The sequence below is a fragment of the Camponotus floridanus genome, unplaced genomic scaffold (genome assembly GCF_003227725.1).
Source record: "Camponotus floridanus strain SB8 unplaced genomic scaffold, Cflo_v7.5 scaffold64, whole genome shotgun sequence".
In the NCBI taxonomy this organism is placed as follows: domain Eukaryota; kingdom Metazoa; phylum Arthropoda; class Insecta; order Hymenoptera; family Formicidae; genus Camponotus; species Camponotus floridanus.
In genome coordinates this window covers 467,024-611,202 of record NW_020229814.1, presented here as the reverse complement: position 1 = coordinate 611,202, position 144,179 = coordinate 467,024, and the positions used below count along the sequence as shown (strand labels likewise).

At 34.1% G+C, this 144,179-nt stretch overlaps 1 protein-coding gene across 3 annotated transcripts; it reads left to right on the top strand.

Moving 5' to 3' along the window:
- The first annotated feature begins 53,523 nt into the window (after window positions 1-53,523).
- LOC105256434 (PR domain zinc finger protein 16) lies at window positions 53,524-117,775 on the top strand. Of its 3 annotated transcripts, none has more exons than XM_020029122.2 (8): window positions 53,524-53,585; window positions 79,470-79,832; window positions 80,874-81,091; window positions 100,580-100,711; window positions 102,407-102,533; window positions 110,489-110,588; window positions 113,540-113,696; window positions 113,775-117,775. In XM_020029122.2, exons 2-8 carry the CDS (start codon window positions 79,538-79,540, stop codon window positions 115,779-115,781), a joined length of 3,036 nt encoding a protein of 1,011 aa, XP_019884681.1. In that variant the 5' UTR covers window positions 53,524-53,585; window positions 79,470-79,537; the 3' UTR covers window positions 115,782-117,775. The 3 variants fall into 3 exon arrangements, with proteins under 3 accessions (XP_019884681.1, XP_019884680.1, XP_011264630.1); XM_020029121.2 differs by lacking the exon at window positions 53,524-53,585 and adding an exon at window positions 73,881-74,564 and having other exon boundaries at window positions 113,790-117,775; XM_011266328.3 differs by lacking the exon at window positions 53,524-53,585 and adding an exon at window positions 73,886-74,564.
- Window positions 117,776-144,179: the final 26,404 nt, after the last annotated feature.

Here is a 144,179-nt window from a genome sequence, read left to right as displayed (position 1 = left end):
AAGATTTTTGGGAAAGTTCAATGCGAAATTCGCGTAAATTAGAAATAACATGCATCGTACTTTTAATGTAAATGCTGTAAATTCGATAGAAAAAGTCAAAAATAACAAAATTTGTTCTAATTCATAAAGAGATGTTAATGCATAAATTATAACAAGACAATAATAAATAATAATAAGAAAAAAATTATTAACATATAATTACTAATTAGATTTGAAAAACACAATCGCATTAGAGTAGATTTGAATAACATAAGATTTTATTTAAAAAAGGATAGTATCTTAAATTTTATATAATTTATGCATCATTTTTTATAAAATAATATAAATTAATATAATTAGATATATATATATATATATATATATATATATAATTTATTTAAGTAAATATTTATTGTGTAAATTATTCTCATAGAGATAAAAATTTCTTTACAAAATCTTCAAAAAATATTTTGGTAATTATGCACTTTACGGATGACTTCACCGATTTCAATGATTTTGACATATGCTGTCAAGCTCACTCTCCTGAGTAAGTATCGAAAGGTTTTATTGTCGCTCACTATTTATTAAAAAGTTATTAACGAAAAAAGTTTAATGAATATAATATGATTTTGCAACGTTTAAGAAGATATATTTGTTCGAATACATGTTCATTAGATAGCGAAGATCATCATTAAACGTAGAGTAAACTTTGTTTTGTGTTGAAACATGCTTGAAGACAGTGTGTCTCGCTCCCCCTTTAAAATTAAAATTTGGTTTAAATCAGAATAAGTCTGGGTTATATCTTCCGAAAGTGGAACTCCCCTTAGGAGGGGGGCCGGAACACACTGTATCCACGCATGTACATTTTACCTTGACTCTTAAAAAGTACATAATGTCTAAAAATTGCACATAATTTGTAAAACTTTTTTATTAATAGCTTTCTAATAAATGACGAGCGACACTTAAAACCTGTTGATACTTACTTTGGAGAGTGAGCTTGATAACATATGTCAAGATCATTGAAATCGATTGAGATCGTCTGTAAAATGCATAATTATCAATATTTTTTTAGAAAATAGAATATATTTTAAATATATTTTAAATGTGAAGAAAAATCATCAAAGTGAATTAATATTAATATACATTAATTATAACGTCACTTTATAGTTGAAAATTGAAAGAATACAAATAATGCGGAAAAATTTTTCTTTTTATGTAAATGATATTGCTTGCTTTAATCGTAATATATCAATATTAAACGGTTCTTCAATAAAGTAACTTTCAAGAAAACGCTCAAAGTTACACGTTGATGTTATAATCGCTTGTGTGAATAATTAAAATAGATGAAATATATTTGTGTGAGTAATTAAATTGAGACATAAATCACTTATATACAATAAGAAAGTCAATAACACTTGGACATGATAATAAATAAACATGTTATTTCACGTTTTCAGTATGATACGTGACATCTAAATAAGTGAAAAAAAATATCCGTAAATTTTTTGCTTTAATTTTTATCTGCGTGCCAAATCCGACAAAATCGAGCGATGCTCGTTCGAGCGTGCTTAGGAGAATTAGAGGTAGTAAACACGAGAAGGATGCAATGAGGGAGTGATAAAAAAAACCTGGAATGTTAATAAAGCGCAAGATGTTTCGCGAGTCGACGAAATCCAAGTTTTTTATTGGATTCGAGAATCGAGAAACAACGATTATTGGTTATCGAAGTTCGAGCGAATTATTTAACTCGGAAAATTTAAGATGTCACATCGAGAGATAGTACGTGTCTATGGAATACAATGAATTACGCAAGTTTCAATTTTTTTGTTGGCTTATGCTAATAGAACGACTGTGATTATTGATCATCGGTCTAGGTTTTCACGCGGATTAATTAATTAATTAATTACTACGTTAATATATATGCAAAGGAATCTTGCCACATCTCTATTTTTATATTCTCTATCTAATATCTAATAAAATTGTCATTTAAATATCTCTACTTAATATTCACACAATACATATATTTATATACATAATTAGGAGGAAAAAAATTGAATAGCGAAAAGATTGTAAAAAGGGGTGTTCTGTCAGGTCGAAAATTACTATAGTTAGTGTATCTGGGAAACGCATCCGCTTATGTTTCAAAATTTCTGAAATATCTCGAGACATCGGCTTTCAAAAATAGAACTATGAATATAATTGTGTTTTTAGATGATTAGTGTTATATATGAACGCTTTTGGTTAAGAACATCGCAGAAAAAAATAAGTCAGACAGAGAAAGACAGCACTTAATTTACAATATATACTAAGGTAATCATTAAATATGTCCTAAAAATTAAAGAAGTAATTCCTTATAATTTGATGAAAAAAAGTTGTTATGCATTTTTGTGATCAATAATTTATTGTTAGTTTTACTGTCAAAAATCCTTCATAATCGCCAATATATTATTGATGCTATCAAAATTTTTCAGTCGCCAAAAGTTAGCTCTTTAATTACTACTATCAATAAATTTTAAAGAAATAATTGGAACCATCTTTGAGATTTCAAAAAAAATGTATCCTTTTGTTGAACATCTTGTATCTTCGGAACTAAATCGTTCGTGACAAAAGTGCACATCAACTTTTCTTCATGAAATCATCTAAGACTTTACTTCTTTAATTCTCGTACTTAAGAACCACATTATGTACATATACATATGTATGTATATAAAATATACAATTTTTTTTCTACTTTAAACCACATTTTCTAATTGTCAAAGTGCCGCGAAATGTCTATGTGTAAAGCCTGTGCCGTTTCCAATCGCGCTGCCTTCCTCAACATCCTTAACGATTCGAACTGGATGTTAAACCTGAGATCAAACGGCCGCGACGTAAAAGACGAAATTCGTCACGAGCGGAGTGTCGGCTTAGCGGCAGCGATAGACCGGAAACTACGTACTTCACCAGGCAGTGTCTCGCAATGCGTGTTTGTGGTGACGCGACTCACCCGCCCCCTCGTGCCTACCTGTCCGTGGCCGAGCATGTGTACATTTATGTGTGCGTGCGTGCGTGCGTGCGTGTGTGTATATATGTGTAGGCGTAGGTTCTACGTGTTAAATGCTCGCGGATGTACGTGTTGGTACGCGCGGTAGCTTTGCCAGGAGTCAGTGACACCTCTCGCATCGTCGACGGCAGCGGCGGCGACTGCGGTTTCTGGTAGTCATGGTAACCATCCCTCTTCCCCTTCGCATTCTCCTCCACCTCTTCTTCCTGCTCCTCCTTTGCCTTCTGAGGGGACTCCGCTACCTCTGTTCCCTCATCAAACCCCCTCCCGCTATTCTCCACCTGCGCATCGGTTCTCTCTGCGCGATCCTCCCTCCCTCTCCCTTTCTTTCTCTCTCTCTTCTTCATCTCCTCGTCCAATTATCATACCATCTTGCTCAGTCTCACCCGTCGTGGATGTCACTGCACTCCTCCTCTGCTACGTCCTCTTCTCCGCTCCATCGCTTTGGCTTTGAATTCTTTCGTAAAGAAAGACTGAGACAAGAGTGAGAGAGGGAGAGAGAGAGAGAGAGAGAGAAAAGAGAGATATGGAAAAAGATGGAGAGAGATGAGGAACAAGAGAGAGAAGAAGACCAACCGAGAAGTAGCCACTGTTGCCAAGCCTGCCTCTCATTCTCTTTGCCTCTCTCTCCCTCTCTCTCTCTCTCTTTCTCTCTCGTCACGTTGGATACGCGCAAACTGCGCTGCTAATGCCATTGACGTCGGTGAAGCCGACGGTGTGTATGAATAGATGCAGCGGCACCGTGTTACTGCCGCTGCAACGACCGATGCAGTCTCCGTTCCTCCTTTATCCTCTTTCTCACGCGTAATATCGCTCTCCTTCTTATTCTCGATGTCTCTCTATTCTACTCTCCCGTTTCTCTTCTAGCGTGTCTACCATAATGGCGTTAGACCGTCACGGCGCCCGGTTATAGCGCGATGTACGACAGGATGTATGACTAACAGTTTCTGCTATTCTGGGAGACGAGCTCTTGGTGCCGACGAGAGAGACGTTAAAGGAGTATGTTCATTTCGGTCGATGGTGAGAGCGAGTTTTGACACTTTGTCGCGGAAACATTATTGTTGAACTCTGTCGCAAAATTACAAATGGTAACAGTTGACAATCTCTTTTTTATACATCCCATTTTAATGCTGTTTGAAGTCTATTCAACGAATGTCCGTGAAATAATTCAGTAACAGACAGATAGGAAGTTTTTTTCCGCAAACTATTACACTCTTATTTTTTTCAGAACGTGAATAGAATAGAGATCCCAATAGAGCTCTCTCTTTTTCTCTCTCTGGAGATCAAGGAGGCTCCTCCATTTTGAACGATATCTCCATTGATAGTCGGAAAGCCGAGAATATCATCGTGGCAGCGCGCGCAACTACGGAGATGAGCAGAGATGCTCCCGTGATCGAACCAATCAGGAATGGAGGATGCTCTCCCTCGACCCAATCCTGGCTCTATGCACGCACACTACTATTCGGAGGAGCCGAGCGATGCGGGAGCTGGCGCAGAAAGACGGCACTGATGAGCGAGGGAAGCATCGCCATGAGTGGGAAGATCACCGACCAATGGGAAGTCCCCCCCTTTCGGCAGAGATAACAATGGGTCGAGTTATGCGCGTGTGAGGAGAATAGGGGGAAGACGGTGGGAGAAGATAGTGACTGACATCGCGCCAATGGCAGTCGCGTGATCCCTACGCAGGAAATGCAACGAGCATTCAACGAACCGTCTACAATTAGTAACGATTAGTAACGTTACAAGGAAGTCTGACGTAAAATGCATGATAGAAATAATTTTTTAAACCTGATTATTACAGAGAAAAAATTTTTTCCCCGCTGGATTCATCATAGATGTGATGCAAATTGTTGATATAAATTTCCCCCCGCTCCTTTTATTATTTTTACAGGAAATTTCCCAGGAGACACACAATATCACATTATTAATTGTCAAATAAGAAAATTTTAGGAACTTTAGAAATTCTCTATTAGATAGCCAATTGCGAGACATTGTGTCTATTTATGTTTTCTTATTGGGGAACTTCTACAAAGGACTTTTATAAAAGCAAAATTTATCTTAACAATGTAGTCTCCTCTTTTCTAACATTACTCTTTTCAAATATGACATTACAAATAAGATGGATCTACTCAATTCCTAACAGAAACTTTGGGATCTCTCTCGCAGACAGCGGACGCGTGAATTAAAGTTGACAGTACTCTCGCTTTAGCACTTTTAAGAGTACTTCGTCCATGAAAAGGGGAGAAGCGGAAATCTGGACGTGACTTCGTCGTATTTAATTGGACACCTCTATAATAAGGAAACTGAGGAGAGATAAAAGCACTTTCTAAATTTATTAAACAAACAAACATAGCTGCACGAGTTTGATACAAAGAACCGACATTATGTTTTATTGCCGCATTTTCCGGAATAGCATCAGCTAACCGGTATATGACGGCTCTCTTTCTGCTTATCTCTCATTCTTTTTCTCTCCTCCCCCTTTCTCTCTCTCTCTTTCTCTTTCGTGCTAGAGAGAGACATTGTTACTGAGGAGGGGTGGAAGACGAGGTGCGCGCGACTCCTCCTCGGAGGATCAATAGACAGGGAGACGAGACCTCTTTCCCACCCTCCGCGCTCCTCCTCGCTGCTCTCTTCTCTCTTCTCCCTCATCCGTTGGTAGCAGCACCTTTTCCAGAAGGACCCTTCCTCCAACTTCTCTGCCACGCTTCTACTTCTCTCGCGTTGCCTCAATACTCGCGGCTAAAAATGGAAAATAAAGATAACAAAATAGCAGAGGGAGATTATGAAATAATTTTGCATTAAAAATAGTTTATTATATATTATTGATTTTTAAGTTGTGATTAATTAGGTTTCATAATTTTTCTATGGCCATTATTTATAGGTGAAAGGAAAATTAAAAATTGTAACACGATGTAGAAAAATTCAAGATAATAACGTAGAATATTGATTATTTTCTTTTTAGTTTACACACATATATAAATCAGATTATAAATTGCAGATCAATATTGAAAGCTTGATTAGTTTTTCGTGAAATGCATCGTAAAATTTCAATGTAAGAAAATCTTCTAATTCGACATACTTGAAACTTATAACTTTACTTGTACGATCAAAATATTTGAGGCTACATCAGGAGAAATTAATATTCAACTTTGTTATCGGAATCAGATCTACACGAAGAGAACATTGAAATCATCGTGATTTTATGAGGACTTGAACCGCACAATTTTTTCCATATACGAAAAATAAAAAAAAGAACAGTTCCTCCCTCCTCGGGGAAGAAACTACATAGAATCCGAGGAAAAGTACGGAGGAGTGGGCTTAATGTTGCGTAGCCAGGATGCAAGTGCTGCCGACGGAAGCCGCGGGATGGCTTGTGGATAGATGGGGGATAGGTGGGTAATAAGAGGGTGAACAGGGTGCGCATGCCGTAGCGTATGGGGATGATGGCGGGGAGAAGAGCAAAAGGGAAGCTGTGAGTCGCGGAGCCCGGTGGGTAATGTTGCGTGATGAGACGCCTCGCGGATTCATCGAACGATGGAGGAAAAGAGGAAACAGAAGGAGGAAGGAAATCTCGGTAGAATGAAGAGAGAAAGAGAGAGAGAGGGAGAGCGCGGACGCTCTGCTCTAATTCTAAAAAGCATTCTCGTCGACTCGACTTTCCCCGCTTTCCCCTTTTTCTTTTTATCTCTCTCTCTCTCTCTCTCTCTCTCTCTCTCTCTCTCTCTCTTCCCTTTCTCTTCTTCTCTACTTTCCAATTCTACGAAACGAGCACGCGACGCGAAAATCTAACAGACTAGTGATAGTCATGTCATGGAGATGAAAAATGTTCTTTTTTCTTCTTACGCTCTTCATCTGTCCCTATTCTTTTTCTCTAGGTTTCTTCACTTAATATAATTCATTAATTTTATGATTTGTAAATTTAAAAATCTAATTTTATGAAAATCTAATTTTAATTCTAAATCACTATTGCTTTTTCAATTATACATGAAGTTTATTGTGATTTATTTAAAGCCATTTTTAAGTCTTAGCAAAACATTGTGAGAAATAAGGGGAAAATTTTCTTCGTAAAATGTAATACTTTTTGAAAAAATAATTTTTTTCCAACTTTACAGCGAGAGATGAAATGTTGTCGTTGCATGTAACTAAAAGAGTGACTTTTGATTAATTTGTAATAAATTTCATATGTGATTAATTTGTAGTAAATTTATAATAAACATTTATTATAATGAGTCTTATAGAACAATACAGGATAGAAAAGCCGAGTGATTACAGTTTACTCTTGTTTGGCTGCTGTTGGTTGATGTTCGCGATGTAGAGATGAGGCGTAAAGGGGTGGTTTAGGCTACCTCGGTTGTGATTAATTTGAATCAGCAAATGCCTTCGAGGGTTTACATTGACTGAGCTGAAGGCACACCATCGTACCGATAATATGCCACGTTTCACGGGAGAAAGAGGCAGACGGCAGCAGTCTATGCGAAAGGGGATGAGGAGAAGGCGGATATGTTCACAAGGGAAGGAAACATCCCCCGCACGAACCGCAACGAAAAGCCAACGGCGGCCGCGAAGCAATCCCTGCTGCCGCTTTTCAAGGGGGAGGGAGGAAGGATGCACGCAGGGGATGAGATAAAGGAGCGCGGAGTGGGAAAGGACGAAGATGGAAACGGCGGATAAGGGAGGAACAGGAGACCGTCTTAAATCACTTCCCGCTCCATCTCGCTCACTTTCGCGTCGAATGTATAACTCCGCGAATAACAACCCCTGATGCTGCGCCGAGGGGGCGCGTTGATTCCGGTTTACAAATTCTATTATAAGTCGGGATTGTGTCCTGCCTCACTGCGCTTCAGGATTCTCGTAGAAAGGATAATTGTAGGCTGCAGCTTCCAGTGAATTTTTAAACTTTTCAATTTGTAAGAGCAAAATGGCCCTTTACTGTTCTTCAAATTGATTAATTGATTAAACTTGCATAAAATTGTACAACAATTTTAAATTGTGTGGTCGCATATATAATTTTATTATTAATATACAATTTTACTGTATTTATAAGAAATATATATAAAGTATTTTAATTATATATGTATATATGTATTAAAATATGAAAATAATAAAAATGTATAATTAAAATATTAATTCTCATGCATCATACATATCAGTACAAATTTAATTAAACGAAATAAAATGTGGCATGTTGAAATATTAGAAAATATTTTAAATATAGCCTAAAAATGGTTAAAAGGAATCGATGGGCGAAGACTTTTATGACCGTTCGTCTAGCATAACGAAAGGCTCGTGATACTTATGATAATGACAACTGTTCGAAAGATTGAATTCTGTTTTGAAAACAGCCGCAATGTAATTCGAAACGTTCTGTTTTATTATCCTATACGTGGACGCTCTTCGTAGAACAAGGGTGCTCTTTGTATTGGATTTATTGCTCCGAATATACCGTCGGGCAGTAGCACGAGAAACACGATCTGCGATTTTAAAAATTCAATTTCTGCTTGATATATGCATATTAAGTCAAAGTCATACATGGCACTTATATATAATCTTGCGTTGTCCTCTTATAATTCATCACGTCCTTAATAGCATCCTTAATTACTCGAGCCGAGATCGCGAGAATGGATGCGTACAAAATTTCTTGTTTCGCTAGTGAAAAAATAATCATAAACGGCATTAATGTCAATCATCACTTTTCGTGTTAAACTGAAACGCATGCATATGTGTGTGTGTGTGTAAGTGTGTGGGCGAGAAAGTTTGACATGAAACCCTTTTCTTGTTTTTCTCTCGAGTTTCGAACGCTTTTCCAGGGCAGCATGCATTATAAGGTAAAATTTCTCGCAGTATTAATTAAATAACAACAAATTTCATGATATACATATATCTATGTGTTCATGTGTTTAATTGTTTCATATACATACATTAATTAATTTTTTCATTTAAGGAATAGTCATCATAAGACATTATATTTTTGATAAATTAATTTGTTAATTAGTTAAATTAATTAATTAATTTTATGAGAGAGAGAGAGAGAGAGAGAGAATTCTTTCTCTCTTGATAGTTTTATATATTCTTATTTTTTTCAAATTTATTTCTAAAATTATTTGTATTTATTTTATATATTATTAATATATTATTAATATAATAATAATATTAATATTATAATATATTATTAATATAATTTTATTAATATATTTTATTATATAATAATATATAATTATCTATATTTTTCTACATTACTTGTATTATTTATCTTTTAAATAGAAAAAAAATAAACGCGTAAAAAATAAATTATAATACGTGATAACGTGAAAAATACAGATACTAGTAAGATTAAATGATAAGATTTAAACGAAATAAAATAAATATAATTTTACGCGCGCGACCGTCCCTGACGCAGCGAGGGTGTCGACAGACCTAGTCAGATCGAAACCCACCTACCTTCCTTAGTCTTCCAATTACTCGCGTTTAGTTGCGTTTTTCCGCTCGAATGCCCTCTCTATGATACACTCGTGCACTCAACCTACGGTTGGCTTTCAGTTACTCAAACCCACTTACGCGCGAAAACACGCACACCCATGTACATCTGATCCTCATATACATACGTGACTATGAATTCGCACACATCAAGTTGCTCATGACACGCTTAGTACATTCTCTCTCAACAATCTGTTTATAGTGACAAATGATATGATGACGATTGATTAGGTTTGTTATGTCAATCGAGAAGTATCGATAAAGAAATTTCACTTCCTGTTTTGTAATCGAGATACATATGTAGACATAAAGCGAATCTAATTTGCCAATTTCGTCGAAATAATCATAAAAACTAATAGATATTTACATGTTTATTAGTAATTAGTAACTATCATTATTATCATTATTATCATTATTATAATTCTTATCATTTTTATTGTTATAATTGTTATTATCATTGTTATTATTGTTTTTATTATTCTCATTATTATCATTTTTTATTATTATTATCATTATTATTATCATTATCATCATTATTTTGTTGTTATTTTAATTTTATTATTTTTATTATATTTAGATAATGAGTTTTTTAATAGCTTTTTAATAAATTTAAAATTTCGAGATAAATGAAGAAAGCAATATATAAAAGTTGTTTAATATTTCAAGATTGAGAAAAAATTTGTACAACATTCGAGGTAAAATTTAAAAAATAATTTACAGCACATGTGTCATTGTTTCATTATTTTGACATATCAAGCATATTGCAATCATTGTTTTTGTACATATTTTTTATACGTTATCGTTAATGCTCATTTCTTTCGTCGACAGATGCTGGCTAGAATATATCTGTAAAAATCGACATGACACGGTAACATATGTCGTAGATAAAGCATCGATCGAAAATTTAAAGCTCGCGTACAATAAGGATAAGCTAAATCTTTACTTAGGAGATATACGTGTCGTATCTCGCCCATATTAAAACTAATATTCTAACGATAAATACACGATGCCTTTTTACCCAGTCGCGTAATAATATAATGACGAAATATATCGTCTTGACCTGAAACACGGAAGTCACGCTATGGTTCTTTGTCCACTTTATTGAGCGCGCATAATAATTTACGCCACGGAAGGACATATCCCGGCGTGTCTCGTTAGTCCTCTTCGAATTCGATTTAAATCGCTAATTAGTTCGAAAAACATGTAAGCTATTTATTTGCGTGCACGTTATCCATTGACCCACAATTAGATCCATGTCGATTTTAAGGATGCTTGATTTCTCGAGAGTTTCAAGATCGAGACGGAAATAAATCTAGAACAGAGAATGATTATCTTTGATATATATGCGTTCGTGTAAAAAGATAAGCTATCGAATTTATCACCCTTGTTTATTCAGTTTATTCGAGCTAGTTATAAATGCATGACGACTAAGGTCACATGCGTACCCCTTTAAATATTAACTCTCATTCTTCGCTCGTAATTAATAACTATGGCACTGTTCTCCTTTTTTTATATCATATTGGATTTTATAAAACTCTGAATTGGAAAATTTTAATTTTGATAAAACTTTTTCTTACACACATATGTAGGGAAATAGATGAATTTAGAAATTTTTTGTTCTGGCCTAAAAATGATTTTAAAAAATGAAACTATCTCTTATTCAGCGTTTTTTTGCTTCTCCTAATACGAGCATGGTTTGAAAAATCCGTGCAAAAATAAAAACTATTTAATTTTTCGGGATAAACCTTTTTTATTTTTCAATATAGTCTCCTTTTAGGCTTATACACTTCGTCCAACGCTGCTCCAGTTTGTTGATCCCTTCCGAATAATAGGATTGGTCCAACTCTGTAAAATAAGCATTTGTCTCCGCAATCACTTCGATTGAATAAAATCTCCTTCCCGCCTGCTATTTCTTCATATTGGAGAACAAGTAGTAGTCCGAGGGAGCCAAATCTGGAGAATAGGGGGAATGCGGAACGAGTTGGAACCTTAATTTCAGCAATTTTGCGGCCAAATACTCTTTCATCTATTTTTTAGAAATTACTCGTCTTCAAACGAATGCCAAACACAGAGATATAGACCGATCTGGCTGAAACTTGGTGTGTGTTCTTCCAAGAGATGTTACTAATTGAAAATAACCTCAATATACACCAGTGATCTCGATACACACCATCTCTCTGACTTTGCACGGACTTTTCAAACCACCCTCGTATATCTTCAAAATAATCTATATTAAAAATATTTTATACAAAAATTTCATAGTAAGAATATTTCTTTATGACCATCACATTGATAAAATAATTCTCTTCAAAGAGATTAAAAAAATTAATTTTTCAACATTTTATTAAGGTGATTACATAGAGAATAGAGTATTCTTATGATAAAACTTTTTTAATATCTCAAATAATCTTCAAGATATGCCGAGAAAAGCGAAAAATTGCCTTACACATGAAGGGTGGTTTCACCTCTTTCAGAGTTGTTTTAAGGTTGCAACGAAAAATTTCTAAATTCATCTATTTACCTTCCCCTATATATGTATGTAAAATTTAATCAAAATTAGAATTCTTTAAGTTAGACAAAGATATTAAGTTCTACAAGATTCCTTTGTTTAATATTTCGTGTCGTGATCACGTTATAATATATTCTTGCTAACAGAATTTTATTATTTCTCGCTCGCGTTTTCAAGAGGAAATCCGTGTACATCGTATGTCGCGCGTCACAAGTACGTCCGTCACGCTTGTTCGCGGCTTGTCAGATGAGATGGGTTTCGTTACAAGACGACCAATGCATACTAACGAGAATCCTTAATCGGTCTGACAAATGCTCAATTTTGTATTAATTCAAGGATTCAGAATAACAAGTTAATTTAAATACGAAGAGCTTTTAATCTTCGCGCGCTATGGTCAACCTACTTCTTTTTTCACCGCTCATGCACGCCACCTTATTCATATACATCGCAGAATATCCGCGATGTATATCTTCGTGCTTATTGAACAATCAGATACGTTAACGAGGGAATGAATAGGAATTCGAAGAAATCGCATGAAGACCACGATATTTTTCCATATGTATTTATTTGGTCTGGTATGATCTAGATGATCTTTTTCTTTCAGGCGCTTAGAGAGAGATTGATTATTTCTTAACTTATGTATAAGTGTGCTCCCTCTTCTGAGTAGAAAGGAAAGACTAAAAATTTTCGTATTTCGTTGTGCGAATTATTTTTCTTAAAAAGTATGCATGAAGTAAGTTTGCATGAAATCGCATTTATTTATAATATTATTGTATATTTTAGTTTTCCATTATCGTTAACTTTATTTTAAAATTTAACATAATATAGCAATTTATTATAATACGAAAAGATAATCTGCAAGAAAATGCAAATATTTTTAAATTTTCCATTTTTATTCTTTTTCTTATATATTAACTAAAACTAAAGTAAAAGGTTAATAATTATTAATAACTTTAACGAATTATTTCTAAGATATTTTTAATACATTTATAAAAAAATAAAGTAAACTAAATTAAACTTCTAATTTAATAAAGTAATAAAATTTTATCTTTATTTTATTTCAAATAATAAAACCTGCTTATATATTTATTCTTTAAAACCATTACAAAAATAATAATGTTATTTACAAATTATTACTTTATCTAAAAGTAATTAAATTATTTTTCTCATATTTTTGATATTAAACTTTAAATTCTACAAGCTATTCAGATAAATTAAAAAAAATTATTAATAAATTATGATAAGTTTTTTTTGAAAATGTATCAATTTATCTTATTAATATTTTTAACATATCATAAACGAGATGTGTGCCAATAATATCTGCAAATTTCGCATAAAAAATGTAATCAGTCACACACGAGGTAAATTTTAAAAATAAGAAAAAAAGTATCAAATAAGAATCAGAAATAATTTCCGAGAAACCGAGGGAATATAAGGCTTACGGCGCACACAAACTGCAACGCAGAATTGCCTTTATAAAGCAACTCGCTTGCATGCCGCTGGTCGGATCTCGGTCACCGCGCGGTTTTATCAGGCATTAGATATAAAATTAAGTATGCATACAGAAAAAATATATCACGAGAGAGATTCATCCCCCAATTTCTACCGCGCGTTGGGCGACAAACGCGGCGGGGAGGGAGGGGGGAGGAAAGAGGTTCGAGAATGCAGAGCGCAGCGATTAATAGTCGGCGGCTTTCCCGGTCGATTAATCGATTAATTCCGGCGATTCGTTCGCCATCGGGAACATCTATTTCTTTCTCTTTTTTTCCGCGCTCGGATCTCGAAAGGCGACAAGGGTTGCGCGTACAAGGCGGCTCGCATGTCCCAACGAGGCGGTCTCTCCGCGGTCACATCAGTCTCCGAGCATGCGAGGGTTCTCTCCCTCCCCCCCCCCTAGAGTGGGAGGGATGGATGGGGAAAGGCTGAAATCTCTGTAACGTACACACAGGGGCACTGACGAGGTACTATCGCGGCATTATACAGACATACCTATATCCCAGTCCGATGACTGCTGATATGACATGCGACCGTCTTAGATATAGGCTGCACGACATGTTTCCCTCTCCTCTCTCGCTCTTTCCTTCCCCTACTATCTCTCTCTCTCTCTTTCTCTTTCTTTCTCTTTCTCTTTCTGCCGTCACAATTCTCCACCGCCCTCTTGTCTCGCTGCTGCCATCGTCGATGGAAAATATGCAGCTTGCACGACGTGCGACTCGCTCGCATTTATATGTTCCTCATAATAGGAACGCTCGCATCTAATAAAACCAACAGAGTTGAATTTACTAGTCCGCTGGATCATTAACCTTACACACACGGTGTACCTCTAAATGTAAATAATCTTTTTAATTTCAAATCGCTAGATTTTTATGCAATTGTTATTTTTATAAAATTTGTTGAGATAAAGCTTTATTTATTGTTAATAATTTACATAAAATGATCAAGATATAAGATCACGCATATAAGATTCCTAGGGTAGAATTGAACTAATATGCAAATGATACAATCTTCTTTTCATTAGACACACCTACACATGTACATGTATACTTACGATGACTATAGAATGAGATTAAACTCAAAAGTCGTCTCTCGCTTCCTGAGCGATTATTGCAGGTAAACGTGATCTAATTCATCTTCCTCTGGTTATTATCCTGACGACAATCAGCATAGCCGTACCACACGCACTGGGATAAAAGAAAAAAGAATACTATCTACTACATCAAGCTCTCTTATGTTAATACACGTTGAGAGAAAGAGAGTAAAAGCTCATTCTTCTTATTCATAGATGCTTTCCAGATAATCGCGTTTTGCGCGCGCGACGGTATTATTCTCCCGTTAATACTGTACTAACAGCGCATTAAGCATTGTTAAGGGAGCGCAAATTTTCGGTAATAATACGGTTATTTGGCATGGTCACATGCAGCAGCAACGTTTGTCGATAAATATCTCTCGAACGTTTCGATAAATATTTGTACGTTTTCCGATGTAGTTACACTTGGCGATTATTGGCGTGAGAATGGCGAGACTTTAAAAATCACTCAAGCATGGTCAACCGATCGGGAATTTCATGCAAAGTTGTACGAGGACGGAAAACAGAAGATTATAAGAGACGATATGTGCAAAGTCTTGGGTAATCTTCGTAGAGTACGTAATGTCTCAAACGATATCGATTAGTAGCAAAGATAGATGATCTCGTGAAAGAGAAAAACATATAACAATCAGCGTGCATATACAGAGTGTTTCTTAATAAATGCGAAAAATTTTAGGAGATGATTTTTTGTCGAAAATTAATGGGGGTTTTTCATATAAACGTATACTCCTACATCCCTCCCTGTCGAATTACACTTCTCCAAAAATGGGGAAAATTAAACTTGTTCCAAATTTGAGAAAAAAATAAAAATTAAGTTTTTTGAAATTTAGAACAAATTAAAGAAATTAAATTAGGTGGATATTTTCTACTAGTAAAAAGGTTATTTATTAATATTTTAAAAGTAAAAGTTTATTTATTAATATTTTTTTCAACTTCCCGTATTGTTATAAGGGGAAACTAGTAATCTCTATTCAATTTTTTATTAGAACTTTTTAATGTTTATATGAAAGACCCCCCTTAATTTTTGATGAAGAATCATCTAAAATTTTTCGCACTTATTAAAAAACATCTTGTACATAGTATTTTTATAGATTGTTATAGGATGCATAAATTTCAGGTAATATAATTATATGTTAAGCATAAGTCGTTGCGAAATAGCGAAGCAACGAAGGATAACGTTTACATTGGTCGGAAAAGTAAGTTGCTGGATAGGAGGTGGATTGATGAGAGGTCTAGTAAAAGGGAAAAAAAAAGAAAAAAGGAAGAAAGGAGTCCGCAAGTCTCAAAGAGAGTAACCGAACGCGCGGATCGATAAGGGCGGTAGGGCGGATTGGCCTTTTAGGTAAGGGTCGAGAAGGAAGGCGAGTGGTTTTTATAGCCAGCTAAAGGACAGGGAGGGTCCTGGATCCTTGGGTACCCTACTCGACCAGAGTATCCCTAATATACGTCATCCGTTAACGGCATTTTTCCTCTCGTCCCTCCGCCATCGTCGATCTCTCGAGTCTCTCTCACTCTCTTTCTCTCTCTCATTTCTCTTTTCTCTCACGATAATATTCGAGATCGCGAGCGGGATGGTTGCTCCGAAAACTGGCCCTCTCATACGTCATTTCCTGATAGTCCTTGACCAAAATCGAATCATACGCTTCTTGTATGAATGAAACATGGACTCTATACTTCGATTAATTTATTGAAACACTGTATTGTCTTTACATGAAATTAGGTTCCTATATTTCTATTTTATATTTCGATATCTTGATAATTGAAAAAAATGTAATCAGTTTTGTCGCAAAATATATTTTACGTAAATTAACTGAGAAAGATTTTGTTATCAACAGAATTATTTAATTACATGCATGATCTACATATGTTTTTACGATTAATGCACATGCGCGGTTATCTTTTGTGGCGTCAAACGTGACATAGAGCCGCGCTTGAATCGCGGTGCGCTCTTCGAGTCCTTTCTTCGACGTGAAGGTCGTAAAGTCCACGTCTGGGAGGGCTCGTCAGGAGGGAGATTAATTGAATATACTGAGTACACAGAGCGCAACAGGGCCGCATGTCATGTTCCAAGAAATTTTCAATCTCAAGAAATCGCAGGTTTCCGAATGGCACTCGAATATAACAGATTAGAATATCTCGTATAGAAGAAAAATTCCGGAATCTATAATCAAATTTTCTAAAAGAATTTTAGATTCAGATTGAAAAATATAAAGTACAGAAAGGAGAAGTATAAAGATTCAAATGTAATGATTTGAACACGCGGGAACTCAAACATATTGTTTATGTGCTTCTTCTAATGTTTTCTTAAAATTCCTTTTATGCAGGATATTTAAAACTTTGCGTAGGTAGAAATTTATAATAATCCAATTAGTCGATATATTAATAATTTTTATTGAAGCTCTGAATTAATTAAATAAAGCTAGAAGAAATCAGCTAATTATTTTAAATCTTTTATAGACAAAATCAGATTTTAAAAAAATAAAAATGGATGTTAATTTTTTATTTTTTCTTATAATAGTTGCGCTTTTTATATCCAATCTGTAGCAGAAATTTAAATGAGAGAAGGTCGATGGATCACATGTATTACGGCGAATAAAAAGAAATTAATATATTTATTTTTTATTTTCTATTGAAAGAATTTAACAGCTGGTATAGAAATGGGATTTCTTATCCAATTCCATAAAAATATATTTGATTTCACACATTTAACCTAATTTATAAAAAAAAAAAAGATGCAAATTTACATTTCGATTCTAAATCGGGAACTTGGAATAAAAATGCAATTGTTAATTAATATCTTAGTACAATACTTATTTGGAACAAATTTGGGGATTTTTAAATCAACTATATCCGAAAAAATCTTGGAAAATTTCAATACTTAAAAAATATTTGGAAAATTTCAATATTTGAAGACAAATAAATTGCTTGGTAATTTATTTGTCTTCAAATATCGCACGTAAAGTTGCATTTTATTATATTATTATTTATCATATATATTATTTAATAAAACTTATGAAGATTATCTATTGCTTTGCTGCTGTTTGTCAGTTTATAAATATAAATACATTTATATAGATATTTTACTATCACTTTATCAGCGACCGAGACTCATTCCTACGCCACTGACAGGCGTACATTCAATTCGTCCATAGAACGTGCGCGCACTCTCGCCGCACGCAGATACGCATACTCACGCGTGAGCTGACCCTCACCAACACCAACAATCGACACCTGCCTCTCATCGTTGCGAATGCATAACGCAACCAGCACGCACACGTAATACTATATCCATTTGAATATGGATGCCTTATGAAGTCACACATATTCTCCTCCCACCTGGTCCACCCTCTCTCATTCTTGCCCTTTGTTTTTTACATTTTTTCATACTCCTCTCTCTCTCTCTTTTCCTTTTCTGCCTGTCGGCCGTGTTTTTTATCCGTACACGAACGCGGGTGGAGCACGTGCAATGGGAAACAAAGAGCGCTTCGCGGAGGAAAGAGGTGACCTGAGAGGCGACGCGAGGGAAAGAGAAGGCGAGGAGCGGGTTATGGGGTAGAGAGAAAAATGATGCAGGAGGAAGAGCGCGCAGGCAGAATGAGAGTATGCGAAATGGTTTCCAACGGCTCTGTGTGATACAAGAGAACAAACTGGAGCGAAAATATACATGCTGGATATCCGTCAATGACCGAGATGTCTGGACATGTTCGATTCGATGAGAGGGAAAAAGCGGGAAATTATCGAAAATTAGGAATTCATTTCATCATCGTACAAGTCATTTCTTGGAGCACGTTAATGCGCAAATATAAATATAATTCTCTTTATACATATATAATTTAGGAATATGGAATTACAGATTCAAGGAGAACGGAAAAATGTATGACATGTCAAATGAATCGCGATGTAATGTCGGCGATTCGAGCGGGTAGCCTCGATTAATTCAATCCGAATTATCGATCGAGAATCTGAAAAGCGAGTCCGACCACATGTAATAAATATCATTGTCTCGCTTCTGATTCTATGCGATTCTGTTGGATGGAAGCAACGTTTCTCGACACAATGAGTTTTTCGACTTGCCCGAGTCTTCTCATGTACAAACGCTGATTATCAGAATTCCTTAAGAGGCATCGAACAGTCAACTTATCAATTGTCAAATTAACTTGTTCAAATTGTCAAGTTATCAACGTGTACAAATTATCAACTTGTCAATTGCCAAATTGTCAATTGTCAATTTGTCAAGTGTTAACTTATGCAGATTGTCAACTTGTCAATTATCAAATTAATGAAATCGTGCATATTTTTGTATCGAGCAAAAAATTGAAATTCACACTATTTTGTCTTAATTGTTTCGATCGAGTCTTGCGGAAATAGAATCGAATCGCATGATTGGATCCTTTGATCTGGCAGCAAAGAGTCGCGGCGACAACCGTAACTTCTGTGAGCGGGCAAGCTCGCCCTCATCGTTTCTTCAACGACGGTCTTTTTCCAGATGAAAATAAACCAGCGCGGACGGATCGCATCGCGATATTTTTGCGCCATCCGCCGCGTGGAACTTGTGGTCGCCAAGAACTGCGATGGCGAACCGTCGACAATAAGTCGACGCGGCCAGTTGTCGTTAAAATAACGAGTTCTTACGATTCGAGAGGCTTATAACGGAAAACGATACACATTTCGGTTATTCTCAGCCGGGCCTTTCGTTTCGATTCAGCGCCATTTTCACCGTACATTAAAACATTCATAAAGAGCAGATCATTTTATCGAAGGGCTGATTTATTAATTAGGTTACAATTATGGCAAATATCATTATAGATACTATATTGTTTATAAAATGACTTTTTTTAATGATTTTGTAAATAGATGTTGAATTATTTATCAAAAAATTGATATATATATGAGAATATAAAATAAGAATATAAAATAAAAATTAGTATATTGTAAAAAATATGATATAAAAATAATATTGACATATGTATTTCTTCCAAAATTGTAAATTTATATAATACCTATAATTGAATTTTATGATATTATTTAAGGGGATGAATCGAAACAAACAAAACTTTCTTAAATATTGAGTTCCCTCTCTCTCTCTCTCTTTCTCTCTCTCTCTTTCTTTCTCCCTCATAGGAGCAAGTTGTCTTCTCGGATCACGCAAATTCGAACGCGTTAGAATTAAACGGAAGGAAACAGAGAAAGAATAGGATAAGAGAAGCCGATCCTGGATCCGAAAGGACGAAGGAGCAGGGCGGAGCTGCGCCCGGAAGGGTGCGCGGGCGCGTTTCGCGCCGAACGAGGGGTCGGAGGTCGCGTTCAGGTGCGACGAAGACGGAGAGGAGGGACGCTTAGTCGAGTAAACGCACCCAGAAATGCAAAGTCGAAGTGCTGGCGTGAAGCGCGAGTTGCTCGTCGAGGTTCGACGTCGTCGTGCGTAACAGGATTCTCTCCTCAGGATCTTCTCCGCCCGCTCGAACATGTGCGCGGTCGAAGGATAACGTCGCTTTAACGACGACAGTAGATCAATTCGTGCTGGATCGTTCGATAGCGTGAATTAAATTTATTCACGAGCAGTGGTCGTGGACGATAGATGGAATACAAACGTTTTCGGGCATCGACCGCAATCATCAATCGATACTGCGCCCGCTGCCACGTGTTCGCAAACAGCGTGACTACTTCTGTGTGCAACCACGTGTAAATTATGCAACAATGGCAGGAATGACTCGGAATTATGCGAACAATTACGTAAGAAAATAATAAAGTTCTTCATTATATTCGATTTTCACATTTTCTTTACAGGTTTTTTTCATCGTTAAATATTTTTGTATAATTATTTTTAGCTTTCCGAGTTACATGTTATCATTAAAGCGCGTTTGCTTAAGAAAGAGTGACGATAATTAATTAAATCACACGCTGATATAAAAAAAAATGTTTTTTTTTGAAAGAAAAGAGAAATTGCTTGATTTGATAAGAAAAAGTACTTTTCACCAAAATTTAGGAAAAGGAATCATGGACGAATAATCCTATGAATCACCAAATTATCGATAAGATTCGTCGGATGTGGCAACTCGAGAGACGATCATTGGCGAGCTACGCGATAACTTTATCGAACAAGAATGTTTATAATCTGTGCACGTGGTGAATACTACGAGAATAGTACAGACTACACGTCAGCAATCGGCAGAGCGATAGCGGCTGGACACGAAGGCGATCGGTAATCAGCATCGTCAGCAAATGAGAAAGCACGAACACCTGTTCACCGACAGCGGATGCTGTTGCACAGCTCAAGCAGACGTAAGAAGAGATGCAACGAAATTGAACACTACACGGACATTGTGAAATTGAACGATGATACATGACACTTTAGCAAACAGTAAATTCGGAAAGCGTATAACGATAACTTGTACACGCTATCAAGATAGTATCTAGTGTCAATATGTCTATGACAGTTCGCGTCTAGTAAATGCAAATTCGTGCAACGCAAATGAAGGATCCACAGGCTGCAAAGTTTCCAATGAACCTTAAGCCATGACTTTTTTTATTAATTTTGATTTTCTTCAAAAACTCCCTTCTAATCCAAACAAGACACCATCGATTTCAAATAACACGTTACGTTTTCATTCATGCCCAACCTGCGAGCGTCTTTTAAGGAAAGGAATTAAGACAATCATCAGGAAGCATGAATGAGATGGGCTACCCCCCAGGCTAAGAGTTTTGAAATAGCGAGAAATATCGATCGAGGCAGCATCTACTAGAGTAGATACGAGAATCTCGCGCGGCCTCCGGCGTCGGCGTCTTCCGCCTCCGACGAAGAATGCATAAGCGGGGCCGACAGAGACAGGCAGGTAGGACAGAAGCCCCAGGAGCGAAGAGTAGCGGCGAGAGGTCGCCGTGAGAGAGCCGCCGTGTGCACCGCGGAGGAGAGACAGCCGCTGATCATTGGTGGACAGCGGAGCCGGGTCGCCTACGTGGTGGGGAAGCCACCAGGTCGACTCTGCAGGTGGGGAAGGCGGCAGGAGGAGGCGGTGGAGCAAGAGGCGTCGTCGTCGTCATCGTCGTCGTCGTTGTCGTTGCCGATACCATGGTGGTAGTGTCGCGGATAGTGGTAGTGGTAACGGCATGAAGAGGAGGCAGAAGAGGGCGGAAGAGCAGGAGGTATAACGACGGAGGTGGCGTAAGCAAGAGGAAAACGAAGGGAGAAAGAAGAGGTGGAGGAGGCGACGGAGGACGAGAAGGGTAGGGGGTGGAGGATTCGCGCGAGAGAGAGGGAGAGAGCGTCGCGAGAGGGATGGTGAGGAAGAGGAGGAGACGCGAAGGACAGGAGAAGCCTCCTCCGCGCCGCGTCCGGAGGACAGATCCGACGTGCGTCAGGATCCCAGCCGGACGGAGACCGATCGACCTCACTGCCGTCGGATAAGCGGAGAAAGAGAGGATCCGATCGCGGGCTCTCCCACGACATCGGTGTCGTCCGGTGTGTCCGGATGTATGAGCGTCATCCGGTGTACGTGCATCATCTCGTAAGCCTCCGCGAATCGATCTTTCGATCTCCCTCACTCATCGTTCGGGAGATCGATCGAGGCCGCGATACAATCCAGGATCGACGAGTTCCAGGGGTGCGGGAGGGGTGAACAGTGCGATCCGATCGACAGGATAATAAACCGGTGCATAAACTCGCATGGCTCGGAGGACCGTCAGCGACGTTCTTACAGTTAGTGTTTTGTTTTCGAGTTCGCCACCCGTCGTGTAGCGATGAGATCCAAGCCGGTGGCGAGGAGACTGGCACAGGGTGAGTAGCGACTCTTCGGTCATTCGTTATCAATGACTAGTATTTTGAATTACATTAAATAAATATTCAAAAATTGACTCGAAAAAATTAATATATATTAGAAAGATACATAAAGTGCGCAATTATATACAATTCTATTTTTTAATTCTATTTCCATGAAGCTGTCATATTGTACGAATACGCATTTTTATACATATTTAATATTTTTATTTAATATTTTTTTTAACAAAAGGTTTAAAAAATTTTAGAATCTTTTATTCTCAAAACACATTATATATTTATTCGTATGCTTTTGTATAAATTATTGAATATTACTAATATTACTTGTATAATTTACTGAATTATTAATTTTTTAGAATAAATAATGCATAAGATAAATCAATCCGTAAATTTCGAAACATAAAGATTCGACGGAAAAAAATATGAAAAATAAAACAAAAACAAAAATAATATTCTTAAAAATTTTATATTATTTTATCTTGCATCATGTACTCTGTCTCGAGCATAATTTATCCATATATGTTTACCGGCTTGTTGGCATGTAAAACTCTATAATTTTAATTACATGCTAGGAAATACAAAATGGACAAAAATATATGCGAGAAGATTGTATAATTACGTAAATTGTTTGACGGAGCATTTAGAACGCTTTCAAAAAAACGTATCGGGGAGCTTTTAATTTCTTACATATGACGCACGCTGTAAACGGTATATAGGACACATTATGGATAATAAAAAATAACTGTGCATATATATATATATATATATATATATATATATATATATATTTTAATATTTTACATTCTTTTAAGCAATCATTTCTAATTTTATTTTGTCGAGATTTTTTATCTTTTCGTATTTAATCTTTTCTCCTGTTATGCAAAGTATCTACAATTACTCAACGTAAGACATATATATATCTGTTATATATATATATATATCTCTGTTACATCTAAATTTTTGCTCAACTTTACATTTCTTCAGTTTACACGTTGCATTAGGATGTACAAGATTTATTATACATCCTTATGTTTTTTCATATTTTGTGTTATTAATATTTATTTTATTATTATTTCATATTTAAGGTTGCATAAGGTACCAAGATTGGTCTTTATATTTTTAATTAATTATTAAAACCATATACTAAAATTATTAGCTTTTAAAAAAAATATATAAAATATATAAAAAATATATAAAATATATATGACATTTTAAATTAGATAAGAAAAAATCACTGTATTATAAACTTAAAAAATTAAAATAAAAATTAACATAAAGTTAAGAAATTTTACTTAATAAATAAAAACATATTTATATTAACAAATTTAATTAATACGCTAAACAAAATAAAATAAAAAATAAACTTTTACACAAAACTTTCGTATAAAATTCTCTAACTTGTGCATGTGAGTCGCGTTTGTATTTTGACATTCTATACAACATTTTAAGCATCACTCTACGCAACTAACTATTTTCGTTGTCTTTTCATGGACAAGGAAAATGTATATATATTGTGTTTTGAGTAAACAAATAATAATTATACATAAATAATAATATAATTACCTTAAATTATATTAAAAATAAAAATTAAATTATTATATTAAATATTATTTCATTAAATATTATTAAATGTTATTTTAGAAATAATAGTTCAGCATCAAACAAAAATTGTTAAGAAAATTTTGATAAGATAAAATGATATTTCTGCTATAATGATATAAATATAGTTTTGTCTTGAATTTTGTGCAACTTTATTCATATTATTTTGTTAATATTATTGAGGGAATAATTAATTAAATCAATTTATGCATGAGTTAGTTTTAAAGAAATTATCCGAGATAATATTGAAATTTCATTACAAAGATATCTAAAGTTATAACTTTAACTAAAAATTTATCAATTTTCATCAACGATGCGACCGCTTGCGAATCTTCGCGATCGATGAAGGGAATCAGAAATGAAATTCGATTCCATCGCGCTCCTAGAAACTGCTGTACTAGAACGGAAGACATTACAAGTCTTTCCGCGGAACTTATTTAACGAGGCAATAAAAGCATATATACCATGGTACGAGGGGTACTATATAAAACTCATTTTCAAGACTTCGTCGTTGCAAAACGAGCCTGTGTCTCGGCCAAGTCAAGACTCCGTGAACGTTTGACAGATTTTATTTTTGACAAACACGCTGCTACATTATTATTTTATATTTAGGAGATAGACTAGTCTTGATTCTGTCTCGTTTTGATTCAAAATCCGAGACAAAATTAAGACAAGATTGTTAATTAGCTCTCGCAAAACGATATCAAAACTAAGATTGTCAAAATTACTTATCTTAATTACTTACTTATCTCAAGATTATTGTCTAGATTATTGTCTATTATCAAAATTATTGTGAAAATTATTTTCAAGATTATTGTCAAGATTATTATCTAGATTACTAATATTAGGCGCCCACCCTATTATTTTCCTATCTTTCTAAAATAACACTTTTTCTGTGATTTTAATTAAATCTCTTATTCAAATTAAAATGTTTATTAAAATTAAAAATTATTGTTAAAATTATTCTCAAGATTATTGTCAGGATTATTGTCAAGATTATTATTCAGATTATTGTCAGAATTATTATCAAGATTTTTAATATTAGGTACCCACCCTTTTATTTTCCTATCTTTCCAAAATAATACTTTTTCTATGATTTTAATTAAATCTCCTAAATTAAAATGACAAATCAAGTTACAAGTTTAGATATTATCTTTAATGCAATTAAATAATAAAATTCTATACAAACAATGTTGACAATTAAATATGATTAAATCAATTTATCAAGATTGCTAAGATTATTATCAAAATTTTTAAGAAATGCTGAAATATATACATATATGTGTAAATTAGATGAAAAAATCACATGTATAATATATTGAATTTTGTTTTTAATCTACCTGCAATTATATAACAATTTTTAACTGAAATTATATGACAATTATATAACAATTTTTAACATTATGATTAAAGAGAAAGTATTGTGTAAGGCAGGGGAGAGCGTATATATGTACATGTAATCTTTGTACTATTGTTTTCGGTCGCATCAGTTACATTCGTATAAATTATTTATCTTATCGATCACCAAAATTATTTAATATCGAGGGATAATTTTGAAGCTCGTCAATTGCATGATATTTCCCGTCTTTAAATCGCGAGAAATACTTTCGATAAATTTTGTACATACACACACACAATACGAGGATATAAAATTCTGATAACAGCGTTGTCGTCTATCGGTCTTTAATAATCCCCAGATGAAATGACGGTTGTTGGAGACATCGGCGACGCGATTGGCCGTTGACAAGAGATCGAAACCGCCACGCGAATTTCCGATAACGGCGTCGCGAACATGTCATTGTCCGTGATGTGTCACGCGGCATGGAACAGAAGAAGAAGAGGAGTAGGCGGTCCTCGCGCTGGCGCACCAGAAACCAGTCGATATTTCCATTCCTTCCTTTCCCGTTGTCTTGTCTAGTCACCCCGATACTCCTTTCATCATCGTTCCACCACTCGTCACAGAAAGTCCCGCCCATTGCCCATCTGAACAAAAGGTTCGCATATCTCTTGTTCAGCATTTGCCTCAACAATTTTTTCCAAACACAAAATTTTTTCTTCGGAGTTGCACTTTTTGTTTCTTCTCCCTTTCTCATTAACTTCTAAATATATATCTATTTCGTTTTTAGCGTATACCAGTGCGTAAAGTTCAGCTGAACAAATCTAGATCGAGAGTTTCTGCTGATGTTTTTCAACATCATTTAATATAATCGACATTAAATGTGTGTCCATTTGAAATATTCGATGTTATTTCTTTAGCGCAGAAAAGTGAAATTTTGGAAAGAGATAAATATTGGATGCGAACGAGCATGTCCGATAAAAGTGCAAATCGATTTCCCTTTGTGCGCCGGTTAACAATGCAGCATCAGCGTACAAAAGATTCGTCCGTGCGGCGATTAATTTATTATTGTATCGTGAATGATGGCGGAGTAAATTTTCGATGCAGTTACGTATAGTTATCTTTCATAGTCCCTCAAAACGCGGAAGAAAACAATGACAGCGCGCCGCGCACATGGAGAGATTGTCGAGAGTCCACCTTTAGTGAACGTGAGCCATTGACTTGCATTTATTTTTGGCATGTTACTGTGCGGAATTTATTATTAAATTCGCACTTCTCCCGCTAGTTAGGGCGCGCGCTGGATTCGAGTAGAAATACAGCAACATCTTCCACAAAGTCCACATAAATAGAATTATCTCTCGTGTGAATGTATTGAGAAAAAATAATTCAGAAATGAAGTTTATGTATCTTAGAAGTTTATGTATCTTATATGTCGTTATAAATTTTTTGGGAAATATGTTTTCCCATACATATGTACTAACTTGGGACTGATTGTTTTGAGAAATTTGAATAATTTTTGAATAATTTAATATTTATAATTTTTAATTTTATATTTTAATTTTAATTTTATATTTATAATTTATAATTTTGTAATTTTTACGCATGTAGCCTATAATATACATAATAAACTCCTTTCCTACAAATCGATTTATTATAAAGATAATCAGCGAGTCTTATAATCTGTAAGACCTAAAAATCCATTAACGCTTGACTCATAAATCGTGGAAACACTAATTCGACCCATCGAGTTCACCGTTGCATTTACGCGATTTTATGAGATGATACTTGAAAAAGGAAAGAAAGAAATCCAGAGAAACATGTATAAAAATTAAATATTATTTCATTCTTTTATCAAAATATCTGCCAATTGCTTCAAAGATGTTGGGAGAAGGAAATCAGCTTCTCACTTTCTTTTCCAAAACTGCTTATAGTAGTTTGATGATACTTAAATCGAATAATTGCTGGCCGGAAATGTTGGAGTTCATTTTGATGTTGTTCAAATCAAGATTGAATTTTTCTAGCTGTGTTTATGGTGTTTATGTACGTCATCATCTTGAAAAATGCTATTATTTGATAGAAGAATATATTTCATTAGAGATTCTAAAAATTGCATGAGCCTATTCCAAGGAGAATTGAAACTAATTAAAGGCAAATGGTGGCTCAATATCTTATTAATAAATAAATGTAGTATTTATTTTTCAGGTTTTTACATTATTTTATCTACCCCTTGTATATATACATATATATTTTTGCGAAAAAATGTGAAAAATCTATATAATATCTATATAATATCTATATAATTAAAAAATAAAATATCTATGTAACATAAATTTAAAATAATTAATATCTAAAATAATTTCTATCTTTTTATTCAGCAAATGGCACGTGTATTATATAAAATTCGTTTCGTTTGAGATCCATCAACATCTCTTTATATTCGTGAAACAAGCAGGAAATTCGTGAAACTGATGCTGAGGAAGCGGAAAGAAAAAGATATATCCTCTTTCTCTATCTCTCTCATTCGCCAGGTCACAGGAATAATCGCGGAATTCACCCACCGCGGAGATTTGAAAGACGCATCATCCTATTGAGAGTCGCATCTAACCACGCGGCACCGGAAGTCGTATCTGAGAGGAGACAAAGCCAAAGAAACACAACGCACTGGAATACGTGGGAGGAGTACAAGAGGGGTTGAGGGGGAGTTCTGTTTCATCGTCGCTTTTGTCTCGCATCCTGAGAGAGAGCACGACTTGAATGAAAAGTATGAATAGATCGGATGATCCTAAGGTAGGTCAGTCCATTCTCGTCTTGCGGGAGACTCCAGCTACCGCAAATTCTACCTCTTCTTCTTTTTCTTCTTCTTGCTGTCCTTCCGCTGTTCTTTAGACAATTGGGGATGTCTTCTTTTGCTGAATATGATCGCTCACATTCGCCTTGGAATACATGCGAGATGCTTAATATATTTGAAAGATGTCTCTAGCTTAATGACGTATATGACTCGATAAGGGAAAATAGATCTAAGTTGACGCATAGGATTGATCGATTATAAAAAGAACGATCAATTAATCGGTGATTAATTCTTCCAACAAGAACTTTGGGTTTCCAATCGCTAATCGATAATTGGTTCTTAAGTTTTTATTACGATCTATGGGCTATTTTTGTGAGCTTTTAAAATTTATGAAACGTTATTGGGGGAGGAGAAAGAGAGAGTCTCTAGCATCTTCAATCACTCGGTAGTTTTGTTTAATATAGGAATTGTATATAAATGACATGGAGCCGCAGTATCCGCAATATATACACGGTGATACAATATCTCAATTATTTACCCACATTTATGCCACATTTTTGCGTGTGGAAAAGCGTATACAATATAGCGGTCACGCGAATTCAAAGTTAGTTCTCTGCCATCGAGCACAGGCCGTAAGCGATGAAACAATTGATCGGTCGATCAATCGGTCACGGGCGTGCGATATCTTCTCCTTTTCTATTACAATGGACGAACTTTTACGGCTTATTATAACGACGTATGCGACCAACGAAGCGATCACGAAGAGAAGAAGAAAAATGAATCGGATTGGAGAGGCAACTCGACAGGCGTATCTGGGTTGATGAAAACTAAAGCTCCCAGCCGTCAATTCCAAATTGTTGAATTGGAATCATTTTATATTCGAGAATATTATAGGTGAAACTTTATTGTAGGTGGAATTAATGACGTAAAAAAAACGTCTTCCTCTAACATTCTTTTAATTTTGCTTCCATCCCTCTCTCTCTTTCTCTTTCTCTTAAAGTTTTTCTTTTTCATCAATTCTTTTTCTCCTTGTATCTTGGAGATTCAAAAAATAATCGTTTGCCCCCTTCTTAGAATAACATTGTTGTCATCATGTGAAAAAATATGAGAAAAATATTAAAGAGACTTCTCGAGAGGACCATAATTAAAATTAAGGCACAATATAATATGCCAGATCACAAATTGTCTCCCGTTTCGTTTCGCTGTTGCGGCTTTTAATTGACAGCTGTGCATGTGTGTGCGCGCGCATGTGTGTGTGTGTGTGTATAGACTTCTAAATAGTTTATCGCAGTTCGTATTGTGTCGTGTGTGACAGGTATGCCAGGCAGCTCGTGTAGTCACGTTTTACGGCACGACCTGGTGTTAATAATACTTAAGCGAACTACTAGCGGAAATGGCTGATCGAGAGTCGATCGCCTCGTAAAATCGATATATAATGAGATAATGATGTAGGTTTTATTCGCAAAACAGATTTCGTTACCGCGACATCTTGCCAAGTCGATAACTTTTCTACTTGTTAAGAAAGCTATTCGAATCAAATTCAGAAAGATTTGCATAATAAAATGATAACATCCAATATGTAATTTATCATTACGAAATGTTTCTAAAGAAAAAACTATTTCTCGAATTCTATATATACTTGTGAATCTTTCTAAATTTATTTTACAAAAAAATTGTGCATATAAATTTATTGGCATATTTTCTTAAAAAATAATTCAGATAATACTTACTATTTAAAATTTTTAATTATACAATTTTTTGAAGAAAGAAAGAGAGGAAGAGAGAGAGAGACAGAACGAATTTAATAGTTAAAATAATTGCATTATTATTATAATATAATATAACTATTATATAATTAATTAATAATAAATATTAAAATATTTTCAAAAAATTGAAGATAAATAAGTAATTAATAATTTTTTCTAGTTAAACGATTAAGATATTTTTCATCTTTTACATTAATACCAATGGTACGATTTAATCGAAGATTCCAGTATATTACGAATGCAAATGCTGACGCAGGCGAAACTGATGCCAACATAACATAAACCGTCTGTTGAGGGTTCGTCAAATCGCGCGCAATGGTACCGATATCAAACTCTAATTCAATGTGACGTCACTTCTGAAAGAGTAGCTCAAACACTCTCATTGGCGAGCCGGATGTGATCGATTCCAACGACGCGGGCTGAAATAATCAACACAGTGCTTCCTCGAAAAACCGAGTGTGGTTATGCAAAATCCGATAACAAAAACTTTGGAACAATCATTTCTACGTCTGCATAAATCTCGAATCTTCTCCCCTTATGCCTCTCTTTAAAGATCATCTACCACTGCAAAGAGTTCGCCGATATTCTCTGCACTTCGGTTTTTTCCCTTCTCACGTTTATCGTCACCAATTAATCGTTCGTTTTGCCTTCGTTTATCATTTGTTTTACCATTTCCGGCTGGGAATGCAATCAGACCGGCTGGAAACAAATGTAACCAATCAGGCATGACGAACAAACACGCGCAGATCGAGAGGCGGCCAGATCTACTACACGTATTGTATACGCTTTCAACACTCTGACGTTCATAATCAATCGTGGCAGTATTTCCGAAATAATACGCTGCACATAGAGTATCTGATCCATGCCTGCAATTTATTCATAATGGATGTGCAAAGCATCTTGTATTTTACAATAAAAATGGGAGAAGACAACAATTTTAAATGTGAGTTTTCTCTCTTCTCGTTGAGACAAAAAGTAATCTTCCAAAAATATTCTCTAGTTACTTGTCACACATCTTACGGTCCAGTCACGTGGATCGCGCGTTCATTGATCGATTTTTATATTTTTATATTTTTTTAAATTAATATCTCGAAATTTTACGTGGCTGCAAAATGACACAGGACTTTCTGTGCAATATTTTAATGGCATATATACCTAATCCAATATAATCTAATTGATTGACTTTTATCCATAGCTAGTCTTACAAGTACGTATTTAACTTCAGTTTTATATGCTAACCGATCTGTGTGTTTGACTTAATAGATTTGAATTCCGAACGATATTAATCCAGACAACAGGCGAGTGTTGCTATTGGGGACACGCACTGGGCGATAAGGCGCCATTGTTGCTCGCGACTTCGCAATTAAACTATTAATCATCTAATTAGACATCCGGCTTTCCCTGCAGCGGGATCTTTCCTTCCGTAATGGCCTATTGTGTGACAGATATAAACGCGCGTTAAAGGTCGATTTCGCGATTTCTGCCAATCGGCGCTCGGCGATCTCACGTTCAGATACGACATTGATCAAAGAAACGTCGGAAAATAAGACGATTAATGCAAAATCGAACTGTAACTTGGAAAGCGCTTCGATGCGTAAATATGGTCGACATTGTATGCTTTTTTGTTAAATAATTGGTATATTTGAATATATGGGATATTGAGTTGTAAGATGAATGTATCAGTTTTTGAACAAGACCGATTTTTATACGAAAATATGCATTTTCATTGACACTGCATTTGTTTACAATTCGTATCTTAACAAATATGAATTTATAAAATAAAGCGAAATATTTAGATTTTGACGAGAAAACATTTTGCACATGAAATATTAATCGCACTCATGTACTCTCTAAAAATGAATCAGTGTATCACTGAAAAACAGTAAATAATCACTAATTATAGCAGTTATAAATTTAACACTGTAAGTCAGTACTATTAAACTGTAATTTATCTCTCTATTTCATATAAAATTAAAAATTTTATTTATATTTACTAAATATTTTATTTATATTTGTTATATATTAAAAATTTTATTTTATTTATATTGCATGCAAATTAAACTTGTCATCTTAAATAGATAATGAACGGATCATTTTCATTTATTCATCGGATGTTTCTGATTATTAATGGAATCTTATTTTACTGTTTAAATTAATGATATTTTCACTAATTCACTTTTAGAAAAAATAGGATGTTTTTTTCGTCAAAATCTAGATATACTCTTTATTTTATAAATTCATATTTTTTAAGATATGGATTGAAAGAAAGTTTAGTATCAATGAACGCATATTTTTGTTCAGGAATCAGACTTATTTTAAAGCTCTTTTTAGACGATATGTAATTTGTGATAAATTTCAATTCTATTTTATTACAACACATATTTTATGTATTACATGTATCCTAATATATATTTTGTACATATTTTACATGTTCAAATTATATATTTTCAATTAATATTTTTCACATTACATGAAATTTATAAAAATAGAACTTTGTCTTGAATTTTGTCGCAAATTCTAAACCTAAATTATAGAAAGAGGCCTTAAGTGATGAATTTTATTGAATTGTTAAATATACAATTAAATGTTATTAACCACAAATTACTAATAATCACGAAATAATTACGAAATAATTATTAAAAATTACTAATAATTACGAAAGTTTTAATATCGATATAAATCATATCACAATACATATGACAACACTGATTTGATCAAATTTGTATTGAATTGTTAAATATACAATTAAATATTATTAATTACAAATTACTAATAATTACGAAATAATCATGAAATAATTATGAAATAATTATTAAAAACTATTAATAATTACGAAATTTAATATCGATATAAATCATATCACAATATACATATGACAATACTGATTTGATCAGATAAATATTTGTCAAATATCTTGTTTAGGAGATTGTTTTTATTTGCACATACATCCGATTTTTATATGACACTTTATTTTTTATATTATATATTTGCCCAATAAATATATTTTATCAAGAATGAATCAAATTTTAGGAGAAAAGAGAATTAGTTGGATGAAGAAAAGTTAAGAAAAGAGAATAAAATAAAATAAATTATTAAAAACAATCTAGAAGTAATTGAAATTTTTTAGGATGAGAAACAACATGATATAAGCATATTGTTATGTAAAATATTATTATAAAGTCTGTAATGTACATTTTATGTAAAACCCTTTCAATGCCGAAAGGTAAGAAATAAATAAATCTATCTAAATATATTTTATCTAGAACAGGCTTTAGATATGATAGTAACGTGCGCGGCCCCTATATAAGGACTGTACTTCGCGCTATTGAGCCGTGAAATTGCCTGTGGCAACTCAAGCAGTTCTATGTCTCATCTCTGTAAATTTCACTAACTTGCAAAACAGTATATCTTAAAATAAGATATACAGACTTCACAAATATTGATAATATGAAGAATAGAAAAAATCATGATCATGATTTGTTTTATCCAAGTGAAGAGTAGATATTAATTTGATTTTTTTCTAAAAGAATGATTCCTTCGAAGAGGAGGAAAAATGTGCAAAAGAGACGAAGGAGAGGAGATCCCTCAAGTTTCTTGACCGGTAAGAACCGGTATCATTTCGCGTCGCATCGCGACTCATAAAGAGATGTCACACTCCGGGATTGAGTCTGCGGAGGATTTAGCCGCGCGTGGCTTCTGCAGCGATAATGGCGTCGATAATGGCCGAAGAATTAGCATCGACTTCGGCCACGTCGCGCGCGTAATGCGTCGTGTCAGCGTGCATTATTGTTGACGAGGTTATTAAATCTCAGAGTCCTCCTTTATCTCGCCCGATTCCCGGTACGTCCGAGGACCATGAAGAAACGAGTCTCGGAGACGGACAACGGGAGGGAAGGAAGAAAAGAGCTGAGGAGAACCGTGGCGGATGAGCATGCGTGTCCATGCATGAGGCCGCAGAGATCGTTAAATGACGATCCTCGTCGTTTTGTCTCGTGCTTGAATGAGTATCTCTCGTCTAGCTGTCTTCAGGAATATTAATAGACGGAGCGCAAATGTTGATAATTTTTACGCTTTGTTCCTAGGAGAATTCTCGAAGTTGGCGTAAATTTGAATTGCGATAACGATATTATATTTTATTTGATGATTTCGTGATTATCAGTCACGCGTGGTTCCTTTAGTTGTTTCAAACTCACCACAATATTATGTAATGTTATCTAATCAAGGTTCCAATTGAGTATTAATTAAAGGTCTTCGCAGTCAGTTCAGTCCTAGCAGTGTGAAAAATTGGAGATTTTTAGCATTCTTTTAAGAATATTAGAAATTGATCATTTTGATGTTTTACATATATATTTTTACTGATATTTACGTAGTATTTTTAAATTCTAGATATTTAGCTTTCTAACGAGCTGCTCCTCATATAATTATCTGAAGTGAATAATTTCGGTCTAGTTTCATTCTATGGAATATTTTTGAGATATTGGAACTCCTAATTTTATTAGAGGAAATTGAAAACTAGCAAAGCAATGTCATTTTAAAATTAAATATTTCAATTTTGTTGAAATTTGTTCATCTCTTGAAAATCAGAAAAATATTAATCATTAATTTTTTAATTTTTATTTAGACTCTATATCCCCCCAAAAAGTGTTTTCTTTTATTAAAAAAATAATTGAATTTTGGACCGTTAATTTTCATGATATATGTCACATTAACTTTGAAAACAGTATTTTGAGAAAAAAAAGATTTGCAGATTTATTTTAAGATCTAGCCTATTAAAAATCCTATAAAACTTCAAACTCAATTTTGCGAATTTTTTAAAATTTGAAAGACATATTTTTAGAAAACATCATATTTTCAGAAAACAAAAAATCAATTTTTTTATTCTAAATTTAACTTCTGATCTCTAAAATGGACCTCTAATTGTAAGATGTATTCTAATTATTGTTGGGAATTGTCTTAAAACATAATATAATAGAGAAATTATGTTTATTCTTATTCTATCAGACATTTATACATTCACCTGTCATCACCTCTTGCAAGCGTTCATCAATTAATTGATACACAATAAAAGCGGTTGACGAAATGGCAAAGATAATGGGCAAAATCTCGTAAATGCATGAGTATCTTTAAGTTAGAAAGTCTCGAACGCGACTCTTTTACGAATTTTATTCGCTAAGAATCAATACCGATTATTCAAACGATTGTTAAACATTTACTTCGCCCATGGCAAGCTGAAGATTTCCGGATCGGAAATTCTACAGGTCGACGAACGACAGACAAATACTTGCGAGTGCAATGTTCGTACATCCCGCGCCACATGTCTTTCATGAATCAATCGCGCGATCGATCCTTTCTCCGTCATGATATTTTAAGCAAAATCATGCTCGCGCAATTTTGAACACAGAAAAAGAAAGCATATCAAGTGACTAAGAGTAAGATTGACCGGCTTCCGTGTGTCGCGTAATTTAATAAGCCCCCGGTTTTCGTGCCTTCATCGATCGACGACGTATTACCGAGACGCGCGCTAAGATTTCCCCGATGACAATCGGGCCTCGCGAGCGTGTATTTGGCTCTCGTGCAACATAAAAGTGTCCTTACGTAGACGTTTGTGCCGCTCGTGCCGCTCGTGGTCGCACCAAGAAGTCGATGTAGGAATGACATGAACGGTTATCTCAGTGGCCACGCGATATTGTCATCAGGGGTGAGAGGGCGTAAAGGTAGTTACCGTAAGGGAAAGAAAAGGCGAGAGAGAGGACGAGAGGAGGACAGCCGGGATAGGGGAGACGTGGTGAAAGGGTTGGAGGTGAACTAACAGAAGCAGGTAGAGAGAGAAGAAGAAGGAGAGAGGGAAAGGAAAGAGAGAGAGCATGATAAGATCATCTTACCACCCTCTGGCATAAGTCGACAGTGGCCTTTCCCTGCCCTGACCGACTCCCTCCGTGACTCGACGGAGACCATTTCGACGATAGCGCACACTACCGTACTCGGTCGACGTGTTATCTCGCACGCGAATTAGCTCTACAGATTTCCTTCTTTTTTTCCTCTCTCTTTCTCTCTCTCTCTCTCTCTCTCTCTCTCTCTCTCTCTCTTTCTCTCTTGTCGTCTTCGGCAAACGCCTCCGTCAATCCCCGCGGCTGCCACTTCTAGTTGTGACGACGAAGGAGGAAAAGTTCTCGCGCGCGCTTCATGCAATCCACCCACAAGCAATGCACCCTAACAGGATGTTGGCGAGGGGGCGAGAGGCCTCCTCCACCTCTCTCGTCTATCGCATTAGCGAACTGCTACGTTGTCGGCAGCACCACGTTGTGAACCTGCATTGCATGGCGCGAGGCTTGTGATTTACGCGCCGCCTCGGGAGAATCGCGCATGTGATGCCGTTTATTGGAAAGTTGCCGACCACACTGGGGCTTTTCTTTCAGCCGCGCGGCTGCGTTACCCTTTTGCTAAATCACGTAACTCGCGATTAAGGTGAGAATGAACATCGGCTTGAAAAAGGGTCGCGTTCATTTGAATATTCGACTTTAGGTATTAGTATTCTCTCGCATCATCGGACGCTTTTTGCTAGAAATTTTCTGTGTTGATATTCATTTACGCGACGATTAGATTATTGGGGATTCTAATGAATTGTACGATGGAAGAGATTATTTGGTAAGCATAAATTATATTCATTCCCCCGATAGATGAACGTTTATTCTTGGGCCAATGATGTGTCTAGGGAAATGATGTTGGGATATTGTCGCGATGGAATCTCGAGTTTCAATAGCTTTGGAAATCGTTGGCGCAGGATCGTATGTGTTGTGTTTAGACAGATTCGAAAGATTTATCGATAGCGACACGATTTTACGATCAGTCCGGCAGCGATATACAAATGTTTAGGTATCGTGACGTCAGAGGTGTCGCTGTTACACTTCTGAAAACATAAATACAAAAGATCGGTTCCGATTGGAATTTTTTCTACCATTCAAACATATATTTCGATATACGCAGGTGCGATTATGTACAACTTTATCGATTAAGTATGTATCTACAGAGATGTGCAGGCATGATAGCGTAGCCTATGCCACCCCTTTATTGTGAATAAAGAAAAAAATAAATATAAAAAATGAAAAAGGATCGTTCAGTTCTCTCACAATTAATTCAGAAAGGTATGAAAATAGTTTGAAGGAAATTTTTCATTTTATAATCGGAAAATGTTTAATTATAATTATGATAATGTGTAATTGTACTTTGATGTGTTATACAAATGAAAATTAATATTTTTAAAGTGTGCTGCGTTTGAACAACATGAATTTCCTCATCATGAGATAGGCTTCAGTAGTTTATAAAAGATATGTTGGATTCCAAAAGCACTTCTAATCTACATAATTCAGGTCGTGCTTGTACTATCTCGAGTACTAAGTTCATTAGCTTCTGAGGTCTCATGCGAGTTAAGAAGTGGATGCCAGGAAGTCAAAGATTTCTTTTAATTTCTATTATTCAATTATATATATCATTGTTCGGTAATTTCTAGACTGATATTGCACATAAGTTTCAAAAGATTATCTGTTTAAATAATCTATTTAAATAATCTCTCTTATACATTATGCTAATAATTTGAGATTTTACTTGTTTTTCAATATTTTTTCGCAGGATTATTGATAATTTTCAAATGTATGGCATTTTGAATCGAAACATGATTTATCTGACTCATATATTATTGCAACGGATGAAATAATTGATGAGATCAGAAAATATGTCAAAGAAAATCTAAATTTCTCGATTCATCAAGCTGCTTAGGTCGTAAATTTAAAGCAAGAAACTCTCCGAAAGATTGTGAAAACGTTATCAAATTGCATCCTTATATAATAAAATCGTTATACATCATTGATGACGAAACCTGTCTGTAACTTTTTAATTCAGAAATTTCTTCTTTACTTATGTGTCACGCGTTGCTAATAAGGGAGCGACAGATTTGAGTCCGAATATTTTGTCTCCAATATCCTGATGGTTCGGGCGACTCCACGCATCACGTAATATTTAAAATGGTTTAGAATGACAAAGAAACACAAACATTCAGCCGCGGAGAAATGTGTTGCCGTTTTGAGGCACGTACACCACTGTTGCGTCTATTTTATCCTTGTGGTGTTCTCCGCTAAGAGGGTAATGCTCTTCTAGAACGTCAGAGATATGCAAAGCAGTGAAATTCGATTTCGAGTGTCCTTTCTCGAGTTCGACGTGTTGTATGTGAGAACTTGAATTTCATAAAATATTAATTTATATGTGAGAATATAAATTTTATACAACACATACACAGAATATCTACACTAATTTTATAAAAACACATTTCTGAAAAAATTTTCTGACTTTCTAGATATTTTTATTCAAAATTTCAGGTAAAGGGAATATTTTGAAGATTTTCTGATCTAAAATAAGTTTTTTTATTGCATACATTTTCTAATTATTTTTACTTGATTATTCGAAAGCGAAATACAGAGCCACTTAAGTTTCAAGTGCAAATGTATTTAGAAAAAAGTGAACTTTTGTAAGATAATAATTTCTCATTTGCATAACATTTTCATTTTTTCATCAAAATTACGATAAAGAATATGCATTGCATATTTTATTTTTTGTTTAATATAACATATCTTAAAGACATAATTTTTTTTAATTCCCTGAATCTTCATAAAATTCCAGGGAATTTCCTGATTTTTCCAGGAAGGGGACAATTTATGTAAGATATTTCTTAATAAATGCGAAAAATTTTAGGAGATGATTCTTTGTCGAAAATTAAGGGGGGTTTTTCATAAACATTAAAAAGTTCTAATAAAAAATTGAATAGGGATTGCTAGTTTCATCCCCTTATAACAATACGAAAGGAAGCTGAAAAAATATTAATAAATAACCTTTTTACTAGTAGAACATATCCACCTAATTTTATTTCTTTAACTTGTTTCAAATTTTAAAAAACCTAATTTTTTTTTTCAAATTTGGAACAAGTTTAATTTTTCCTCATTTTTGGAGGAGTGTAACTCGACAGGGAGGGATGTAGGAGTATATGTTTATATGAAAAATCCCCCCTTTTCGACAAAAAATCATCTCCTAAAATTTTTCGCACTTATTAAGAAACACCTTGTATAAAGAAAAAATGAAGATGGAGGAGTAGGAAAGAAGACAGATTGGGTTCTTGTTTGCATCTATACATTTTACATTTCTTTTGTCGATTTGTAATCCTCGGAATATAACTCGTTGATCTGATTCTCGTTCTATTCCGATGACAATCGGCAGGAGACGCGTGTGAAATTACCTTTCCTCGCGTATTACAATAATACACCAGTCACTCTGGATGACTCTGGAACGTTTCTGCGAAATGTTTCACGCGTCCAACTATTATTGCGACCTGTCGTCACGTGTCTTTAGATGACAACTGAACGAAAATCAATACACGTGGCAAATCGGAACAAGTTCGGAACAAAGTCCGGACGTTTCTCCACGTTCTGTTTCAGATGCACGCATGCACATTTCAACGATGCTCGCATTCTCGTTTGCTCGGGAGCTTTCACTTAATCCTTTTCTTTTGATTTATAGATAAATCTTTTCTTTTATTTTATTTATTTTCTTTTATTTTATTTTATTTAAAAAAAATAAATATATAAAGAAAAAGATTTATATCTATTATCGAAAGTGATTATCACTTTTAGTTCAGTTTCTAGTTTATGGCTTCTACCGTGCATTGAGGGAAGAGAAAAGAATCTCTGCTTTACATACATATGTGTATGTAATCACAAGCACGTATATACAAAACAGATAGACAAGCGGTTAGAAGTCGCAACGCGAAGCCGTAAAGATACTCGGTTTATCGCCCAACCGGCCACTAAATGCCGTTCAATTGTCTCGACTCATAAAACAAATGGCTCCTCGAAGTCATGGAGTCTTACCGTAGATTACAGACGCGGGTCGTATCTGCGGAGTATGCTCGATCGACCACCGCATTAATTTAAAAAATGATGCGTTTGGCGTTCTACCTTATTACAGATTTTAGACGGAAAGAGAGAAAGAGAGAGAAAGAGAGAGAGAGAGAGAGAGAGAGAGAGAGTCATATTTTCGATTAATTTTTCGAATAAATTTTAAATAATTTGAGTCTAAAATTATATATATAAGTATACAGGAGAATACTAATCAAAACGAAAATTAAATGTATTGAAAAGTTGTCGATTTCTTATTTTTTAAAATTAAATTAAAAAATAAAATTTTTTAATTTTTAAAAGTTAAATTAAATTTTACAAAAATTTTATGAAAGTTATCTTTTCTAAGAGGATGTATTTGAAGGCCTTATTTCCTGTTAAATTAGAAAACGAATTAACATATATACGAGTTTAATCGAAATCAAATTGCATTTGATTTAATTTGCCCCTTCCCGTCATTTGATTCCGTTCACACGCTCGAGAACTGGCCGTTCTTGAAGGGGAAAAATGCATGTCAGTCATCGCTTATTTCTCTCTCTTTCTCTCTCTTCTCTCTCTCTCTCTCTCTTTCTCTGACAAGAAAAAAAGTATCCCGTCGCTTATCGAGTAACTAATACAAAGGAGAGGGTTCTCATTATCTTTCCGGACGGATTTCGCCGGACGCAGTTTCGAATGTCTTTTTCTAGGTACTCTTCTCTTTCCGTCTCTGTCTTATTCTCCTCTCAATAGAGACCACCTTATCTTCACGGAGATTCGCGCGGTTTATTCGCGCTGAATTGAATCCCGCTCTGGGAATCGTGGTCGCCGGTCTTTCACAGTTTCACGGACGTATATATATATTATTCGTGATGATTTCGACATATTAGCTCTTACATTTTGTCGAGCAAATTAAATTTAAAATTACCAAAAAAAATGTACAGGAATATTCAATAATCAATACGTGAATTAAATATATTGAATTATTGATTTTCTATTCCGAGAAATTAAATTTTACAAAAATAATCTTTTCTGAAAAGATGTATCTTTTTGTGAATTTATTAAAGTAATAAATTTATAAATTTTAAAGAAATAAATTATTTAAAAAATTTTTTAAATAATAACGACAGATAATAAAATACTTTCTCTTTTATCTTCTTCATTTTTCGCCGAATAGACACACGCTTTCGCACGCGCTAAAACGCGTGTACGTACGACGTAGGGATGCACGCCTACGCGCAGCCCCGAATATTTATGCGCTCTCCTACACGTGCACGCGCGTGTGCATGCTGCGTTCTCATGTCGTTTGTTCTCCGCTTGGGAACCAGCGTTCCAAGACAAAAACTCGCAATAGGAAAGAGCGAGAGAGGGAGAGAGAGAGAGAGAGAGAGAGAGAGACTGGTGGAAGGAGGGAGAGAGAAAGGTGGAGATGAAGAAGGAAGAAAAAGTAGGAGAAGAGGAAGAGCAAGGGATCGGCTGGTGGCACGAATCGGGTTTAGAACTGTGTCAAATGACACTGGTCAGGACGCGACCGCCACAATGATGGTCCCGGGAATCCTTCCATCGGCATCCTCTTTTGCTCTCCCTGCCTCAAGACGCTGAAGTCTCGACTCTTAGGAGGTCACAGGCCACCAGAATGGGGGAGTACCGTGAGCTGAAGGACCAGCGCCGAATTACACGCCTGTGAATGTCCTGCATATACTTGGCGATCTTATTTCGGCGAAATAGTCTTCGGAATCCTTTGAGGGAGAACATTCTCATGTTTGCCAAGTGACAAAGTTTGCTAAGTAGAGAATTTTGATTTGAAACTTTGCGTGTTTCCACAGATGAGAAAGGACCAAGATCATGTTTTTGACGCGTTATAGTCGTAAAATTCTTTAAATAACTATAGGATTACTGTATTTGAAACTTCGTTATATTTTTTTTATAGATTCTCTAAGTCGATATTAGTCTTCTAATATAAATAATTTAAAAATTTCTAGGTACAGCTCAAAATCTATTCTAAAGGGTGAAATCATCCTTCATATGTTTTTTGCTTTTCTCAAAAATTAAATATTGATATATCGAGATATCAAAAAATATCTTAAAAATATCTTACAAAAGTTTTATTGTAAGAACACCTCTATTTAACCACATTAATAAAATTTTAAAGGACTAATCTTTGAAAAAAATTATTCAAAAATCTTTGAAAATCTCTTTTTGGGACGTAACTAAAAATTTTCTTTGTAAATATTCTCGGATGATAGTAATCAAATCAAATGTAGGTAACAATAGCTGAGAGAGTTCAAATTATTAGACACTAGATTTAATTCGTTTTTAAATACAACATAAAAGTCTTAATTTAAGTCTTGATAAAAAATAAAATGTTTAAACACTTAATTTCAGAAGACGCAAAAAATTATAAAGGATCGTTCGCGAATATTGGAATTTCAGTCTCTCGATTTTTTATTCCTACATCTCCATCAATCGATGTCTTTAAATTGAAATCCGAAAGCGTATTGGAAAGCTCGAAGGAAAGCAAGACATATGTGATTTTCCCGAGACACATGCAGATCCTTGCGTAATCGTAAACCTCCGAGGATGTGGGCGGGATGTTCTTGCGTGACCAGTACGATCGTATTTTGAAGGATCGCTTCGTCGGGTCCCGTCTAATCGACCGCTACATTGGAACAGATGTTAACATCTTCCGTGCAACTGTCTGACAGCGCTCCTCTCTCTGATTTTATTCGAGCATCGTTAGTGATTTCCGGAGAAGCTACGATGTAAATGATATGTATCCGTATTTATACATTTTTTTCCCTCTTGTTAATATCCATTAAAAATTAATAGCAATCGATGTCGAATGAATTTGACACTACGTCAATTTACACTGAGTATAAGAATGACAATGACCGTTATTCGAATGTCATCCTTCGAATCGATCTTTCATCACGCGACGTAATAGTTTCATATTATGTCACATGACACTTTATGTGTCAAACGCACATACGTGAATAGCGTAGAGCGGGCGGACATGTGTGAAATTAGCTTAATCTTCGAGCTCGGATGACAATAGTGATACAAACGCGGTACGTGTACGACACGTATCGTCCCGTGTACTGGGTGACAAATTTCACCCAGTCGACACCCCTGTTCCTCTCCGTATAAATACATTAGAGGATGATCCTCCCATTGGCGTAGATATTTTTGCGCGCGCAAGACGTTTCAATTTAATATTAAATTATTATTGATAGATAATTAGACTATAATAATATGACTATTTGAAATTTAAATATTTTTTTAATATAAATTTTTTATACTTTTTTACTATTTTTATATCTTTTATACTTCTGTACTTAATTTTATATTTTTATTTTTATTTTATAATATAAGTATTTTTATACATATGAAGTATAAAAAATTTTTATGAAAAAAATTAACATATGAAAAATAATTTTTGTTAAAAGAAATTAATGTATTAACATGTTATACATTAACATATTATATTATTATATAACATATTATATAATAATTATATAACATTAACATATTAAATTATATAAAAATTATATTAAAAAATCTTTATAAAAATTAGTAAATTAATATTAATATATTAATATATTGATATAAAATTTTTTTATTACAACAATTCATTTATAATACTTATCGCGAATGATAATGATTTCAATTTATAAACATCAGGATTGAATTCAAATTCAATAGCCACATATTTTATTAACCAATAATATTCAATATATATGTATATGTATATACATATATCGAACAAGCTTTACATTTGTTGGAAAAAAATTTGCAAGTCTGAAAAATTGCAGAAAAATTGTCTTGCTATTTGCTGCTTCGTCAAATAGAAGAATTAAGAATCAACGATTGGATATTGAAGACGAAATTGAGAAACCAACTGCGCTATATATATTCGCAATCGGTTAGTGCGACGCCATTGACAAGCAGATATCGGCGGTGCAGTAATTTAACAATGAGCCAGCTGGCGCGTGCTGCAGGGTAGGTTGCGACCCCTAATGTAGTTATATAGTGTACTTTCCAACACGGACGCGCGCGCGTTTACACACACACACACACACACACACACACATATTAGAATTTCACGCGGCACGGCCGACAATGAACGGGGATGCCTCAGCCCTTTTGTCACGGCGGTTCCCGCGTCAATGCACACCGAGTCTCTCGCTTCTATTTCCCTCTCGATCTCTCCGTCTCTCTCGGTCACATTACAATTCACCCCTATTTATCGGCCTAATTCAGTCATTGGTGCCGTCCGAAAACGCAGAATCTGCGATCGCGGATTGTTTCTTGATTTACGCATCAGTCTCTATTATTTCTTTAAGAAAATCTTCCCTTCTTGTAAGTGTAAAAAATATTCTAAGGAGTATTTTAATGAGAAAGAAAGAATAAATATTAATTAATTGCCTAAATATTGATTAATAAATACCTATAAATTCTATCATCATATTTAATCTCCATCTTAATTGATTAATTATAATTTAAAAATCTAGAATACATTATCATGATGCCTCCTTAATACGATTGTAACTTTGTTTCTTTTTTTTTATAATAATTAAAAAGATTAATGCGAAAAGAAAAATTATATTTTCCTTAGAGTGTTTTTATATTGAAATCAATAGAAAAATGTAGTTTTAACTTGAGTTAAATGCATATCGAGGGATAACATGAAGGTGAAGTATATGTTATGCAAACCATCATCACATAAATTATGTGTTGAAACTTCAAAGGATGAATCTGTGTACATGTGTGACTTACGTAAAGTGATTAAATAGATTTTTAAATATATAATCGATAATATTTCTTATAATGTTTTTATTTATTATGTAACAATCCATAAAAATAATTTTATTTTTTAAATCTAGAATAATATTTTTTAAAATACATAATATATGTAAATGTAATTTAGTACAAGTTTTATAATTTCTTTTCTTTATTTATTCCAATTTTTAATAATTTTCATAAGAACTATTAAAAATCTTGAGAAAAAAAGGAAAGCTCATTTTTATGATGATGTAGTAAAAAGTATTATTTTGACTGTTATTTAAATTACGTGATCTTTTTCAAAAAGAGTGACAACTTTCCTCTTGAAAGAGACAGAAGACACTAAGAGAAATATCAGTGGACGAAAGATAAAAGTCATCAGCAGTCTCTTTGCGATTGTCTCTCGATGCAAATCTTATCTCGAGAGATTACTAGCGAAAGATATATGAATAATTGACGCGCTGAACACAATAATTCTACATCAGCCGCGTGTCTGGCAACCCTCCTGGCTTATTTCGTCACCCCTCTGCGTCCCACGAGCTGCTCTCTTCCTACATATATATATATATATATATATATATATATATATATATATAAACCCGCCCCCTCCGAGCGTTATGATTAAGTAATAAAACATTTAGAAATTCCTCCTCCCTTCCTCCTTCTCCCTTTCCCACACCTCCTCCCCTCGTCAGGCTGAAAAATATCCCCCGATTCCGACTCCCGTGTTGTACGTACGTCTCCATTCGATCGGCCGACGTATAACTTCGAGCGAACGTACGCGGTAAAGGGCGTGACAACAGATGCAACGAAACATATCTAACCCTCCTCCCCCTCTCCCGATGTCGGGGGGGTTTGCGGGGCGTTTCTCCCTCTATTTTCTTTCTCCTCTTCCTCTGCCTGCGATGGCAGATAAGGCGGCGGGTCCAGATAGCGATCATAATTTGTGATCGCCGCTTTTATGTCTCTCTCTTTTTCTCTCCGTATGCATTGTTTATTGGAAAGCTAGCTTCCGGTGTGCGCGGCTTTCGAGATGCGAGATAGAATTCTGGTGGTTGGATGTTAAATAAACGCTTGATCAGAAATAGCAGAGATTTACCGAATACCGCTGTAATCTTATGATATCATAAGATTGGAAAAGTTTCAGATGCACGTATAAGAGAGAGAAAGAGAGATTCGATTTTTTGATTATATATTATAAATGATTTTGCGTATCGTTTTATCGCCCTCGATTCTCCGAGACGAAAAGGAAAGAAAAAAGAGTCGCATGATAAGTATCTTCAGATACACATTCATACTTGTGTATAATCAGTACTATGCAAAGATTTAATCTAAATTATATTCTAGAACTTAATTTCGGAGTAAAAAATATTCTATTGAAATAATTTATATTTAATAGCTTTATAAAAAAAACAAAGAATTATGAATTACAAATATATTGTAGTGAAATTGCATTTTAATTGCAAGACTGTTTAATTATGTATATCAAGTTACATAAAGAATAGTATCTTCTAATTTAATTTTTTTTACACACGCAGAAAAAGATAAAAATCTTACGAACATTCTTGAAAAATTATTGACTCTCTCTCTCTCTCTCTCTCTCTCTCTCTCTCTCTCGTTTTGCTTCAATCGTTATTCTATCATTTCGTCGTCCGACGAGCATTATTGGTCCGACACGAGCGGGCTGTCGTTGCGTGTGTCGAGACAATGGCACGAGTTACCGGATGCTCGTGCTTCCAAGCTTGATTTATTGGTCTCTGGAAGCTTGCGGATTGCCTGTAATTCCAGTTATTTCGTTCTAATCCGAAAGTTTACTCCTCCTATCCTAACGATCTAGGCCTAATTTTCTTAATTTTCTCATCTCGATTTCGGATTTCTCCTTCTTCAACTTCTCTCCCTCGTACAATATTTTCTTTCTATCGCAAAAATAGCAGCTTTAATGTCTTTTCGATGAGGAATAATAAAATAACGAATTTATATACGTAAGATTATTTTTATAGCAATTTTGTAACAATTTTTTATAACAATAAATATCGTTTTTTCTTCGCTATTATAATTCCCTCATGTTACATATATATATATATATATATATATATATATATTTGCAGATGTAATAGCGACATCTATGACAAGTCTATTTGAAAAAAAATGGCCGTTATTTCTACTATTGAATCTCTCCTTCCCCTTCCCTGCAATCTCGCGTTCTCTTCTTCTTTTCTTCGTTAGGAAGACTCTCTTCCTTCCCGGTTATTGATCACCGACAAAGACGTTCGGTCGTAGGCGGATCCTTGCTTCTAAAGTTACGCGTCTAACATAAGTACGTCGAAGATCGAACATAATAGCGTATGGTTACTAACATCTGACCTCGCGTACAATGTCGTCATTAGAATATGAATACAGCTGCGGGGTTCGCGTGTCGCGTAAGGGCACGCGACATATTCCATACAGTCAATCCGATTCCGTGTTATCTCGACGTTTGCTCTCTATTAAATCCTGCCATACATTACGTGCACATAGAGTCTCGAAATTCTAAAATTAATATCTGCATTTCGATTGAACAACTTTTTTAGATTATCGATAAATATAAAAAAAATCATTTATGTATATATACCAATATTGCCGCAATATTACTGCAATATTACAACAATTTTCTGTGCTGTATGGGTATAATTTATATAATTCATTTAAACATATATATATAATTTGTAATGATTATTTTTAAAAATATGTCAGAATATATATCAGTAATTTTTTATTAAATATTTTAGGTTCTTTTATTAATCTTCCTTTTATTATATAAATGTTATTCTTTTATTAATTTTTTATTATATTAATTTATTAAATTAAATATAAATTGACTAATTATTTAATTAATTGATTTATATTTAATTTAATAAATTACATTAATAAGAGATCATTTTCCTGCATATATAATTTCACATTTTATCTAATTAATTACATTTTTTAAATTAATTATTTTATTTCTTTCTACTCAAATTAATGATATTTACAAAGGCAATTCGATAAATAAGGTATATATACGTATGGTTGCTAATTTATTTTATTTGTTAAATTATTTTAGTATACATGGCTTTTCAATTATTTATAATTATATATAATTATTATAGTTATTGTAATTATATAATTATTTAGCAAATAAATTACAAGATAAATAAAGAATTTAATTTTGCACTATTGATGCAATTTCGGATAGATTACACGTTACGGAATTCTATCTTATAACACCGAGATTGTCAGTGTCATTTACGGTGAGAAAAACAAATACATGCGCCGAAATACAAGCTCTCCACTTTCGGCACATGGAAAAGAACGCAATCAAGAAAACGAGAGATAGTGGCATGATCGGTGTGGCGCCGTGCCGTTACTTCCGGCGCGGGCGATAGGCCGACGCATAATTTCCGGCCAGGAGGATCCATCGATCAAACACTTTGGAACTCGAAGAGGCTCGTCCGAATATTTCAGAGATACATTTCCTCTTGAATTTCACATTCTTCACTTGCAACCGATAAGTTTATGTAGAGAGGTTGTAAATTTAAATATATACATATATACAGGATGTTTTTCAGGAGAAATGGTTATTCTAGAATACTTTCTAGAATATAATTGCATACATCATTTTAAACAAAATTCATGTATCATTTTAATTAAACAAAATATTTATATAAAAATGTGTCTTATTCTGAACGTTATTATAAATTTTATGAAACAATTACATTAAAATTCAAGTTTATAATAAGTTTTCAAATGAATAAAATAAAGAAAATTAAGAAAAATAAAAAAAAATAAATTTTAAATTTTAAATTTATTTTACATTTATTATAAGCTTAAAATTTAAAGTAATTGTTTCATAGAATTTTATTCTGATGAGATAATAAATTTTTATTCTTAAAATTGAACACTCTATATCTTTATAACCGTTTAAAATAAGATGCATATTTATATACAATCTTTTTTCATTAATTTTTTATTTATTAAAATAATGTGTACAATTATGTTTTAGAATGATCATTCCTTCTGAAACGCCCTGTATGTATATACGAAAAAATTTATAATTCTTTCTTTATAAATTAGTTGCAAGTTAAGAATGCAATATATATAAACAGAGAAAGAGAGAGAAAGCAATTATTGCCTATTTTTGTGGATGCTTTTCAAGTATAAATGTATTTTTGACCATAATTTTCGCCAGGAACAAATGAAAATGTAATCAGAAACATATACACGCACGTATGTATGCTCGAGTTTCAACAATTGTTGAAATGCATTTGTAAAAGGAGGAAGGGGAATCAAACTCCGAGATTGATTTTGCTGTATTTTCTATAACAGAGAGAACTCTGTGCCTTTCTCTCTCTTTGTCTCTCTGTCTTTCTCTGTCTGTCTGCCTATCTGTCTCTCTCTCTCTCTCTCTCTCTCTCTCTCTTTCTCTTAAAATTCAATAGTACCTATCGTTATGTAGCGCTTCTACAAACGAGTATTTTATACGACGACTTTATTGACTTAGGAATATGATATACGAGGCGCAAGCCTCGGGGAAAAAAGTAGAGCTTCTGTCTCCTGGCTCCTCTATCTTTCTCGTTTGCCTTTCCCTTCACAAAATATTTCACTAACTTATCACAACCGCTTTCTTTGCTGGAGCCATCTCCGACAGGACTGTGTGTTTCAGATGGCAATTATTTAGAATCCCTTTGACGGACATTCACTCCTGGTCTCTGCGTTCTCAAGCTGCTCCATAAAGCACTCGGACATTCATTGGTCTCCGGTTTACTTATGCGTCACCGAAAATTCGAGCTCGCTTTTCGAATTCGAAGCTTCATTTCACGCCTGTTTGACGAACCGCTTCTTTAGACTCACCTCTTCTCGTCATTTTTACTACATTTTTACTACGTATATCTTTTATAAATTGCTACGCTGCTCGCGTATGTAAAATAGAATGCAAATAACTTTAGTTTCAATTTACACAGATAATTAAATGAATATTCAAAAAGTTCTTAAATGACTTTTATAATGGAAAGGAAAACTATCTTAGACTTATTGTTAATCTAAACAAAAGTTTTTTCTTTAATCAAATTATTTATGTTTAATTTAAGATTAAAAAATATTTGAAAAGTGAGATAATATTATTTATTTTTAGTAAGAAGAAAGAACAAGAAAGAAAGAAAAAAAGAGAGAAGAAAAGAGTTTTAAATATATATGTGTATACATATGTGTATTAATATTATAAACATTAATATAATACAAAATAAAAATTTTACATAACAAAAATTTTGTTGAGAAAAAATAAAATATAACTAAATATAAAATATAATAATAAATATAATTAATATAACTATAATAATAAATATAAAAATAAATATAGCTAAATATAAATAAATATAATATAGACTGAAAAATAGGAAAATTTAAATTAAATGCTTTTTGAAATCATCGTTGATCGCAATGTAAGATAACCTTTATTTGCATCAATATATTTTGAATTATCATAAATGCTATCTTAATATCGACATATACAGAAATAGCGACGTTCAATATCATTGTCAATCATTGATAGCAAAACGCGGTAGATAACCGGTAAGATCATAATGAATAACATCGAGATAAACAATCGCCCATTGTCTCTAGTCTCTCACAATACGGGCGCCCCGAATTTTTTCTATCTACAGGAAGAAGGAAGTCTGTATCAGTCAATGTCGATATATCTTGAGAGGTGGGGGGGGAGCGCGAGGAAAGAAAAGAAAGAGGGAGGGAAGAAAATAGGATAAAGATTTCATTAAATAATATATTGTTTCACTCTTTCTGCATAAACAAAGCAATATTATAAACAATATCTCACAATTAGAGTATTATATACATATATACATATATATATATATATATATATATATATTAGTTTACTATAAATATAAATATATATAGGGTGTTTCATTTTTTTAAAAGACCCACTGGATATATAACTCTTATATAATTTTTATATAACTCTTATATATAACTCTATATAACTTTATAATAACTCTTTAGGAAAGCATTTAAGAGAAAAATGTTAAATACAAAAGTTGTAGGATTCTGAGGGCATCTGATTATAGCCTCGATATTAAAGGAAGATCAACTTAAAAATTTTAAATAGAAACCCCTAACTATTACTCATTACATATTCTTGTAGCTTATCTCGAAGCTTTCCAAAACACTATAATTAAATCATTTTTCATTAAGTATTCTTTTCGAGTTATAAAGTATTCTTTTCGAAATAATTTCTTAATTTTACATAAATTATAAAATATTTCGTAAAATATTCATTTTCGATCTAATCTTAATACCTTTATGCACAAAATAATGAGAAGAATAAATTGGTGTAAAGAAAACACATAGTTGTTTTTAAGAAAAAATATAAAACTCTTAATTGTAAATTACATATATCAAATTGTTTACAAGAAATAAGAGCTTCTAAGAATTCATCTTACTGATGATATATTCGTATTCGTGCGCGCGATGTTTTTGGAGAAAAATCCTTGTTTATTATTTGATTATGACATTAAAAGCGTCCGATTAAATGGCGCTCCGAGAAATCCGCTATCGGTCAATATCGATATACTTCGGGATAAGAATATCGTTGAAAATATTTTCAATTCGACGCATGTATGCGTGCTCGGATGCTATATTTACGTTGCGCTCGCTCGATTTAGCTTCCTGCGCACGTTCTCGCGTCAGACGTGCATCGAGCTGCTTCCACTGAAACAAATTTTCCGCATACACCTGCGTTCTCTCCCAACACGACGCCAAAGAGGAAAAGCGAGAGAGGAAGAGAGAAATCCAAATGGAATTGCGGACATTTATTAACCTGTGCACCTGTGACTTGCATTCTTTCGGCCATTGTTGCGATCTTCTCTTCTTTGGCGACTATTATTTCTCTTTCGCGTCTCACAAAATCCGTCTCAGAATCCTACAACTTCCGATGAAATCTATTGTGGATTATCTCCTTTGTCGCTCTGATTGACAGTTTACAATCCTTTCTGCTGGCGATATCACCAGGACAATGCACAAGTCATTAGCTAAATAACGACGACGAGCCGCAAGAAAGCCTGTTCGGCGGCTTGTGTCTTCCTCTTTATCTTCCTGTATAAATAAGGACCCGACAATCTCTCCGTAGGTTTCTCGGAGCGGCTTGTCTTTATCTCGTCGTTGTTTAGGTTGCCGAAACCTCTCGTAACACGGTCAGGCGCATCACGGTAGGATCTCACGCGGTACAGGTGGTCCAGAGATAAAAGGCGTTTGTGACATGAGACTCCCAAGAGGTCTCTATCTGCAGGACACTGCATCGCTGTTAATGCAGCAAGTGGAGAAGATTTAATTCACTCAAACATATTTGGAGATGAAATATTTATAATATTTGATAAGATAATCGAGTGAAGTAGAAAGTAATTTTTTTTTGTACGACAGAAGATTTAATTGCATATTACGATAATTTGCTATTTTCTTGTTTACGTTCTCTTATGACGCTTTAAATATTTCATTACACCCTCCATATATTTTAATTACATCCAATTAGTGTAATAATATGAAAAAATTAAATATATAAAAAATTAAATATAAAAATTAAACATATAATTTTATATATTATAAATCACTTTTTTATACGCGTAGATATTTTGATAACTCACTACTTTTTCGCTCACTTGACGTTTTAAATATTTAATTATACCCTCTATATATTTTAATTATATCCAGTTAGTATAATAATGTAAAAAAATTAAATTTATTTTAGTATTTTATATATTATAAATCACTTTTGTACGTGTAGATATTTTTTGCATGCGTTTTTAATTAACGAATTAATTTCTAGACAAGGATTTCGCGCGACGTAGTTTGAAATGAAATTTACGTAATGTCAGCGGCGATTCGAATAAACAAGAATAAATTGAGAATTGGAAAGTCGCCATATCTGAGAATCAGCTACTCGATTATCGGTGATTCTGCCTGACGTAATCGGTATTTTTATAGTCTTGTCAATCAAATGCAATTCCAATCCAATCGCATGTACAAGATCGACTCATCCGGTCTAGCATTAACAGATAACAGGCGGCTTCGTGATTAATCGCCGAAAAGAATCAGGCTGTTACTCGCCTCGCTATCATGTTCATTAGCTGCCATTACCATTATCTTCCTGTCGCGGCGAGTTGCGATTAACAGTTTAACGATACAATTTATCTTTGGAACCTAGATTCTTATGAAGAGGATTTTATAGCGCCTTCTATAATACTCCAATAACCTCTAATGTCTACTTTCTCGACGCCATTTTACATACACGAGGCAAGTCCACGCTGAATATTACACCGTTTGTAAATTATCTACATTAGATATGTCCCAGCAAACATCAAATAACAGTTATATAACTGTCAGTTATAATTTCCCACTCAACAATATAACTGTTACATGTTATGCAACAGTTATATAACATGTAACAGTTATATTGTTGAATGGGAAATTACAACTAACAATTATATAAATGTTATTTGGTATTTGCTGGAGTGGTTTTAACACAGTTCTTAACAATTTTTATTTTTTTACAAATATATTTTTCACTTCTATATACCACGTATTACGTCATCAATGTTCAGCAGAAATACGAGAGGACACTTTTCTGTGACATTAATCCGGATAGATTTTATTTTATCTTAAAAAATGAGTACACATTGTTTATATATATATGTATCATTTGAATTTGCATACATGAGACGCAAAGCTTTTCAAGATTAAATTCGATATACGATGGCCAGGTTATTTTTGAGCACTTCATAAGATGCACGCGTCATGCGTTATGCGTGATACTTTTTATCGGTTATAAGTACGTGTATAAGTATATACATTTGATTCTGTGATCAACGATATAAAAGATAGTTAAATACATAGATAGGTATAATATGGCTTTGTAGTAATCAATAAATAAATGTAATCAACGTTAGTAAAGATTTGCAAGTATACAGTGCGGCTTTTAAATCTGATACCGTTCCATGGAGATATAATTGTGAGTATTATTGTTGAATTTTTAAAGCGCAAAAATCAAAGGTAAAATTTAATTCAAAATAAAAAAATATCGATTTATGAGATTATATTGATTTTTTTAAAGTAGTTGCATATGTATATCGTTCTATGCTTAAGAGCCAAAGTATAATTGCGAGATATTTTTATAGAGATATTGCATATAAAAACTATTTAATTTTTACAATACTCTTCACAATATTTGATTAATATATCAGAATATTTTTTTATTTCTTTTACAGATATTTAATTATTCTTTTACATATATTTAATCTAATTATATCTCGATCGATGTTATTTATGAATTTTTATTATGACTTGAATAAAATCTATATTTTAGAAAACAATGTTTTTTAAAATAATAACTATTGTCTCTCTCTCTCTCTCTCTCTCTCTCTCTCTCTCTCTCTCTCTCTCTCTCTCTCTCTCTTTCTCTCTCTTTTGCTACATTTCTCTACATTTTTTTAAGACACTTAAACATATCCAAAAATAATTTTATGTAACTCGAAATATTTAGAAAAGCATCTACATTGTTTTCATTACTGTATTTGTCTGATTAAAAAAATATAACTATATAAGTATAAAATATAAAATATTAGAATATTTAATTTAAAAGATAATTTTAAGATTGACAATGATTTGCAAATGTACGTAATGACCAACAAAGTCGCATCGGTACTTTCTATTGAGATTTCAGTTGATAGACCACAGAATAATCTCAAAGAGTAAAATCGGCAGAGAACACGGACCGTAATTCGTGTCATTTCTTGTTCAGCGAACTTTACGAAGTGCCCATTTACCTTATTGACTTTCTCGCGCTTTCTCTCCGCGTCGCCCTATTCCTCGGACTTTTTCACTCCCTTTCTATTGATGCTAAGGAATCGCGCGTCCTTGTCAGAAAGAACAACTTTCGGCACGCAATCTTGAGCGATGTACGTAACTTGTTCGCTCCCATTTTTGACGAAGAAAAAAATCCCTTAGGCAGGTATCTCGATTTTAAAGCGATTAATAAACTATTGAGACATTAATGTCTTGTTTTAACAAAATTTTTAATTTCTTTTTAAACAATTTATCCAGTTATCAATAAGATATCTTGTCAGTTTTTAACATGATTATCTCGATCACTGTCTTAGGGAATGAAAAATTATAGAATCATAAAAATTATAGAATCACAAAAATTTAATTTATATAAGAATGATTTTATGAAAGACGATTTTTTTATCTCTTTCTCTTTCTTCTTTACATAAAATAAAACTTTCTCGAGTAACATTCATAATAGTTACCCGAGTTATCTCGTATCTCCGATGACTCCATTTCAGCCTCGACAAGACAGTTTTCGATCCTAATGATAGAATCACATGTTCGTCATGATTGATAAGATATGGAACAGGAAGGTTCGAATCAGGAAATGGGAGAACAGATCTAACCAAGAGGAGCGCTTTTCTGCGTAATTAAAGAAATTCGGCGAATGCATAGATTAAGAGAGAGAGAGAGAGAGAGAGAGAGAGAGAGAGAGAGAGAGAGAGAGAGAGATGCTATTTGATTTCACGAAGGATAATTGCTGGTGAAAAAAATGGTCATTATTTATAATTTCGGGTATAAAACCGGAAATCCTATAATTAAAAGAGTTAGTGAAAAAATTAAATGTACTAAGAGATATTAGAAAGAATTTTTCTCTGAAAATATTAATTTTTATATAAAAATTTTGTAATTATTATCATATCTATTTTTTACGCCAGTTTTATGATAATTCAATATCCAAACAATCTCAGTATCGTTGGATAAAGATTAAAGTCAATTATTGTCCGTATCTTATTTTGTTTATTAAAATTAAAATTTAGTAAATTTTATTTATATATCTAATTTAATAAATTACAAAATTAAATGTAAAATTTAATTTAATAAATTACATAATTAAGTTCTAATTTTTTATAGTATATACACTATATGTTTTTCTTTTTTGTACTATTTATAATTAATATCTTATCTGTATTTTTTTATACGATAAAAATTCTTTAAAATTGCTAAAAAAGAGAGAAGATTACGGATGAAACCATAATTTTCGAGAAAGGATTAATTGATGCGAATAAATGAGGATCGAACGATGTCCTCTTCGCATTTTCTCGATGTTGAAGAGAAGGAATGAATAAAACGAGTTACGCGCAAAGAAGCCCTTAAAGATCCCCGAGATGCTTTAGATATTGATGTCAAGGTAGGGGAAGGGAGAAAAATGAGTGAAATCCATTAGAGGGGAGACCCCGTGTGCACACGCACTCGTACACATGCTCACGCGCGAAAATTCACCGTTGTCAATCTGTATTCGAAACTACGACAAAGTAGTAGAAATTCCCGGTTGTCATCGCATGACGTTTCAGCCTCCAGTGTCACGTGCATCGTTAATGCACTTTTCAGTTTATCTTCGTCGGCGCGCGACATGTTAATTAGCGGAACGTTTGTTTGCAGGAATGCGTAATTGGCATAACGATATCTGACTGTTCTTGTCAGATTCGCATATACATAGAATTTTTCTTCTGAAAATATTTATTTATGTAAAAATTTTGTACTCATGATCACACATGTATTTTTTATTATGATTATATTTATTATTTATTTTGAATTTTACGATGTTAGATAATTAAATATCCAAGCAATCTCAATATTTCTCTTCTCAACAAGATAAGAAGCTTTATATATATTTGTTATAAAATCTTTGTATCGGGTAATCTTTATCTGATATGCGATGTATCATAGACAGAACTTGTGGAAATTATATTGCAAAATATTATTTCTAAATTTGATAATGTTTTTATCTCGCTTTTACAAATTATATGTAAATAATACGTTAAATAATTTATCACCCTTTTCGATCACATCAAAATTAAAATTTAATAAATTTAATTTTTATACACGTGTGCAATACATAATTTCCTAAATTAAATGTCTAGCATTTTCCTCTTTCTCTCTCTTTTTTTTCTCCCAAAGAACCGTGATTATCGAGTTTTACAAGCGCATCTAGAGCGAAGAAAAAATATTTATCGTTTTTCAATATGTTAAATTTTTTTGCACACATTTACTCCTTTTACATTTAAGTAAGACTTTGAATACATTTTTTTTTATATCCCAAATCGAACGACGATATTGTTCGCGGGTAATTAATAAGTGGCAGCAGATGCTCTCGTTTCGCAACAATTCGCGACGATTATACCCACCCTCGGAACGAACTCTGTGCCGTTTGATCATGTACCTGCGACAAAAATCGCCAATATAACAACAAACAGTCGTACACTTGCGGGAACAATACGATTATACGAATATAATGATTATTCATGGGTCGCGTGCTGTGTGTCAATCGTATCGTTCTCTCGATAGCGAGATTTTTCTTTCTCTTTCTCTTTCTCTCTTTGTTTGGACATGTGTTGCCGACACGAGATGCTGTGACCGCGATCGCTGGACCACGGCCGTTCCTGTAACCCTATCCCCCTTCCCTCCCCCTTGCCTCTCTCTTTTTCCTCATACCTCTATTTTCAACCCATCTCTCTCTCTCTCTTTCTCTTTCTCTCTCTCGTTCTCGCATTCTTTTTTTTCTTTCAAAGAACTGATCGTCGAGCCGTTTTGTCTCTAATGCGACGATTGTTGGCGCGAGTCTTGAAACAAAAACGTGGCCGTACCATCTGTCGGACCGAAAGAGGCGGACGCGCACGCGTGAGAAAGAGAAAATGAGACAGAGAGAGTTGCGGGAATAAAAGAAAAGAGCATCCATAAATGCGCGCGCGACTGAGGGATTGTTTTCTAGTGGCTCGTCGTTTAACCCCCTGATCCTCCCTTAGCGACAAGAGCCATCTCCCTCTTTCTTACCTCGTAGGGTTGTCGATAACGCCGTTTAGACTCTCGATTTTTTTATCCTTTGTTAGTCCCCCCCCCCCTTGTGTATCCATCGAGAATGTTGTTTCTCCCAACAGCGAATTTTTTTCGAAATGTTTTTGAGATTAATACATATATATTTTTTTATATTTATATTTGTTTTTATATTCATCGCATGTATATTTTTTATATTTTTTAAATATTTTATTTTGTTAATATTGATATTTTAATATCGATATTGTGTATGTGTATAAAAATTTTATTATATTTTAAATTATTTTACAAAGGTGTGAGAGTGAATGTTAATAAGTATAAAAAAAATCAAAAATCAAGAAAAAAAGGTTTTATCTCAGTGGAATTTAAATTTACAATAATAGTAAATTTCTCGAGCCGCCAATTTTGCGATATCGGAAGTAATTTACAATCGTAAGAACGACTTGATGAAGTTCGCGGCGAGCTGCGGTTCGAGATATACGGGACACCCAGTAGGTGGTCGATCCGCGTCTAACACGCACCCCGCATAACACATAAATGCGGTGTAGTAGCAGGGTCGTGGATTCTAGCAATTACACGCCCTCAAGTGCCCTCGGAGACGGAGCCCCATTAGGACGAGAGTCGGGGGATGTTTTAGCACGGCTCGATTTTCGAATTCGCACAGAGTATATTTATGTTCTTGTGCGCCATTTTGATTTCACTCAAGTATTTGTCAATATCTCCTGACATTGTAAAATATCTCCAATTGCTTATTTTTACAAACATTTTCTATTTATTTCCAATTCTAACAATCTCTTGCAATTTAGTAAATTATTTTTTGACAGAATTGAAATTAACAAAATTTTTGTATATAACGTGGGAATTCTTTAAATCTTTTTGTAGCTGTTTTTCTTCAAAATAAAATATTTATTTATTTATTTATTAAGAATAAACGGGAAAAAATTTTTTTTAAAAGTTAAAAAAAGAAAAAAATTTTAAAAAATTATTAGCAGAAGCGCATATAAGATAGAAATGCATTAAAGAGAGTGATTAATTTTTTGAAAAATAGTAAAGCTTAAATAAAAAGGATGTGTTCATAGATATAATAAAATATTCGAATTAATTAATATATAAATGTAAAAAAATTAATTACACAGAATAATTTTACACAGAATTGTGTTTGATACATATACGTGATTATAAAATCTATTTTTTCGCTAGTTCTCTCGGTTACGATGTTGTGGAAAAACATCCATTACGAGTACGACCGGTCATGTACGGCCATAGATTGCTGTAACAGCATCACAAGAAGCTGCCATCCAAGCTTCTTTATATCGTGTTGTCTTACGCTGGTAGCGAGAGCAAAACCGGGAAACCCTCTCTGAGTGCTTCGCTATGTAAGCCATTTCGCCGAGCGGTGGGTATCGTACATCGCCATCGTTATATCCAGGTACATGTTCACCGTATATCTCGTATACGTCCACATACGCATACTTATATATTATATATACGATATATATAATATCGTTCCATGGTCATGGCTGAAAACGATTAATCCTCCACGTCGAGACGTCATTGCCATCTTCGGTCCCTTAATCGGAAGTCTCCGAATATGTGTCGATGACATGACCTGACGTTATAGTGCGCGAACTCGGTTTCTATCGAAGTGGATTGATCATTTAAACCTTCACCCCCATCATCTGAACGTTTTATCTATTTTGTGTTTATAAAAAGAATATGATATTTTCTTATCAGTTACAAAGCGAGAGAGGTGGAAAAGGAATGTTCTTTTTTTCGGGCTTCCGTTATCTCAGGTGAATTTTTGTTCTCGTCGAAACGTTCGTCAGTGTGCTCGATATCCGTGCAGCGAGAGAAAACGACGGTGAGTCGAATTTTCGTGCATTTCCCCCTTCAAATGTTTAACGACCGCTCTTGTCGTGGCTGTAAATTCATTTCGAGCATTACAAAACGACGAGTAAAACGTGTCAGTTGCGAGGCGCGCGAAAACAACGAAAATAAGTACGCTCCACGCTACAGCTACGTCTGTTACATCGAGATTGATTTTGCAAAGGATGAAAATGTTTTTTTAAAGAAAAACGTTCAAATATATATATGGGGTGAGTCACGAGAAATTACCTTCCAAGATATCCGCACAATTGATTTTGCACGAAAAAAATGTTTAAGACAAAAGTTAAATAATTTTGAAAGGACCACATTTTAATCACCTCAATTTTTTTTCTGAAAAAGTTTCAACGATCATCTTTATTTTTTTAAAGGAATGACTTTTTAATTTAAGGTAAAAACTTTATTTACGGGAAATTTGCTTTGATAATAATAATAATAATAATATTAATAATATTATACTAAAGAAAAAGTAAAAAATATAGAAAAAAAATACAATACATATAACAAAAATAAAATTAAAAAAATAAAGACAAGAAAAAAATTTATTTACATATACATTAATATGTTATATAATTTGTTATATAATAATTTGTTATAAATCGATTCCTCGCAATACTTAGCATAAGTTGTAAGGATATATAAAGGATGGTTGAAATATATATTAATAAATATAGTTTACAAAATATTTTATACTTTAATTTGACGTAATTTTGCACAAGCAATGAGAGAGCGAGAGAAATATTTTCGCTTATTTTATTTCAATACTTTTGTGCACAAAATAATGAGAGAAGTTAAAATGGATGTAAAGAAAACACACAATTTTTATTTTTTTAAAAAAGGATATCAATTTACAATAAGCAACTATATATTAACTATATATTTTATATAGGGTGAGTCTGATAAATTCATCACATTTTTTTCGAAACGAATAGAGATAGAGAAAGATACTTCTTATCAAAATTCAAGATCCAATAAGGAAATATATTGTGGTTAACTTTGAATATCCTTGGTTTCTCTCTTGGTTTATCAATTAAAATTTTCTTTTTTTTTAATAGGAAAGAGTTCTTTTGAGTCACTCCGATCGATAGTACTCAACAATTTTTCTTAAACTCTTTTTAAAGATATTTTTACAAAATTAAAAATGAGGATAAAAGTTAGAAACTTTTTTTTATTATTACAATAAGTGTTTATCGTAAATTATCAACATATCAATTATTAACATATCAAAAGAGCTTCTTCATTAAAATATAACATTTTTTTAAATCGAATCAATAAATATCGAACTTATCAAAATACAATAGGAATCTTTGCTCGCAATGTAATCTGCGCACTTGCAGATTGTACAATATTGCACGTGTGAGTGTGTTTGTGTGTGTGTGTATTTTAGACTCCGAATGCAAATTGATATCACGCCATTGTCGATGGCACGATAATCAGTTTTTTAGCGCCGCTGCCATTTAACGTCGATCGCGAGTATCGTTCGTAACACGACAGGAGTCGCGTCGGAATGACAGCTTGATCAAAGGACCAAGCCGGGCCGTTTGATGTCTGATGCACGCGCGCTCCCGTTTCAACCGATCAGCAGCCGGTCGGCGGCTGGATTCGAATTCGCGATCGAACTTGAAATTTCGATAGGACACCGAGTCGAATCGCGCGCACCGCAGGCTTTAAACGGATATTTCGAGATCCTTTGACATTTCATATGTTTTTTCCCAGATCGACGTTCGACGTGACGCCGAGTAATGAAATTTTCGAAAAACAATGAAAGGCCGATTGTGAAGTAGCTTGACGCTCTCGGGACGTCATCGGGAATAAATATCCGTTTGTTCATTTTCCAAATGTTGCATATTTCCTCCCCCTCCCCCTTTCTCTCTCTCTCTCTCTCTCTTTCTCTATTTATTTGTGTAAAATAAATGCGCTACTTTTTTTCAATTCAGAAATATATCAAATTTTTTTTCGAAGAGAGGGATCGCGCAATACACGCTCCTTCCTTCCCCCGCACGAGTTTAGGGGGCGCGATTCGAGTTTGATGATCGTTCGTTTAGGAACGACAATGAAATTGGATCTTCTCCCTCTTATCGCGTTTCCCTAATTTTTTATCCCCGATCCTCGTCCGTTATTTACGACTCCTGGTTGTTCCTTCCGCGTCGCGGGGGAGGTTGTCGTCAAGACTATCGAAATCAAATTAGAGCGAAAGAAAGAACCGGTCGCATCTCCCCCTGACAATTTCGAGTGAAATATGAATTCTCGGCTTATTGGCTGCAGGAGAGTCGTGAATATCTTGCTGCAATTTCTCACGCCTCGCGATTGATCCTCCTCGCCTCCTGCTCGATTGAGATTTTCGAGAGGGTTAACCGCAAACAATGTCCTCGGAATGACGCGCGAGCCCTTGAGCGCAATAAATGAGAGGAAGCATGCTTTCTCCTCTGCAAACCGTCGAGGTTTTCTTCTAACATTTTTTGTGCGTTCTCGCATTTTTTGCTTTTTGAAGAAAAGGGTGTATCGACTTTTCAATTTCGAATGTTTTTTTTTTCGAGCATGGCACGATCGCTCGCAGGTGACAGACTGTTGCTCGATTAGTTTTCAACTTGTTACTTGTGTGATACATCGTATGAATCTTATATAACGATTCTCGGAATAGTATCTAATCTAAAAATTTTTATTAATTTTAATTTTATTTATTGCATTATTTATTTTAAATAATTTTATTTAAGTTGTTATTATTATACTTGAAATTTGTCTTTTTCGTAACATATAATTTACGTACTTTCTTATTAATAAATATTAAAGATATTTATTTGTACTTTATTGATTAATCGAAAATAATTGAAATAAATAAATTATTTTATTTATTATTTTATTATATATAATATGTATATATTGTTTTGTTTAAAATTGTATTATTTTGTTAGATAAATTTTAAAAGAGAGATTACAGAAGAAAATTTCCATTTCTTGCATTTTCTTATCTTCTTTCCGATAAATGATTCAACGTTACAGCAATTGTTCTTAAGGCACACGATTAAATCTCGTCGCAATCCGGTGATCTTTATGAAATTTCAATTACAGTACCATCGATGTCGCACCGCAGGGTGCTCCGTAACCCTCGACTCTTCAACTTCACGCCTTTCAAATTTTCTCCTCCCGTCTCCTCCTTTACGCCGCTTCGGTGCGTAAATCGGGAGGATGCAACTGTAGGTTACGTTGACGAGAGAGATGTCCCCGGGATGTGAAACGTCTTGCTTTACGTTCGCTCTTTCAATCGCGCCCTCGAAGGTCCCAAAGGGTGACGCCAGTCACCTTCCCTAACACATCCTCGCTGGGTTATACTGTCCATCGATTACTCTTCCACAATTGCGGATATTTCGACGAAAAGGTGCCGTTAGATCGGAGATACTCGATTCCCAGATGGCTGTCGTACTTTCATCCCCCTCTCCCCGATCTTTCTCGTTTCGCATCCCCCTTTTTTTCGTTCCGAGAGTCCCGTAGTGTTCGCGCAGTCGGAGATGCGTAGCTTCTTTCTTTCTCTTTTTCCCTCCCCTCCCTGAATAGAATCACGGAGCTATTCTTCCGAGCATTGTTGAGCGAAGGCGAGTCTATTCGCACGTGATGGAGTGACGATTGCCAGAGATATCTGGCCTCTTATCTCTGCCATTGCGAATCCGTTTGTCAGCAAGCGATGATCCCTCGCATTACGAGGATTCGATCGAATCCGTCGATCGATGGAATAGACACGTAGAATAGAAAATTGTGTGACGGAAAATATTTACTATCTTTATCTAGCAGCCTTGCTTTCTTCAAACAAACAAATATATATTATTTTTTCGATATATATATATTTTTTTTTCTTATAATCCATTGATAAATTAATTATTTGATTTATTATTTTAGTATATTACACAAGATGTTTCTTAATAAGTGTGGAAAACTTCAAGAGATAATTTGTCGAAAATTAACGGGGGTTTTTCATATAAACATATACTCCTACATTCCTCCCTGTGGAGTTACAAAAAGCTCTTCCAAAAATGGGGGTAAAAATTAGATTTTTTTATTTTTCAGATATTTTTATTATAATTTTATTCCAATTTTCCCAAAATTTATTGTTTTATATAAATTTATTTAATTTTATTTTTATTTTAAAATTTAACTTTTCGTAATTTGAAAGCTATACTATTTAGCATCATGCTGTGCACGATAACGTATTTTACTTTTTTTCTTGAAAACTATTGATTTTAAGAAAAAAATAAATCAAAAGTTTTAATAATCAAACTTTTTAATGCATATTTTTATGTCATATTGACTTGATTATGTTTATAATCCTTTTTTTCGAAAAGAATCATCTTAATTTTCACTTATTGAAACCTAATAATATTTATTTATATTTTTACTTATTTTTTTTTTTTTAGATAAATTTTAAAAAATGGAGACAAAAAATTTTCTGATTTCTATATTTCGCGAATTTCAGAAATTCCGTTGTTTGCAAAAAAATTAAATATATGCGACTGTATCTTCTCTCGCTTCAACAAATGCTTCTCTCATCTAATTTCGAAAGCTTTCATCGAAGTTCGAAAGCTATCGAGCTTCGATCTGCAAATGAATAATGGTCGCGCGACGTTAAAGGTCGATCAGTAACGATTCATACAATGCATTCGAAACGGACTCCACAATCGTCCACGAGCATTTAAATGGAGGGATAACTGTGGAGGGAAGAGGGGGTTCGAATGATCGATCTCCGATTCCTTTCCCCCGCAGACATTTCATTTGTTTTGCGAGATGAAAAGAGAGGGAAGAAAAGGTGTAAACTAATCGTATCTTGATAGAAGAATACAAATTTGTTTTTTTTTTCATTCGATGCTTCGCAACGATGAAACTTTTTCCTATTATTGCACAAAATTTTAAAAAATCACTTTTTAATGCATATTTTTAGATGATCATATTCCGGAGGCGTGTAGGAGTATATGTTTATATGAAAAACTCCCTTTAATTTTCGACAAAGAATCATCTCCTAATTTTTCGCACTTATTAAGAAACACTAAAATAAAGTAAATATATATTATATATATATTTACTTTATTTTATTAATTTTTTTAGATAAATTTTAAGAGAGAGATGGAGACAGGAAAAAATTTTCTGCATTTCTCATATTTCGCGAATTTCAGAAATTCCGTTGTTTGCAAAAAAATTAAATATATGCGACTGTATCTTCTCTCGCTTCAACAAATGCTTCTCTCATCTAATTTCGAAAGCTTTCATCGAAGTTCGAAAGCTATCGAGCTTCGATCTGCAAATGAATAATGGTCGCGCGACGTTAAAGGTCGATCAGTAACGATCTCGATACCAATGCGATTCGGAAACGGACTCCCACAATCGTCCACGAGCATTTAAATGGAGGGATAACTGGTGGGAGGGAAGGAGGGGGGTGATCGCAATGATCGAGTCTCCGCGGATCTCCCTTTCCCGCGCGCACCGACATTTCATTCTGTGGGTGTTGCGAGGATGAAAAGAGGAGGGGAGAGGAGGGAGAGGAGGTGTAAACGGTCAGATCGTATCTATCCAGATGAGGAGAGAAGTGGACGACACAAGCCGCCTTTCCGCCCTTATTTCTCCTTTCCTCCCCACCTTCGATGCTTGCGCAGCACGAGCGAGTCCAAGAGAGGATTTAAACTTTCGAATTCGCTTTTTATCTTGCGTTGTACAGGGATTCGCAGGATCCGCGGGGGATGGTAAACGGAACGAAATTCCGGAGGGAGAGACGGTCAGCGAGTGAGCGCGCGCGCGCGCCTTCCATTGTCGGCCCCTTGTTTACGAGCCGGGCGTGAGATTCCGTCGCGGAGATTCGATTCTTTTCGCGACGATTTATTCGGCCAAGGACCGTCGCGCGAGGATTAACTACGGCCGATATCTGGAGGCCGCGAGATTGGATTGCTCGGCCGGAGCGGTGATGTATTCCCGGAATGGAGAATAAAAGAGCGGGAGACCATTCACGGGGCGCACGAAGAAGGAACGATCATGAATTCCTAGACGGATAAATTCCCCGCTTCCTTCAATTGTTAATTGAAATTTCGTTTGTCGCGTATTATTTCTGCAATTAAGGCACAATCGATTTAAATGAAAAATAATGATAATCTAGAATATGTCGAGATCATTATTTTTCTTTATGTGATAGTCAATGAATAGTTAAAAGGTAATTTTTTTAAAAATTATTTTGATTATTTATTTCATTATAGTCTTTAGTTTAAGAAAAGTCGAATAAAAGTCTAAAATAATATTTCGAATAAAAGTATTGCTTAGAAAGATTTAAACAAAAATTTTAAAGTATTTTTTTTAATATTGTCCATGACAGTTTTATTTTGAAAAGTGTAATAATGTATTTATTTTATCTTACTTTAAGAAAAAATCCGATATTATGCAATAAAATGTCTTACTGCAGTAAATAAATATAGATATATTATTCCTTTTAGAAAAATAAAACTATCTCATGGATAATATATAATTAAAAATTTTCGCTTGAGTTATTATGTAAATCTTTTTAAATAAAAGAATTTTTATTCGAAACATTCTTTTATAATTCTATTATTTAAAAAAATAATTTAGTGTATACTCTTAAATCAAACACTCTATATTATAAATATATATTAATATATATATAATAAATATTATATAAATATTATATAAAAGTATTATAAATATATATTATATTTTTTAAATAATAAAATTATAAAAGAATGTTTCGAATAAATTATAACATATATATATTTATATAATTTATGTAATATTTTTATAATATTTTTAAGGAATCGATAAAAATAGAGCAAAAGCGCGAAAAAAGAAATAAGAGGAGCAAAACTTCCATTTTCCTTTAATTACGATGTTGCGGAACATAGATTATGACGTTTGCTCGCGCTCAAAAACATCTGTTCCCTTTCCTTCCTCGAACGAGTTCCACCCTTGCGCGGTTTGCCCCCGCTAAGGACCGATATATCCGTAGGGGTCTCACCCTTCCCTCGATCCTGTTCCTCCGCGCGCGAGAAAACGTCGATCAGGTCGAGATTTCGTCGAGTGCGTGCGCCTCGTTTAAACAGCCCGAAGGATAGCCTAATTAGAATTTAATCGTCCTTGCGTGTGCGTCGACTCTCCCGCAGATAAATCTTATATTCTCGGTCGCGATACCGCGTCCAACTGATTACATTCTTATTTAAACGTACGGGCCGCTTAGATAAACGAAACAAATCAATTAAATTCCAGTCGACTTTTATTTCTAGTCGCACACGCGCACACACATACACGTACACGGAACCGATTGGAATTTATATACACAAGATTGAATTCTCTCTTATCTTCATTTATCATTTATAATATCGAGGGAGGAACGCGATTTAACTGATTTATTCGATGAATTGCGAAACAGCTGGACCAAAAATACACACACTTTTAACCGGTATTGCGATACTTTGGCAAAAGGAAAAAGAATCATAAAGTAACGAAGTGTAATGTTCTGTTAATTGAAAGGGAAGTCCCTCTCGTCGAATGAAGAAAAAAATAATAAAATCCTCATCTCCGCGGCGCGACCTTAATTATGGCGAGCCACCCTTTCAGGGGGGTGGTTGATTAACAACTTTTTCGCCGACGAGTTGCGCGAATTCGCGTTATCCTTCTAAGCTCTCTCGCTCTCGGACGGTAAGAACAGGCGAACCGTCCATGGAAACGGGGGGAACGGGTGGCGAGGTCCGACCGAGAGATTGAAATTTAATGACGGACACGAGATAAAATTAATTTAACGGCGAGTTGCGCCTGTGAATTACCCGGGGGCTGTGTGCCGAAGCCCGGATCACAATGGCGCAATGGCCTGGCCGGTGGGCACGGCAAACTCCGCGCATACACACACATACACATTCACGCACGTACACACACACACACACACACACACACACACACACACACACACACACACACACACACACACAGTCGTTAGTTTAGTCGTCGTCACCGCCGTGTATGCCAGTAGCATTACTATCCCCCGGTTCGCTCGCGCACCATCACCAGCATCACCACTACCACCACCATCATCATCAGCCGGAGCACGCTACCACTACACCCACACAACCCACGCCATCAACATCGCCGCCCGTTTGACGAGGGCGAGCGAGCCACGCTCGAACCAAAACATAATTAGCCTGCATTGTTAATGCATCAATATTTGCACGCTGTCCTGCCTTCCAGCCGTGTGAGCCGCGCGCTTTCCAATAAGCTCGCACTTTGTTGCATCCGCGATATTACGCGGCTGTGGTACGTGTGCATACATATGTATATATCGCCGTTGATTACCCGTCGATTTTTCCTTCCCTCGTTCTCTCTCTCTCTCTCGCTCTCTCTCTCTCTCTCTCTCCCATTCTCGCTTTCGTCCATTTCGGTGGACGCTTACCTGGACACACGAGCTGCCGACGCGGTGTAAACTCGATGCACAAACCCGGTGCACCTGAATTAATCGCGGCGAATCGCGCGCGCCACTCGCCGATTAATTCATAAATGAATTTTCGTTCGCCATAGAAAGATATATGCTAAGCGCCCCGTGTAGTTTCCGGGCGCGTTAACCACGGTTGCAATATTAAGAACCGAGCGATGCCTTTATTTTAACAATATTCAAGGGTCGATCAGATGGATTGAGTACATACAGATGATCTAATAATTAATCCTCGTTATATACCGGATTTGGCGAGAGAGATTTGATAGGCGCGGTTTCACGAGGAAAGTCAAACAGGACCGACTGAATTTAGGACGACAATTGGGAGACTTGAACAGGAGAGAAGCCAATAAATTTGAAGTATTAAAAGATAAGACATCAAGAACGATCAGATTAAGTAAAGATGATTTAATGATTAATTCGTTATTTACCTAATTTAACGAGAGGAATTTGATAAAGTAATTTTGCGAGGAAAGTCAAACAGGTACTTAGCAATTGAATATATTATAGGATTCATGACAATTGAGAGACTTGAACAGGAGAGAAGCTAATAAACTTTAAAACACATAAGACGTGCCGCAAAGTTAACAGACACGATGGAACGGGGTAGTTGCACGAGGGTGCAAGAGGGCTCAACGTACACCGGATTTTCCCTACTTCGTCGACTTCCGGTTGCTCGCGTGCCGCAATTCTATCGCCCGCATCTGGATCTCTCTTTCTGCCGATCTTGGCCGCGTAACCCAGTTTCCTTCTCCTCTAACGCTTCATTGCGTCAATCATCATTAAACGATCGGTTTTTTAATCAATATTCGATTGCATTAAACAATCTATCGATATACTTTAACATTCATTTTGACAAAATATTCTTTAATATTAATTGAAATATATCTTGTAGATGTAGAATTAAAAAAAAATACCTTATACAATATTTCATCAGTAAAAATCGTAACAAATAAAATAGACGAATCAAGAGACACGTAAAGTTGGATGAAAATCGTCTTGTATATTTGCGAGTTTATAATATATATGTTATATATATTATATATAATTAAATATTATATATATTATAAAATTTGAGAAATCATTTACAGTTACTATTTCACGAAGAAAATCGTTCCTATAAATAAAAATCATTCCTCTGTATCTCGAGGCGATCTCAACTCGACTCTAAAAATCGTTAAGTCGAGCGTGTCTCTCGGGGAGTGAGAGGGGGAGGACGGACAGAGGGGGGACGACAACGACAAGCTGCGGAGTCTCTTTATCGAGACACGGGGGGCGTTTCGCGAGCGCAAAAGAAGCCCCCCATGGCACGAGGTCTTCCGTTAGTTCATCGTCTTCCGGTGACTTCCGGTGGCCTAACGAGGGACAATGCTCCTGCGTGCACGCGGCGCAACAATAATCGCGTCTCAAGTTCCTCCAAGCGGGAGGGCGGTTCTTCTTCGTCCCGCTCGCTTCCTCCCCTCCCCTGTCCTCCCCGTCCATTCTTTCTTCCTCTCGACTACTTATGCCTTCAATGACATATTAGGAACCAGCGTTTGGAGAGGCGTCTTGTGTGCGTACACAACATGGGGATGAAAACGAGAGAGAGAAAGAGAGACCGATACGCGATTTTCGACTCGAACACAAATTATAGACTCCCGGGTCGACCGTTGACGCGACTTCGTAGATCCGTCACTCTACTTCGGCCACTCTCTGGGACATACGCTCATGCTCATGTACTTGAAATGGCATTCACGGACACGCACGTGTCTCTCTCTCTCTCTCTCTCTTTTTCTCTTTCTCTCTCTTTCTCTTTTTCTCTCGAATCTCGATCTTTCTTAGCGGATCGAGCACGCTCGGATCTGGGCTCTCATTCTCTTCTCTCTCGGTGTCTTTGTGGGGAGACGCGCCAATCGCCTCCGGGCTCTATGTCGAGGAGTCGACCACGCGAGCTTTTTACGGGAGGCCACTCGAGCGCGAGACAATTGTTTAGTCGCCTCGAGGACTGACTTCTTTCTCTCCTTCCGCTTCTTCTCAATGAGCTAGTCGCTCTCCTTCTCTTACTCTTTCTTTTTTCTTCTCGATCTTCCTCTTTCTCGTGCGACCGTTAACGGTCGACGACGAGGAGACGTCGCCGAGCAGACTCTACTCTCTTTCTCGGCGTCGATGTATTTCCAATCGAACTCCGGGGGATCGCATAATGAGATATTGTGCACTTGAGTACTGTGAAAAAAATGAATCCGACGAATATCGGAATTTTTCTTCCAGTCTGTACGTCTTTAACTTTCAATCTAAGGAGAACTTGTCGGAAAATAATAATTTATAAAAATTTATAGTAAATGGAGATTATGATGTGTCGAGATAAACAAATTCTAATATCTCGATTTTTAAAGAACACTATCGAAAATTAGAGATAACACAGATCTGCGAGGGTCAGTTGCAAAAAGCAGAGTAGGTGAATATGACAGATTTTTTGATACTGATAATGAATCTGGCTATAGAATTTCTCTAGCACGTCACGTCCTCGAGTAATTTATAGTTCAAAGATGACAATTTCGGCAAATTTCATAAATGTATTAAAGAAGAACCTAAAAGCTAATTTCTTTCGATTTTCAAAGGACACTTTATCGAATGAAAATTAGTGATAATTAATCTTGATAGTCGTATATAAATAATATTGTTTTATATATATATATATATATATATATATATATATATATATATATATATATATATATGAATCTCTCCAAAATAAAATTCTGTGTGAGATCGAACTTAGTTTTTTATAAATTTTTTAATTTTATCAGAGAATACGATTAGTACTCTAGTACTAATGTTGTAATAAATTTTCCAAAAATTTTATTAGTCTAACTTTTGAAAGGTTCACATATAGCTAACTAAAATTTTTGAAATTTTTTGAAATAGTTTAATTCTATTAGATATGTATAATATTTATTTAGAAAGAACAAATGATTGAAATAAAAATGGATTTCTATATATTTTTCAATTTTTTTCATTAAAATAAACAATCCATGCGCGTGTCATTTGGGGATCGCGGAGAGGGGGAAGAGAAAACCCTGTCTCTATCTGTCGCTCCATCCTTTGACAGTCGACGACACGCCCGCAAAATTGCTTCTCTGGCGTGGAAGCTCGGGTCGCAGCGCGGGAGAGACAATTTTTCGGGGGCGAAAAATATTAATAACTCCGGTGTTGCAGAGCAAAGGACGTAGGGTTCCCCGAGTAAGGGATGGTATGGCCGGGGACTCGTGAGCAGCGAGGGGGAAGGGGAACAGCAGTAGATCGGGGGTAGCGACGAGGGGGTGGCAAGTGTTTCTGTCAGTTTAATAGCTTCGCGCCTACCTACCTACCTACCTCCTCTCATCCCTCCTAATCCCTCTCCCTCCCTCTCCTCGCTCCCACAAACTCACCCTACCACGCGCGCACTTTGCCGCCGACATTACAGCATCGTCACTCCACGTGTCAGAAGTTTCGCCAGACGTAGGAGGTCTGCTTAGATCTGATAACCCTTTGATATTCCCGTTATTTATTGCCCCCCCTCGTAGATTCGTTGGTCTTCGTCGTCGACGCGTGAGAATCGATTGAATCCTCGAGTCTCGGGTAATTCCTGCGTTCTGTTTCACGAAGCCACGATTCTGATGCTCGAATATAATTGGAAATACATTTAATTAGTACAGAATAATAGACAATGAAAATTCGAAAAATGAATAAAAGTGATATCTCGCGAGAGAATAAAAAAATCGCGGTGGTTCTACGCTTTTCGTAAAATAATCGCGAAATTAAACAGTATTATGCTTCGCATACGTTACATATATGAGCAACGATAAATATCTAATTATCACTAAAGCTAGTATGTAATAACATTTAATTTTGCGTAATAACATATAAATATTTTAATTATAAATATTTGCAAAATTTCTAAATAGTACAACATGGAAATAATGCATTATAAACAAGCGTTGCATAAACATATTTAATTGTCAAATTTTAGTATTTAATTACATTTATTCTCCATTATCTAATTATATATCGTGTGCTTGCACACATAATTAAATTGTTCAACTTTAATTCTCGCAAACTTTATTACCTCTCTACATCCGAGCACGAGTTTTTAAGGACATAAATTTAATATATATTTTTTATATAGTTTGAAGACTTTTGTGACATTTATATATCTTCATCTGTCAAATTAAAAAACGTCCGAAAATTCGCAGAACGACACTTTCTTTCGCTTTCATCAAGAAATACACGGTTTCTTACCGTCGTTGGTGCCAAGGTTCGCAACAGGCGCAATAGGCGATATCAACATCCGCGATGTGGAGACATTTTTATGCCTGTGTAAATCAAGCCCCTCCAAATATTGCGCGAAGGACGAGAAGGTGGTAGACGAGTGAACAGAAGGGTACCGGTGTCGCCGGCCATAAAGAATGATATAACTGCACGCGACACATGTCTTCCCGGCTGCGAAACACAGTCATATTGTCGTTACTGCAGCCTTTTTCCGTGCTCGAAATGAAGATTTGTTTCGGCGTCTTTTTCCTGGCTCCGTCATATATTCCTGCGTGGCTTTATCCGCGGTCGTCCTGATTTTATGGCCGCTAGATTTAAATCATCGCGCCCCCGCCTTTCCCTCGCCATTAGCCTGGGGAATAAAGCGACAGAGGAAATAGTAGCAGAATAATTTTCGATTATTTTCTTCTTTTTTTTTTAAGAGACAAAATTGTGGAAAAAAGAAGGGAAATTGCGCGCGGGAAATATTATTCCAATAATTTAGCTTGATTTTCCAATAAATACTCGCACGCGTTTAATAAAATTTTTTTTACAAAAATAAGTCTATATCTTCGCGAAAATAAGTCTATATCTTTTACGATTTCTGAATAGTACGTTAACCTTCGGCCTTTGACAATATTTTGAAGAATAAGAATTTCGGATATTCCGGGGAAAAAATTTTAACAATGAGACATTTTTGCAGGAAAGAAAAAATATATGCATGCGAGAGAGCCATTGATCGAGCTTGTTTGAGATTTTACAAGAAAAATCTCGTTATCGGTTAAGACGAACGTTATACATATGTTCAAGGAAAAACATCATTTTTTTCTGTTATACAAAGAGTAACAATACGTGACATTGATGTTTCCGACATTCTACTCCTCCGATTGATTTTGAAGTCACGTTGATGGTCGAATCACGTCGGATTGTCGAGTGCGATTGAAAAAGAGAAATCGAGAATTGACTTGGAGGTTTGTGACGGTCACTTTTGTGTGGCACTTTGAGTGTGCTATCCATTGTCATCTGCGCTTTCCATGTTCTCTCGTCGAAGCACCTTTAGACTTTTTGCGATAAAAAATGTTTCAGTTCGTTGACATCCTATCGCTGACTGTTAATGTAGTCGGAGGTTTTGCTCTACTTCGTAACCGTTCTTGAATTCATTTGCGAGAAAAAATATAAAACGTGAATGTGGGAAATACAGGCGTTAACGGTACGTTTTGTGTCGTTAGATTTGGGACAGTTTCTCAGCTGATTGGTGTCATGCTGGTACTAGTTCAGTAAAAAGCATTTGCAAACATGAGAGCAATAATATAAAAAAGTTATCTCTTGTATACAAAGATACAAGTTTACTTAATTCTTATATTCTTAATTCTTATATTACTTAATTCTTATATTCTTTAAAAACTCAATATAATAATTTTATTTCTTTTTTTATCATACTTTTTAATTTTATCTAGACATTTACCTTTATGTGATATTATTTGCAATGTTTAAGATTGCACGTAACGAGAAGTAAAAAATGCAATACATAAATATTATTCGTTGTAATTGTGAATAAATAATTATTTATTGTGTTATATTACATTATTATATTGTTTTATTTATTATATTATTATGACATTATTCATTTATATTGTTACTCTGATAAAATTGTTACGTCCCACCCTTCTCATATGAAAATCGATTTTTGCTCAATGCTCTCGCGTCTTCGAGAAAAGAATCCCGACTTTGACATTCAGCTACCGCGAAATCTCCTCCTCGTTATCAGCATCACGTTACGATATCCCCTCCCCTGTTATCCCCTCCTCAGGTTCTCTCAGACAGTCGCATTACGCTCCATCGCCGAAGCGCCAGGTTCCTCTCGCTCGCTCTCCCGAGGGATGCTGTAGTCGCCTTGGTGGGGACCTCGATGCGATAGGGGTTGCTCCGCCCGTGAACCAACCAGAGGTCCCGTTGGAGGTGACCCGCCACACCCCGTGTATCGTCCCTGGGATCCCGAGAGAACCCTCGTCGTGCCATCCTCTTCTCAACAGATTTTGGATCCTCTAGTTCGCCAAGGGCCAGCTGACACGGAGCAGCGCTCTTTCCGTTGTGTCCGTCTCTTCCCTACCTACCTATTACAGAGCCCGCTCTGGAAAGGCTCAGGCGCTACCCCCCCGGCGCGCGATCATATCTACCCCCTTGGAGGTAGACCCGGGGTACTCGAATCCCAGTCGCGACCGCGTTCTTAGTCGACCCGACCGATCGATCGCTCGATCATGAAAACATTCGGCCCGAATTCCCGCCGACCTCGTCGTTGGTCATTTTTCGTGATGTTGACGTGATCTCGTGAGAGGAAAACTTCTTGTGATGCTGATGTGCCGGGAGTGATCCGTATCCTCCAAAGTCTCTCCGAACCCAGAGTCATTTGGAGGATCCAGGATTTCGGATTCGAGGCGAGTCACGCCGATGAACGATCTGGATCTGTTCCGTTCTATCGTGGATTGCAAGATGAATAACGGTAAGTCGAGAAGCGATCAGGGCGGCTGATGGATATAATCGTCGACGGATCCATGATTGTGATAATCGCGTCGATTTATATCGTAGTGAAACGAGCTAATTGATAAGACGAAATCTTTGATATCCGGTGAGACAATCGAACGATCTTAATTCGACAGACGAATTAATCAACAAATAAATAATTCTTATCAAATTAAGATACACTCATGAAATCGAATGTGCTCTGCACCTACTTTTACATAGATAAATTACACGTATTAGCCTAATTTCATGAATACAGTTAAACTAAGTGAGATAGTTTAACGATTGGCCATTTGTCATCATCTACTTCTGCAAACAAGACGTTTACTTTATTAACATCAGCTTTCAAAGCACTGTTCGAGGCTGTTATCATGAACTCAGCTCCTATAAGTGTCGCCTTTGAGGCCAAGCATTCTCCCGTGCTCGATGCTCGTACAAACATCGAGCAAGGAAGCTTAACCGCAGACTGTCCGGAAGCCAGACTCCGGAGATTCGATCGTCTCGTCCAATTTGGCCTGGTTACCCCTTAGTAATTCCGTGACATGCTGATAGTGTTATCGACGTTCCACGATACTACTCCTGGCCGCAGAATCCCGTCGCTTTTCTAATTAACCTCTATCTGCGCCCCCTCTCTGGTCTTGATAGGGAGATCCGATATTGTCAGCGAGATTGCGTCTTTAATCGCGTTATCCGCAATCGGAGCTCTCGGATACGTCTCGCGACGCGACAAATTAAACGCGCGTCGCCCGTTTCTCCAAAGGATCCTCGTATCGCCAGGATGTCCTGTGCGGTCAGAACAACGTGGTCTGTACGCGCGGTGCAATCACTCCTTCCGACATCTCCATAGTCGCCAATTTGCTTAATTATCTTTTCCGGAAGTCCACGCGCGTTTGCGTCTCCTGGACAAGTTCTACTTTGCTGGATATTCGAGATGCATTACTCCGGATTTTTTTTTAAGAGTATTTTTATTACCTCTAGGTCTTAACTCTCTTGTATCGGGTTTAATAGTAACGTTGAATAAAGAATTAATTATGATGATAAAAGAAGAAAAATTGCTTTAATATTGTCGAACGTCTCTACTCGAGTTGAAAATTTTCAACCTTCATTTTTTCCCATATTTATAAATTCTAGATTCTAAACTTTGATAGTAAATAGTATTTGAAATGCAATTTTTAAACAATTTTTCTTAGAGTAGTTTAGCAAAACTATGGATTAAATACACAGAGAAAAATGTATACTGTATTCAAGTAAATATTATTTATTTTAAGTATATCATAAATTTGTATATCCGCAGATAAGTCATAAGTCATAAGCATCATAAGTTTACCACAAGCATTAAATTTAATTGAATATATTCTGAATTTTAGTAAGTGCAGTATTTTAGTCAAGAATATTAAATTAAAACAAAAATTTGGTTTGCTTACTACAAGAATTGACGTAAAGTAAGTTTGATTTTTCTTTGATACAACTTTACAATATTCTTGAAGAGAAAATAAATTCTTCTTTTGAGTACATGATAATGAGATTTTCTAACACTTGTGATGAGTATATATATTTTAAGATTATTATCAAGAATATATTTTTTGTTGAAGAAAACTATTACTTAAAAAAAAATAAACTGAATAATCGCTTTTCTTGGCAGTAGAATGATATTTTTCTCTGTGTAGTTTCGAAAGGAAATGATCTGCTAAAATCAAGGATTAAAAATTGCGATCGAAATTTTGCTCAAATTGCAAAATTTTTGCTCAATTTGCAAAAATTATTTTCTTTTTTGAAATATACGCAAATCGAAATTTTTCTGCTACTTCGCTGTATCTCTAGGCTTTCCATTTAGTCAAGATTCACTTGACAATATTTTAACGCGCGCTTAATTTGTCTACTTGACGATTGATTAATCCATCATTCGCCCAATCGTTATTTATTAAACCTTTCGATCGCGAAATGTCAATCGTCTATACATCCGGCGCGTGCAATTCTAGCAGGAGGCAATCGATGGACGAGTGAATCACACGCGCATCAATCATTGATCGTACAATAGACCCGTGCGATACAAACGAGTCATTTGCTTTGTAACTCGCTAAATATGTATTATTATTTTAAATAGCATGATGCAATTGATAGACTATCTTTCATCAGCCAATAATATTGTAATAATTATTTATTGTAATCTTTATGTAAAATGATGCATATGGCATTCTTACTCGGTAATAAAATTCTCTCTCTCTCTCTTTCTTGATAAATCAAGAAAAATTATTTCTTGATTTATTATGACGAATATACATTTAAAACAGAGATTGACGTTTTATTGTGCCTCTCACGATTAAATCTATTATGGATAATTGAGCAGAGAAATTTCTCGCGCGATCGATACTAAAAAGAGAGAGACAGAGAGAGAAATTCTTCCCACGATTAATTTGCGTCGGATACACTAAGCGCGTTTTACTAGAGCGGCACTTTGCTCTAATCATCCCTAGAGCCTCTTGAGCCGCTATCATCGCGGATAATGTCACGCATGGCTCAACAAGTATACTCATACTTCTCTGTCAAGGGAGAGAAAATACACTCCCGGCACTTGTATCCCACAGAAGTCAAAGACCCCTGGGCTTTCGAGGGTTTCCCAAATATTGTTGTTGTATCATATCGACTCTAGCGGCGCGAGAGGATCTGGAGTGCGTATCCGACGTACCCTCGCGCGATCAAGTCTCTTCTTTACGATCATCTCCGTCCGCGAGCGAATGTCTCCGTCGAATCGTGTTTACTCTGGTCGGATTTAGATAGAAATTTGGGATAACAGTACCATGCTACGTCTCTGTAATTGTTTCGAGATTTATTGTTACTCGATCTTTCCTTTTATTTAAATTATATGTAACGTATAATGTATAAATCCTGTTATAAAGACAATTTAACACAAGTATAATGTTAGAAGAAATCGTTAATTCCCAGAGATTTTTATTACAGAAAAATTCTCTAAAATAATTATGACAATTAAATATTGACAATATTGACATTTTATGGTAATAAAATGTTGACAATTCTATTGGTATCACTTAACTTTTTATTTTTATATCATTCTCGTTACATAACTGTGATGTAATTATTCGCATAATAGTTTGAATAGAATAATTTTCTATTTTGGGAATCAGAGTATATCAGATAACTATCTCTTAACAATTCATTATATTTCTTTCCATTAGTTATGGCGCATCGCTATCGCCACTCGTAGACATCCTGTCTCTTTGAGCTTCGTGTCGCCGAGCATGCCTTGCAGGATCATCATTTTCTTTTACGACTCACCCGAGTCGACGTAAATCGACGGGGATCCTTAAGTCTTTGTTTACTCTCTCGATTAGAATGGAATTGAAGCCGGCATCGTAAAATTGATATTTTTAACGTTTTATCGCTTTATATATGAACTCCCTACAAAGTTCACCCTTGTTGAAGAAATGTCTTTGGTCTCTTCTTTTTATCACTTCGATTAAATATGTAAGAGAAAGAACGAATTAATTTGAATTAGTGCGAAATTAATCGTGAGAAAATTTTGATAGTAAAATTATAACCTTCTCTTTGTTCTTCTTTCCCTTTGTCTCTCCTCGACAATTTATCTACCTATTCAATACACCTACCAGCTCGTCGCTGAGACGATCATTTGCTTAGTCGCCGATTCACACGAGACTTTTGCTATTTGCAGAGGACTCTCAATCTTCGCAGGCGTAAAGCACACAGTTTGTTTTTAGATAGCTGATACACCGCGCGGATATCTTTCGATTCGAAGATAAGACGGGCCATTAAAAAAGGGCGAATTGTACAAACAAAACCAGATTCATGCGATGCCTCTTTATCGCTTCGAAAAGCATGATATTTAAAATAATTGCCGTAATAAAAATCGACAATGGACGATTGATGCGAGGAATATAGAGAGAATTTAATTGAATTTAAAATATGACAGATTTTTATCAACAACTTGTCTCTTTAATTACATTCGTACATCTCTGAATTGGACGATAATCGCAATTTAAATTATTTGACGATGCAAATGTTTCGCGTTAGCTGACGTCGATGCATCAAGAACAGCCGACAAGAGGACAATAAAATTCTTATCGCAGCAAACATCCTCGGCTTGGGTGTCACTACATGCGGCAGCTGCGTCGAAGAAACGTGCCGCAGATAGCTATGCCAATTGGCACTTGTCCTTGTGTGTCTAGGATTTCGTCAAGTTATAAGAGAGCGAGAAAGAGAGAGAGAGAGAGAACGAATTTATTGCACCTCTCCTGTGAAACCATTCATGATTTTCCGACCTTCATTGAGAGCAAAGTTTACACGAAGCCACGACCTTTCTCGCAACAAAACGCTCGTGTACTTGGGTTTAATATCACGAACCGCGACTTTATCGCGGTAACACAACGCGAGTTGCCGCTTTCTTAGAAATGACCAATCAATACGTCACGTTCCGGAAAATCGTCCCTCATCACCGTTCCACGTGTAGATTCTTCTAGTAAAAATAGAACTTTCGCAAATGGTGCATTATATGTTATTAAATACGCATTACTAAATAAATGTTTAAAGTGCAACTAACCTCCTCCAAATAATCGATACGTGAAAGGAGATAAATACGAGTTATAGTCATCAAACGCTAATTAATAAAACAAATTATTAATAAAACCAACTAATAAAAACGTTATTCATCTTAAATGTTGATAGAAACTATTACTTAATTTAATTTTTCTATTTTTAGTCTCAAAGATTGAATATCGAACTGAAAAATATGAAAAGAATGAAATAAATTTGCAATATTCCTTTATGAAAATTTGCAAATTAATTCTTTGTCTCGTACATTTATTCAAGACTCATCGATTACATTGAGAATCTCGATATTCTTTCCTCCTAGGAAGCAGCGACGAGGGAGAGTTGACATCGGGCGCGACAGGCGGGGGTGGCAGCAACGAGAGCGCAGAAATGGAGGAGAACGGATCGACTCGCACGAGCAGCAACAGCAACAATAACAATCCGGTTTACAGAGATCCGAGAACCCTTCAGGCGCACGAAGTGTCGCAGGATTACAATCAGCAATCGAGGACCGCTTATCAACAGCGCGGTTACTCGCCAGGGATGGACCGACAACGTAATTACGAGAAGGAACATCAATCGTTGACATCTTCCAGAGAGGAGGAGAGAAAGTTGTCCTGGGACTATAGCGAGAAGAACGCGCGGAAGGAATATTCGAGATCGCGGGACCACAGCAACGAGTACCGTGAGTCTTGCAGTTTTCCGAACATGCGAAATGTCTTTCCGGTCTCGGCTCGAGTCGTACGCGAAAAGAACTGTTCAAAATTTTCCGATCTTTTAGATATTTTTTATCCAAATTCCAAGTAAAATTACAGAATTTTTAAAGATGAAATTTTTTAAAATAAGTTATTGTTATTTGCGTTTTTTAAAATATTTTCGGGGTTACTCAAATCTTACGCGATGGAAAAAAATTTCTCAAAATTTTCTGATTTTTTCAAAGTAAATTGTTTTTATTTTGTGCGTTTTTTTAAATTTTCTACTCAAGCGATCAAAAAGGAAAGAAATAATTAAGAGTAATTTAAATTTGATAATTGTTAGATTTAAAACAGTAACAAAAAGAGCTGAATGGATTTTATAAAGAAATATTTTTGCATTTTGCATAACATTCCTATTTTTTAGTCATCAAGAATTACACTAAAAACTGTATAATATATATTCAATATTTATATTTTGAAAATATAAACTAGATGTTACATATTTATGATATATTTTAAATACATTATTCAATATTCTCATGAGCATATTTTAAATATTTAACTGCTGAATAAAATACACCTTTTCTAGCTTTAATATCAATTTATTAATCATAAACTCAATTTGAATAAGAGCAATAATATTATATAATCTAAATACTAAAGAAGAAAAATATAATACACGCGAATAAAACAAATGATTTAAAAAAATCTCAGAATAAAAACAATAAAATAAAATCAATAAAATTTCTCAATAAAATTCCATAAGATTCGCTGACTTTTCAGAATAAAAAAAATCCCTGAGAATTTTAGACTTTTCCCGAAATAAAAATTTTGTCTGTTCTACTCTTTATTTTTTTTAATGCGTTATATATTAAAAAAATATTTAAAATTTGTCAAAATTACGCATCCCAGTATTTATATTTTTTAATATAATCAGCTTCTATTTTCTGAATTTACAATTTTTGACTATAATTTTATCGATTCTTAATATAAATATACCGATAAACACATTATAACGTTTATCTGCGTAGAGGACATGAAGCAGGAGATAAAGCAGGAGATGAAGCAGGAATCTAAAGATCACTCGAGTCGCGAATGGGTGTCACCGATTCCGGAGGTCGAGGTCGGTGGCTCGGCACCGGGTGGCCCGTATGTTCGCGCACGCAAAGACATCCCCCGCGGCGCGAGATTCGGCCCGTACCTCGGCAAATGGGCAGGCGAGCCCTTCAACCCCCGTTACGCGTGGGAGGTAAGTCGCATACTACAACTTTCGCAGTCTATACAATTGGTATATACATATATCTGTGTGTGTATGTGTGTTTATCGTTTTCGCACCCGCTTTCGAATTCTCGAGCAGAGGCAGTCGAGGCGTAAATCGTGAAGCGAATAGGTCGGTGCTCCATCAGTTCAAACTGACCTTTTGAAGCGAAAGATTTGCAGTTTGCAGCGATCCCAATGTTGCGACATAGTCAAACTTTCGCTACTTTTTATCTAAGCCAATCAACGCAGTATTTTTTTTTCAATGCCTATCTATTCCAAGAGCAAAAGCTCATGTTATTCGGAAAAAAACTAAACAGTTTTGCAAAAAGAAATCTATTTTGGAAATGTAGCATTTTATATTTCCTGCTATATATGATTAATGTAACATATTTTTTTTTATTTTGATAAGATGTGTAAATAAATATATAGGAGAATATTAAATTCCAGGAGAATATTAAATTCCATAGAGCTAGTTTCCTCATATTTGATTTTTCTCATCAATATTACGTTTATTACGTATTATTATAATATTACGTATTATTATACGTTTGTACAGATTTTTTTCTTTCGCGAAGATTCACGAATCTCATCCGACATTATCTCGATTCTAGATTGTCGTCGAACCGTTTGAAAGATGATCGATCTGTTTATGGTTGGAGTTCGACGCAGGAATGTTTCATCCCGCATCCGAGCCCGATGTCAGTGGGTCTCTTCTATCCTCTACTGCTATAATCCCGGGTATTATCCGGCAGATGCCGGCAACGGTAAAGGGAAGGGAAGGGAGGGGAAACAGAGAGCAGATAGACAGAGTCGTCTTCGACAGCAGCCACCTGGCCGATTCGTTCGCCAAAGGTGTCATCCACGTTGACAGATCTGTCAACTGGATCATCTCGGACAGTCTTTTTCGCTTTCACTTCTGCCGACAATTTTTCGATTCCGAAATTCGAATGGAATTCGTTGAAGTGTGTGCATGTGTGTGCGTACCTTCACTGGGTCGCACATTCCCAATCAACCGTAAAATCGGAGTTCGAAGTCAGAAGATTGGAAAAGTCAGCTTGTTCAAGTCTTGGATGGATAATAATTCGTGCGTGATAAGCGCTTATCTTCAATTTTTTGCAATTCTCGATATAATGTAGGTTTTAGAGACCTGCCACGACGTGTTACGCGCGTCAGAAGAGATTTCCAAGTTTGGACAGTAGGAAACTGATCGCGTACTGGTCCAGGGAGAGGAAGGGGGGGAGGGGATGTGATAGATATGATAGCGCGGCTACGTTAGCGCATGTCGCACTGACAAAATGTAAATGGCGCCATCCATCTAACTGCCGACAAAAAGGCAGCCGGGGCCAACTGTCGGAGTGGCGATTACAGGATCGATTAAAGCCAAACTACCCCTTCGTTTCGTCGGGCCGATCTATCAACCCCACGCGCATAAGCGTGCGAGAGGGAAAACATCGCGAGAGAAAGAGAGAGAGGGTCGACCGCGATTTCTCACGTCGATCCATGCTTATTGCTCTAAAGCCGCGCAGGCTGAAGGAAAGTTTTCGAAATCATCGAGATCATTTTATTTTTTTTAGGGTTTTTAAAGGAGGTTTTTAAAGGAGGTTTTTAATATATATTCTACGTTAAATCGGATCTGACGTAACGACTATTATAAATATCGGAGTAAAATGAATTTTATCGCGATATGTAAAATTTAATTGTGAGTTTTATATGATATGTGAAATATGAAAGGCTCTCTTTAGAATTTTCAAATACAAAAATATTGAAATCATAACGACGAAGGATACCCTGCGATATCAAATTTCCATGACAATATACGAATTCTCGAAACCTCGCGAACCTTTTCCGGAATCCGATGAAGCAAAAAAGCTCCCTTTCGTTCGATTCACACGTTAGGATTCCCCGATCCTAATCCTTTTCTCATATCCTTCGGGAAACGCACTAAAGTTTTCGCGATGCGTGATCGACAGGGGGGAAAATAAGAACCACGAAACCGAAATTCGCCCCAAATTTTGGCGTTTATCCACTCCATACCGAAATTTCCACGCGAGAGATCGGAAAGTTTTCATGGGATTATCAAACTTGGGGTAAGATTGCTCCAAATCAATTTTCCGGTCAATCTATTAATGTTGTTTTTCTTCAATAATAAATAAATTAAATCAATTTAATTTTACTAATGGTTTAATTTTACTAATAAAATATATTATCAAGACTATCGCAATTATGGTATATTTCAAGAAATTTATCATTATTTTTTATCAATTTTGAAAATGTATGAGATAATTTTATACATATTTTATAATTTTATATTATATTTATATATATGTGTGTAATATATATATATATATATATATATATATATATAAAATATATATTTTAAATATAAAAGTTTTTACATAATTTTATACTCGCAATACTATAATAAAATAAAATAAAAATAAATAAATGTTTAATCTACGGAAAGAATATTTTGTTACTTGTCAGGTAAAAAATTGTGAAAAATTTGCGGTACATACACAGAGAGAGAGAGAGAGAGAGAGAGAGAGAGAGAGAGAAAAAGAGAGAGAGAGAGAGAGAAGTGAGAGAGAAAGAGAGTTGTCTTTGCAAAGGACTTGGATTATTGCCGGGACTCGAATTCGCGGAAAGTTTAGATGTATCACTATTACATCACCTGCCGTGAGATTCCTGCCTCGTTTTCCGAATCTCTCGAAAAAAAAGGGTGAGACAAAATACAAGAGAAAGGAAAAAAGAAAATAGGAAAGAGAGAAGGACAAGAGGGGGGGAGGAGAAAAGGACCCTCTCTTCTCTCTCTCTCTCTCTCTCTCTCTCTCTCTCTCTCTCCTCGATGTATATCCTGTTCGGTGACGCGTGATCCGCAGGACGACCGACCTGCGGCGTGCCTGCGTGGCGACTAAACCAATCTACGGCTTAAGCTCACTCGGCCGAGAGACCCCTCGCGTGAGGGTTCGCGCGCTCCAATTTGCCGAATGATTTCGAGAACCCGAAAGTTAAATGATCAACCGAGAGTTGCGTTTATTGCGCGACGACCGGAGTGTTTCGGCGGACACATTGAAAAATGATTCCTCATATTGCTCGAATAATGTGTAAGGATCCGTGTTTTCTCCCAATAACGCGATACGTTATATAAGTTGCAGCACAAAAAATCAATACATTTAAATATGTATTAAATATATAAATGTCTTGTACGCACTTGTTTGTGAATTTTACTATTTTTAGAATTTATTTTTATTTACATGTATTTTTTATATATTATACATAATATTTTATATATTAAATGCGAGTTATATTATTATGTGGTTTTAAGCCATGATTAATAATAATAAGATTATAGAATTATAAAATAATGAGAAAATATTATTAAAGTTAAAATTTTAAAGATTAAATATTTTTCTGTTATTTTTTCAAAAAATATATATTACTCGAAGAATAAATTTTTCGTATTAACTTGAAATGTATAAATTTGTGAACGTTTGAATCTTTTTTCCTCTCTTGCTCGAGAAAATCATTTATAGGAAACGTCGCACTTACGTCTACGAGGTTTCCTCTATTCTTTTGGATATTTGCGTATGTTCTTCGGTATTTTCCCTCTCACTTTTCCTCGTCTTTCATATCGAGATCAGGCGTTTTTTTTCCACGTGATTGCCAGTAACCCCTCTCGAGGCCTCTTAACTTGGATTGAAGACCGTTCGCCTTTCGGAGCGACCACGTGGGAGAAAAGGAGGACCAAAGTGCTGCTTGTTTTTCATATTGAAACGACCGCACGCGCCTCGTCGGAGCACTTTTTCGTCAAATCGGTCGGAAAACCTCGCTATTACCGACATATGCAGCTGACAAATTATATTGATGATGATTCTCGACGAGAAACACGTGCCATCGTCAATCGCAAGGCTTCCGTTTCTTATCATTGCAATATGTGACGTTGTCATATCGATATGTCAAACTTATTGGGAGATCCAAACATTATATTCAGGCTTCTACTTACTCAGAATTAGAAAGAATTATCAAGAATGTTATCAATACTTTTTTACACTCGGTATAATTATTTCACTAACATTCCACGTTTCCTATCGAAATGCATCAGTTTGTTCAGTATTGAAAATGTGGATTTCATTGACGGGATTTCTCAAGAACTGCGAGCTGGGCAGGGATGCAAGGATATCGTATGGTCGATGTTATTAAATCGCGGTCCATCCTGAAGTAGGATTTTAGACAATTCGCGCGTCTACCGTTTTGGACTTACAATAGGGCACATCGGTGCCTATTATCCACAAGACATTGTCCATGCGAACTGGTCTTTAGGGCGTTACTGGAGGTCGAGCCCCGGAAGTGATTCGACAATGAGGTATGCTAGAATCTTTCTTTCTCTCTCTCTTTCTCCTTCCATCTCCTTTCCCTTCCTTCACTTTCTCCTCGATGGCCGAGCCTCGTTCTTATTAACTCCCTTAGCGCAACCTAAATGCAACGTGATCATTTCTCCTGCTGCATCCATAGAGTTTGGCATTTCAAATCGATACCCGAATGGCCAGTTCTCAAGGCGTAGGGTTACGATCCGCCTTGCGATTTCCCGTATTTGAATTTGAAATAGGAGAAGGAAGCATCGCGCGAATATATATATAGAGAGAAATAGAAGGAGAAAACGCACAGGATTCGTAGCTGAAATCGAAGAGAGAAGGAAGAAAATGGCAAGAAACAAGTGACAATCAGTGATGTAGGGATCGCCGGTATTGTCCGAGCTGTCACGCGTCTGACGCGCCAGGATATCAAAAGATCCCCGTCGCGGTCATCTATGTGAATATATATGTATATACCTACTGTTTATATCAAGGAACGTAAAACAGCCATGTAAGCCATAGTCGCGGCACCCCGTGAGTCTCGCATGTACTAGTTTAGGCATTAATTTAATTTCACGAGGTAATATTGCAACGTTTTTTCTGCGGTTGATTACCTGGACTCGGGACTTTTAGAGTTCTCCGGATAAGAGAAAGTAAGATTATGGAGAATTCCCGCTACACTTTCGCATAAAACGTGTTCGCGCGAGGCAAGAAAAAATAGAAATACATTTTTTTTCCATGAAACGTAAAGTGCGTTCGCAATCTTTCGCATTACGGTCCTGAAGTTGACCTACGAGTGTTGCGAGAAAACCTGCAACGATGCGATGTGCGTGAGACGTGTTGCTCGAAGTGGCCGAGTGACTCTTGCGGAATATAATGTAACAGACGGCGAAAAAGTTTTTCTACAAAAGCGGTGGCGAAGAAGAGAGCGTGCACCGAGAGAGAACAACGCATGGCGCATACGTTATTTTTTGGCAAGGGCGCGGATGCAAGGGCGCGACCAAGCTAACTAGCCCTTTTCTCGAGGATCGGGTTTTTGATTGACGGGTTTCGCCAGGTCCCGCGAAAGCACCTTCCCGCATTATGTTAATAGAGATATGATACACCTTTGTTGCGACCCGTGCCGTTAAAGCGCGTATTTTGACATTTAAATTTACTCGCCTTCAACTCGCGAACGAATCTTCTCGCTCTTATCGTTTTTTTTTTCACCAAGCCTCCTCGAGACACAAACTGTGACATTTTAATTCTGCTTTTTGTACAATTATAATGTTTGTGCTTGCCCTTTTATAAAATAGTCCTACACTGAGAAAAAATCTGGTTGCACACACACATTAATTAGAATTCTGGTAGATTCAACCAGTATGTCTGTTGGAAAATGAACGAACCAGAATTCTTGTAGGAATTACCAGATGAATCTGATTAATTTCTTTCTGTTAAATTTATCAAATTTTCTGGTTAATAATACTAAATTTACCAACACCAAGTCGTCTAAAATTTTTTCCATCTAATCTCAAAAGTCTGTTTAATATTCTGAATTCCAACACGATTATTGCATAAATTCAATCCAGATTATTGAATAAATTATTTTAAGTTCAGTTTGTTAGAAATTAAACTGATAAACAGCGATGCAAGAAGAGGATGCAGCTCAAACACACACAATCAGAGAGCCAGCGTCCTCTTTCTGGCACTACTGTTCGTAAGAGAAAAAAAATATACTTTGGATTTAATGTTAATACTAGTTCTCTATATACATTTTATGGCAAATATTGAATACGAGCTAAGTTAAGAGTGGCTCGCTGCCTAGCGGCAAGCAAAGAAATTAATGTAACAAGAAATTTTATAGATCTAATCAGAAAATACTAACCAAATCCTTATAATAAAATCTATTAAACGTTCTAGTTATAAAAAATCGAGTCTTATCATGATAACTAGAAATTCTTGTTTGATTTAACCAAAATGCCTTCAATCATATACGTCTTGTTGATACAATCAAACGATTTTTCTCAATGTAGCGACAAGATTTAATCTTTACTAAAGGATTCACTAGGATAACGTTTTTTTTTATATAAATATAACGTGACTTGACATCTCATTTATGCACAGTAATTTTATCGATATTTTCACGTTAATTGAAATGGCGTTCTTCGGCAAAATCGTTTATGAGCGCGAACACATTAAGAGGCCATATGAGACTCCGCTGAGGCTTAACTCTCTTCTCTCTCTCTGTGCCAATTCAACTGTAAGTCCAATTCACCGCTTTGCGCCCTGTCGCACCCTCGATTCTTCCTCCTGGGGTAGCAGCATAGGGTGATAAATCTCGTCTGCTCGTTACCCCGCTATCTGTCGATAATAGACATAACCGACACGTGTTGCCCGGTCGTCAGGCTGACCTCGGTATCCCGTATGAAGGAGAATCATCGAGCCGTCGGGATCATCGGCGTTGAAGGCTCCCATGGCATCCTCTTCATATCCCTTCGATCCATCCCTGCTGGATGATTGATTCTACAATCTTATTGTCTTCAACACTGATCAACTCTGGATTGAAATATTATATTCCCATCTCTTCGATACTAAAATAAAATACTAATTTTATCAATAAACATGTCGCATAGGATTCACATTCCTTCCTATGAGACTATCAATCGTGTTTAAAATTAATTAAGTTCATCACGCCCAGAGTATGATTTATACCAGGTTTTTGAATTTTAAGTAATTCAATTGTTGTTAGATATCTATTAGCTTGAAAAATTTAAAAGTAATTACTATTTCTAACATACTGTTTCTAACTAATTAATTTACTTGTATGTATAATAAATTTGTATGTACAAAAAAAATAAAGAAAAAGCAACATGTTTGTGTCCTTCTTTGTGTAAAGCTGTAATATTAAATTCTTTTGCACTTTGGAAACGCAGCAGACAGTGCAATTCGCCTTTCTCATAGTCACCGTTTCGTCGTAATGGTTAGGGTGAGTTGATGGGGTTTGATGGTGATACAGGATAAAGCCTCGGCGTGTGTAGGAAGCCGTTCTTCGTCTTCCCAGGCGTGGACTTAATTGAACTTGTTCGCCGAGAAGTCGGGCAAGTGCTCTCCCGGTTATAATTTACGCGAAACAATCGTCGCCTTTGATGTGCCGACGATTGTCGCTAGATGATATATATATATATATATATATATATATATATATATATATATTTGCAAGAACGGTTACTTCGATGAGCTTGGACAAAGAAGTTTTTGTGCAATCGTGCGTATTCCAAGACGAATTTAAGAATTGAATAAGCAATAGCTTCTAATAGTCTTCGTGCGGCCAATTAATTGTTTTGTAGTCGCAGAAATAAAATCAAGTAAAAAAGAATTCTTACTCGAATAGCTTTTCTGTAAAAGAGAAAGAGAGAGAAAGAGAGAAAAGTGAGCTTTTAATTTATTAGTAAATTAAATAGATTTTAAAACAACTTTTATAGTCCTTAATTTTCATTTTTTTAATCTAATAAATTTTTTGTCTTTTTTCAATAAAATAAAAAAATAGAGGATACATTGAAAGTTGTAAAATTACATATACAGAGTGAGTCAAATAAATTGTTACAGCTTAATATATATTTAATATATATTTGAATATATATATATTTGATATTAATATATATTTGAAACTAGATGGATTTTAATGTTCTTGGATTCGATTTGATGTGCTTTTTCACTTATTTTCATTTTTTGCAACTGCTCCCTCGTGTGAAGTGTAGGGGACCAAACTCCATTTTGTTTAAATGGCATCTAAAAAATTAGGGGACAGTTTTTTAATAAATTTAAAAATGCAATATTGGTTAGATCGTCTTTTTCACATATGATAATAAAATTCTAGCGAGCATTTGTGTGAGATTTGATTTGAATTCACCGACTTGAAGAAAATTTTGCAACAAAACTAATTAGTTGCCCACAATAATCAATAAATTTTGCATGTAATTACTTTTAAAAATTACTCATTTCTTATTTTTTGCATGTTCAAAAGTTTTTTGTCATCAATTAAAAGAAATATTAAATGCAAATATTTTCTTCAATTAAAAGAGAGATATAAAAAATCAAATATTTTATAATTTGCAATAATTCCAATTTTAAAAACTACTTATCTATTTATATTAATTAATGACTTTTCGTTGCTATTCTATCTTTAATTATATCCTTAAATGATGTATTTCGGTTATATTTTTCTCTTTAAATTTATACAATATAAAGCGAAACATCAATTTTTTCGTGCACGTCACTTGGAGAGCAATTTCTCGCTATTCATCCCCTTCTATTGCGTTCGCGCGAATCTACCGGTGTTTAAAATGTAAACCCAATTTAACCCATGAATCGATGACCAATCAATGGTAATTGTTGTGTCGCGAGAGAGGAAAAAAAGACTTATTCGGCAGCGATACTTTGAAATAAAGCCTGGTATGTTTGATCAGACCAATGACCCTCGCGCGAACCATTGAAATTACGCTGAGAGTACAGCCAGCAGCGCTGATTGGATCTTTCCTACAACTCAAAGTTACATAGGCATCGAAATGATATTGTTGCGACGACCAACGACGATTGAATTCAATTTTTCGTAATGTGACGAGAAAGAAAATTTCCATTCACCTCACTTTATCGTCCTTAGAAAAAAGAGAATTATCAAAGAGAATCATCAATCAGAAAAGTCGATGTCGCGCATTTAAATAATAGAGAGATTCGCGGAATGCATGCCAATCTCCCGGTGAATTTTCACACGTCCACTTAGGTCGAGATTGTCGGGCAGCTTCAGGGTTTGACAGATTGTGCTCATGCGAGCGTGCGGGTCTCCGCCACAATGACCGAGCTAATCTGGGAGGTAGCCCAAGTTCAATATACACACAGGAATACACTGCTTCTCGGAGGTTGCTTTCCGTGTGTGCTTGCGACTATTGCCCTGCATAAATCACGGGCCGCCTCCGGCTAGCCCGAAGCTTCGTGAATCGCAGCATCGACTTAATTGTCCCGTGAGCTGCGCAAAGGATGAAGGATCCACGGAATGTATATTTAGCAATCCCAACGCAGAAATTGATTTTGACCTTCGGTTAACCCTGACCTCCGCGTGTTTATTTCTTACGCTTATACGTAAATCCCAGCAAACATCAAATAACAGTTATATAACTGTTAGTTATAATTTCCCACTCGACAATATAACTGTTACATGTTATGTAACAGTTATATTGTCGAGTGGGAAATTACAACTAACAATTATATAAATGTTACTTGGTGTTTGCTGGGATAGATCTGAAATTCAAGAAATTTATTTATAATTTTGTGTCCCACGTCTTCTAATATATATGTGTATTTTAAGATACGTTTTGTAGGTATGTGTACTTTGTATTTCCTTAAATATTTTCTGTTTATGAGATGAAATTATAGAATATTTTAGTGCAAATAAATTATCTAAAACGGGGTTAAGCGGATTAAATGATTACAATACAAATGTAATTGTCAGAAATTCATTGCGGTGTTAATAAATTAGTGAGATACTAAAGTAACTGAACGTAAAATTACATAAATGATAAAATTGGAGTATCGAGAGAATTTTATACAATATATAGAATTTTATATTATAAATTTAAAAAATAACGATATTTTTCAATTTTTAAAGTAAACATAATTTTTTTATGTTTAATATTTGATCATTTTTTCCAGTTGGTTTGTATAATTTTACTATCATTTTGAAATCTTATTATATTTTACTATAGAAAAGAAATTAGAATTGAGAATGAGAAAAAGAAATATATAACTACATCGAATTTGTTTAAAATCAAAGATCACCATCATTCTTTATTGAGAATTACGGAAACTTTTACCTGTTCTATCTGTTTTAGATTATCTAAAAGACAGATTTAAGTAGATCAAACTAAGAATAAAAACTTGCAAGTTTAAATAGAAATATTTTAATCGAATATATTGTTTTGCAAGATAATTATATTGAAAAAATAATAATATTGAAAATTAATTTAATAATACTAAAAATTAATACTAAAAAATAATACTAAAAATTGAAAACTGAAAATATTAAACTACTATACGGGCCGTTACGTACACGAATCATCATAGAATTGCTATTTTTTAATAAAAATTCACAAGCATCTGCGTAACATAACATACAATTTTATACAACATATATAGTTTTAAAAAATGACAATATTTTTTAATTATTAAAATAAACATAACGTATAATTTTAAGAGATCTAGCATTTAGTAATTTTTTTGGAAAATGTAGTTTTGTATAATTTTACTATCATTTTAAAATCTTATTATTACTTATTTTATTTTATTATTATTTCTATTATTATCTATTTTACTATGAAAAAGACATTGGAATTGAGAATAATAAATAATAATAAGAAAAAGAAATATACATTAATTTTGTTAAAAGTAAAGATCATCATCATTCTTTGTTGTGAGTTTCAGCAGGCGGAAACTTGTTTTGTAGGGGCGGGCCGCGGATCGTCGAGTTTTGCTAAATTTTCTGGCGGGTCGGACTCTCTAATGATCGATCATATAAGAGGCTGGCAGTGACGCGGCTCGGATATAATTTATACCGTTAGATACGTCGAGGGTAGCTTCCCTTAGAAGTCGTACTGCAGAGAAGGCGAGCGTGTGTATCGGGGGTGGCATCTGCTGCGTGTTAGACACGGGTCGGAGGGCACCGCTTGCTCTGTCATTACTTGCATTACTTTCCCGCCGCGAGTCAAGTGGGTCAAGTAGAGAAATGAGTAAAGGAACATGCGATCGAGGAGAAATTGTCGGTGGCGAGCAGACGTTGACGTTTAAACGGCTGGAATTATTTGAGATTATTTGAAAGGGTAATCTTGGAATAAAGAGATTAGAAACCCCTTCAAATTATTATTATGTAAATAATTATTATATAAATCTTATTTCGTATAATACTACTTTCGTTAATTGCAGTAAAATCCAATTGCGTGTGTGTATTATAATTAATTATATTTGTATTATTTAAGAATTATATTTCTAAAAAAATCTATTTTTATTTATTATTTAAAATATTTAAATAAATTATGATTTTAAAAATATTGCTTTATCAGAAATGTCATCGGACATGGAAATACTTTTTGCTTATTTTTTTTAATAAATTAATAAATTATTATACGTTTCTAATATTTAATTACTAATGCGCGCATGATTCATTCATTTATTATATATAAAATTGTATTCATTTATTATAAAGTTATATATTCATTCGGATTTTTCATTAAATTTATATATATACATATTATTTTAACATATATATTTGCATCAATTCATTCTCTTTTCTTATTTTTTTCGTTTTTCTCTTTTCTTATTTTTTTCGTTTCTGGCTATTTTGTCTAGTTATTTTACAGTCTATAATAATTTATATGGCGCTCTTATAAATAAAAAAAATTAATTATCTTTAAATTAAACATTAAATAAATTCATAAATTAAAAGATTTGACAATCATATGTTAATATCTTTAATAAGCTTTAATGAAACTTTATATCTGCATATTTTTTTCGTCTATAATATATATATATGTATATATATATATATATATATATATATATATATATATATTACATATTGTATACAAAATTACAATGCACATTTGTAATTTTCTTCTCAGATATGTATTATTAATCATAAATCCATAAAATATCCTCGCAAGCTTGAATCATTGAATCATTCTAGATTATAAAGAGTCAATTTATCCAACTGTTGCTTTTTTGCGAAAATGTAATTCTTTAAGTAACGCGTCATTCATTTGAGACGCTGATATATACGAGATGATGTAATTATTCGAACGTATGTCGCGAAATAGTACAATTTCACAGTCGAAACACATCGTGAAGGCGACGAATGCTACTATATCAACGAATTCTAATCGGGCCAGAACGAATCATTGATGCAATTAACACGTGATCTCGCCGGAGAGAATTCGAAATAATTGTCGTTGATTCCATGAAAGGAGTTTGCTCGTCGCAGCCGTTTTCATCAGACTTTGGATCAGACTTTGTTACGCGAAAATCGCACCAGCTGAAGAGAAGGGGGATGCAGAGATGCAATTCCTCGGGATTAATCAAGCGTTAATTAAGACTAGCGACTGCCTCTCGGGCTCCTCTCTCTCTCTCTCTTTCTCTTGCTCCTCGTCTAGTAGAAATTAAGCAAAGATGTCGCCGCGCCTAATGTCTCGCTCGGTCGTAAGGATCGCGCCGACGCTACGTGATGCCTGAACTCGTAAACAACTCCATTATTTAGGGGATGATAATTGACCGTTTCGCTCAGCCCTCCTACCCCCGTCGCGCCAACTCGATGAATTTCTCGAAAATGTGCCCGCGACTCTGGGAAATTCGCCGGTGCGTTTTGACGCAGTTGATGTTTACGAGAGACGATCTCTCCTTTTCGTTCTATCTCTCTCGCTCTCACGAAAAGGGGATGAAAATGAAATTCGATACGCCATTGTTGTATGTCACACGAGCATAATCTCGCTTATTCGCTGTTGCCTCCCGTGATGGATATGCGTTTATTGCCTGGCAAGTTGATATTAATAACTGTGATCAATTATTTCGCTCGAGTATCGCGATGTTTTTGATAATAAACAGTCTTAAAAAATGAAGAGTTATCGACGTAAAGGAATGATTTTATTTATTCAAACTTGTTTCACGCTTGTTATTTATTTGTCGCTCATTCTTATCATAATCGATTTTTCATTTTGCGATTGATATCAATCACGATATTTGCACTTGTTTTTAAAGCTTCTTGTCGGTAAATGTAATATTCACATATTTCCGTTAAAACAATTCTTAATTTAGCGATAATATAAAAAAAGTAACAATAATATTGTACTTAAATTTAAAGTGAGAATTTATTAATTTTTTTAAATTTAAAATGACAATTTATTAAATTTTTCAAATTTAAAATGACAATTTATTTTTTTTATTATAAATTATTATAAATTAAATTTATATTTTATATTATGATTCACAATAACTAGAATTTTTGTAATCTTGTAATGAAAGTTTTATTCAGAAAACGGTGCCAATACTAATCTCTGCGAATCGGTCAAGTTGCTGGATGGATTTTCTCTGCACAAGAGAGGGAGGACACGCTGTGTCGGCTAAAAGCATTTTTGCGTCGGCCATCATGGAGCTATCATTTACTATCGATCCGCTTTATTCATAACTTTCGCCAGTCGTTGCTATAGTCGAGGACACTTTCTGTTTTATCTGTATGAAAAGCTTTCAACGCAGCTGCCTGTACATGTATGTTGTCTTTTACGCAATCTGCGATCAAAAATACATTTACAAGTTTATTCACTCGAAACTAAATATATTTCCATATATTTATTTATAAATAATTATATATTTATTCAAATTTATAATAAGTAATTTTTTATAAATAAAAAATATATTATATAGAAGAGTAAGGGAGGTATTGAAAAATATAAGCGACATATAATTAAAATATTATTTTAAATATTAATTTTTATATTAAATATTATTTTTATATCATAATCTCTTTAAAATAATTTTTATATACAATATCATTTATAAAACTTGGTTTAAAAATGTTATATAAATTATGTTATATAAATGTTATAAAAATTATTTTATTAAAAAATTATGTTTTTACAATTATTTAATACTTTAATAATTTAATATGTTTTGTAAATACTATATATACATATATATATATTTTTTTTTGAAAGAGAAGTAAATATATAAATTTCCATTAGATCTCAACAATATGATTGATAGCGTATTATTACTCTTGCCTACATCGCTTGAAATTTCGACAACGATGCGATGTGTTGCCGATTATGAGGGACCATTCAAGAACGAGAATTTTGTCTAGTAGAGCTCTTCTTTTCCGTGTGGGGTATTTTTGGTAAAACCTAAGCGACGTGGAAGAACTTTTCGTGGGATCTCTCGTTTTGTTGGAGGTGTGAGGTTACAAAGAGAAAGAGACGCGCGCAGGTTTTTTTCTCGTGTCAAATGGGACAGTCTTGCGTGCCCCATGCCGAGAGAGAATCCTCTCCGATTTCTTATGTTCCATAGATCATCCCCGATGAACAGGATGCATCGTGCTGAATCGCTTTTGCTCGATTTTGTTGCCGAAACGCGTGAAAATCTCCCTTCGCTGAGATACTTTCGTCGAGATAACAGCATTCGCGGTTTTTATTTTTTTTTGACGAAATCTCGCTTGTAAAATTCTCGGATTTTTATTCTTGAAGAACAATCGTTTCAAACAGAATTTTAATTTTCACTAATTCTGTTATTATAATTTTATCAACTCAACTCCCTATTGTTATTGCTAATTGACACGTTTAATCGATTACTCAATGCAGATTTTTAATAGGACAATATATTTGTTCTTTGGGAGAGAGATGGGGGCGGAGGAAAGGGGCAGGGGAGGACGCGCGAGATTTTTGAAATTATAAAAAAAATTCTATTGTGATACATCAGATACGAGCTATTAGAGGCGAGTATTCCTCAGGCGCTTGTGATGGATATGTTAGAAAATTCTCAGCATTATAATTTTTCCGTTTCGCCGTAGAATGACACGGGGAACACGATCATGGGAGATATTCACGGCCGGACAAATCTGTCCTACGAATTGTTAGCACATGTCCGCGTTTATGCCGACAAAGCGGACGAAACTTCCCGCTGAGTCGTTAAAGCCAATGACGAATCTCTCATTCTATCCTATGTATCCGCGTTTCAATTTTCCTCCGACAAATGTTGAAAACGCGTCCGGAGACTATCCATCGCGCAATAATAATTGGAGAGTGTCTTGTAAACGTTGCAACATATTGCTACGTTCGCAAAATGTCATCTTGAAAAATATGATATTAAATAAATTATTATAAATTAAATTATCAAATTAAGCTAAATTTAATTTAATTTTACTTAAAAAATTTTTATTACATTTTACTAACAAAATGGACTTACAATGTTTCCAATTTTACGGATCACTCAATCGCTTTCTTCCTTATCAAAAATGTCTTGCTGATAGTGACTTCTTTTTTTTCTTAATAAAAAGCCATTCCGACGAAAAATCCGCTGCGACGCCAATGAACAAGTTGGTGCATCATTGTCGTAGGCGAGATTCCGCGACAGATCCTAATCTATCGTGTAAGCCAACGAGTCCTATTGTATAGTATGCCTGGTTCGTGCCCGTCTTCTGAAAACCCACCTTAATGGTCCCCGGTAGCAAAATAGCCATTATGATCATCGTGAAATCGCGCCGCCTTGATTCCTTTTCATCGTTCCTTTAGCGAACTGTCCTGTTTCCCATTGGGTTATTGTTGACTATTACAAGTTTCTCGACTGCACTACCTGGATTAACGCGTTGCTAGATATGATATTGGAGAAGTAACATATTAATTTTAGCTCACGCAACATCCTCATGCATCAAGATTGATCGATATTTAGATAAATGATGATCAATCATTTTTCAATAGAAGTTAATGTATTTTTCTTCTATGATATCATTTTAATTTAATTATGAATCTTAATTTCAAATTTACTGATTTAAATCAAATCAAATAACGAGAATAGAATTTTCAGATTATTAAAGATTACATGAATTTGAAATAAATATAAATTTCTACTTCTCCGAGTGTATAACTAAAATTAGGTAGGATTAGCGATATTAGATCAGATGATAATTCAAATAAAACGATAATAAAATAAACTGTCTGCAAAATATTTCTCTGATAAATAATTCTTGAACTCTCTGCAAAAATGTCAAACACATATTAATTTTAGCTTATGTGACGTTTTATATATTAAATTTATTATTATTTAGCTAAATAAGATTAAATTATTTTTTGATAAATATTAACTTTTAAGATACCATTAATTTAATTAAGAAACTTAATTTCAAATTTATTAATTTAAATAAGATTTATAAAGTTTTATATCACAGATTCGCCATTTTTATAGAAGTTTATATCCTATTATCAAATAACTAATGCAGGATTATCATTAAGGATTATAATATGGATTCAAAATAAATATATTAAATATATATTAATATATTTGATAACTTTTTTAAATATATATATTGATATATTACTAAATATATATTAAATATTAATATATATGAAATATATATTTTCACTTTTTCGAGTATATAACGAAAATTAAGATTAAAGAAAAAGACGAGATAACAAAATAAATTTTAAAATAAACTTACTGCGGAAGATTTCACAAAAAAGGTATGAAACACAATATTTGAAATGTGTTGAATTCGAAAAATGAAGATCTTCACACAGAAAAGATTAAATCAAAAATGAAATGAAAGGCTTATGAAAGAATAGGAAGATGAAGATCAAAATATGAATCGGGAGAAAGCTTGTGAATGAAAGGGAAGAGCCTGAAAAGTGTCGAAGCGTAACAAATTCTTGCGGTTTATCCGGTATCTTTGGAGAAGACTGAAATCAGGATTATCCCTGGACTGCGGAATCTTAAAGCTTTCAACGAGAACTGGGATTATTTACCTGTGGAACCTACGCGTATCCACCTGCGAGATTCATTGATTTTTATGGGCACACACCTAGTTACATTTACGACCAGCAGGTGGTGTGAGCCTACAGACCAATTGTAAATATATCAAAGTTGGATGTAACTTTTGAAAAAATGTGAGAGCAAATTTCAGAATCACCTTGATCTTATCAAATAATAATAATATCATTATTTCGGTAATTATTTACTTATACAGACCACCTCCCGATTTCAATAATTCTCACATATGTTATCAAGATCATCATTCTGAGTAATGTTGTGAAGGTTTTAGTCGGCGGTCATTGTTTATTAAAAAATTTATAAACAAAAAATGTCTAATGAATATGTAATTTTATGACACCATATGTAGACTATGTGGTTTGACATTATTTATCTTTCTTATATTGAAATTAGGTAGTAGAATAATGATAGGCTTCTATGTTTTTGATATTTCTTATAATTTTGAAAATATTTAAGAAAAGGTGAATTAGTACAAGACAGATTGCTATACGCATGCATAGTGCCCTGAGGTCAACGCTAAATTTAAAATTGATTGGTCCACGTGGAAAAAAATCCCAAAATTGCACTCAATGAAAAGGGATGAAAATCCACTCCGTGGACTCACTCCGTGGACTCACTCTCACACTTTCAGTTTTTTAGACAGTGAATGTAACTTCGCAAGTTTAACCGTTTTATTTCCATCGCTTGCATCTTGCATAAACCACTTGATAAAACCGTTTAATTCTCTTTAACATTTTCTATATTTTGTAACTCTAATAAACTTATTTTTACACAACGTTACGTGTGACTAACAATAAGACTTTATTCGCGTACACGTTTTATCAATTCTGTGCTGTCGAGAGATAGCGATATATCGCTATCTCTCGCGAACACATATAATAGATTAATCTATAATTTTAAATCATTAAATTAATAACAATATAATTGTAAGGTTTTAATTATTTTTATTTAATTTATAATATATAAATATGTAATATATAAGTTTGATTATTAGTAAACAATTCACAAAAAATCGTGATTTGTAATATTGATCGTAAATATTATATAAGATTCAAGAGATTTTATTTATAATTTTATATAATATATTCTCTCTAATATATAGTATTGTATATATATATACATAAAAAATATTTAAAAAATGTAATACTATTATATATACATATATATATATATATATATATATATATATATATATATGTATATATAATAGTATTACATTTTTTAAATATTTTTTACATTTAAAATTATAAATATAATTTTATTTCGAATTTTATTGGAATACAAATTATTTAAAATAGATATAAGTTTATATAATTACTCAATTATTTTAATGTTATAATGTTATAATAATAATTCTATCATTTATGCAATGTAATACCATTTTACTATTTAAAATTGCGAGTGATATTAATATTATGATTATGGATACTCTTCATTTTCATTTCGATTCCTCCCGTTTGATATCCCTATCCTGTTCGATAACAAGAATTCCAAATTATTTTGTTTGCTAAATACAATGGTCTACGGTGGAAATATTTTCGTAAATGGCAGGGGACAACAAGGTCCGCGATGGAAGTGCAAAATGTGTTTACCGCGTGAGACGAGGGTAACTGAGGAGAGTGTCCCGAATAGCTTCCCGTTGGCAAGCGGGGTGTTCGAGAACGACGCCGACGCATCAGGGGTGGGACGCATGGTCGGTCAAGCGTCGCGGAGCGTCGAGACAATTGAAAAAAATCACTTGTCTCGCCTTGAAAGCAGGAATCTCCTTCGTGGATGCTGGAGCGAGAAGTCGCTCCGGAGCAGATGATGACAGAGGAGAGAGTCCGTTAAATGTTCCGAAACGGCCTCATTGGCCGCCCGATATATACGATCTTACGTGTCACTTTGGACACGCGTCTTTTTGGAAAATATAATTTGACGATTGCACGCAACTCTAGATATTGTGCCTAGAATTGTGCTAGACTAAAAAACCAAGTCATGCAATTTTTGCTTTAACGCAAATATGTAGGAAGTAAAATCCGAATTTACCCCTCTCTTGTATTTCGAATTGTATACAACTTTTTATATTGCCATAAAATAAATTTTGAAATATTGCCATTTTGTGAATTTTGTGATTTTATATGTTTGTACCAATAGGCAGAAATTTGCGATACCATATTCGATCACGATGTAAGATGTAATAAATACATAATAATTAAAATTGTACAATTATTATCAATTATAGAATAATTAAAATTATACAAATATTATTAATTATATAAAAATGAAAATTATTTAATAATAACACATTATTTATTATTGAATTTATATATTAAATTTATTTTTGTATTATTTAATTTATTTTTCTTAATTTATTTTTATTATTTAATTCATTATTGAATTTATTTGTTTATTATTGAATTGATTCAATTTATATATATATATATATATATATATATATATATATATATATATAGAAAAGGCAAAATTTTTGATGAAACATACATTTTATAGTTATCATAAATATCATTTGAAATTCTGTATTGTATCTTGTAGTATTATTGTAATTTATACGATTTACACTACGTCTCTTGCAGATTTGCATAGCAGGCAGCGGAGTAAGAGGCTGGCTGGACGCATCTCACGAGACGAATAATTGGCTGAAGTACATTCGAAGTACTGCTAGTCCACATGCGGTAAACATGCGTTATGTGCTCAACGGCGGTCAGGTAACAAATATTCAATAACAAAAATTAATAAAACAATAAAATTAATAAAGATAAATAAAAAAAATTGCTCACATCTTTGTGTGTAAATGACGTGTATAAGTGATTATTTTGTGATAAAATTATATTTTAAAATTATATTTATTTGACGCTGAGTGTACTTGCAATTATACTAATTGCTTATTAAATGATTTTATTTTATATTATTAAAATATGATATATTATAAAAATTCTCATTTCTCTTAAATTTATTGACAATTTTCGATATCATTGTCAATGTAACGAGAAAATCAAATTATTGCTTACATTATGAACCAAACGATCCTTCTTTTTCGACATTTGGCGATTATTCTCCAATTCACGCATCCTCTATTTAGCGATTATTTATACACAACTGGCACTCGATCGACAGTTGCAGTTAATAGGAAACGATAATTACTCGGCGTCAAATAGAGTTCCAATTTATTCCGCATATGTTATCGATTGTTGAAAAGTACCTCATAAAGCTCTTATGTTATTTCCTGCATATTTGAGTGTTTATTATAAGTGACTATATACTTATTCGTAATATTTACGCGTAAACCTTGTTGAAGCATCATAATATCGATAAAAGAATGCGATACGCTTATTTTGTTCGATAGAAAAAAGGGAATAAATTTTTTACTCATTTTTTATTATTTTATTTTTTCATATATTTTTAAAAAATATTATTTTTCTATTAAAGTAAAATAAAAATCGAATTTTTAAAAAAATACGGTCTAAAAAGTATCTCAAATGAAATATCACAGAATCTGCTGTTAGCGAGATCAATTTTAAGGGAGTTGCGCAAGTTTTAAATGGACATTTCAATCTCAAGAGGCATTACAAAACAGATTTTTGGTCAAATCACCCTCGAAGGGACTATCCTCACATATGATTGGCCGTCGAATAGACGTTATAAGCGGAAACGATGGAGGTCACGGTGTCAATTTAGGGTCGAGTTCGTGCTCCTGTCCATTCGGCACTCTCTTTTTCTCTCTCTCTCTTTCTCTCTCTCTCTCTCTCTCTGTCTTTCTTTCTCTTTCTAATTTTCCCTTGTGTGAACCATGGCACATGGTATCCGCGATGTTGTGGGCGCGCCGTAAGCTACATGTATACAGGGTGTTTAGTTATTAAGTCACCCCACGGGGTCGTTTCACTGACTTCCTATACGCTCTCTCGCAATCGCTGTGGGAATGGGGGAGAACCGTTCTTTCTCTCTCTTTCTCTATCAATGCAGAATCGCCGTCGTAATAATGCTTCGGAGCCCCGTGACGACACTATAAAGATCGTTTCACGGCTTCCCAATGTTATAGCAGAGCTTGATGATTTTTTTATTATTAACATTGATCTCATGGAGATTTAATGACAAAGATATTTATTTGTTATTTTGCAAAAGTATATTTAATAATAATTATACATTGCACGCATAATTAATAAACACAAATATTATTTTTATTACATTATTTTTATTACATTTTTATAACATTATACATAAATTAATCTTAAAGATATAATCTTAAAGATAATAAAGCAATCTTGAAGAATTAATTTTTACGATATGAAACACAATGTAAAGAAAAAGAGCTTTAAAAATGAGATTGGAACATAGCTTTGTGTAAAAGAATAAAGAATTATTAAGTATTAGCATTTATTAAATATCAATCTCGACGATCATAGATGGTGTATGAAGCCATTCGCGATATCATAACGGGTGAAGAACTTCTTCTGGGTCTTCGAGAGCCGCTTCAGCTGCAGGACATGCTAGGTGAAAATACAACTGAAGACAGAAGCGATCGAGAGACTGGTGAGTGTCTTTAAAAAAACTTGACTACTCGAAAGAGATAGTAATACTTTCATTTTTACGAATAAGATGTACATAAACATTCTTATTTATTTATTTATTCATCCATATTCACCTAATTGATAGTAAAAAATACTTCAAATTTTCATACTATGATATCGCACGATACATACATAATTACAATTCTTTTGCATAAAGCAAAGACACTATAAATTAAATTTTAATAAATCTAAAATATTTTTATTTTATATAAATGAATTGATCAGGTATTCTTAAAAAAACTATATAAAAAATAAACAATGTAATATATTTATTATCAATTAGATATTCTTAAAAAGATAAAAAAATAAAAATATATAATATATTAAAATAATATAAAAAATAATTAAATAGTGAAAAGAATATAATAATAATATATTTATCATTAAAGAATAAAATCTGAAAAAAAGACGCAATAAAAAACGCGAGCCAAAATAATATTTAGAGATGGTGGACAAGAGATATTATTGTTTGCGATTATTTTCGGCACAACTTTATGACTTTCTGCCCTGCGATACGCATCGCGTTGGCGGCTCGTGCGCGTACGATTACATGTACGAACGCAAATGAAGGTGTAAGGGGGAAGGGGGACAGGTGTTTTCCGAAACGACGAATCGGGGGCGGGCAGAGGGTAAATCGTGAATCGTTGTGTGCACGAGCTGCTCGTCATGCACCCTTGACTTTGGCGTGATTCACCTGGTCGACCGTTGTCGTATTAACCCCTGTCCGGTAATAAGCGCTGATTATCTGCAGATAGACGTGTTCGAGTCACATGTCGCCATGCTCGTCCCTCGGCATCGACTCTTGTCCGGAACCATCTCTTCTTATTCATCGATATATATGTACATGCAAAAGGCTATACAATCTAGTCATAGTTTTTTCTGTTTCTTTGTATTTTAAAATATTGTTATTTTTTATTGTTTTTACTTATGAAATGTAACTTTATAAAGTATTTTAAAATACTGGTCCTTTGGATGCTTTCCTTAAACTTTATAAATTATAAAATTGCATTATATAAACAAATGTATATGTATCGAGGAGGTTGATTAAATCATATCAACTTTTTAAAGAAGATATTTAAAATATCATATTTTTAAAATAACATCATTATAAAAAGTTGAATATTTTTTTTCTTATTCTTTCGAAAATTTATCAATATCTAATATTTAAAAATAGAAATTATAAATTTTTATAATTGGTATAATTGGATTTAGGCAATAGATTTCCTAAATTGTATTGTTTATTCTTTTTTAATGTTGTAAAAAAAATGAAATTTTATTATTATTATATCCATACGAATTTAACAATGTAATGATGCGGTTTAGGAGTCCCAATATAAACTTTTTAGACTATTATAAATTATAAATATATTAGAGAAAAAAACACCAACCTACATAATTTATCTCTTATTCTTAAGTATTTAAAAATTGACAAAAATTTCCAAAAAAATGAGAGAGAAAAATATCTATCTTTATGATGATATACACACTCAAAAAATATATTAATCATATTTTGTTGCTAATTAAATTTTTAATGTTTTACTTTTGAAATAAATCTGAAATCGATCGTAAGAAATGTTCATTTTTCAAAAATATATAATGTTATCACACAATGGGACTTTTGAAAAATTAAAATGCCCATTTTAGTCCGCCCATTTAATTTAGCCAATCAATCGTGGATTTCATTATGTGGACCATTGTGCCATTAATATATCGGGGACGTTTGCGAAGAAGGGTAGCGTCTACGTGCCTGACTGCTCGACAATTATCTGGTTGTAACTTCTGCGCGATGGTCAGAATCAGGATGACGACTTGGTAGAGGCGGAGGGTTATACGCGACATCCAGATGTCGCGGTAATTAAAACCAGGCTTATTGTCGAAGTTCTGCCGAGCTCGCTAAGTCTACGGCTAATTCGCCAACAGTTTTTCGCCATAATTTCGGGACCTCGTTAAGACCTTTTCGCGTCTCTCCTGGATGATACTAATATATTTAATATTAAATTTGACGAAATCATTTATATAACGCACGTCATATTACTTTATGAGAAATGTTCCTAATTTAGAGATTCCTAGAAATCTTTTGTGATGAATAGATTTATAGTTTATCATCAAAAACCAATGTAAAATAGATCATTATTAAAACTTTGTATATACTTTTATATTTAATGAAATAATTTATATTTTTATTACAAGAAACAATATGATAAAGACGAGATAGCACCTTTTCCACAAATAACGAGATTATTTTGGGAAAAATGTGCTCCCAATTCAAACTAGAAACATGATTGAAAAGAAGGGTTACAAAAGAAGGGAGGTACAATTTTACGGAATGGCTTTAGTAGTTGCAAGAAAAGTTACTGCGGCAATTAAGTTGAGCCTACCAATAATGTTAATTGCTCTGAATTAATTTCGAGATTAAGAATCTCATTTGCGATAATAGGCGGATGAGGGTTATGACGTAAGAAAGAATGTTGCATCCACGTGATTCTCTCTCCCTTTTATATCAATAATATAAATCGTAGGCGTTGCGTTATTTTCTTGCGTTTCATTATTTTCTTATATTATTTACTTATATTACTTATTTACATTATTTACTTACTTTATTTACTTACATTGTTTACTTATATTATTTTCGTTATTTACTTACATTATTTTAATTTTATCTTCTTTTTTTAACTAATTTTCACATATATACAAGAAGAAAAAGGCATTAATTAGAGCTATTTTTACATATATATAATTAATACACTTTTATTGTCGATCCACAGTAGGTTTTATTTTTTTTTACATATACTTTCACACATTAAGAGATTAATACCCTTGTAAACGGTACAGGAATTACTGTTAATCCTGTAAAGCCATTTTTACGGGGAAATCTCTGACAAGCTGGTGCGTGCAACGGGAATAATGATGTCAAATAAACGGTGTACGCTCTGTTCCAACCCTTACGAGGGGTATCTGCGATCCCTCGTACAGATCATTTTTTTCTTTTGCAAAGATATATATATATATATATATATATATATATATATATATAGATAGATAGATAATGGAAGTACAAAAAATAAATGAAAAGGAATGATAAACATTAAAATTATTATAATTAAGAGATTAAAAATTATTTTTAATATATCAATATAAAATACGCATATGCATTCAACTTAGAATTAAATATTGAATTTATTTTATATATGTCTTATATATTTATCTAATATATTTATATTTCACTCGTACATGAAATATTCAATTTACTTTCAATAACAGTTTTTTATACAATTAACGTTTCAATATATTTTAATAAATTTTAATAAACATAAAATTTTGATTTCTCTTTCTCTCTTTCTCTTCAAATTTGACGAAAGAAGAAGAAAATTTAATATTATAGATAGATTTATTTATTTATTTCTTGCCTTTCGGGATTGAAAGGGATTTTACATGAAATGTACATTACAAGCTTTATAATAATATTTTATATAAAAATATGCTTAATTTATATTGTGTATAATGTTGTTTCTTCTCCTAAATAATTTCAATTACTTCTAGAGTGTCTTTTTAATTTCTTTGGCTTTATTCTCTTTTCTTAACTTTTTTTTCATCCAACTGATTCCTTTTCTCCTTTTTCCTGAAATTGGATTCATTCTTTTAATATTCCTTGTGTCTTTTGTACAATTTGTTGCTAAATGCTCTAATATTTCTACTTCTTTTTTACATTCCCTATACAATTTCTTCTTCTGTTCACATTAAAATTTATTTCGAAGTTCTTCGTTTCCATGTCTAAATTTCGCTATGATCTTTGAACATCTTTCTGCCCTTGTTTTCTGAAATATATCTGGTATTTCTATCATGTATAACGCTTTATATCTTATATCTATATCTTACATCTAGACTTCTGAATTTTATTCTGTTGAGTTCCTGTTTTTGTTTCTCTACATCTCTTTTGTTTAGCCTCTATACCACTTCAAAACCTTCCTCTCTTAATTTTTCAATTTCTATCCCAGACATTCCATTTCTTTGAAAATACATTTCTCTGTCTGTTTCCTACACTGAAAAAATTATATGCCCTTATTTTTAGAATATATACTAACCACTAAAATAGGCGCCAAGAGGATCTCCTGTATATCATCATTTGTATACGCAAATTCCAAATTCTTTTTCTACTTACTACTAAGTTTTTCGCTTATTCTTTTCGCAGAACATCCTCTACATCAGCTATATGCAGAGTTGTAAATTGTGTAAAATTGACAGATGCAATTATTGCGGGCAATTACGATGATTTATGATTGCGATTTTCTGCAGTGCTTGTTTTTTCTATTGTCGTTTTCTTTTTTTTTCGTACCTCTACCGTATTCGGTGTTTTGCGATAGCTCTATTAGGGTGGCGGATAATTTATAGCTAACTATTGTCGATTAACACGCGCGTAACCAGGTTCCAGGGACGATTGAAAAAAAAGGGCACGGGTTAGAATGAGAAAAAAGGGGTATTCGCGTACAAAAGGGCACGCGACACTCTTTCCTGAGGGGGTGGTGAGATAGGGAGGTGCCTGTGACATGTTACAACCCCATCTGATTCATCGGACTAACGACACGTTTATTTGACGTTTCGTTCGAAATCGCTACGGTCGCGTGCGACAAATTTTTACAGCAAGTTATCGATTTTCGGTTTATTTCATGAAAGGAAAATTGTGTGTGTTATTCTTCTTTTCGTAAATTATTCATCGAATACACAGGAAAACGTGTACCATAACAAGAAAAAAATTCTTATTTCTTTAAAAGTAAGGAAATACATTTATATGTATAGGATATTTTATTGTATTGTTATTTTTTACGTTTAAATGTTTATGTTTCAAACAAATGTTTAAAATAAGATTTTTTTAAAGTGATGATTAATATAAATTTACAAAGATATATTAAATATTTATTTGTAGGTAATATAATAAAATATTTATTTTTTATAATGTTATTAATAATGTTATTAAAAAACGATAAATTAAATATATTTAGATTATTATTATTTTAATATTTATTTTTACATATGAAAATTATATTATGTTTATATGTAGGTTTTAAAAATTTATTCATATTAAATTTAGATATTTTTAATACTTTTTATAACATTTAATAAGATAAAATAAACAATAAATATAATAGTTTATTGAAGAAAAAATATTCAATTTTTTATTAATTATTATATTCTAATTATTATATAAAGAAATCGTTGTTTCTGTAATCATCGTAGAAATTTTATTCAATTTTCAATCGAAAATCACACGTTAGGTGAGGAAGAATGAAGATTTAGATAATCTTGATGGAAAAACAAAGATAACAAACGCGATGAATGAATAAATAAATATTTTGATACATTAATCAATTTATTTTAATAATTTCACCCTTTTTGAATCTTAAGAACGAATTCTCGATGCGGCAAAAACATTGATTTCCGTTACTTTTTCCCATGCAACTGCCAACTGACTATTCGACTGCGGGGGGTGTTACCAATGGATCCCACCTGTTGACTTTCCGCAACGTGACTCTATTCCTGCTTCTTCTGCGCGAGTAGATTAACATAATGCTTTCAACCGTTTTTATTAATCGTGAAGGAATGATCGCTTGAAAATATACGGCGAATATACGAATTTGAACTTTTCTTTTTGGCAAAATTATGCGAAAAATATTTATCACGAAAGCATCAGCGTAAAGAATTAAATGTATTATTATCTCATTGCATTTTTCTCTCTATTTTTTATTCATACTTAAAATTTTCTATTTATCTTTCTGTCATTTTGTATTATTCTCTAACAATCTTGCAAAAATGACGCTGTTTAATAAATTTACATACATTTATAACAAAAGTATTATTTTGCATTTTTTAGTATCCATATAATACATTTTATAATATACTTAAAGCAACTATTTTCTTTAATTATATCTAAAGAAAATTTATATAATTTTTATTATATAAATTAGCTATATAAATATATTTACTATAGTAAATAGAAATATAGTAAATAAATAGTAATAAATATATTTTATAGTAAATATAAATATATTTACTGTAGTTATAATTATTTGAAGATTAAAAAAAAGTACTATCTCGTTCTTTATTCGGGACTATTTTTTTTAATACTGCGAATTCGAGCGAAACCATTTCGAGGGTGAACTCGATGTCAACCGCATCTTTCATTGTCTAAATTCACGGCATGCCGCTACGAATTAGTCGTGGAGAGATTAACGTACTAAAAGCTGGGGGGGCGGAGGGGAGATGGTAGCATAGTGTTGGGCGTAGTTGGTGGTACGGGGTATTGTGCCCAGTTCCCATGAAGATCCGTTGGGGGCCATCACTTGACCATATGGTGGAAACAAGTGTAGCGGCAGATTTAAATAACCGTTGGAGGTCGGATATCGTTCAAACTCGTACTGGATCGTACTAAGTACGCTTAAACTTTCACATGTGCGAAAAGAGTTTATTTGAAATATGAAAACAATTTTTTTTTAATTTTTAAATCTTCAATTACAATTTCCTTTCAATTTATCTATTATGTATCAGGATAAATCTTTCTTTTCTTTTTTTCTTATTTGTTTAATAGATTTTACAAAACAAATTAAATTTTGAAAAGAGAGAATTGATTGACAGATGCCAATCCGTACGCGTATTCGCGATATTCCTTATCTTATAGCACTGATGCTAGTTGCGTGTTCAATCGTTGATAATTGCACCCTCTCCTTCTCCTTGGATTTCTGATTTTACCTGCCGTTGTGTTCTGATATTCGGGGGGTGAAACGCCGCAGGGGGGCTGCCGAGTCACCTATGATTGGTCAGTCTTTTACGTCGCTCGTACCAATAGCGAGCGATTCCGAGCACCCCCGCTTGTGTTTTCAATCATCGGATCACAGTGTAGCGTCAACTAACAACTAACTAGAACATCATTGTGTCTATTGTCTTTGCGAACGCTTGTGTGTCGGATAATATTTGTTAAGAAGGTAAAAGTGACACAGAGTGAAAAGTAACTGGAATCGCATTCGCGACTTACATTTTTCAAGCTTACAATCGTATTACTAATGTGGGGCAGATGAATTCTCGATATATTTGAAAAAGGGATTATTAACTAGACTAGGTAAATATTTTATAAAATAACGACGTAAATAATTACACACATTCAATAAATTAGTAGTTGCATTTCTGAAATTATTGACGTATAAAATTTTTATTAATCATTTTGCCGCAACATTTATTAATTTATAAATGTTGCGGTAAAATATTTATTAATTTGCAAACAAATTTATTCGAAACTTTCCATAATCGCGTATCTCTGCGCAAATTAATTTATAATTGAGATACTACGTAATTTTAATCACCGGCGATTTTCGAGATATATTATATAATTCGCGTTAAAACCATACTTAAATTAATTTCGTATAAATAACAAAAATGTCTGCCTCAACACTGGTGCAAATTTGAATTGCGCGAATAATTTGACAACGCGACGAGAAGCGCTAATGTTGCAGTGAGATTTTAAAGTCAACGACACGTTGATCGGAAGATTATTTCCGCCATTTCTACGAAGTTAGTTAAATCATCGTCGAATCCCTGATGGTCTTCGTTTTGTAGATCGGACGATATTGCCGCTTTAATTTAATAATTCAGGAACAATCCGCGAGTGTCCACTTGTCACGCCACGCTTCTGTGGCCCTCGCGCGGTTCCGGATCACGTAATTCGCCCACACCGCGACGGGTCACGTATCATTGTTGGCAGGGGATTGTAATTTATAGAGCAGCGATCGTTCGCATTCACATTGTATGCACACACGCGTTTAATAACGCGATGAAATCGCGACTTTCGTTCGCGATCCCCCTCCTTAATGTGTGTCGGAAATATCTTGTAACCTATATATGTATATTACATCGTAATTACGTCATTTACAGCTTCGCAGCACAGCGGAACCATCGACGAGGACAAAGAGGACGAGGAGGAGAGTGAAACGAGATGCACTGTTTGCGACAAACCGTTCCAAGATATTGAACTGTAAGCACTTATATTCACGTTTTCTTTAAAGAATTAAAAAATAAAAGGAGGAAATAATTTTGTGCTTATACTTTTCCGAGACTACGACTTCGAGAATTACAAACGCATAAGAAAAATTCAAGCATCTTTCCGTTGAAAAGTTTTATATTTGATAAAAATGTATATTTTATATTTCTTTTTGTTTCACGAGCGACTAAAATAATTTGTTTTCTCGTTTAAAGTTTTGTGCGCTTTAATATTATAATAATGCTTGATCGAGGATAGCTTTTTCATAATAAAGTTGCATGCAAGACTTAAAATAAGAGTACATTGTATTGGTAAATATTGAAAATTTTTATAAAAAATGTTCTCTTACAATTAGTCTTAAGTGGTCTTTGTAGCCAAAATTTCATCTTGTCTCGATTTTATTAACCTTTTTTATCTAATACTAAACAATAATGAATAATAAATAATGCTTGGAACAATATTTAATATAATTTTTACGATATAATTATTATTATTTAGGTCATTTTTTTATTTTTTAAAACATTTCTATCATTATATGTACACAAAATTTTGTGTAGCTAAATAATTGTAAAATTTTATATTAATATTTTCTTTATTAATTTCTAAACTTGTCAATATAAATGTTTTTATTCATTAAATAAAATTTATTTGTTATATAAAATTCTTTACCATTATTTTATAAATAAAATTTTTCAAATTTGTGAATAATATAATGATATTTTTCTCATAATCTCTAAATATATATATGCTACTTTTTTTAAAATCAATAATCTTGACAAGGCCAATAATCTTACTTTGATCAAGATTTTTAATTAATTGGCAATTAATTAACAATCTTGTCTTGATCTTCTCTCGAATTTCGAGACAAAACAAGATAACATCAAGATTAATCTTGGTATCTCATACAATTCTACTTTGTAGGATTCTAATATAAAAAAAACCTCTTTTTTATTTGCGCGAGATGTCTTTTATACATATTTTCACGCATTTTTCATTATCCGGCGAATCGCTGACATGACGATACATTGTGCCATCTCATGAAGGATTCATGTCGAATCGTTATGCGCTTTTGAAATCAGATGAGCGACCATTACATGTCCGGGAATAACATGAAATCAAGACAGACAACAGCTTTCATAATCGACTGACGAGCGTTGAAGAGGACGGTCTTCATCGTCAATTATTAATTAATCGATGAAATCCAGGGGTTGAGCACCACGCGTAATCGCCTTTAAATCTCGGAGGCTATGTGCTCGCGAAAGCCTTTTGTCACGCAAGCGAGCTGTTTTCAAGAAGTGGTTCTCTCCCTCTCTGTCTCTCCGATGTTCTTCTTCAAAACTCCTTGTTCATTGTGATTGAACATGCTTACCCAGCCTTGGTTCTGTCGCGTTGCCATGTCATTGCCTGTAATTAAGGAATAATTAATGCGAAGCCAGATGGCAAGAATAAAATGGCGGCAAATTAAGTGCGATGTTGCTCTATAAATTATTCTGAAGAAGACTTCTCTCTCTCTCTTTCTATAATTTTATGATGCATAAAAAATGCAACTTTATTGTGAAAATATCACATTAAATGTAAAATTAAACATCTGCAACTGATGAGAGAGTCACTCTCTATTTCGACAAAAAAATTGATTTTTATTCACCAACCGCCCGTCAACGCAAAGTCAAATATTGATATTTATCTAACATGATCTTTGCAATATTGGAGCACCTTCTCTCAGGAGAGAGGTTTTAATTATCACAATATTAATCAATTTTTCTCATAAAGTATATTATATTTAAAAACTAATAATATCTTCTTCTCTTGATAAATCGTGTTACCTTCTTGTTTAACCCTTTCTCTTATTAATTTTCAACTTCTCCTTTTCAACCAATCATATTCGACTTCATCTAGCGCAAATACAGTTACAGTGCAATGTTTAATACTTTTTTTCAATAAATAAAATTAATCGAAGAGTATCCGATTGACCACGTCGCCAATTCGAAATAGGACTCTCTGATCGATTAATCGTTGCTGGTTACCCTAGGCACAGGTCAAACGGGATACTCACAAAGTAATCTTGTAATAATTATCAAATATCTATGAAAAATATTCAAGTTACGAAAATTGACCCGGTTGAGCTTTACGTTGTCTACGTTTCTAATATCCCGTTCGTTTCCTCACCTTGGGCTAAGCATCCAACTTCTCGACGCGGCAGATTCACCTGTTGTGGGGGGCGTTAAACTCTAACGCCGAGATCGGGAACGAGCCAAGGGCCACCCCCCTTATACATCATCGAAGGCGTCGCGTGCCTGCAGCTCATCTGGCACGCCACACCGTCACCATGAAGGCACTATCTCACCGCGAATAGGTTTTCACACGACGCGTGTGTCCGGGGGTGTAAAATCAATGTTGCCGCACACCACGGCGCCGTCCCGTATGACGATAACCCATGCCTACCCCGTGACAACCACTCTGAAGCTTCCCCTCTTCCTCCCTGCCCCTTAACGATGGCTTTTCTTCGTGACGGCGTGTGTTCGTGCGCGACGGCTGCCCTCTTCTTCAGGGGCGTGCGAACGTTATTACATGAGAATCGAGACCCGCTACTCGCCGCAGAGTCACTTAGTCATCATCCAGGACTTGCCCCTGGCGCAGTCGGCGCAAGTCGGTTACCGTAAAGCATCCTGCTTGCTCTCTTGTTGGTGTTCCGATTAAAGTTCTAGCGAGATATAAAATAAATGCTTGAGAGCTGTCATCATTCATCTTCCGTATATTTATTTAAAATATTTTTAAAGAAATAAAACAGATGCTATGATAAAATTCTCTGCTTTTATTTTAGAAATATACATTGTATTCAGTAACATGTTTTTTCAGATATACATTCGTAAATCATTTTTAATCTGTAATTAATTTTATTACTTCTATGCCGTGTTTAACGGGTTGTTTGAATAATTTACTTTCAGATTGGACAGCCACTTGGTGACCTGTCACAGATATCCAGCGGAGCAACACCGTTGCGACAGCTGCCCTCGTGCTTATGCTTGGCGGCCGCTTCTGGTACGGCATCGCGCAATCGTTCACGGCGATCTCAGAAATTATCCTTGCGAGAATTGCCCGAAGGTAAGTCTTAAATTTGCGCTACGCTCGTCAAAACCAGATCCTCCCGATCTAGAAACATCTTCAAAATATCGCTAAAAGTCGAATATCCGGCAGGTCTTCACGGACCCGTCGAACCTACAGCGCCATATCAGAACTCATCACGTGGGTGCCAGGAGCCACGCTTGCACAGAGTGCGGCAAGACCTTCGCGACCAGTTCCGGTCTGAAGCAACATACTCACATCCACAGCAGCGTAAAGCCCTTTCAGTGCGAGGTCTGCTTCAAGGCGTACACACAGTTCTCGAATTTATGCCGGCACAAGCGCATGCACGCCGACTGTCGCATGCAGATCAAATGCGTTAAATGCGGACAGTCCTTCAGCACAGTAACATCGTTATCGAAGCATAAGCGATTTTGCGACTCCACCGCTCCGACCGGCCCACCAGGAACTATGCCGCAGTTACCAACGCCAACGACGAATCCCTTCCTGGTGTATCCACGACCTCCCGTGAGTCTGCCAGGTGGTTTGCCCTTTTATCCACCTAGTCTGATGGGTCCTTATCCGGGAATCTTTCCAAACGCACCGAATTTCCTGAATACGCCTCTTCTCTTCCCGCCAAAAATCGAGGAAGCTGAGAAAAGAAGCGATAGCCCTTTTCCCAAGAAAGAACGGTTCACTCCCCCAAGAGTGCTGTCACAACACAATAAAGTATCTCCTTCTACGGCGGAAGAGGCCACCTCTACCTTCAGGCCGTCTCCAGCTAGACCTCCGATTCTGCAGACTCCGGAAAGCGACGACGACCTGTCCAAGAAGAGAGAAGCAGCTAGAAACAACGAGCGAAAAATAAAAACCGAGAGTGCGTCGAACGTCTTGAAGGAAGAAACGACAGAACAGCCGTTGGATTTAAGGGTGCAGACCAAGAAGCAAGACATCACTTTGAAAGTCAACAGAAAGAGTCGCACCCCATCGCCGGCGCCGGTGCCGAAAGAGGAGGCACCAGCATCTCCTGATCCTCCGAAACCGGAAGAGGACGCAGCCATTCCGCAACCAATGGAAGTCGATCCCAAGGAAATTCCCAACAGTCCCCAACAATTGAGGACCAGTCTGCCGACCGAACAACCGCCGACCAATACACCGCCGCATATGGCTTATCCTAGACCGATACATCCAATGTTTCTCGAGACGATGTATCGCGGCCCAGGGACCTTTCCGGGATTTCCCGGCGCACCACCCCCCGGAACAGCCGCTCCGGAATCTAGACTGATACCTCCGCTTCCGCCCTTTGGTCCACCGCGGCTTCCTTTTTTAGGCTCGCTTATGAACGGGCTCAGCGGCGCTAGGCCAGGAAGTGGCTTCGATTTGCTCGCCCGGCCGCCGCTGAGCGCGTTCCCCGGCGTGAAACCATTTCAGGAGGCTGTGATGGCACCTCATCACCACCACCATCATCATCATCATCACGTCCACGGCAAGATGAAGGACCGGTACTCCTGTAAGTTCTGCGGCAAGGTGTTTCCCCGCTCAGCCAATCTCACAAGGCACCTGAGGACGCACACCGGGGAGCAGCCGTACAAATGCAAGTATTGCGAGCGATCCTTCAGCATCTCGAGTAACCTGCAACGGCACGTCCGGAACATTCATGACAAGCAACGACCATTCAAGTGTCCGCTCTGCGAGAGATGCTTCGGCCAGCAGACCAATCTGGACCGGCATCTTAAGAAGCACGAGGCCGACGATGGTAGCGGCGTGGTTTCGGTCGCCGACTCGCCCGGCAGCAGCAACGAGAATGAGCGGGAGGACACGTACTTCGACGAGATTAGATCCTTCATGGGCAAGGTCACTTACGGAGGCGAGGGTGGCTATGGCTTGCCCCATCACCCGGCCTACATTCCCAATAGACTACGGGAGATAAACGAGAGTAAGATGGTCGAGTACGACGAAGATGAAGATAGCGAGGAGGGTGCATCTCCGTTAGAAGAGACGGATGGACTATCGCCGATCGAAGCCAAGGAATCGCCGTCGCCCTCGCAATACGACTTGAAACTTAGAGAGAAGCAGGAACTGCTCAATAATAATACCGCGGAGCCGGTGATCGAGATCTCGACATAGCCCAGAGGTCGAACCGGATGATTTGCGCTTCGAAGGACGGGGAGAGCTCGTTTTCCCTTAACGTACGCAACTGTTTGCGAGTAACCGTTTCATCTTAAGACTTCCGATCTTGATAGTGTTATTTCGAGAGATAACACCCCAACGCGCAGGATTACCCTAGCTTAGAATGGTCCGCCGTACTTTAATCTTACAAAATATTGATAACTTGCACTTTTATGAGACAAACGTATTTTCAAGTTATATAATCGGGTTATTCTTCGTGATACTATTGTAAATATCCATGAAAGACAGCCGACAGTGATAATTACGCGTCAGTATACTCATTTCGGAAAAATCTCCAGAGAATATAATCACAAGAAGAATTAAAACCACTCCAGTTGTACTTGTAAAACATGTGCTCTACAAAAAAAAAAAATGCAAAGAACTCGGCGAAAGAAATCCCCCGAAGATATTGTTATGCGATTCTTTTATACACTCCGCATTTGTTTGCACTAGGCATTATAAAGAACGACAAATGGACCAGTTAGCGCCCTTTCACACGCACACACACACGCATATCAAAAACTCTTCTATCACCTAGTTTTACAGACTCGTTATATGAATGTAATACGCGCACGTAATTAAATATTACTCCCCTCCTCTTCCTCATCTTCGTCTTCGATTGAAAGAAGCGTGCGGTATAATAAGATTATTTATTGCTATTATTAACAAAGTTAATTTATCGTTATTATTACAACGTCGCTCGGCAAAAGGGATCGTACGTCATAAGCATCGAATGATCGAAGCGACCCTATAAAAGTTTCGCAGATTGTTAAATTTGCTTGCAATGTATCCATCGTCGATTGATAATTCAATCACTGATGTTTGTAGATCCTAGATATATCTACGTGTGCGCTATTATCAACTGATTTATTTTTAACAGTGTATTATAGTCGCGTTACGTTTAAAACGCGCGGGGGCTCTTCGTGATTGAAGGAGTCGCGGAAGTTGAACTGTTGTAAAAATTTTATTATAAGACGATCGCGCTTGTAATCGCTTCAATCGGTTCGAATCTTGAGGATTTTCGAGAATTTTATTCAAACATAGTTGAAATAAGATGATCGCAAAAGTGACAGAGACAAGTTCCATTCGATGCGAGATCTGTCGGATGGAAGGATCTAGGATCTGCGAAGTGAGAGAAGAGTCTAACACTTTCGCATCGCGGGAGTGTTCGTGTATATTAAAATTCATGTACGTTAGTTCGCGAGGTCACAAGGCGAGGAAGACGAAAAATTGATGCGACGAAAACGTGTGTATAATTAAATAATTAGAAGACAACAAGAAAATCTTATCGCGAAGTGAACTGTACAAATTTCTATTACGTGATATATATATATATATATATAACATTTGTAAAGAGACGAGGGAAAAGATTCTTCTGCGATTTTTATTAATATATAAATATAAATATAAATATGATTCTCTCTAGAGAGGTCTCTTTTTTTTCTAGTACGATTGGAAGAACGAAGAACGAAGAATCCACATATCGTTCCTCGCGTTTCACTCACCTCAGTAAGCATATTTAAGAAACGCGTATCTTTACCGATTAATAACGTGTGTCACCGCGATTGCGAGAAAGTTGACGTTGAGATATTAAAGGATAGACACATACACAGCGTATTACATGTGTACTAAGTACGCTCGCGATTAATAAAAAATAATAATAATACAAAGGATATATCGTTGCTTTATCAAGCACCGAGTTGGGGCTTTACTTGTTTTTTTTTCACGTAAAGATTTTATGAATACACATTCTACATATCTCTGTCTCTCTCTCTTTTCCTCTCTCTATTTCTATCTCTCTCTCTTTCATTATAGAGAATAATAAACTTATGAAGTGATTAGAGCGTAAATATATTAAACGAATTACTTAAGAAAAACTATATTATACGGCGCTGTCTATCTATACATATTGTATAAAAAACATTCTGTAACTCTTCTCATTATGATTACTATTAAAAATATTACACTTCAAGTTGTAAATTTTATCCAGGCGATGATTTCACCTATCGATATTTTCTCCCTTATTTTATATTCCTATTTAATCAATTAAATAGGAACGATTATAATTTTGCACGTGTTGCCTAGACTTTACAGAGATAATATGAATAAATAAAATAAATAAAATAACAATAATATTATTTTTCTTACAAAGAGTTAAATAATAGAATCAAATAAATTATAAACTTTATTCTTTGGAAGAAATATGCTTTGCATAAAAATCTCAAGCTATTTTTCAACAAATAGGAAAGAAATTAAGTAATAGCTGATATATTTAATCTTATTTTTAACAAATGCCAAATGTGTATTTTTATTAATTATAAAACTATATACACACTTATAATAAAGTACCTTTCTAGTAATCGTTTTACTGGCTTGTGTTGCGCTCTGGCGGTGCATACATTTAATAAACAATTTTATATGAAATAAATAAAACTCACTCAAAGTCTAAGAAGAAATTAATGCAACAATGCAATTTATGCGAGCGATTTTTATCAATTTTTATTTAAATAATTTCAGAATTTCATTGCAAAGTAAAGATACTTCTTTTATCGACAATAAATATGATTCCTGCTCCAAAGGCAAGAGATGTGTGGTTCTTCAATATTTGATTCACTCTCAAGACACTAGATCACGCTTTATTTTACAATTCGCAATCAATAACACAACAATTCATTTTACAATAAAAAATACAATTTCTGACATTATAATAAATACAAACGATCATGAATTATTTTCTTCTTATTGTTATACACAGTATAACAAACAAACTTCTATTTTAATACATAATAATTGTTCTTATAAATCTCTATAATTAAGTTATTCTTAATTATTAATTTATTCTAATTTATTAAGTTATTCTTGATTATTAATTTATTAATAATCAATTTCTTATTATTAATTTTATATTACTAATTTGTTTTGACATTGGCAACAATTAATCTAGAAACGTGCAAACAGATGCTGCTGTGAAATGAAGGTAATCTTGAGTGTGACTGGATGAGTTAATTGATGGGCGATCTGGCGTTGATTTAATGAAGGTTGAACTTTGCCTGTGTATATACGTGTGATATACGTTTGCTTGAATCGATCTTCGACGCCCACTCGAACTTCGGATGTATTGTATTATTATCGACGATAATAATACTCCATTCGATTCCATTCAAGTCTATCTGACTGAATGTTCACACGTGCGCCACTTGGACCCTTATTATTGAATCATCGAAGGAAACGAGTAAATACGTCGATTAATTCGACGCTGTAATAGTTATTACTCTAATAGCATCACTTTACACTCATCGAGTTTTTTTTATAGATATAAATTTATTATTTACATTTCTTATAGATATAAATTTATTTATTTATTTATTTATTTTTGGATCATGATGCGCGATAAATTATCGACATCAACATGTGTAATTTATTGCCATGCTTTTTTTTCGCACTCTTATGCCATTTATGTTTGTTGAACTTAAACGCGCACAAGGTGATAATATCGTTACGTAAAAAGAAATATCATGGAAGAAAATCGAGTAACATGTTTCGATAAAACAAAAAATTAAATTAATATTACCGATGTGCTTAGCACTCTATTTATAAGAAACATACTTGAACTATTCAGATATCAATTACCCTGAATCTAAATCTAAATATTACTGAACATGATACATGTATCTTCTTGCGTTTTTTTTCCTTTATATAACATTGTGATGCATGTAAACAACTTTCTGCTCGCAAAGTAAAAGTGAATGCAGTTACACGGAAAGTAAGCCGACGACCTTTGTTAGACAATTTCAATTTCGAAATTCCATCGTGATTCGTTACAAACATCTCTTGAGCCCGTTAATTTACGTCGATGAGCAAGAAATGCATCCGCTCGTCGCGTCGAGCTTGCGGTCTGATTCGATCGTAAAAAAGAGCGTGTCTTAATCAACGGAGAAAAACTGATATTTGCGTCATATAATCTGAGATCGAGACTTCTTCGTCGCGCTAATGAAGGGTGCGAATGGGATAATCAAAGAAGAGATGTAGGTAAAGAGAGGAGAAAGTAGAAGTCAGATTTCGTCAGCATGCAAAAAATATCCGTCAATTTATATAAGTAGATGTAAATTACAAAGTATAAACATAATAAAAATTAAATTAGATGGAAACGCGATTTCCATTACAGGAAAAAACGTTTGATACTGATTTAAAAAAAAAAAACCAAACCGAAAGTAAAAGGATTTTTTTTTATTCAATCAGCCAATATCTTTAAGAATGCATTAATTTACTATCTTAATTAAATTTAAATAAATTTGTATAATTAATGATTATCACATACATATATTTCGTCTCTTTTCATCTTCTTTTTTCTTTCTTTTTTTATTTTATTTTTGTTATATATATTGTTATTTCATTTTTGTTACATATATTGTTACATATTTTTTATATATTGTTATATATTGTTATATATATTATATATTTTGTTATATATATTATTATTATTATTATTGTTTATTCTTCTTTTTTGTATTTTTGAAATTTCTTTTTAGTGTTATTATTATCGTATATTCAAGAGAAAAATTTCTACGAACAAATTTATCTTATTTTAAATTCCAGTAGCTCGATCGACATGTAAATGCGTGCAAATTAAAATGCGAATAAGAAAAATGAAATATGACTAGAAGCGAGACAAGAAGAGATTTCTTTTGTCGCAAAAGGTAGTCAGGAATATCGGCGATCGCTTTGTATCGCGAAAGAGCGATCCAAGACAAGCAAGAGACAACCTACAATGGCACCGATGAGGCAATAATTGTACGCGCCAACGAGCATTATTGCCAGCATGACGTTGACAAAAACAACCGAGCTAATCACGAAATTCCGCGCGCTTGTTCCAAAGCGAATGTTTAGAAAGTGGAAAAAAATCGCGCCGGCCGATCGATCGATCTAGTGATTAGCGGTACAAATCGATAGTAGATCGCCCGCGAATCGCTAATAATACCGCTATTTATTATCCTATCATCGTATCTTGACAAAGGTTTTAATTAATCTCGCGAAATTTCTCACCGCGATTTTTTCAATTTACCTAGGAATGCGAGAAAGAGAAGAAAGATGGCTGTAAAATTTCGCGCCTCTACAACAGAACATAATTTTATCGCTCTCAAAACCGCAAATCATCGTGTTTAGGGAGTTTCAATAAAGCAGGAAAATGGACAGAATTAACTAGAATTGTGCAAGATATCAAGACTAACCTTGATATTGAAAATTTGAGACAAGATTAAGGCAACATTTTTAATTAGTTATCACACAAACAATATCAATAATAAAAAGAGAGTAAAATTATCAAAATTATTAGCCTTGTCAAAATTTAAATGTTAAAATATTATTTATAAATTAGATAAGAAAAATATCATTATATTATACATAAATTTAAAAAATTTTATTTAATAAGTAAAAAACATTTATATTAACAAATTTAAAAACATTTAGTGCAATAAACAAAATAAACAATATAAAAATTTTACATAATTATTTAGCTACACTAAACTTTTTATGTCATTCATTTATTTATTGAAATACAACATATTTTGTATTTTCATAAATAAACGAATGATATAAATAATTATAATAATAATTATCATAAATAATGTTATGTTAAATATATATTATTTTAAATAATTGTTTAGCATTAAACAAGAATTAAATTATTAAATTGGAACAAGACAATATAAAACGAAATTTTTGCTACAAAATTAATTCGAGACAAGATGTTTTGAAAATTTTTAATATTAATGCAATAGTTTTACGAATAGGTATTTTGTCTTGTTTTAAGTCTCGTGCGACTTTAAAAATGCACGGTTTACTTTGAGGATGCAGAAAAATTTTGAGAATAATAATTGAAACGCAGATCTATGGTCACACTGCAGAGCTCTCTTCTTTTAGGACACCGAACAGCAGGCGAGTCTCGAGAGTTTTCCTTATTTCTCACATCTCGGCACGTCGCGCGTCTCCTTTCATTTTAACGCATGATCGCGTACGCGATCTGACCGGCGCAACACACCCATCGATCTCTAATCTGTACGCAATAACGGCCGATCGAGCTCGTAGATCGTGAAATGGAAAAGGAATAATTCGCTTGAGTGATGCACGACGCTATCGTGGTCATGATGGTCATGATAAATTATACGTATATGCGCTCTCTCGCACACGAAATAATTTTCCTAAGTAATAGCATGAATTTTTTTAAGGTCGATCCGTCGAAAAAAATTCTCGAAAATGTCAGCGTATCATTAGCGATTATTATAATCGACTTGCATAATCGTATGCGACTTCACCGAGTTTTTCGAGAACTAGCAAGTCAACGTTTTTGAGTCCTTGCGCGATATTTTATTAATTATCCTTGAGATGATTCGTGTAATTATCGTTTTACATGCATCGTATCATTGCTACAAAAAATTGTTTGCGATCACCATCTTCTTTTAGTAGTTATATAATTAACATCTTCTTTTAGTAGTTATATAATTAACTCGATCGCCGCCACCTACGATGATTGTCCTCCAGATGTAAGACAAGTTTTTCCGCATGTCTTCTCGCGGAATTATAAATTATGCTAATAATAATTCGTAAAAAAAGACGGATTGGTTTATGCAGCACTCATGAAGAATAATCAATCGTTGAGTGATCCGCATGTACATCTAAACTTATGTAGGAAGGACGTACGTATCCAAAGATAAACTTAAGAAAATTCTGTCTCTCTCTCTCTCTCTCTTTTCTAAGATACCTAAGCAAATCAGTTTACATTACTTTCACTGTTCGAGATCGAACTCGCTGAGGCAGCCTCTCGTTCTTACCATGCATTTTCCTTTCTACCACCCGATTTTCTTTCGCGGAATAAAAGAGAAGGAGAAGAATCTTTCGATTAATTTGATTAGCGATGCCTCGCCTCTGATCGGTAAAAAGAATCGGGATGCACGATTAAAGAAGAAAAAAAAGATGTCGATTTATTAAACGCAACGATGACTGACTTTAATCGGCTTTCGAACCGCTATTAATAGTAGGATGGCGTTTTTACCTCGGGGAGTGTAGATTAAATCGTACTTCGATGCATAATTGCGATCGATAAGCAGAGAAGAAGCTTGGATTTTTCGCCGAGAAAACTTGGTCTAGTTATTTGACGTTCATTATGAGACTCAGACACATCGACTGTTTCTCCCACAAGATCACCCGAATAAAATTTCGTCATCTGTCTGAAGAGAGCCTCCACTAGAGGATGAGATACACAAGACAACGCCATGTTTACTGTGATGCTTGCAGAAGAAGCGATTTATGTAACCGATCTTTTTCTACCTTGATGATTAGTCAATCGATGATTAGTCAATCGGAAAATTCCTGTCGCTAATTGTGCCTCATCGGTAGCCTCTAATACATATAATAATTGTTATACCGGCATCCGCACGCGCAAGCAGCCATTTATACGTTCTTGGGAATCCTCTGACCCGCCTGTAACGAATGCTCGCGTTGTCCTCCACGGAGTTGATGATAACTATCTATCGCGTAGGCGGATTCGACATTAATTGCGATCTGGAAATCACGATGTGATCACGTTCGTGTCTATTCGATGAAGCGTAAATCGCGCGACGACACGATATTTCAACTTTATAAAACGTTAAACGGAGAGGAGATCTCGGTTACGTAAGGGAGTGAGTTGCGCGAATAAAAGTCCCTTTTAACAAGCAGATAGCAATGTGGGAGTCGTCGTGTGCGCGTTGGGTGGAGATCTGGCGCATAGCCACGTGCATACAACGTACATGTTTCATGCATACAACATACACAATTGCACGAAGTGCAAATGTCAAGGGATTCCTCCGGAGCAAGAAACATCGAATACGTAGCTTAAAGAGGCGACTCAGATTCCGATGCAATTAATCTTTCTTTTATTTACGACGTTTATTTTTATCGTCCGTTTTGCACAATTCTCCTAAATTTGCTCCTTTAACGTGCATAATCGGAAATTCCTTCACATAAATTTAATCTAACAAGAAGAGATATTAATTAAAGTAAGTAATAATTTTATTTCTTTTTAAATTTTATATATTATTCAAATTAAAAAGAAAAATATATTTTTCAATTTCCTATATATTTGTCTCTCCAAATATAGTAAATGAATAAATCACATAAATATTACTAATGTTACTAGTATTACTCTAATATGTTATTATATATTGTTAATATATCAATAATTAGTAATATTAGCAAAATTATAATTAGTAATGTTGGTAATATTAGTAATATTAAAAATATATATAATAATAATATTAAAAATATATTACTATTATATATGTTTAATATTATTAATATTATTAATGTTACTAAAATATGATTAATATTACTAATATTCATAACTAATCTTACTAATTATTGTTAATACTGCTTAATACTATTAATGGCACATATATCTGGAGTATAAAAATGTTTGAATATATAATATATGGAATATATGATTTCTCTGTATTAAATACAATCTAGATTGAAATAATGACAGTTCAAATTTATGCTAAATAAATGTCTTTAGGTAACAGGAAGATGATTGAGCGATTTTATTCACAAACAGAAAATACATTCCAAGATGAAATAACTTTGGTATTTTTGTGATGCAAAAGATGTGCTCTTTCAAATAAAATATTTTGCAAAATCTTTTATGGTAGTTGAGATTTGTATGACTTCTAGCTTCAATTTTACTAAATTTTTCAGCTTTTTTTCTCACTCACAAAGTATATTAAATACTCCAGCCAGAAGAATTTACATCGTCGCCATATTCCTCGATCATTATTTCTAAATAAGTTCAGCTTTTCTTACTCATCGTGCGATCTGTGTTACGTCCTATCTAAGTGAATGGAAGGGATTAAAGAAGATCAAAGAATCGGTCCCGCATGGCCATACATACACATGGCCTGCGAATGCGCTTTGGATCGTCGACCCTCCCTCACGTGGGCATCGATAGGCAAATGTCAGGAGATCCCATGAATCACACACCGCGAAAGGGAGAAATGTGAGAATGAAGGAGGACAAAGGAGAACCGGAGAGAGAGCATCCCATTCACACACAGGAGGAAATATCGAATCTCAATCGGCGACATCTCGCGCGCCGGCAAAATGTCAGGGGAGATCTCTCTCCCTCGATAGAGGCGCGTTTCGCGCCGCCGGCGGAGAGGGAAGGGGAGGGGGGGATACTGCCACGATCTAGAGAGTCTAAACGGATAAATCGAGAGGACCGCGCGAAACGGGTGACGAAAAAATCGCTGGTGTGCCTTACATAAACGTACCACGCCCTGCTGTCCGGAGCACGTTCGCCGCATAGGCAGATATCGGATGATGTTTGTCGTGCATGTGTATATATATGTGTGTGTAGGCGGTCGCGCGCCTGTATATATATGTGTAATTTTGTCGCGCGCGCTCCCGTGCCGTCTATCCTCTCTCGGGGGAGGAGTGGGAGGAGGAGGAGGGGGAAGTTTTCTTTCGCTAAATCTTCAAAACATGTCTTTCTATCTCTCCAACAATCTGATGATCTGATATTTTCAATGTATGTACATATATAGAATATGTGAAAAACTGTCTTTTTTTAATCGAAATTTTGATTAATTTTTATTTTTATTAATTCGAGAAAATTGTTGATGCCATTTTGATTAAAGAAAAAAATCATTCTAAATTAGATAGAAAACCTGCTGTATAAAAGGGCATCCGTTAGTTTTGGAGAACTCAGTATATAATTGAAACATGCGTATTTTTTTAACCGATTTGTTAACTAATCGCTTCTTGTATATTTCTTATTGAATCTCTTTTTACATTTATGAATTTTTTATTGTTTGCCCAACATCAGTTGTAGTCATTTTTTAATTCTTTGCCAGCACAATTGACTCTAAAATTGTCGAAACTAATTATACAACAATTATGCAACAATAAATTTGTAATACATATACTTTTATTATCATATTTTTAATTTTTGCCTCAGATTATCCAAAAAAAAGTTTGTCATATTGTTGATTTTTAATATATATATATATATATATATATATATATATATATATATTATATTTTATATTATATGTATATGTATGCGCTTTTCAAATTTAGAACACGTTAAACATACACACACGCATATATAATTAAAAATAATCACATTATTTTTAACAGAGATCTTTAAACAATTTTTAAATTCTTTTGTTTTAAAAAATACAATAAAAAAGCAATCATATAATTGGCCGAGCGTACAAATCTTTAATTTAAATTTTCGATGAAGGATTTTATATGAATTAATGTATATGAAATTAGTCTGTTATTATTTAAAATAATAACATTACCAACTAATAATATTATCGAAATAGACAATAACAGACAATCAAGAGGCACAATAGTGTTTCGGGCCAAGTTCACGCGTAGCAATGGCGAGGCACCATGTATCTTTATGTAAGTCGGATAGTTGAGAGAGAGATACCTTAAATTATCGGACCTCAATAATGACCGAATGAATCGATTTTTAAATTAAGTAAAATCTAGCATACACACAATTGATTTGTATTTGATTGAACTATTCAGAAATTATATAGCTATTTCTTTTAATTTTATAAGTATATATTAATTAGCTTAAAAATATTATCAATTTTATTAGCAGCGCCAAGTTTTTTAATTTTCAATTTTTTTATTTTATATCAAATTTTAATTTTCAATTTTTAGATAAACTTTTAATTTTTAATATTATTATTTTTATAATTTAATATTATTATTTTTAGAAATTAAAAACTATTCTGCACAACAGTATTTTAAATTAAAATATTTTTATTTAAATTTGCACAAATTTTTAGTCTTAGTTGGTGCATTATATTTTTATATCACTTTTTTTATAGGAAATTAAAATTATTTTACATTTTGTTTAATATAAAAGTCCTTTAACAGTTTAACATAATATTTTGCAATTATAATTTTTTACAGTAGATTTTACATAATAATAATAGACTATACTAATAGAATATACTAACGGATGTTAGATGTTTACATCGTTAGATCGTAAATTCGAAGGAAAATAGTTCAGCGAAATGATCGCTAAAAAAATCCCGACTCGCATATGACTTATACTCGAGAGTAAAATTTTCCTCGCGCAAAATTAATCGACTTCTTAACCGTTCGGTGTTATCGAAGAGAATTTATGTCGTCTCGACGACGACCTCGAGAGATTCGACGTATGCATTAATCCAACCGCTGTTGCGAGAGCGAAAGAAATCGAACGTGTCGGAAGATAGCTTCGCAAAGTTTCCCTTGTCGAACAAGAGATGAATCGAATGGCGGAAGATTTCCGTGCGACCGAGCGTGAAAAGTGGAGCAAAATTCTGCAAAATTTGCCTCCGATCGCTCGTTCACCCATCGCCTTTTATGAGAGACATGACAGCTGTCGATAGATAACGTTATTTTCTCGGATTAACATTTTTATCTTGTAAATGTCGATTCTCTCTCTTTCTCTCTCTTTCTCCTTCTTCCTTGACAGGAGAAAGGGGCGTATTATTGCTTAGTATTATATTACTTTCCCTTATAATACCGATCGTTTTCCCATAGCGAGATTGCGCTTGCTTCCACGACGAAATATCTCTATGGATTTCGATGAATCATGGAAGACAACCTCGTTATTATATCGCAACATCCACCAATTATGTTATCGCTTTTTCCGTATTTTGCTCAAGATGCGTGTTGCTTAAAAAAAAGAACGATACAGAGACGGGCACTAATCTATTATACTAGTGAACACTTTCTCATAACTTACTTTCATCTCCCCCGTTATTATGAATACTGTTGCACTTCGTCTAAGGTCGGAGAAAATTTATTTTTTCTATATTTATAGAATTCATAAAAATCGATCAAAGATCTCGTGTAATTCGAACATCTGATGTTTATCGCGCTTGCACTCAACATTCTATCCTGTCTTCAGTTAAAAAGTGATTTCAATGCATGATCACCTATTACACCAGGACCTCGAGCACTTATCGTAACTAATCGGATCTCTTGAATTTTTTTTGATTCCACAAAATTCTGACCATCTCACATGTCTCGGATAACTGTGTATCAGGCTTGCGTCTAAAATATTTCTTCGCTACCGTTACGTTCTCGAATGCTTGCGGTTTACGCCTATTTCTATCGCGTGTTACGCATCTGGGCCCGGCACTCTTATGATTCTCTTACGAGGAACATGAGAATCCTCTGTTCGTTACAAGGAACACAGATGATAAAGATCGACGATATCGTCTCTTTCAATGCTTTTCTTCTACGCTAGAGATAATTTTCGAAAAATGAATTACATATTTAACGAATGAGATCACTTCTCGTTGAGATTATCGATAAAAATTCAAAATAAATGATATAGTGTAAAACGTGTCAATAATTGTAGCGATTTTACTGTCTCTATTAATTTCGTCGATGTTATTTTATTCATAAAACTGACAGCAATTCTCGTCGCATGCAATAAAGGCATTAAAAATCAACGAAATTATTTTTTACTCTGAATTCAAGAATGTAAAAGTTGTTTTTATTTTGTAATATTTCAAAGATAAAATAACAATATAGAAAATAATAGAATAATAGACAATAATAGAATAATAGAAAATTATAGAATAATAAAAAAATAGAAAAATAGAAAATTATATAATAATAGAAAATTTTATACAGAAACAAATAGAAAATCTATGATTTTGTGTATAAAATTATAGCAACTATTATAATTTTTATAATAATTATTATCTAATGAAATTGTAATAATTATTTAAAATATTAAAGAAACTAGAGAAAAACAGATTTGAAACAGACATTTATTTGATATGATGTAAAAATATAAATTTATTTACAATTAGCAGGATACTTGACAGAAATATTGTTACAAGAGTTATGATTTTATCGTTTATAAATTTCTATAAATTCTCTTCCACAATTCCTATTTATATAAGATGTTAAAATAATAATTTATGATAGCAATAGCATTAATTTATATGCTCATATCTAGTTTCAATTTTCTGAGTAAGATGTCTCTAACGACCGTGCAGAACGTAAAATGTTGCTTTCTAATTATAGAACTATGTAATTATTTACGCAAGCGAATATAAAAGAAGCAATAATGTGTAATGCATTCATTTAATATAAATTTCAAGTATACGTACACACATATATGTGTATATGTGAGGAAAGAAATATAATGGTAAGTACGTACCTAATAGTTATCCGATTAATAATATGCGCGACCTTAAAAGCAGGCAAGATAAATCGACTATCGATCAGTAAAAAATTATATTTTTTTGCAAACTAAGTGTCATATTAAATTTAATTTTTTTCATTAAAGGGAAGTGTCTTATAATACTTACATACTCTGTTAATTCAATATTATTTCATGTTCTATCCGAGAAAAAATTAATATAGTCAGATTTTATATGACTTATCATATTATTATATGTGATCATTAAAAAATAATTCTAAAAAAATAACTCAGATAAATATTTTCAATTTACTATAATTTAAAAGTAAAAAAATATCTTTTGTGACGCAAGATCGCCCATTTCGCGATTGGATAATAACGGTGATAAAACTCATTTATTTCTTTCACCATTAATCTATGCTCGTAAAGTATCAGAAGATAAAGAGGGATAAAATATGAGAAGCATGGACGCGAATAAGTGAATTACTCTGAATGCGCATCGTGATCATGCAATAGAAAACTCATCCTGATATCTAACGGAGCGCAAAAGCTGATATACATATATGTATATGTTAAATAAAAGTAACAAATTTTTTATGTCTATGTTCGAACACTTAATATTCCGGTCGAATGCGTCCATTCGTGATCACGTCGTACGTTACGCGAGAATAGTTCAATACATCATTTTTTCTCATATCACGGATTTATTCTCGCTGCCGGCCATGACGACGATCGTATATAAGGAATGCACAACCTTAGAAAGTAATTCAATGTTAATGTATTAAAGAGACGGAGCAATGTATGACAATTAATTGGATTCTGTATATTTAAGTATACAATAAAAAACACGAGGAAGAGATTAATTAATTAATTAATTTTCAGTAATGCTAAATATGATTTCTGTTTCTAAATTGTTTTAACACCTCACAATTTTAAGTAACAAATATAAATTTGCGCTTCAAGATGCAAAAGGAGCTATTTTAATTTATTTTATCATATTATAGTTAAAACTTTTAATCTTTTAAAAGAATTTGTCGATTATAGTTAATAAAATATTAAATATAGGTTTTTAATTTCGAGCTTCTTTATTAACAAAAGTTTCTTAGATCGCTGAATATCAAAATTGATAAATTTAAAATAGTATATGTAGAATATTTAGAAATCTGGAATAACTTTAAGCTTGAATAAGTGTATTAAGAAATATTTGATAAATTCTTAATAGAATAATTTACAATTTTCTATTAATAGATCTCATAATCATAAATATCTTATCAACCGTAACATATTCTTTTAAGAGGTTAAAAATTCTAAAAACTTTAATTGTAACAAATTTTCAATATATGACAAGATAAAACGACATAATAGCTCTTTGTGTTCATCATAAAAAAACTATCATTTTCTTTCTCGTGTTAAGAAAAAAGAAATTTTTATATTATTGGGGCAGATTTTTTGAAAGAACGCTCTTACATTTCATTGCAATTTTTTTCCAATTGAATGCATTGCTCGATAATAGTACTAGGTTATTATTAGTGAGTTGCCATTTTATTTCTTATGATTTACAGTTTGCCTTTTTTCTTTTCCCGAAACGAAAAGGTTACATTTTTCCCGAGAGACATTGCGAAAGTCGTGTGTCTCGGTATCGCAGATGGAAATTTGTCGCCCCAAACTTACCCTCGCTCCTGTCGAGGGCGGCCGTCGATGGTGTACATTAAACACATATCACTTAGGTGCTGGGGCAAGTGAGAAAGAAAGAGAGAGAGAGACAGAGAGAGGTTCTCTCGGTCCGGGGCACGCAAACCACGGACGATTCTCCTCTCGTTGCCGACTATCGCCGGCATGCAACATCGAGGAGCGCACACCGACACTCTCCTCCGACGATCTCGGTTCCGTAACGCTCTCCCCTTCCCCTCTTCTCGCCGTCCAGAGATCTCGGCGAGAGCGCGAATGTGTTGGTCGGGCGTGGTCGCGCGATGGCCATGGAATGCGCTCACTTTCACCGAGGCTCTGACGAGGAACGGAGACGGTCAGGATAGAGACTCGGGGGTGAGGGAGAGCGAGACGGAAGGGGATGGAAAGATGCAGCGCGAGGCAGAAGGAAAGAGAGAGAGAGAGAAAGAGCATCCAAGGTGCACACACGTTGCGGCATCGCATGCAATACACTGTGCATAAATTCCTCTCTACACTGGTCCACCCGAATATCTCTTGAAAAATTCCCAAGAAGATCCACGGGATTTTTTCTTTCAATTAAATTGCACGAGATTCCGAAATTAATGAGTTCGCTGCTCTCGATACAAAGATGAATTTTATACAAGTTTTCAAACGCGAGAAAGCTTAGCGATTCGAAATCATCCGAACAAATAATGGCGAAGATGAAACGTTCGGTAATTTGTCTTAATTACAATGTCGAAATTGACGAGTAAGTAGAGAATAAAATCTATCACGGGTATCCGTCAATCGGCATATTAATCCTTCATGCAGGTGACGCATCTCTTTATGTAGCGACGTGCGTCATCTAGTTATCCCATGAATGATGACTACTACAATTGAGAATAATTGATAGGCGTCTTCTTAAGCTTCCGTTACGTAAAAGGCTGCCATTTGCTGACGCCTCTTCCTCGGTTGTGTGTCCTGACTATGCAGCCGCGACTAATCTCGCGAAACCGCAAAGCCTGCAATTCACAAAATGAATACGAGTTATTCGACGAAAAGTTATACGAGCTCATAAAGGCTCGTGATCTTTATTTAATCTTGTCCAACAAATCGAATTACGATTAATTTTCGGAGGATATAAATCTCCTTAAATTCCTCTCTATCTGGGGAACTTGAAAAAATGAATCTTACGTTCCCTGAAGTCGAATTTCATGAATAAATTAATTTCGTGAATTAATTAATTTCTCGAATCAATTTTATTGAGCTTTTTAAAAATGTCTTTTTAAGAAAGAATATTATTATATTATTATGTGCATAATATTATTAGGAACGAATCATTTCTTGTGATAAAAATGCGAATTATATGTGCAAAGAAAATTAACTCTCTCGATATAATCATTTATTTTAAACTATATCTCTGAGTTTTGTCATATTGAATGGGGAATTTATTTTCTTTTCGCAATTTGTTGTAATCGATTAACAGTACTGAATTGTTATTACTGTCAAAATGTAAAGTGAAATGTCAAGTATGCGGAAAGCGATACGCGCTTATAAAAGCAAACCGATGCATGATGTATGTTTGTTAAATTAAAGAACACCATTTAATTACATTTAAATTCAAAAATCCCTTGCAAGGAAAAAAAATTGGTGATTTTAATAAAAATTAATGAGTAATGCTTTCATAAATTTTATTGTGCTCGGGAATTTCGCGAATTAAATCATTGAAGGTTTATTAAATAATTTTCGACTATGTGTTTGTTCAAACATAAGAATTTTTCAAATTATTAAATACGAATTTTATATTAAAATTGATAAATCTGGAATCAATGGGACAAAATTTAAAAAATGTTGGAATTCTACATAAATTTATACATGTACAAATTTATGTATGTGTTTTGAACTTATCTATATGACATAGAATTTATACTCGCGTAGCTACCTAAAAAACCTTTAATTTTTTATAATTATAATTCAAAATTATAATTTAAAATTATCTGGTATCTATTTTTAATGATTTAATTTACAATATATTCAATCTTAAAGATTTTATTAGTCATAATTGCTACAATAAATTCTTTTTAAGAACTGAAAGTCTTAATAACATATTTAACATTAAATGCGATAAAAAATTGTTAATTTCTTCGTTGTCTTTAAAATGCGTGAAATGAATGTGCATTCTAAAAAAAAATCAAATATAAATATATATGATTATATATATATTTTTTATACATGTTTATATAATTATTAAATATATATAAAATATGTATTATAATATATAAAATATATATTAATATATACATATAAAATGTTTCTTTTTCTTGTATAATTTTGTATATGTATATAGAAAAATTAGTAAGTAGAATACATAATAATTGAGAAATAATTAGAAAAATGAAATTTTTGCACAGTTTTTTATTATTAAAAGGTGCAACTTGCAAAAAAACAAAAAAATTGCCCGCATATAATCGCATATTTTATTTATATATTAGTAGAGATCTTTACTATAGCTCCATACTATATGTATATATTCCTTCGAGAGTGCCAGAAGTTGCGAGGGACTTGATACTACATGCGACGAACGCGCATTCGCCAGGAGACTTTGCGTTTCGCCGATATACCTATAGATCAGCGCGCGATATCTGATGCACGACTAACCAATTGGCATTTTCCTGAAATAATTGCATATTATATGGGAGTAATTTTCACTCGCAGCCATTCAACCGTGAATACACGAGGTGGTCGCTCTCTTAAAATGCGATCGGGAAATAAGACGAAGGGAGAGGAGGAAGGGAGGGGGAGGGGGGGGGAAAGAAGAGAGGAAAAAAAGGGGAGACAAATTGCAGCGATACAAGTTGCATCATATCGACTGATAATTATATCGACGCGCAGCTAGGCCACGTGAATATCAATCTCTCTCTCTGGACCAGGACGAAGCAGCGTGACGCTTTACGTCATTCTGTCTGCGATAATCGACTTTTTCCGTGCCAACAGGTTATACAACAAACATTTCGTCTTTTCTCTTTTTTTTCTTTTTCTTTTGTTTTTTTATGTAGCATGTTAGCGAGCGAACTTTCGTACCTTCTCGTCAGATTGATTGAGTCATTAGCGATAAAATGTGCGCGTGATAATGATTCTGGCACATTACCGAAATTCCACCCGTTACAATCTGACTGGTCTAAATTTGCCTCTTTGCGGCGCAAACACAACGATGAATTTAATTCGAGACCTTAAATCGTGAAAGTCGGAGAATCTTGGGAATAATTTATCGTGCATATTTTCGCGTGGGATGGGGATATACATTCAAATTTTTCGCATAATTTAATACACATATGCGACAATAATAAAGATAACATACTGATTATTATTATTATTTTATTAATTATTTTATTTTATTATATTTTATTAATTATATTTTATTTATTATTATTATTATTATTTATTATTTTATTATTATTATATATTTATTATTATATATTTATTCTTCGATTATATATATGTTATTATAAAAGATTAAATAATTCAAGTTCTTGTGTAAGATGTAAATTATATATGATATAAGATTATATATGATATAAGCTAAAAGTGTATCAATAAAAAAAACTTTTTTCAAAAAGAGAAGACAATTTTTTTGTTAATAATGAAAATTAGAAGAAATAAACGGAATAAATCCACCACGAAGGATCGCCTTATCCTTTCCGGAGCGCGGCAATTGCGGCTGCAACCAACCGTGGCCTTCCTCAACGTCATCGGCCGCGGATACTTGCACTTTCCTTGCGGTGCCCCAGTCGGAAAGGCTAATTAAACCGCAACAAAGAGGGAAGGAGCGCCGCGAGCGAGCCTGGCGACCAGCCGGGATTATTTATACGACCCGCTCCCGCGAAACCAGTTTCGTATACATAATTCGGCTTCGTGGTCATGCGGCCCGTTGCACACCCGTTTAATGAGCGGAACGCATACGTATGTATATGCGAACTTATAGATTCATTCATTTCTTTTTTATTTAAAACGTGTATATATACACACACACATATATATATATATATATATATATATATATATATATTCTTTCTATTAAAAAAATATATGAAAATTTTTTTCTATTATATTTTTATACGTACATATACAATTTTAGAAAAATTCATTATATATAATATTATTATATAATTTCATTATATATAATATAATATAATATAGTATTTTATATCAAATTATTATTCTTTTATATAATATTGTTTTTTAATTATTTATAATTTTAATTAATTAATTTATTTTTATATTGAAATTTAATTTCAATTAATTTAATTGCCTATTAATATTATTCTCAATTTTATTGTTATATAATATTATGCAATAATGAAAAATAAATATTTTAAAAATGTCACAAAGAAACATACATTATTTCTATTATTTATTGCGATGAATCATATATAATTACAATAGTAGAAAAAAGAAATTTTTTTGAGGATGAATTTGTCATGGGAACTGTAAGAGGACCGAAGGTATATCGTATAATTTTTGCACGGCGAAATAATTTATTCCCCATGTAATATTTTATTTATTCGTCGATATGCGCTCGAGTCGCGGAGCGAAATTTCCGAAGCGATATTCTCGAAGGTCATCGCGAAGGCGATGATTCGAGTTTAAAAATTCGCCGACGCACCGCAAAACCTCTCTCGACGTCTTTCTTAAATTACATGTCCATTACGACGGCATTATTGAATTACTAGATGGACGCGCGGTGTTGTACCGTACACATCTCACACACCATACACATACACTAGTCGCGCTTCAATTTTGAAAGGCTCGCTCGTATATCGCGGTAACACGCCCGTATACATGGTTGCTGCAACGAAAAAGGGGGTTTGACCGCGATGACCCCCCTCGATTTCGCAAAGAGTGATAAGTTCCCTCTTAATTTTCGCGCGATCTCGCCGGAGGGACCTCCGACGCGATGGGCGTGAAACGTCTGGTAATTGCCGGTCGAATCGAGGCGGGTTTGCATTAATAATAACGTCTCATTACGATTCGCGACGCGCCCGATTATTGGCGCGCGTTAACGATTATTAAGCTTCGAGAGGATGAGAACGCGCGGGCGATTAATTGCGAACCGAGCGAATCTATGCGATGGTAAGATAATTAAGGGCACGATTGAGATACGCATTCCTCCTCGAGCGCGCGTTTGATTTATTTTAAATCGTTGACGAGTATGCTTTAAATATATGAGAGATGTAAAGAGATCTTGTGCGCAACATATATGTATGTGCATGTTACACACATGCTTTCTTCTTACAACTTTGAATTGCTATCTAATTAAAATTCTATTCGAGTCAAGTCAGCTTGAAATTTAATTCGATACAATGTAATAAGTTCTGTTTTGCTCTCTTGGGTGCGTTCGAGCTTAATTTAATAAAGATTCTTTAGATCGCGTATCCTCAATATGTCCGATGCTTTCGCATTTCTCTTAAGGAATAATTAATTTTTCATTAACAACATTTATATATGAAATTTATATATTTATTATTTATAGATTAAAAATGTATTAACATAACATTATAATTGTTGTATAATGTTCAATAATGTATTATGAAGAATTCATATGTGTAAATATCTTTTTTATTTCATTTTAATCTCTTTCACATTTAAATTTTGTTCATCATGAATTGATGTTACTAATAATATTGAGAATTTATACATTTACACAATATACACAATATTTATTTATATATACATATAAATTCTTAATAATATATCATTAAAGCAATATTAATTCTTGATTAACAAAATATGAAAAAAATGAAAAAGATTAAAATGTGCATTAAGAGATGATATACTTTATAAACATATTGTTAGCGATATGTGTATATGTATTTATTTATTTAATTATTTATTTAGTTATTTATTTACTTATTCATTTAGTTAGTTAGTTTGTTTGTTTGTTTATTTATTTATTCACATATACATATATTTCGTTGTGTTCGTAAATTTTTAATGTACTATTAGCAGTATTTATAAAATATATCTTTCATTAATGCATCAATCTCGTTATCTTACACGAATAGATTTTCTTAATTAAGGGTTGATCATATAAAAAAGATTGAGAGAGAGAGAGAGAGAGAGAGAGAGAGAGAGAGAGAGAGAAAGAAAGGGAGAGAGAGTATGAGAGCATTCTATTAAGGTGTACATTGTATATACCCCGTAATTCTCGAACAACCGATTTAACGAGATATCCGAGCGAACAGTACATTATCGCTCATGCTAAGCCGCCGCTCGTGCTTCGGCCCGTAGTTTAGCCTGAAGAATGGATGAGGTACCGTTATGATTGCGCAAGAAGCCGCGCAATATGCGCTCTCCGCCACAACTACTGTGTCCACTGTTGTAATAATCGCAATAAGAGAATGAGATAAGGATCGCATAGAGGAATTTTGCGCACAACCCTTGCCCCCGCCCTTTCCCCATCGCGAAGACAAAAGGACATAATCATATCTTCATATCACTACTATCCATTCTCTTTGCTAGATTTACCGAGAGGTCCAATAACAGATATTGAATGAAACGAAGACACAGTTTTTTTGTGCGTTCAGCGAGGAACGCTGTGTTCGTCTTGCGAAAATTTATATTTTTATTTAAAAAAAAAATTCTAATTATGATATGTTTTTCATATTATATAATTATACAAAAAAATAACTTTTTTTTCAAACAAGGAAGAAATCATTTCTAATTTTCTTAATTCGGTCGATACGGTTCCTGCGGTTTCAAATTATTCCGTCATTTCAATTTTATTTATTATTATTATTTATTATTAAACTTGAAAATTTATATTATTAAATTTTCAATGCTAAAATTGATAAATTTATACATAAATCGTTGCATGTACAAATATATATAAATTTTTGCAAAAATTCGATACATTTTTATTTTTAAATTTTAACATTCGCCACATTAATTCCGTCAATAAGCAGCAAAAATATGTATGCACCAGATTGAAATGATTTGTTAAACAATATATTTAAAAAAATTATTATTTTCAAATAAAGACTTATTAAAAAAATAAAAGCATAAATATATTGTTTTTGTATTCTAATTTGCTTTTTAAAAGTTACTTATTGAAAAATGAGAGGTTTTATAATCTCATCTTTCATTAAATCAATTTAAAGCAGGAAATAGTATTCATTTTATCTTTTTCTTTTTTAAATACATTCACTCTTCTATTTTTGATACATATACTTTACATATACTTTACATATATTTTATTTTATTTTTATTTTACTTTATTTTATTTTTTATTTAATTTAATTTTTTATTTTATTTTGTCTTATTTTTATTTTATTTTATTTCATTTTTTTTCGTTTTTATTTTATTTTACCTTTATTCACATGTGTGATTTCGAGATTATCGAAGTGGAACATTGGCTACTGGGAGCATCTGTCATGATGGCATCAATTATTTTTCCGCACGTACACTTTTGCTTTTCTTTTTTGTAATTGCCAGATACAGCCTTCGCCCAAGGTGATTGCACGGCAATCATGCCGTCTCGATAATTATCATGCGAGAGACGAATCGAATATTTGCTGCTCGCATAAACGATATTGCACAATTTGATTCTCTCCGCGCGAAAGATTACAATACCGTACGCGAAAGATTATAATTTCCGACATAAGCTTGTAGTCCGGATCTTTATAGATCGAAACGACACACAATAGTACTCGACATCAAGAAAGTATTGAAAGAAAGACATATATTGGTTTTCTCAGCTTATGTAAAATTGACTATGTAAATAAAAAAAATGACGAATATTTGTAAACAAATTATCTCGCATTTGTAACAGTTAAATCGTAAAATTCAAGTCATTAAAATTAATTTGTGAACGTAAATTAAAATGATCATTAGTTGGACTGAAGTATTTTCTTCGATTTTTTTTTATTTTTCGAAGTGACATTTTTTGCGGTTAATGAGATGAGGCAGGCTCTTTTAATGAACCTGTTTACTGATAAAAAGTAAGACATACGAATGTAAATAGCGATTGATTAACGTGTGTTTTATTACACGTAACTACAGCCACTAAATAGAGTGCAATTTCGAAGGAATCTATTCTATGTTGAAGTACTATATGTAAATTATAGCTCTTTAAAAGGTCCATGATTGCATTAGGTTCTTATTTCTAAAAAAAGAAATATTAAGAATGTAAAGAATAAAAAAAATAAAGTAAAATATATTGCTCTTAAACAATTATTATATTAATAAATTATATTATTAAATTTTATAAATATTATTATTAATAAATTATTATTTAATATAAATTTGGGAGAAAATATCTACATTTAACTGGAAAATGTATAAATTGTAAGTGATAAAGATACTTATTTTTCATTTGTTTCATTCATTTGTTTCATTTGTTTCATTTTTTTAGTATTTAAAAAATTTTAGTATTTAAAGAACATGGATTTAATTTAGTAAAAAAATTTATTTAAAAAATTTTAATATATGTAATTTTAATAAATAAATCAAATATTCATAATAAACCGTTAATGTTCGAATACAGATGTGTAAAGTAAAAGTCAAGAATCTTAGCTACTTTAATCAATGCTTCTTACTCAGGAAATGTTCGCCAATTACTCTCGATCTTTCGTATGTAAGAACGTACTTAAAAGTGCATACGCCTAGACCGGTCGCGCGTTTAATATGAAAGTGCGCCTTGCATTGAAGACACACAAGCGAATCAGCATTCTGCTGATCGAAATACCTCCTTCGAACGTTGAGACCTGTTTACAACAGGAGCAATACGGCTCAGATTAATGACTTGCATTAATGTAGCTCTATTCCGCATAATTACTAGAATAAACTAGGTTCATTTGAAAAATATGTATTGTATCCTTTCGATAAGCTCCTTGAAATTGAATCGCAATTTTTCTACACCTACATGAGAAAATCAATGAATAAAGTATCACGCACACAATTGTATAACGCTATATTAAATGTAATATGTAATAAAAATATCAAAAAATTAAAAAAAAATGGCATAAGAACCAACGCGAAGTAGTTGGGGCGTAGAGAAGCAACAACACTTCTTTCTTTTTTTCAATATTAGTTTATTAAAAAACTCATATTACAACAACAAAAAGCAAACGTTTCGGATTATCTTTTGATCCTTCCTCCAGCGCGATGTTAACAATATATATTACAAATTATGACGAGTTACATTATACGAGTTTGTTTCTCGACGCGTAAGTGATGCTAAATTGCATCCCGCGGAGGTCTAGTAAGCATTCTGCTTCTAACAGTCAATCAAATATACTATAATTATGCTGTGCGAAGTCGTAGCAGATCTAAGAAATTTAGTCAAAATAATAAAATAAATACCGAATGAAAAATATCTATTTAAACAATCAAATTATTATCTTAAATAAAACTTATTTAATATACATATAATATTTAATATAAATATAAATATGCAAATAAATATTTATATAAATATCTATATAGATATATAAATGTATGAATGTATAAATGTATATAAATATATATAATATGTAAATGTATCTATAATATGTAAATAAATATATATAAACATATAAATATATAAATTAATATATAGCATTTTTAATATTATACATTAAAATAATATTATGTATTAAATAAAAAGATTAAGAGATAACTTAATTTAGATAACTTGTCTTTTTTTATATAGAGAAGTTTTTTATATAGGGAACGATTAATTATCACCAGTTACTGTGAGAATGATTAGATTATTTATCACAATTTAAATTAATCACAAGATCGTAAGATAATTGAAAGAATATGTTTATATTTTGTGATTTAATGACTTCTCTCAACGTTCGAGCCTCTTCTGCGTTGCTTTCATTTCATCTACATTGAGCATAATTATTGAGCGGTCCAGCTTTACTTTAGGGAAGCATTACTTGTTAGTGCATTTTTCTTAATCGTTTTCTCGACGATCGATATATTGCACATAATTGATTCGCCGTCAATGATATAAACTTGAGATAAAATGCCAAAAATGCAAATGAGAATGTATTTTATGTCGGCTTGATTTTAGCGTTCGGTACCGACGAATTACCGGTCATTAAAATATACGACCATCCGCTCCAAATCTTCCGCTTCCTTTCATTTGGTTGTTTATGAGGCGTTTCCAAATTGTCGCCTAAAGATTCGATCGTTTCGTCTCTTTTCAATTATAAGTTTCGAAAGATTGCTCAAGCTACGGCGATAAAAAATGATGCGTAAATCAAATTATACATCCTTCATTATCAATTTAACTCTCTCGATTATCTTTGCACTCGCAAAATCTTTTTTATAACTTTTTCACCCGTGGAAAAAAATATCTCGCATAAAACAATTCAAATTAAAACAAAATTTACGTATAAAATAAATAAATAACCTGTTGTTGCTATTAATATTTGCATGTTGGTAAAATGTTAATTTGAAATCAACATTTTCTTATACCTTCTAATTAATAAACGCGAGAATTTTATTTTTGTGCGTAAATATAGATGACACAAGAATAAAAAGGGATCGAATTATAGTATATAATATTTTTATAATTAAAAAAAATTTAAATTTTGTTTTCTAGAATTTTTCAATTCTTTCATACTTTCCGGAAAAATTGTTATACAGAAATTAATAATTAATTATAAAATAATTTATTCAAAATTAATAGTTAATTAAAAATAATTTATTTAAAATTAGAAAAACTATAAAATGATTAAAAATTCTCATCATTATTTATATATTTTTTAAATTTCACAGTTATTTATAATAATTAATCTTATAATTATTAATATAATAGTTTGTTTATAATTATAAGTAATTGAAATTTATTCTCTAAATATTCTTCAATTCTTTTATATTATTCTATAGAATATTTATTTGAAATTGAGATCTATGATAAGAGAACTACTAAAGAGATGAAAAATTTCTTCAAGATTTTCACACCATTCACTATTGTTTTCCAATCTTGCGGCGGTTTCTTTTATCCGCAACTTCTTCCTAGAAACTCTTTTATGGATCCATCGGTTCACAAGTTGCATCCTATCATGGGGCAAGGAGGATATCGCACGTCCAGTTTGCGTTCCTCTTCTTAGCGAGATTCCTTGTTCTCCCAGCGAAAGAAAAAAAGAGAGAGAAACATGATGATGCGATCATCTGATGTCTTGGAATGCGAGACCTCCGAGTATCGAGATGCTTCTGGAAACGTATCCTCTGCTGACCCCGGTCCATGCTATCTTCCAGGAAGAATCGCCAAGTTTTCTAGAAAGCGACCCGTCCAATAACACGAATACCCACATTCATCTCACTGGCTAATTGTAGCCGGCAATTCTGCGGACTTTCGACGATTCCAAAAGAATTAAGAGAGAAAAATAAGAAAAAATAGCAAAACTATTAGTTCTTGATATATATTAGTGCGAACGTGGGCGTCCACGCTGATGCAAATCGATTTTCAATTATCCATGCGATTAGATTTGCCTGCCGGAAGCCGGCGGTAGCTCCAGTAGTTTCTCGCGAAGAAAAAGGAAAAAAAAAAGGAAAATCGAGCATCGTTGGAGAACCGTCGAAAGCGCAGAGGCGGCATCGTTCCGACTTCCGTGCGGCGCGTATCGCGCTCCGGAATCGGCCGCGAAGTAGCCCCGGAAGCGGAGCTCGACTCACCATCACCACCATCGGGTTTGCTTAGCGGGAGGTAAGAGCTTGCCACGTCGGTGCGTGAGCCTTCTTCCTGGCGGCGGACGCGTTAATAATTCAGCGGCTATCTCGAGCGTCGGCGAAAAACGAAATAAAAACATATAACGAGAGAAAGACGAGAACGGGAAGAGAGAGAGAGAGAGAGAGAGAGAGAGAGAGAGAGAGAGACCAAAGAAATGCGTGACGATGAAGAGAACGGAAGGAGAGAAAGTTCCCTGATGATATATACAACAAAGTATATATTTGATGATTATCCTAATCCTTTAATCGTTTTAATAGAGTGATATATTTTTTCTAATATTATTTCCTATGTATAATTATATTTTCAATATGGAGGATGTCTTAATCTTAGATTAAATTCCGAAATTGAGGAAAATGATTGACTCGAGACTAATTAGAACCCTTTTTGACTATTTCCAATTGGTTTCGAGTCGACCAGGTGCTTTTCTCTCGGAGAGAAAATTTTTTATTGTTACTTTCGTTAGTTTATTTTCTAACTTTAAATGAGATAAAAAATAATATTCTAATTATGATAAAAATTCCTTAGTTCCCTGTTTTTCTTTACAAAAAAAATGATATAAATTATTGTAAAATTCGAATAATATAATAGAAATTATGAAAATAATTGTCTCATTGTGTCAGATTATTTTCTGTAAAATGTTTATCTCGCATTAAAAAGAGATGACATTTTTCTATTACTATTTTTGTTACTATGTGATATTTGAAAAATTTCTGCGCCTCTTTCTCTCTTTCTCTCTCTTTTTTTTCTTAGAAACGAACACAAGAAACATAAAAAAACATTGCTCATGGAGACGAAGTAAAATTTCTTCAGAGACAAGAATGTTGACAAAGATCAACGGGATCAACGAGATTGCGAAAAGGGGAAAAAGGCGAAGGAGGAAGAGGAGAGGTGAACGTCGAAAAAACCAAGATGTAGATGCATAGATAGATACAAATCGGTGCGATTCTATCTTATTCGATCACATATCGATTTCCTGACACGTCGGCCTGTACGTGTATGCACACATGCACACGTGACTGTCCAGCTCATGCAATTCCACCCCCACCGTTCTCTACGCGTGCAAAAATGCTTCCATTCCCCTTCGCCTTCCGATGTATGTCCACTCTCTCGTTCCCCTCATATTCCCGCTCCCCTGCTTCCTCTTGTGTGTGCACACATTATTTAGCTTAGGAGGAGAGAATGCGAGCGGACGGTCCTGGTTGTCTGATGGTGGACGGTGTCTTCAAAAATGTAGGGAGCGGACCAACATCGACATGTGCTGCGCTCTGCGTCGATTCTAGAGGATCGCAATTTAACAGTCCACCTGCGAATGAAATCTCGAAGAAAAATCCTGAAAAGATGAATTACGTAATACTATGTTTATTAAATTAAATTTTTTCATGTCCAAATAAATTTGCCTCGTTAAATTACAATTCGACAAAAAAAGAGAAAAATTATTTCTCATAATTTTCTCAACGCTGCGAATATGATTTTTTGGCATATCCAAAATATTCTATCATATCACAATTTTTAGAAATGATTAAAGTTAGAAATGAGCTATTTTAATTTGAAGTTAAATATATATTATTAAGCTTTTTAAAAAGAATTTACGTTGATAGTCAACTCGATCACTTAGGATTTATCAAACAATTTTGAATTTCTTCAAATTATTGAATTCGAATCTTAGAAATGAAAGTTAATAAGTTCATTAATAAATTATGTTATATTTTTCATCATTAAATATCTTGAGAAGGAAAAAGTATGAAAGAAAGGCGGGGTCGCGATGAGAACCGCTGCTCGGGAAGCGG

Coding starts and splice junctions, on each gene's coding strand:
- LOC105256434 (XM_011266328.3), top strand. CDS start 74,513: ATGAACGATCTGGATCTGTTCCGTTCTATCGTGGATTGCAAGATGAAT. Junction 110,589..113,539: donor CCGTTCCAAGATATTGAACT/GTAAGCACTTAT, acceptor ATTTACTTTCAG/ATTGGACAGCCACTTGGTGA. Junction 113,697..113,774: donor CTTGCGAGAATTGCCCGAAG/GTAAGTCTTAAA, acceptor TATCGCTAAAAG/TCGAATATCCGGCAGGTCTT.